Source organism: Bos javanicus, chromosome X (assembly GCF_032452875.1).
Source record: "Bos javanicus breed banteng chromosome X, ARS-OSU_banteng_1.0, whole genome shotgun sequence".
Taxonomy (NCBI): domain Eukaryota; kingdom Metazoa; phylum Chordata; class Mammalia; order Artiodactyla; family Bovidae; genus Bos; species Bos javanicus.
In genome coordinates this window covers 87636352-87777914 of record NC_083897.1, presented here as the reverse complement: position 1 = coordinate 87777914, position 141563 = coordinate 87636352, and the positions used below count along the sequence as shown (strand labels likewise).

Sequence of the window (141563 nt, the reverse complement as noted above, 5' to 3'; positions counted from 1 at the left end):
GTTTAAACTTGTTAAAGTATTGTTATTGTTTTTTTTTTTTGCTCTTTTTTATTGAAATATAGTTGATTTACAACGTTGTGTTAATTTCTGCTTATACTGCAAAGTGATACAGTTAAATATATGTATACATTCTTTTCCATTATGGTTTAATCACAGGATATTAAATATAGTTCCCTGGGTTATACAATAGGACCTTGCTGCTTATTCATTATGTATATAATAGTTTTTGGGCTTCCCTGGTGGCTTAGAGGTTAAAGCGTCTGCCTGGAATGCAGGAGACCTGGGTTCCATCCCAGGGTTGGGAAGATCCCCTGGAGAAGGAAATGGCACCCCACTCCAGTACTCTTGCCTGGAGAATCCCATGGAGGGAGGAGCCTGGTAGGCTACAGTCCATGGGGTTGCAAAGAGTCGGACACGACTGGGTGACTTCACTTTCACTTTCATATAATAGCTTGCATCTACATTATTGTTTATATAATTTTTATAACTCCATTGCATGCACAAGGTGTCATTTTCAAAAATGTTTTGGAATGCTATATTAATAGCATCTAAGAGCCAAAAGAAAATTGTCTATAGTGAATGCACATCTAGCATATTATCTCTTGAAAGGTCTCCAGTGTTTTATAAGATTTTTTAATAAGAAACTCTATTAGCAGGGAATGATAATTTCAATAAAGAAGTATAATTTTCCTTCATGAATCTTGTAATTTTTTTAAGGTGATTTCAATTACTGGCAGTTGCAAAGGTTAAGATTCTTAGAGATTAGTTATTCTAACAATTTTCAGAAATAGTAAAGCCTAAAAAATTGGCATATCCCCCCCTACTATATAAAAAAATGAAACATCTTTCCTCTTCCTTTTTTTCCTTTTACCTTTTTTCTTCTTTTATACTTCCAGTTACTCCCTTATCTTTTATCTTTCCTCTACTTTTCAATGTATCCTTATAAGAAAATTTTACTTTATGAAAATATTACCAGCAGCACAAAGGTATTTTTTTTTTAATTCAGTTTAATCTAAAGCCTGAGGGGACACAGAATTTACCCAACATAGAAGAATATGAGAAATAAACAGGTAACCATGTGTTAGAAAAAATGTAGATGTTTGATAGTAATATTGATTTAAATGTATCTCTGGAAGCAGAAAGCTGTTTTATTTACACTACTCAAGGGTTTACAAAAAGTGACTATGAATATGCAGCAACTGTACAAAAGACAAATGTCAGAGTACAAAGGACCTTTACATTTATTTATTTATTTATTTTTTGCAAAACAATGATCTTTACTTTATTGTCATCTCTTCAAGTTTTATCTGTCAGAAAGCCTCCAGATTATGAAATGCAGAAAGAAAAAAATAATCAGCCAAAAGCAGAACCATCAACTTCATAATCCAAACATGCAAACCAAACAGGAGTTACAAGATCATAGCATTCCTCTATGACCTGGTTCCTGTAATTCACGTGGAGACAGGAACACCATGCACTATGGAATCTGGGGTGTGCTTTGAAGGCCTAGTTTCTCATGTGCAAATCTCTGTGATATTGGGCTACTCAGTTTACCTTGAGAAGCCTTGGTAGTCTCACCTTTATTTTTTTTTCTTTCCTTATTTTTTTTTAATTGGAGGCTAATTACTTTACAATATTGTAGTGGTTTTTGCCATATATTGACATGAATCAGCCATGGGTGTACACGTGTTCCCCATCCTGAACCCCCCTCCCACCTGCCTCCCCATCCCATCCCTCAGGGTCATCCCAGTGTACCAGCCCTGAGCACCCTGTCTCATGCATCGAACCTGGACTGGCAATCTGTTTCACATATGATAATATACATGTTTCAATGCTATTCTCTCAAATCATCCCACCCTCGCCCTCTCCCACAGAGTCCAAAAGACTGTTCTATACATCTGTGTCTCTTTTGCTGTCTCACATATAGGGTCATCATTACCATCTTTCTAAATTCCAATGAGTTAGTATACTGTATTCGTGTTTTTCTTTCTGACTTAATTCACTCTGTATAATAGGCTCCAGTTTCATCCACCTCATTAGAACTGACTCAAATATATTCTTTTTAATGGCTGAGTGATATTCAATTGTGTATATGTACCACAGTTTTATTATCCATTTGTCTGCAGATGGACATCTAGGTTGCTTCCATGTCCTGGCTATTATAAACAGTGCTGCAATGAACACTGGGGTACACGTGTCTCTTTCAGTTCTGGTTTCCTCAGTGTGTATGCCCAGCAGTGGGATTGCTGGGTCATATGGCAGTTCTATTTCCAGTTTTTTAAGGAATCTCCACACTGTTCTCCATAGTGGCTGTACTAGTTTGCATTCCCACCAACAGTGTAAGAGGGTTCCCTTTTCTCCACACCCTCTCCAGCATTTATTGTTTGTTGACTTTTGGATAGCAGCCATTCTGACTGGCGTGAGATGGTACCTCATTGTGGTTTCGATTTGTATTTCTCTTAAAATGAGTGATGTTGAGCATCTTTTTCATGTGTTTGTTAGCCATCTGTATGTCTTCTTAGGAGAAATGTCTGTTTAGTTCTTTGGCCAATTTTTTGATTGGGGTGTTTATTTTTCTGGAATTGAACAGCAGGAGCTGGTTGTATATTTTTGAGATTAATTCTTTGTCTGTTGCTTCGTTTGCTATTATTTTCTCCCATTCAGAAAGCTGTCTTTTCACCTTGCTTACATTTAAATGTATAAAATAATTCTACCCAAAAGCATAAAGACTTTGCCTTACACTTATCCTTTTATCATAATAATAAAGTCCTTAGCTTTAATTCTTCTGTTTTCGGTTGCCCGGGGTCTTCCTTGCTGCACAAGGGCTTTCTCTAGTTGTGGTGAGCGGGGGTTACTCTTTGTTGTAGCATGCAAGCTTCTCATTGTGGTGGCTTCTCTTGTTGCAGAGCACAGGCTCTAGGTGCACGGGCTTCAGTAGTTGCGGCACACAGGCTCAGCATTTGCAGCTCAACGGATCTAGAGTGTAGGCTCAGTAGTTGCGGCTCAAAAGCTTAGATGCTCCACAGCATGTGGAATCTTCCCGGACCAGGGAAAACACCTGTGTTCCCTGCATTGGCAGGCTGATTCTTATCCACTGGACCACCAAGGAAGTCCTAGCTTTTAATTCTTATTTTACCTATTTGCCTCTATGTTTTTATTAGGGGAATTCCAAAGTCATAATAATGAATGGCACATGAATAATAAGAAAACATTCATTTTCTTTTCTTTTTTAAATATTTATTTATTTTCCTGGCTGCACTGGGTCTTAGTTGTGGCATGCAAATTGTTAGTTGTGGCATGTGGGATCTAGTTCCCTGACAAGGATCAGACCTGGGCCCCCTGCTCTGGGAGCATGAAGTGGATTTACAACACTCGTTCCCTCTGGAAGCCAAGTTTAGAAACCTACTATCTTTTACAAAACAGGGAATGCTTGTCAGACTTGTAACTTCTGGCAAAGTTCTGTGACTAAAGAGCCCCCATTACACTGGGCATTGGCCCACCTGCTCCTAATAGATTAACATCAGACCTGTGACACTCTTTCTGGTTACCAGTGGTGCCTCATCACAGTTGATGTTTGTTCAAATTGTGTTATGTTTTACTTGATGGACATACACCCAAATGGTTCTAATGGATGCTGCTAAAAGTACTGGAATAATAGATGTTTTAACTATGCATAATAGTTCTCTTGATTGTATGGAATGTTTTCAGTGGAGAAATGCCACAACTAAAACAGTAGCAGTAGAATAAGACACAATCAGGAGCCCATCTGGCTTCCACAGCCATATGGTATCACTGAAACAATACAAGATGGGGAAAGGGGAGCTGATCATGGTATTAAGACAAAAACCTAATAGAGATGGATGTGTTTTTTAAAAAAATTCAACAGATGTAAGAAAAAAAATTCTATAGTATGCTCATGTACCCAAAGCAAAGCAAGAGGAGAGAAGCAGAAGAATAAGAATCAGAGGGAACAAATAGAAAACAAATAATAAAATGGCAGAAATAAGCCCAGATATATCTCACTAATTACTTTAAGTTTAAATGGTCCAACTATACCAACTAAAAACAGAGACTGGCAGAATGGATAGAAAATACAAACCAAATATATACTGTCTACAAGAAACTCACTTCAGGGACTTCCCTGGTGGTTCAGTGGTTAAGACTCTGTGCTTACACTGCAGGAGGCATGTTGGGGAACTAACATTCCACATGCTTTGTGGAGTAGCCAAAAAAAAAAAAGGAAAAAGATAAGCAATGCAAACATACATTTTTAAAAAGTAGACTTGAGGGCTACCCCGGTGGTCTAGTGGTTTAAGTCCACCCGCCAGTGCAGGGGACACAGGTTTGATTCCTGGTCCAAGAGGATCTCACACGCTGCAGACCAACTGGGCCCATACACCACAACTACTGAAGCCCACGCTCCTAGAGCCTGTGCTCTGCAGCAGAAGAAGCCACCACAGTGGGAAATCTGGGCACCACAACTAGAGAAAGCCTGCGTGCAACAATGAAGACTCAGCAGAGTTAAAAATTAGTAAGTCAATCAATCTCTTTTTTAAAAAAAAAAGTAGACTTGAGAGCAAATAAATTTATAGGGACAAAGAGAAACATTGTATAATGATAAAAGAATCAATTCACCAAAAAGACATAACAATCCTAAATGTGTATGCATTAAACAAAATAGCTTCAGGATATATGAACAGCAAAAACTGATGGGGCTGAAAGGAGAAATAGATACATCCACAATTATAACTGAGGACATTAGCAATTAATAGAACTAGTGGAGAGAAATTCCAGCAGTGATAAAGAACTGAACACCACCACTGATTAACAGGATCTAACTTATATTTATAGAACATTCTACCCAACAGTAACAGAAAACACATTCTTTTCAAGTACCCATGGAACAGATTCACCAAGATGGACCATTACCTGAGCCATAAACCAAATCTCAACAAATTTTAAAAAGGGCCTGCGGTTCAATACTTGGTTAGGAAAGTAAGATCCCACAAGCTCCACAGCCAAAAAAACAAAAAAACGGTGGAATCAAACTAGAAGTCAATAACAGAGACAACAGGAAAACATCTAAAACGCTTATTTAAAACCATGCTTCTTGGGACTTCCTTGGTGGTCCAGTGGCTAAGACTCCATGCTCCCAACACAAGGAGCCCAGGTTTGATCCCTAGTCAGGGAACTAGATCCCACATGCCACGATAACAACAAAAAAAAGTTCCCGCATGCCACAACTAAAGAACTAATGTGCCACAGAGAAGATCGAAACTACTGTGTGCCACAACTAAGACCAAGTGCAGCCAAGTAAATAAACATTAAAAAAAAGATTCTTAATCATCTATCGGTCAAAATGGAAGTCAAAAGGAAACTTTTACAAATACATAGAACTGAAAGAAAAGAGAAAATAAAACATATCAATATTTGTGCAATGCACTAAAGCAGTGCTGAGAGGGATATCCACAGCACTAGATGCTTACATTAAAAAGGAGGAATGTTCTCAAATCAATAATCAAACTTCCTACCCCAAGAAACTAGAAAAAGAAGAGCAAAATAGATCCAAAGCAAGCAGCAGGAAGGAAAATAATGAAAATAAGAGCAAAAATCTGGCACTTCCCTGGTGGTTTGGTGGTTAAGAATCCACCTTATAATGCAGGGGATGTAGGTTTGAACCCTGGTCAGGGAACCAAGATCCCACATGCTGCAGGGTAACTGAACCCATGCCTGTGTGACACAACTAGAGAACCTGTGTGCCACAATTAAGACCCAATGCAGCCAAGAAAATAAATAAATAAATATTTTTTTAAATCAAGAAAATTGAAAACAGAAAAATTGTAAAAGTCAATGAAACAGAAATTTAGATATTTGAAAAGATCAATAAAATTGAAAAACCTCTAGAGAGATTGAGAAAGATAAAAAAAGAGAAGATACACATCACCAATATCAGGAATAAAAAATAGGATAGCTCTACAGATACTGCAACAGTTAAAAGGATTATAAGACTGATCTATACATCTGTGTCTCTTTTGCTGTCTCGTACACAGGGTTATTGTTACCATCTTTCTAAATTCCATATATATGTGTTAGTATACTGTATTGGTGTTTTTCTTTCTGGCTTACTTCACTCTGTATAATAGGTTCCAGTTTTATCCATCTCATTAGAACTGATTCAAATGTATTCTTTTTAATGGCTGAGTAATACTCCATTGTGTATATGTACCAGAGGGAGGGTAGGGGAGGGAGGAGGGAGGAGGGTTCAGGATGGGGAACGCGGGTATACCTGTGGCGGATTCATTTCGATATTTGGCAAAAGTAATACAATATTGTAAAGTTTAAAAATAAAATAAAATTTTTTAAAAAAAGGATTATAAGATATAATAAAACTATGAATGACTTTAGGCTCATAAATTCAACAACCCGGAAGAAATAGACTGAATACTGCAAAACCACAAACTACCAAACTCATCTAAATAGTCCTATAGCCATCAAAGAGATTGAATTTTTTATTGATATTTAGCCCCCCAAAAGGAACTCTCTAGGCCCAGATGTTTTCACTGAAGAATTCTACCAGACATTTAAAGAGAAATTAGCACCAACTTTATTGAATCTCTTCCAGGTAAGAGAACACTTCCCAACTCATTTTATAAGGCCAATTTTACTTTGCTATCAAAACCAGAGAAAAAAGGACAAAAAGGAGAAAACTACAGATTGTTATCTCTCTTGAACTTATCCACAGAAATTCAACAAAATGTTAGAAAATCAAAAACATTAAAATAAAATCAAAACAAATCAAAACATTACCAAGGTTTATAAAGAGTTATACACCACAACCAAGTGAAATGTATTCCAGGTATGAAAGGCTGGTTCAACATACAAATTATATACCACAAATAAGTGAAATATAGTCCAGGTATGAAAGGCTGGTTCAATATACAAAAATCAGCCAATGTCAACCACTATACCAAGAAAAATCAGATGATCAAATTGATGGAAAAAAAAAAATCACCAAAACCCCATTTGATAAACTCAAACAGCCAGATTTGTGGTTTCTGGAGATGATGGAGTAGACACACTTTTCCCTACTTCTACCTCTAAGTACACTTAAAAACCTGGATATCGTATATAAACAAGACTCTAGAAGACTCTGAAAGGTGGAGAAAAGACAGCAGACTGGCTAGAGACTCAAGGAGGGAATGACATGGCAGTTAGTTCCCTGGGTTTTATTTCTGCATGATAGATCCAAGACGAGGTACTGGAAAAACCAGCAACTTCAAAACACTAAGTAGTGCAGACAAGAAAAGATCCAAGAAAACCTTTTCTCCCTAGCCAAAGAAGCAGGCAACAGGCAGCCTGTACGAGAAACAAGGTAAATGTTGGGACATGAAGATTATGCATGGAAAAGGCTTGGAAACAAACTTGCTATGTGAAAATGCATTAAGAAAAATCTCAGTTCTCCTCCTACCTTTCTCCTTTACTTTCACATAGAACACCACTTCTGATTTTTTTTTTTTTTTTGACTGTGCCACACGGCTTGCAGGATCTTAATTCTCAGACCAAGGATTGAAACTGTGCCCTCAGCAATGAAAGCACAGAGTCCTAACCAGTGGACTGTCGGAATTCCCACTTCTGATAATTCTGGTCACTAAATGTGTGGTGGTTTTTCCCCTACCAAACAATTCCCTGTGACACCAGTTGCATGTCTTACTACTCAGTTCTGACACACTTATCTACCTGGAGATTGCATCGGATCTGTCAGGTTAAGGGCTCAGTCCCACAAGACTGCTCCCACAACTTTGGATGCCAATCGAAAGTAGTAGGTCCCCAGGTTACCCACCACTTCTGTCTGACTCAGCTACACACTGGAGATTCCCATGACCTCTTCTCCCTTGGATTCACTAAAAAAAGCTCACAGAACTCAGGGAAACATCCATGTTTATCAGTTTATTAAAGGATATGATAAAAGATACAGATGAACAGTCCAGCTGAAGAGACACACAAGGTGAGATCTGAGAGAGTCCTGAGCACAGGCATTTCATCCCCATGGAGTTGGGGTACATCACCTCCTGGCATGTGGACAGTTCAACCACCCGGAAGCTCCTAGAACTCCATGCTATTGGGATTTTATGGAGGCTTCCTCATGTAGGCACAATCAATTATTAACTCTACTTCCAGCCCTCTCCCCTTTCTGGAGGGTGGGGAAGTAGGACTGAAAATTCCAAGTTTCAATCACTGCTTAGTCTTATTGGTGACCAGCCCCCATCCAGAAGCCTATGTAGAGTCATCTCATTAGAATTCCAAAGGATTTAGGAGTTCAGTATCAGGAAGCAGGGTGAAAGACCAAATATTAGAAGAAAAGATTCTCCTGTGCTCTTATCATTTAAGAATTACAGGAGTTTTGGGAGCTCTGTGCCAGAAAGAGGGGGTAAAGACCAAATATATATTTTATTATAAATCACTATATCACAGGAACAAAGACAGAGAAGCTACTTACATTTCTGGGCATGCATGATCTGTCTAAATATTTCATCCAAGGAAAATAAATCAAAAATATTTTCTCACTTGATTAGGAGATATTAATATATAAAAGGGATTCAAAAGAAGAAATTCAAAATGTATGTGGCTTAGTCATGGAGATATGTGCCTGTGGCCTAAAAATAACCATAATATTACTAGTGAGAATTAAATGTTAGAAACCTTTTAAAGTGTAAATGACAGCTGATTGTGTTTTTTTGGTTTGTTTGTTTAGTAATAATGGAAATCTGCCTTTGAGAAGAAACTTGAATATATCTTAAGAGTGTTAGTCTGACTCTTTGTGACCAAGTGGATTGTAGCCCACCGGGCTCCTCTGTCCATGGAATTTTCCAAGCAAGAATACTGGAGTGGGTTACCATTTCCTTCTCCAGGGGATCTTCCCAACCCAGTGATCGAACCAAGGTCTCCTGCATTATAGGTGGATTCTTAACCACTGAGCCACCAGGGAAGCCTACGGCCCATGATCAAATACAGGCCACTGTCTCTTTTGGTAAATAAGTTTTATTGAAATACACACACATGCACACACAAATGGCATTTCTGTATACTATTTATATTAATATAGGTACAAACACAATGCCATTTATAATTGCTCCAAAGAAAATGAAATACTTAGGTATATAGTTAACAAACATGTACAGAGTCTGTATGCTATAAATTACAAAATACTGATGATGGAAACCAGAGGAATTCTAAATAACTGAAGAGATTTCTTGTGTTATGGATTGGAAGACTCAATGTGGTAAGAAATGTCAGTTCTTACCAAACAGATCTATAAGTTAATGCAATTACTATGAAGATGTCATAGATATATACAAAGATTTTCTAAGATTTATATGGAAAAGCAAAGACTAAAATACCTTAAACAATCTTGGAAAAAAAACAGGAGGAACCACTCCACCTGATATTAAGGTTTACTTCGGAGAAGGCAATGGCAACCCACTCCAGTACTCTTGCGCGGAAACTCCAATGGACGGAGGAGCCTGGTAGGCTGCAGTCCATGGAGTCGCAAAGAGTGAGACACGACTGAGCGACTTCACTTTAACTTTTCACTTTCATGCAGTGGAGAAGGAAATGGCAACCCACTCCAGCATTCTTGCCTGGAGAATCCCAAGGACGGAGGAGCCTGGTAGGCTGCCATCTACGGGGTCGCACAGTCAGACACGACTGAAGCAACTTAGCAGCAGCAGCAGCAGCATAAAGCTATAGGAATTAAGAGAGTGTGGTGTTTGCAGAGGCATATGGATCAAAGGAAAAGAATGGAGAATCTGACATAGACCCACACAAAGACACCCAACTAATTTTTGTCAAGGGAGTGAAAGCAAGCCAATGGGAGAAGGACAGGCTACTCAACAAATGATGCTAGAGCAAATGGACATCAAAGGGAAAAAACCTGGAATCTGGAACCTCACACCTTACACAAAATTAACTTGAAATGGATCACAGACTTAAATATAAAACGTACAACTTTAAAAACTTTGAAAAGAAAATATAGGAGAAAATCTTCAGACATCAGGCTAGACAAAGAATTATTATACATGATGCCAAAAACACAATCCGTAAAAGGGAACTATGACTAACTGGGTGTCAGCAAAATTAAAAGTTTTTGCTCTGGGAGGGACTCTGTTAAGAAAATGAAAAGACAAGCTACAGACTGGGAGAAAATAATTGCAAAATGTATACCCAACAAAAGACTTATATCTAAAATATGTAAAGAACTCTCAAAATTCAACAGTGAAAACCAAAAAATCCAATTAGAAAATGGGCAGAAGTCATGAAGAGACATTTTACCAGAGAGGATAAACAGATGGCAAACAATGATGTTAGGCATTATTAACCATCAAGGAAATAAATGAAAACCATAGTCAGATATCCTTATGCAACTATCAAAATGACTAACATGAAAAACTGTAACAACGCTAAATACTGGAGAGGATGCAGAGATCACCTACACATTGCTAGAGAGAGTTTTAAATGGTACGGCTACTTTGGAATATAATTTGAGTTTGGCAGTTTCTTAAACAAGCAACTAATATATGACCCACCATTGCATTCCTCAGTATTTATCCCAAAGAAATAAAAACTTATGTTCACCCAAAAACCTGTATACAAAACAGTCTTAACAGTTTTATTCATAATACCTGAAACTGGAATTAGCCAAGATATCAAGTTGTGATAAAGCTTAGTTGCCGCACAGTATGTGGGATCTTAGTTCCCTGACCAGAGATCAAACCTGTGCCCTCTGCATTGGAAGGTGGATTCTCAACCACTGAACCACCAGGGAAGTCCCGATTTCCTCATTTGATATTGTACTATAGTTATGAGAAAGCCCCTTTGTACATTTTTCTTTGCAGGAAACCTTTTGTACCTTTTTTTTTTTTTTGCAAGTTCATGTGAATTTATTATTTCAGAATTAAAGGTTAGAAGAAAAATTGTGCATGGAGAAGGGACTCGCACTCAATAGGCAGAGCTGCAGACTGTGGAGCTTGCCCTGGACATATGTAGCCTGGCATCGAGGTGACTGGATCATCAGCCTCCATGGGGACAAACAGTATGGCAGCAGATCATTTGAGACTCACAGTTCTGTTTGTGACCCATTCAGTGGATGCCTAAGGAATAGGACCCTTTCGGGATTTGCATCAATAAATCAACAAGATGGTAAGCACCATGCTACCCAGGTAAGGACTGTGGGCTTCTACTGCTACAGTTCAGGACTGGGCCCCAGAACAAGACCTGGTGATTACAGCACATGAAGGCTTCTTCATGAAAGAATCTCCCATTTGGAGAAAATGTTTTAATTATGAAATTGAGGGGTAAGGGAAGAGGCCCAAACTGACTGTAAGAGACCCAAATCACCCAAGTAGTCCTTTTCACTCTGCCTCTTCCCTTCCACTCTGACCTGCACAAAGTCAGGACTTGGCAACTAGGTGAGAAGAGAAGGGAGGCTGGCATCACTAACTTGGTGTTTCTCTTTCCTCCAGGTTGATGATAATCATAGGTATGAAATGATGACTTCTAAGTTGGTCCCGGAGGGGTGCACACATCTGGGGGTGGGAGACAGTCTAGAAGGGCACAAGGTATACAAAGAAGAAACTACTGAGCCATCTTAGGATGAGCGTAGACACAAGGTATGAGGAACACATGGGGAGCTTAAAAGATGGGAGTGCTTTGGAGACTGGGTGTACCCATCACATGACCACAAAATGAGAGTGAAAACCTGGGCTTGTAGGGAAAAAACACCTTAGACCCAGTGATTGGCACAGATGGGGGAATATTAGGCTCTCTTGGCTCTTGCCCGCAGGACCCCTGACCTGTCGTGTCATCTCAGAAAGCTGTGGTAACCTTGTCCCAAGGCAACAAAACATTGTTGCTGAGGTCACAATAAACCTATTAGCAGAATCTGGTTACCCCAGATGGGGCTTCCCAGGTGGCTCAGGGATAAAGAATCTGCCTGCAATGCAGGTGACTCAGGTTCGATCCTTGGGTCAGGAAGATCCCCTGAAGGAGGGCATGGCAACCCACTCTAGTACTCTTGCCTAGAGAATCCCATGGACAGAGGAGCCTGGCAAGCGGCAGTCCATAGGGTTGCAGAGTCGGAAATGACTAAAGCAACTAAGCAGCAGTTACATCAGATCAGGCTATGGCAGGGGGCTGAGTTGACTGGGGTTGCCTAATCATTCTCTTCAGAAACACTTCTGCTTGCTTTTACAGAAAGATTTAAGATTCCCTGGTGGCTCAGACGGTAAAGAGTCTGCCTGCAATGTGGGAGAACTGAGTTCAATCCTTGGGCTGGGAAGATCCCCTGGAGAAGGAAATGGCAACCCACTCAAGTATTCTTGCCTGCAAAATCCCATGGATGGAGGAGCCTTGCAGGCTACAGTCCACGGGATTGCAAAGAGTCAGACATGACTGAGCAACTTCACTTTCACTTTTCACAGGAGCTGTTTAATTCATCTGAGTTTGTTTATGGTAAGGCACAGAAAATTGGTTTATTCCTGTCATAAGAAATGATACACTTCTGCAACAGTTTATGCCCCAGCAGGGTTCTACTTCTGACACGGACATCAAGCCTATACTTGCCTGCCACACATGAACCAGTCTAAGCGGTGAAGCATGACAAACTACCAGCATACAGAAAGGCCACCCCAAAAACAGTAATCTAAACAAGATGAAAAGGCAGAGAAATATCCAGCAGGTAAAGGAACATGATAAATGCCCACCAAACCAAACAAAAGAGGAGGAGATAGGGAGTCTACCTGAAAAAAAAATTCAGAATAATGATAGTAAAAATGATCCAAAATCTTGAAAACAAAATGGAGTTATAGATAAATAGTCTGGAGACAAGGATTGAGAAGATGCAAGAAATGTTTAAGTACCTAGAAGAAATAAAAAAGAGTCAAGAAATAATGAATCATGCAATAAATGAGATAAAAATCACTCTGGAGGGAACCAACAGTAGAATAACTGAGGCAGAAGATAGGATAAGTGAGGCAGAAGATAGAATGGTGGAAATAAATGAAGCAGAGAGGAAAAAAGAAAAAAGAATTAAAAGAAATGAGGACAACCTAGAGACCTCCGGGACAATGTCAAATGCTCCAACATTCGAATCATAGGAGTCCCAGAAGAAGAAGAGAAAAAGAAAGGCCATGAGAAAATACTTGAGGAGATAATAGTTGAAAACTTTCCTAAAATGGGGAAGGAAATAGCCACCCAAGTCCAAGAAACCCAGAGAGTCCCAAACAGGATAAACCCAAGGCAAAATACCCCAAGACACATATTAATCAAATTAACAAAGATCAAACATAAAGAACAAATATTAAAAGCAGCAAGGGAAAAACAACAAATAACACAAGGGGATTCCCATAAGGATAACAGCTGATCTTTCAATAGCAACTCTTCAGGCCAGGAGGGAATGGCAGGAAATACTTAAAGTGATGAAAGAGAAAAACCTACAACCCAGATTACTGTACCCAGCAAGGATCTCACTCAAATAAAAAGGAGAAATCAAAAGCTTTATAGACAAGCAAAAGCTGAGAGAATTCAGCACCACCAAACCAGCTCTTCAACAAATGCTGAAGGATCTTCTCTAGACAGGAAACACAGAAAAGGTTTATAAACTCGAACCCAAAACAACAAAGTAAATGGCAATGGGATCATACTTATCAATAATTACCTTAAATGTAAATGGATTGAATGCCCAAACCAAAAGACAAAGACTGGCTGAATGGATACAAAAACAAGACCCCTATATATGCTGTCTACAAGAGACCCACCTCAAAACAAGGGACACATACAGACTGAAAGTGAAGGGCTGTAAAAAGATATTTCACACAAATGGAGACCAAAAGAAAGCAGAAGTAGCAATACTCATATCAGATAAAATAGACTTTGAAATAAAGGCCATGAAAAGAGACAAAGAAGGACACTACATAATGATCAAAGGATCAATCCAAGAAGAAGATATAACAATTATAAATATATATTCACCCAACATAGGAGCACCACAATATGTAAGGCAAATGCTAACAAGTATGAAAGGGGAAATTAACAGTAACACAATAAGAGTGGGAGACATTAATACCCCACTCACACCTATGGATATAGGTCAACTAAACAGAAAATTAGCAAGGAAACACAAACTCTAAATGATACAATAGACCAGTTAGACCTAATTGATATCTATAGGACATTTCATTCCTAAACAATGAATTTCACCTTTTTCTCAAGTGCACACAGAACCTTCTCCAGGATAGACCACATCCTGGGCCATAAATCTTGCCTTGGTAAATTCAAAAAATTGAAATAATTCCAAGCATCTTCTCTGATCACAATGCAGTAAGATTAGATGTCAACTACAGGAAAAAAAAAAAAAAACTATTAAAAATACAAACATATGGAGGCTAAACAACACACTGCTGAATAACCAACAAATCACAGAAGAAATCAAAAAAGAAATCAAAATATGCATAAAAATGAAAACACAACAACCCAAAACCTATGGGTTTCAGTAAAATCAGTGCTAAGGGGTAGGTTCATAGCAATACAAGCTCACCTCAAGAAACAGGAAAGAAATCATATAAATAGCCTAACTCTACACCTAAAGCAACTCCAAAAAGAAGAAATGAAGAACAGCAGGGTTAATAGAAGGAAAGAAATAATAAAAATTAGGGCAGAAATAAACTAAAAAGAAACAAAGGAGACCATAGCAAAAATCAACAAAGGTAAAAGATGGTTCTTTGAGAGGATAAATAAAATAGACAAACCATTAGCCAGACTCATCAAGAAAAAAGGGGAGAAGAATCAAAGCAACAAAATTAGAAATGAAAATGGAGAAATCACAACAGACAACACAGAAATACAAAGGATCATAAGAGACTACTATCAGCAACCATATGCCAATAAAATGGACAACCTGGAAGAAACAGACAAATTCTTAGAAAAGTTTAACTTTCCAAAACTGAACCAGATAGAAATAGAAAATCTTAACAGACCCATCACAAGCACAGAAATCGAAACTGTAATCAGATATCTTCCAGCAAACAAAAGCCCAGGACCAGACGGCTTCACAGCTGAATTCTACCAAAAATTTAGAGAAGAGCTAACACCTATCCTACTCAAACTCTTCAGAAAATTGCAGAGGAAGGTAAACTTCCAAACTCATTTTATGAGGCCACCATCACCCTAGTACCAAAACCTGACAAAGATGCCACAAAAAAAGAAAACTACAGGCCAATATCACTGATGAACACAGATGCAAAAATCCTTAACAGAATTCTAGCAAACAGAATCCAACAACATATTAAAAAGATTATATATCATGACCAAGTGCGCTTTATCCCAGGGGTGCAACGATTCTTCAACATTCGCAAGTCAATCAATGTGATACATCACATTAACAAATTGAAAGATAACAACCATATGATTATCTCAACAGATGCAGAGAAAGCCTTTGACAAAATTCAACATCTATTTATGATTAAAAAAAAAATCCTCCAGAAAGCAGGCATAGAAGGAACCCTCAATATAATAAAAGCCATATATGATAAACCCACAGCAAACATTATCTTCAATGGTAAAAAACTGAAAGCATTTCCCCTAAAGCCAGGAGCAAGACAAGGGTGCCCACTCTTACCACTACTATTCAACATAGTTTTGGAAGTTTTGGAAGCAATCAGAGAAGAAAAAGAAATAAAAGGAATCCAGATTGGAAAAGAAGAAGCAAAACTCTCACTGTTTGCAGATGACATGATCCTCTACATAGAAAACCCTAAAGATTCCACCAGAAAATTGCTAATCAATGAATATAGTAAAGTTGCAGGATATAAAATTAACACACAGAAATCTCTTGCATTCATATACACTAACAATGAGAGAACAGAAAGAGAAATTAAGGAAACAATTCCTTTCACCATTGCAACAAAAAGAATAAAATACTTAGGAATAAATCTACCTAAAGAAACAAAAGACCTATATGTAGAAAACTATAAAAGACTAATGAAAGAAATCAAAGAGGACACAAATAGATGGAGAAATATACCATGTTCATGGATTGGAAGAATCAATATAGTGAGACTGAGTATGCTACCCAAAGCAATCTATAGATTCAATGCAATCCCTATCAAGCTACCAACAGTATTTTTAAGAGAACTAGAACAAATAATTTCACAATTTGTACATAAATACCAAAAACCTCAAATAGCCAAAGCAATCTTGAGAAAGAAGAATGGAACTGGAGGAATCAACCTGCCTGACTTCAGACTATACTACAAAGCTACAGTCATCAAGACAGTATGGTATTGGCACAAAGACAGAAATATAGATCAATGGAACAAAATGGAAAGGCAAGAGATAAATCCACACACCTATGGACACCTTATCTTTGACAAAGGAGGCAAGAATATACAATGGAGAAAAGACAATCTCTTTAACAAGTGGTGCTGGGGAAACTGGTCAACCACTTGTAAAAGAATGAAACTAGAACACTTTCTAACACCATACACCAAAATAAACTCAAAATGGATTAAAGATCTAAATGTAAGACCAGAAACTATAAAACTCCTAGAGGAAAACATAGGCAAAACACTCTCTGACATAAATCACAGCAGGATCCTCTATGACCCACCTCCCAGAGTAATGGAAATAAAAGCAAAAATAAACAAATGGGACCTAATTAAACTTAAAAGCTTTTGCATAACAAAGGAAACTATAAGCAAGGTGAAAAGACAGCATTCAGAATGGGAGAAAATAATAGCAAATGAAGCAACTTTCAAAGTATTAATCTCAAAAATATACAAGCAGTTCCTACAGCTCAATTCCAGAAAAATAAACGACCCAATCAAAAAATGGGCCAAAGAACTAAACAGACATTTCTCCAAAGAAGACATACAGATGGCTAATAAACACATGAAAAGATGCTCAACATCACTCATTATCAGAGAAATGCAAATCAAAACCACAATGAGGTACCATTTCACACAGTCAGAATGGCTGCAATCCAAAAGTCTACAAGCAATAAATGCTGGAGAGGATGTGGAGAAAAGGGAACCCTCTTACAGTGTTGGTGGGAATGCAAACTAGTACAACCACTATGGAGAACAGTGTAGGGATTCCTTAAAAAACTGGAAATAGAACTGCCATACGACACAGCAATCCCACTGCTGGACATACACACTGAGGAAACAAGAATTCAAAGAGACACGTGTACCCCAGTGTCCATCATAGCACTGTTTACAATAGCCAGGACATGGAAGCAATCTAGATGTCCATTAACAGATGAATGGATAATAAAGCTGTGGTACATATACACAATGGAATATTACTCAGCTATTAAAAAGAATGCATTTGAGTCAGTTCTAATGAGGTGGATGAAACTGGAGCCTATTATACAGAGTGAAGTCAGAAGGAAAAACACCAATACAGTATATTAACACATATATATATGGAATTTAGAAAGATGGTAACGATGACCCTATATGCGAGACAGCAAAAGAGACACAGATGTATAGAACAGACTTTTGGACTCTGTGGAAGAATGCAAGGGTGGGATGATTTGAGAGAATAGCATTGAATCATGTATATTATCATATGTGAAATAGATCGCCAGTCTAGGTTTGATGCATGAGACAGGGTGCTCAGGGCTGGTGCACTGGGATGACCCTGAGGGATGGGATGGAGAGGGAGGTGGGAGGGGGTTCAGGATGGGGAACACATGTACACCCATGGCTGATTCATGTCAATGTATGGCAAAAACACTACAATATTGTAAAGTAATTAGCCTCCAATTAAAATAAATAATTTTTTTTAAAAAAAGAAAAATAATATTAGGTAACAGTGTTCATTTAGTATATGGATATGGCCCAAGTAGTGATTGTACTAAAATTACTAAATTCTTTACAGCACTGTTTTATTATATGAATATGTTTTCTATGTATGTATGTCACATATGTATATGTGTCATATGGAACAGATATAATATAAAATCCATATATGTGTCACACACACACACAAATATATAATACACTGTGCATGTTAAAACTCTGGAAATTATAAGGAAATATCACAGCGGAGTTCTTTTTTCATTTTTAGCTGTAGCTAGAATCTTTGTGATGCAGTGAATTGAGGAGAAGTCAACAGGAGAATTAAGCTCAAATGAATATATCATACACCAACTTCAAAGAATGGACTTCATCAGCCCTTTGCCCACGGCTGTGTTTTGAGCACCACCTTGTTAGTAAGCTGAAACTCAAAGCAGTTCTCTTGACTCCAGTGCTTGAGTGGTTTACATTATGCTATGTGAGTTAGTAACTGGGAAAACCACATGTGATAAGAAAAACCTATGGTGATGACAAGAGAAATTGATTTATTCCATAGTTTTCACACAACATAAAAACATAAAAGGAAGGGTTTATTCTGAACAGTTTTCCACTGTTACATAACTATACAATGTTCTGAGTAAAAAGAAGGACCACTCTGAGACTTTTCTTCTTTTTTTTTTTTTTTTAGTTTTTTTTTTTTCCATCAAGCATCAAGATCTTGAAAAACAAAAATTCCCACAGTCCCCAAGCAGAACCTGAACATCTCAGATGCCATGGTGAGGGTTTGAGATGAGTTCTTAGTTTAAGTGTGGGAAAGCAATAGACTAACAGACTCAGGTAGCAGTTTAGCTGAGCACAAGGTCTTTTCCTGATCTGGAAGTCAGCGAAGATGAGGGCAGAATTGAATAGTAGTTTTTCAGAATCAAGTTCCTAGAACTCACTGCTGAGTGATTTGAGGTCTCGGTGCCTGGAGTTCTGGCCCAGGTCTGGTCATTCTCATTCTCGCTTCCTCAGGTGCGTACAGGTGTCTTGCTCCCTGTTTGTCCCAGGTGCCTAGCCCGTGCCCAAGCTCTGGGCTCCTTGAGCATCGCTGGATGCCTCTCCCAGCTTCCATCCCCAGGTTGTTCTGATTCCACTTCTCCTCTGCAACTTTAGAACATGTATTAATATGCGAGTGAGGCTCACAATATGTCAGGGATAACCTTTAATATGCTCTAATTTATGAAAAAAGTAACATTTTCAAACTTGGTGCTTCCACTATTATTAGTGCTGTGGACATCTGCTGATTTGGGATTGCTGGCACCCTTTCCTTCTTCTTATGGAAACAGCTGCCTCTTTTCTCTTGGAGGGTTGACCATCCTTTCTTCTTTCTTTGGGGTTGGAGGACTTGCAATCACAGTGGTGGTCACAGTGGGGATGGACTGATTTGAGAAATATGTATTAATAATTGGAGTCAGCAGGACGAAGTAATTTGCCATGAGGGGTGAGGACAGGACAGGGAGTCTTGGCTTGGGTATGTCAGAAGATGTCACTGCTAATGGAGCTAGAGAATATAGCATGAGAATTGGATCATGGTTTTAGTTCCTTATATTACATATATCCTATGATAAATTCTAAGTAACTTACCCGACTTTCTCATTGATTTAGCTACAGTCATACAAAGCACCATTTTTAAAAAGGTGGAGGGAGGAAAATCCAAGTTGCTAGGTGGAAGAGAGTCCTTTCAAATAGTGCTTTGTATGACTGTCTGTAGCTCAATCAATGAGAAAGTCGGGTAAGTTACTTAGAATTTATCATAGAATATATGTAATATAAGGAACTAAAAAAACAGTCTTCATGAGTACCACCTATTTGATGCTTATCTAAATAAAATTTGCATCATTTGCAAAAAAAAGTCTCCCTATAGTGTCAAAAATGGGGTGGGAGAGGAGTAGATATTTATTCCATAGAGTATTACATTAAACTATTTTAATATATTCTATGAAATCCAAATGTTCGAAAGACCAACCTTAAAATGTAGAAAAAAATGTTGCAACTGTACTAACACTCATTACTAAGTAATATTCATGGAATATTTGCTCCAAGCCCAGCAGCCCCCAGGTGAGCCTCTGCCTCCTTTCTGATGCCATGTCTGAGAGAAGCCAAGTCAGTCAATGTCTCTGTGAGGCAAAATAGTCATTAAGAAACAAAAAGTACACTTGCCAAATCTTCCAACTCATTGTTTAATTTTTTACTTGAAGAAGACAAAAACACTGCAATTCACATATTTAGACAACTTTATCACTATTGCTCAGAGGAAAGGCCTGTCCTGGTCTAGTAGAATTCTACAGAAAGGTCTTGTGTTTGGTGTAGTAAGGGATACTGGGCTCTGGCAGCCCACTAACCTAATTAATAAAATGGTACCCTTTGTACCAGGAAATGTCAACCCACTCCAATCTTCTTGCCTGGGAAATCCCATGGACAGAGAAGACTGGTGGGCTACATACAGTCCATGGGGTCGCAAAGAGTCAGACATGACTTAACAACTAAACAACAATAATCACTTTTCAGATCACACTTGAATTATTAATTTTTCAGAGAATTTGAATGCAAAAAGTAACAATCAATATAATTTAAATGTCATCTCACAATTAAGAAAGTATCTCACAAGTCTGTTCAGTTGCAGGTTTTTATGTTCTATTACATTGCTAAGAAACCACTGGGGCTTCCCTGGTGGTCCAGTGGTTGAGATTCAGAGCTCCCAATGTGGGGGGCCTGGGTTCGATCCCTGGTCAGGGAACTAGATTCCACATGCAGCAACTAAAAACCCCATGGGCTGCAACTAAGACCAGGAGCAGCCAAATAAAGAAAGAAAAATAAGTTTCTTTCTTAAAAAAAAAAAAAAAGAAACAGATACCCTTTCTGAATCATCCTTGTGATTCAGGGAATCACAGACTATTCCCTGGCCATTTCACAATCTTTGCTGGATGCATTAGAATTTTCTAGGTGGTAAAAAGAAAGTTTTGAATTTTTTAAATTACTATGGACTTAAAAGAGTAGCAAGTTTCTGCACTGTATTTCTGAAAAATATCTGGGAATAACTATAACAATAACAAAAGCTGAAAATTATTTTCAAGGACTAAAGAAAACAAATGCATTGTCATGCATGCTACATGTTATCAGTTAAAATAGCCAACTGTGATGAAATATCTGAGGAAAAAAGTAGAGACTTTTACAAATGTAGAAGAAAATGTTACTTCTCTGGGTCTAAGTACAGAGTACCAAGGACAAGGAGAAATATGTCAGAACAAGCAGAAAAATCGGGTCATATACCTTGAGAATCGAAACCTCTTATTTATTCTCACTGAGAGAATTACTGTGAATAACTAGGTGAGTTTGATAGCAGCATAAGGAACAGAAAGGGAATGAGAAAGCAGGAAGCAAATTCGAATAGCCAGGAGAGTGGCTTTGACCATGAGCATGGTGTCAGAATTTCAAGAATGACAGAAAAAGCAAGTAGACAGATGGCAGAGACACGTGCTGAAACCATAGGGAAGAGAGTTTCAAATATGTTATCATTGCTTTTGAACACTCATTGCCCTTAACTCTCTGTGAGGAAAGCTCTGCTAGCCTTTAAGACTAATGAAGACTGGTTGTCTTGCATTGGGAAATATGGGAGGTTTAAACTGAAAAAGCCTAAAGTTTCTTGATGAAAACAAACCTATGATGGGGCATTCAAACCCAAAGCAGCATTTTTAAAAATCGAAGTACTGATGGTTTGCAATATTGAGTTAGTCTCACGTGCACAGCAAAGTGATTCAGTTATGTGTTTTTTCAGGTTATTTTCCATTACAGGTTATTACAAGATATTGACTGTAGTTCCCTGTGCGTGTGCGTACTAAGTCACTTCAGTTGTTTCCGACTCTTTGCAACCTTATGGACTGTAACCCACCACGCTCCTCTGTCCATGGGATTCTCCAGCAAGAATACTGGAGTAGGTTGCCATTTCCTCTTCCAGGGGATCTTCCCAACCCAGGGATTGAACCTTGGTCTCTAATGTCTCCTGCATTCACAGGCAGGTTCTTTACCACTAGCGCCACCTGGGAAGCCCTGTAGTTCCCTATTAGTGAAGTCACTCAGTCATGTCTGACTCTTTGCGACCCCATGGACTGTAGCCTACCAGGCTCCTCCATCGTAACCTATTCCTCCTCTCCCTCCCTTCCCCTTTGGTAACCATGTTTATTTTCTATGTCTGTGAGTCTGTTTCTGTTTTGTAAATAAATTTATATGTATCATTTTGGGGGTCTTCCCTGGTGGCTCAATAGTAAAGAATCCACCTGTCAATGCAGGAGACATGGGTTTGATCCCTGGTCTGGGAAGATCCCACATGCAGAGGAGCACCTTAGCCCCAGTGCCACAACTACTGAGCTTGTGCCCTAGAGCCCATGCTCTGCAGCAAGAGAAGCCACCACAGTGAGAAGCCCAAGCACCACAACTAGAGTAGCCCCTGCTTGCCACAACTAGAGAAAGGCCCTTGGGTAGCAATAAAGACCCAGCACAGCCAATAAATAAACCAACAAATAAAATTATTTAAAAAAAAAAAAACAAGATCAATGCAGAAAGGCATTTATACATCACTGAGAAAGGTGTTTGGGGTGAGGGAGAGGAGAAGTAAATACAAAAATCATCGATGTAATCACCTGTTTTTTTCCAGAAAAAGCTTAAAATGAGTCATCTCTCTCCCTATGTCTCCTCTACCCACCTCCTCCACCACTCTTATGATTCCAGAGAGGAAATAATAGCCAATAATCACTGTGGTCACAAGTAATTGATGGTCACAAATGCATGGTCATGTACATAAAATTATTTCTACTTTAAAATACAAATTACCAAAATGAGGAAATATATGCATACACTCAGTTAACGGAGGTTACCATAGAGACAGCCAGCCGTACTGTTTCCAGTTACTGCTCTTCATTGCTCAGAATGCATCCACTATAATTATATTCCTCCTAGAATACTCAGATACACATGTTCACGTGCACACACACACATGCAGGCTAAACACAGTCAAGCAACATAGTCCCACAAAATTTAGGTTATGCTGTTATTTCATCTGTGCTCTTGAAACCATGGAAATTCAGAGCAACAAGAGGCTCTGTGTCCAGAGTCTTATCCAACATACTACGGTTGCAGCTGTAGAAAATTAGGTCAAAGCCTGAGATGGGAGTTAGGAGCAGGCTTCTGACTAGATTCTGAGTGTGCTCCTTGTCCCAAGATTAAGATGGCATGAAAGAGACTCCCAAAAAATGCTAACTTCCCATCAAAGAGGCCCCCTTTGACATTGGAGAGTGACGACATCTATCATACAGAAAGCACTATTGTGAGGACATTACTGAGCGCTGGAGTGTGAATTATTCTTTTATCTTTAATTTTATCATCTAATAATGCTTTGAAAGTACAAATATCATTTTTTGATGCTATGCCTTCAGGGAAATTAAGAAGTGATCACTGCAGTTTTAAACACTGTACTTCCAAAATAGACATATAACTCGTGATTTGGGAGGAATGTTGTCACCTAAGGGGCTGGATTATAAAATTCCAATTTAAAAACAGTATAGGTGTGAAAGGTGTTAGCTGCTCAGTTGTGTCCGACTCTTTATGATCCCATGGACGATGGCCCACAAGGCTCCTCTGTTCATGGAATTCTCCAGGCAAGAATACTGGAGTGGGTTTCCCGACCCAGGGATCAAACCCAGGTCTCCCAAATTCTACTTTAGAAAAGTGTTGGAGGAAAAGTGGGGGAGGGGATGTTGGAAGGATACCATGGGGAAATTAAGAAATACCACAGCATTTCAAAAATAATTAAAGAGGAATCCTCATCCCCTCCCCCACTTTTCCCATAACACTTTCTTAAAGTAGAATTTGTGGAAAACCTATTTTGTTTTTAAGTTGGAATTTGATAAGCCAGCCCCTTAAGTGATTGCATTCCCCCAAAATCAGAAGTTATGTGTCTATTTTGGAAGTACAGTCCTTCCTGCAGGGGCTTCCTAGGTGGCTCACTGGTAAAGAAATCTGCCTGCCAATGCAGGAAATGCAGGTTTGATCCTTGGATGGGGAAGATCCCCTGGAGAAGGAAATGGCAACCCACCCCAGTATTCTTGCCTGGGAAATCCCACGGACAGAGGAGCCTGGCGGGCTACAGTCCATGGGGTGCAAAGAGTTGGACATGACTGAGCACAAACATCTTTCTTTCAAAAAGATCTCAGAACAAACTGGAGGCTGCCACAGAGAAAGGGTTGGGGGTGCTGATGAAATAAGTGAAGAGGATTAAGAGGCACAAACTTCCAGCTATAAGATAAATAACTCCCATGTATATAATGTACACATAGGGAATATAGTCAACAATATTGTAGCAGATTTGTCTGGTCATGGATGGTAACTAGACTTACCATGGTGATCATTTCACAATATATTCTACTGTTCTGTTCTACTGTTCAGGGCATGTGCATATACACATGCTAAGTCACTTCTATCATGTCTGACTCTTTGTGACCCCATGGACTGCAGCCTGCTAGGCTTCTCTGTCCATGGGATTTTCCAGGCAAGGACACTGGAGTGGGTTGCCATTTCCTTCTCCAGAGCATCTTCCCAACCCAGTGATCGAACCTGCATCTCTTACATCTCCTGCATTGGCAAGCAGGTTCTTTACCACAAGTGCCACCTGGGAAGCCCAATATATATCACAATATATACATATGTCAAATCATCATGTTGTACATCTAAAACTAATACAATGTTCTATGTCAATTATATCCTAATAAAACCAGGAAAACAAAAAAAAAATAAACTTTTTAAAAAAGACCTCAGAACACATACCACCACATGCCAACTTGTATTCAGCACTCACTTTCCCTGAATGCTCAGATCTCTTTGCTAAGAGATTTAGGGCTTAGATGTAGTCAGGTAATACATATATATTTAATACATTTCCTTGTCATTTATTTCAATATATTTAGTAAAAGTAGCCTGCTTCATATGTCTAACTCTCTTGGGTGATTCCCTGTTCTATCTCCTACAAAACAATTTCATTTGGAGTTTTAACATCAGAGAAGATGAAAGCTTTGGACTATTGTTGTTTAGTTCCTAAGTCATGTCCAACTATTTTGCGATCCCATGGACTGTAGCCCTCTAGGCACCTTTGTCCATGGGATTTCCCAGGCAAGAATACTGGAGTGGAAAAAAAAAAAAGAATACTAGAGTGGGTTGCCATTTGTTTCTCCAGGGGATTGTCCCAACTCAGGGATCGAACCCACATCTCCTGCATTGGCAGGTGGCTTCTTTACCACTGAGCCACCGGGGAAGCCCAAGCTTTGGACTATGGTTATTATAAACTCTCTTCATTCTCCAAAAGCACAAAATTAACTTGTTTTCTTATAAATAAAATTACTCCACTGACCACAACAGCACAATCTGAAGCTTCCAGTATTTCTGTATCCTGTGACAATGGAGAAGCAGCCCTGTGTGGTTCCATGATGGGAGTCCTCAAAACATGCCAAAGATAGAGATGGAGATATGGATGAATTACACTGTAGCAGTCAGAGCAGGCAATGTTCAGTCTCTGCTTGGGCAACAAAACCACCAATCTCTTCTTTTTTTGATGCTAGGTTAAAACAAAGAGCTACCACAAATAGCTGAAATTTGGTGGTGGGGGATTCCTAGAGAAAGTCAGCTTTGTTAAAGTACTATCTATCAAACCTCATGCCAGAACCACTAAGAAAGTAGGAAATCCCCTGAACTTGAGACATTTCCCCCTTGCCCACCCTGTGATGATGGAAACTCCTTTAGTAACCAGGAAGCATTAACCCCACCATGGCAGGATGCAAAGAGATAAAGCTAGGGAACAGGATGGTCTAAAATAATTAACAGCTCTCTAAAGAGTTGGCCCTACTAACATGGCTCATTCTTTCCAATTATAGGAACACATTTCCTTGTTTTGTTTTTTTTTTGTTTGTTTGTTTTTTTTTGGCCCTGCCATGCAGCATGTGGGATCTTAGCTCCCTAACCAGGGACTGAACCCATGCCCCCTGCAGTGGAAGCTCACAGTCCTAACCACTGGACCACCAGGGAATTTCCAATACATTTCCATTTTTTAAAAAGCTTACACATGATTAAATTGATTAGGAGGACTGAAAGTACTATTTTTTTTCTTCAAACAAACAAAATTGCTTTTCAGCACATGTTAGAAGGAATAGAGTAGTAGAAAGGGTGGGGCTGTAAAAACAAGACCTGGCTAAAATATACCACTTATTTGCTATATGACCTTGGGCAAGGGCAAAATGCATACCTGCCTCAGCGGCAGCTCCATCACAACTATGACACCATATTCCACAGTCTCACACAGAGAGCAAGTGAGAATGTATCTAGAAACTTTTTGGTAATTCCTGAAGTCTCATATACATTGTTTTCATGACATTAGAACAGTACACAGTTTATAATAATTATTAAAGTATTTTTGTCTGCAGGATAGATTAAAAAACAGATTTTATGTGAAAACACATATTTTACCTTCACTGAAACTCATACCCCTATTCATACATGACAAAAAGCAAGGGTTAGCTGAAAGCTAGAGACAGGGACAAGAGCTTGGGAAAAGGCAGCAGTGTTACCAAATAGATACAAAGTCTGCTGCTTTCAGTACAGGGTCCTTTTGGAAAGAGGAAAGGTCCTCCCCTACCTACCCCATTTCCAACTGGGCACAGGAAACCTACTAACTGAGGGAAGGAGAAAGAGAAAAGCACTTTAGTGACTGCAACTGCTAGCACACACCAAACCTAAGAATTTGTTAGGTTCTAATATGGAAAGAGAAAGATTTTAGAGCTGCTCAAAGAATAGGACAGGAATCTTACACAGAAATAGAAGAAAAGAAAGGAAGATCCCTTGGAACCCTGATTTCAGACATTGTTCATTCTTAAAAATACAGAAAGCTATATTCTCAATTAAGTTTTCTTTTATAGTGTATTTACATACTGGTGTTATTTTATTTTATTTTACCATTTTATAGAGTAGCTAACACAGGTAGTGGTCAGCTCAATGGGGTGGCTGGTGAATGCACGTGGACCATGACCAGTCATGCGTTGCATTCTATGGAAACTATAACTGAAGACCTAGAAACCATAAGGGTTATATGCCATTTCTGTAAACCTCATCCATGTGCTACTGTTTTCTAATTTTCTGTTCCCTCTTCTCCTTGCTTTCTTCTGCCATCCATATTTCTTTTGTAACTTCCAAATAGCTCTCTCTTCTATCTCCTTTCCACACAGAAAGAGTGTACAATTTTTTAAAGGTATGATAAGTTTTCAAAATAGAGATATCGGTATTTATATACGTTTTGTCCAGTTGTTAAGGAAACTTTTTTCAAGATTGAGTCTATGATGGCACCAAAAAACAGTAAGCATTTCACAAATGTGTTACTTTTATTTAAAGAATTCAATAGTGTCAAAAGTAATCTATTTACATGGGGTTTTCACAATCCATGTTTCTGTCTTTTATTATCTAGGATTATAAACATAACAGGGCTTCCCTGGTGGCTCAGACAGTAAAGAGTCTGTCCACAATGCGGGAGACCCAGGTTTGACCCTGGGTCGGGAAGATCCCTTAGAGAAGGAAATGGCAACCCACTCCAGTATTCTTGCCTGGAAAATCCCATGGACGGAGGAGTCTGGAAGGCTACAGTCCATGGGGTCACAAAGAGTTGGACACGACTGAGTGACTTCACTTTCTTTCTTTTCTATAAACATATCAAGGCAAAAAGTTATAATAATTAACGAACTAAGTCTTCATCTCAAGAAGTGAGAAAAAGAACACCGAAACAGTAAATTTTATAAAGTTGAAGGACAGCAGTTCTGCTTCCAGCCACATGGACAAGAAGCCACATGGACAAGACTCACCCTCCACACAATGCAACTAGAGTAGCCCTTGATCACCCACAAGGAGGGAAAGCCTGCATGCAGCAACAAAGATCTGGCACAGCCAAAAAAATAATGTACACTATAAACCATAAAGCAATCAGTGAATAAAACCATGAGTTAGAGCTAATAAACCAAAAAAAGAGATGAAGTGAAATCATTTTAAAAAACCTAATTCAAAATAAAGCAATAAAAGAGGGAAAATAACAAGAGGGAAGAGGACAAACAGAATCAGATAGCTGCCTCACCACGCCACCTGCTCTGGAGCAAGTCATGGTGGTGGCACTGGCGGCCTGGCTGCTCCTGGCGTCCATGACTGGCATGCAGCAGCAGCAGGACTTCAACAACCTCAAGGCCGTCAACATCCAGGGCAAGTTGGTGTTGCTGAAGAAGTACGACGGCTAGGTGTCCCTGGTGGTGAATGTAGCTAGCAAATGCGGCTTCATAGACCAGCACAGCAGGACCTGGGGCCCCAGCACTTCAATGTGCTTGCCTTCCCCTGTAACCAGTGTGGCCAGCAGGAGCCCGACAGCAGCAAGACTGAGAGCTTTGCCCCGCCGCACCTACAGTGTCACTTTCCCCATGTTTAGCAAGATCACAGTGGCCAGCACTGGTGTCCACCCTGCCTTCAAGTACCTGACGGAGACTTCTGGCAAGGAGCCCAGCTGGAACTTCTGAAAGTACCTAGTGGCCCCAGATGGAAAGGTGGTAGGAGCTTGGGACCCAAGCATGACAGTGGAGGAGATCAGGCCCCCATTTACAGTGCTGGTGATGAAGCTCGTCCTGAAGAAGCAAGAAGACTTATAAACACTTTCCTTCCTCTCCCTCATCCCCTCCCCGCACTGTGCATGAGTGACCAGAGCAAACTCAAATGGTGCTACAAAGAGACCACAGACTCTCCTCCACTCTTATCCTGATACCTAACCCATCACTCCTGTCAGGGGAAAATTCTAGTAGTTTGATTATTTGAATCTTAGAGCAACCTCTAGGAACCAGTGAGAGTTCTTGACCAATGACTTACCAGCTGGTAAGAACCTCTAGCCTATGAAAACATGTGGCAAATAGAAGCATTTCAAGCAATTATCTTCTATCTATAATGCGGGACCAATTCCTACCTCACAGGGCTATTGTGAGGATGAGGATGAAAAGCCTATGGAAGTGCCAAGGGCAGTGCCAGCTAACCAGGAGGCATTCAAGAAATGGTTCTTGCATATGAACCAAAAAATAAGTTGTGATCAACAAAAACTTGAACCCAACATGAATTTCTAGCCCTAAGAATCCAGGCCAAATATTTGCTGTTGTTACAGTTTTCCTATGTATTTTTTTTCAATTACAAAAGTAATACAACTCATTGTAAAACAATACATGATACAAAATAAAAAATGAAAGCATCTCCCTCAAAAAAATAATGATAGCTAGATGAAATACTAAAACTTAAACATATCGATAATTACATTAACTAAGTTATCTAAGCACCTCAACTAAAACTCAATGTAAGATTATGTAAAAAGATCCCAATTGCATTGCTTCCTAAATGTGTTAAGAAACACATTTATAATATACAAGTGGAGTGACATTAGCAACATGGCAGACTAGGAAGCTCCAAGCTTATGTTCCCCAACAAAAACCTAAAATTAAATTTGAAAAGAAAAAAGCAAGCAAGCCAAATTATCAGACCCAACTGTGTCAGCACTTCTGGAAAAGTCACAGGTTTACAGCAACAGAACAAGTGTCCAATCAAGAAAAAGTCATTTTCAAAATCATGGGAAAGTTTTGCAGCATTCTTACTCACCCTCATCCCAGCTTCTCCCTAGGAAGGTGGTAGTTGTGGTCTGAAAGCGGCTGCCTGGTTCCCAGTCCCCTCCCTTGAACTGGAGGAAACAGCAGATTATTTGCAAGTGGTTGCCTATGTGCTTTCTACCCATCCACCATGTTCCATGTTCCTTTCTTCTTGCCTTCTTTTGGATTATTCATCTATTTTCTCCCTCTTGTTTGAAATGTGTACCTTTTATAGTTTTTAGTTTTTATACCCTTATTAAAATACAGTATTAGTCTAACTTAAAATCTTCTAGAAGATGCATTTCTTAATATGCCCTAAACTGTATTCAATTCACAAAATCCTTCGGCTAGGTCTGATTTGTTGCTAAACTCATCCATTGACTTTTTCCTACTAAATGCTAGTTTTAGTGATACAGAATTCTATTATTTTCTGTTGACCAACCATAATACAATGGTATTAAGCAAATGTTAGTTACATAATCACAATAGTAAAAGATGTTTATCAGTTTCACAGTAAGTAGCCAGACAAAAAAATAAAAGATAATTCTTAAGTTTTGCTATGAAGGTGATGGCACCCCATTCCAGTACTCTTGCCTGGAAAATCCCATGGACAGAGGAGCCTGGTAGGTTGCAGTCCATGGGGTCGCAGAGAGTCAGACACGACTGAACGACTTCACTTTCACGCATTGGAGAAGGAAATGGCAACCCACTCCAATGTTCTTGCCTGGAGAATCCCAGGGACGGGGGAGCCTGGTGGGCTGCCGTCTACGGGGTTGCACAGAGTTGGACACGGCTGAATTGACTTAGCAGCAGCAGCTCAGATCTATCACTTCTGTTTGGTTCTTTCTCAACTTATTTTTACTTGTTTTCATTTTCACTTTTAAAGGTTTTAAAATTTTTTTTCACATGTATCTCTATTTCCATGACCAGAATAAGCATGTTTTACACTGATGGCTGAGGAGTCTATTGTGTCTCTGTATTACTATATTGTCTTTTATTTGTCCTGATTCTTAGGCATGTTGTCTTTTCAAGGTGTCTTTGGTTAAACCAGGGAAGTTATTTTGAGTTAATTCCTTTTAGGTGGATGTCATAGCTAATGAGGACTTATTTTGAACCAGCTCTTCATGCCTGCTTCATCTGCAAAATGGGGTAATAGTGCTTAAACCATATAGTCTTCGTGAGGACTTCAGTTCAGTCAGTTCAGTCACCCAGTCGTGTCTGACTCTTTGTGAACTCATGGACTGCAGCACACCAGGTCTCCCTGTCCATCACCAACTCCCAGAGTTTACTCAAACTCATGTCCATTGAGTCGGTGATGCCATCCAACCATCTCATCCTCTCTCATCCCCTTCTCCTCCCGCCTTCAGTCTTTCCCAGCATCAGGGTCTTTTCAAGTGAGTCAGTTCTTCACATCAGGTGAAGTAATGGAGTTTCAGTTGTGAGGACTAAATGACAGCTTATGAGTCCCTGGATCCAATATTTTTATTTTTTTGCTTAAGTCAGTTTGAGCTGAGTTCCTCACAGCAACTATCTCGATTTTGCCTGTATCTACAGCACGACTGAAGGCTGGTGGGTGATAAGGCTGGGCTGAGTGCCCCTCAGAGGGGGCTTCGCAGGCCCAGTGCAAAGGCAGGAGGCTTGTCGGGGGAATGATCTCTCAACCGCCCTGATAAGGATTCCCTTCCTCAGTGTGAAGGGCTGGGGTGCTTGTTTATGTCCAGATACTGCACACTGGTCCACTCCATTCTGCCCCACGGTTGTCCCCACTGGAGCTCTGTTTCTCTGAGGTGAGAGCTGGCACCCACAGGAGGGCTCAGGCGGCTGGGGGCGGGGGAGTGGGGGGGCTGTGCAGTGCTTAGGTGGCATTTTATGCTCACACAATGCTGCACCCATTCTATCTCGCTCTTCTGTGGGATGAGGCTGGAGGGACCCTGCCTGGTTGGGAAGCTGCAGTCACGGTGGGAGGCTAAGCATAGGGGCAACACAGACACAGCCCATCTGTCCTGTCACTGTGGGTGGCTTGGGCCAGATGTACTCCCTCCTCAGAGGACACTACTGCTGGCCTGTGAGGTGGTCTGGTTAGTATCTTTATATCCAGAACCCAGCCATTTGCCCCCACACATGCCTGTCTGTTCCAGACACACCTTTCCCACAGAAGCTGAGCACAAGTCATGTCCACTACCACTTCCATCCTGGGTCCACAGAGGTCAAATGTCCCCTTTGGGGACTACTACCTCCAGTGTAAGTGATGAGGTGCCTAGACCTCTGGACATAACTAGAGCAATTACTTGACCTCTGCATCTGTTTGCCCACCTGAAATTGGCAATGACAACTCCCGCGTGAGACTCTTGTGAGGATTATGAGTCAATATTTGCAAAATGTTTTAGAAAACACTGGGCATGCAGTTGGTGCTGAGAGTTGTGTCTGGCGCACAGATGGTGCTTCACAAGCACTTAGAATAGGACCTGGCACACAGATGGTGCTCAATGAGCACTCAAGAGCAGCAGCCATCACACACCTGGCATTCACTACGCACACAGGCACAATACTGGTGCTTGGTTAAGGATGTGGAAAAAAAAAAACCCACAATGTCAAGGAACACACTGGCACTTTTATATATACACAGCGCAAGGTACAGGGTCTCAATAAGAAAATACACTCTGTTCAGGTGCACCCCACCCCCACCCCCTGAGAACACCCCAGATTGAGAACAAGAAGGAAGGGGAGAATCATAAATAGAGAATAGAAGGAAGGTTAATGCTCTAAAGGGCAAACACGGGCAGGGAACACACTGCTGGAAGGAGACACGACCTCTTCTTCCCTGGGAGAGCGCAACATAGCAGCAAGGAGAACAGTAGCCACAACTAAGCCTGTGACGCCTGGCGTGGGGCACCTATAACTCGGGTTAAGAGAATGGGGGTGGCTTCAGGAAGGAAGAGAGCCGGGACAGCTTCCTTCCTGGTGGCAGGGCCAGGGCCCCTCAGTTTACATCCACGAACTCTGATTTGGGTGGGGCACCACAGGCAGACGATGCGGGGGGCTTTGACGAGCTGGCCTGGGTTTGCAGACGGCGTGCCACGTCCTGGCGTTGGTAGAAGAGGACATAGGCTGCCTTGGACTGTGAGGAGAAGACAGGAGTCAGCGTGGGTTGGGGAAGAAGGTATCGGGAGAAGGGGAGGAAGGAAGATAGGAATCACCTCAATCTGATTCTCTGTCACAGGTGAGACGCTGCTGTCATCGAAGTAGTGCCACTGACCACTGTCCTTGTTGCAGGCAAATGTCGTGTCTGTAAGAGAGGGCAGGCAGTCCTCACCTACCTTCCTGCCCCTAAGAAGGGTCCACGTTCGCTCTCTCACTCCTCTGACACCAATGACCTTGCCACTGGTTCACACATCTACTTACCCACTGGGACATCCCAACCCCATTGCCCCCACTCTGAGCATGCCCCTGGGTACATACAGTGTCCATCCCGCAGGCCCCCATAATGGTTGGAAACTGCGATCAGATCGTATTTGTACAGCTCCCGGGCTGAGTCGTTCTGTGGCTTGATGACAAACTCAGAGAAGTCCAGGTCCCTGTGGGTGTGGCAAGGGTTAATATCAGTGGCGCCCCCTTCCCCCAGTCCCTGCCTTCCTCCCCACCCCACTCCTGCCCCCAGCCAGCCTCCCCAGGCCCCAGACCGGATAGGAAACTCCACAAGGGTGTCCAGCTTTTCTCTGGAGAACTTGGTGTAGGAAAAGCGCTTCAGGTGGATGATGAGTGTCTCTGGTAGCATCCACAGGTCCAGCTTCTTGGTGGCCAGCTGGTGCTGCTTGCAAGTGGGGCAGTACCTAGAGATGGAGCCCAGGTCAGGAGACAGACACTTTCTGAGCTCTTGTTGCCATGTAGCTTTGATGGGCCTACTCCTATGTTACTTCAGCATGCTTGTTAAAACCTTGCCACGTACTTATCAATTGCCCAACATAGGCACTTTTGTACTGGCATGTGTTTTTGTTTGGATTCTGGTCTGGCAGACCCTAGTCATCTTTTTGAGCCTGCCTCTGTCCCTCTGGTTTTCTCTCTTCTGTTTTACTCACTCGCCAGGTATTTGCTGACGGCCTACTGTTGATATGAAGTAGACGGCACTACTTCACATTTGTTCCCTTTCTGCTTCGTGGAGATGCTCCTCTTATTTTTGAGATTGGCTTTATCTTTTCAGTTCTTTCTGTTTCACTTATTCTCCAACATCTTAATGAGCATCTACTGCACAGCCCACACCATTATAACCAATGAGAAGAGACACACAGTGAACTTAAAATGTTTTCACTCTCAAGGGGCTCACTCTAACAGGAAAGACAAAAAACGACGTAAGAGAAGAACCTAAGATGTGACATCAAGGGGTGTTAATGGAGCAAAAAAGAAATGCTAGGCTCAGACAAAAACAGCACATGAAAGGAATGGAGGGAGCTGATGGCTGGGGGAGAAGCAGTTTTTAACACAAGAATAAGAGAAGGCCTCTCTGATAAGGTGATATTTGAAGAGAGACTTGAGCAAAATGAAGGAGGTCAAGTCCTGTAGATAATTGGAGGAAGGATGATTTTGGGAGAAGGAACAGCTCGGGCAAAGGCTCTGAGGTGGAAATAGGCTTGGGCTGTTGGTGGCCAGAGTGGCAGGAGGCGATCGAATGAGCAGGTGGGGGAAGGTGTATTTAGTGGTAACAGGGGCTGGGCGGAGGTGGTCCTACCTAATAGCACCCCCAGAGGCCCTGTTCTGGTCCCTTACCAGGGGTTTTCCTTCTCTAGGGTCTCAACGGTGGTGAAGAGCTCAATGCATTCCTGCAGCTGCACTGGTGCCTTCTTCAGCACGTACCCAACGCAGTCATGCTTCACGTAGCCCTAGGTTTGGGGAGTGGATGGCAGGTATGAGGATGAAAAGTGAAAGTCACTCAGCTGTGTTGGACTCTTTGTGACCCTGTGGACTGTAGCCTGCCAGGCTCCTCTGTCCATGGAATTCTCCAGGCAAGAATACTGGAGTGAGTAGCCATTCCCTTGGGGGATAAAAAGGAGTAGGGGTGGAAGATGCACGCTAAGTGGTTAAGGGCATGGACTTTGAAGTTAAGAATCTGAGGCCCCGGGAGCTCTGTGATCACGGCTCAGCTGAGGTAGGAGAGGGTGTGTGTGGTGCCAACTGAAAGTGCATCCCCCTCCCTGCCATCCCCGAGATCTCCTTTACCTCAGCCTCCACCTCGTCATAGTAACGCTTCTTCATCTCTGGTTCCCAGTCGATGGCAATGTACGGCTGGGCTAGGGGCGAGGGGAGGTGGTCATGGGCCCTGCTGCCAAGGAATACCCCCTCCCGCCTCCCAATCCTGGCTCACAGCTGAAGGAGACACCATGGGTATCCTCGTTGAAGGTCGAGCGGTCACTGGTCCCATTGGAATTCACTGTGTGCAGGGTGAAGAGGTGCTTGCGCCGTGCCCTCTGGGGCCAGTGAGATGGCCCAGGAGAGTTGTCCACAGGGGCCCGACTTCTGCTCACGACTCTGGAGCTAGGTCCAGCCTGCTCCAGCCCAGGGTCTTGGGAGCTGCCCTCAGTCACACGTCCAGGCTTAGGGAGCCTATCCTTATCCTCCAGGTCTGCTAGGATTGGGGGAGGATGTCAGAGGTGGGAATGTGTGAACCCCAGAGGGCTGAGCAGCAATGCACATCCAGGTGGACCCTGTGTGTGTGTCAGACCCACCCCAGACCCACCACTGACCCACTGACCCTCCCTCAGGCCATGGGAGACCCTCATCCTTGTGGATCCATGTACAGACACTCATCCTTGCGGATTTGCTCTCCTTCCTCTTCCTCACCTTTCTCATCCCCGTCATCCTCATCATCCGAGCTGGGTCTGGTCACGTAGCGTCTGCCAACAGAACAGAGGAGACTCTCAAGGAGGGCGCCAGAGGGCAGGGAGGACAGAGCCCAGAAGTCTACTTTGCTTATGATGGGAAGCCATGGGTCAACCCCCACACACACAGTTGTGGAGGAGGAGCCAGAAGGTCTCAAGAGATGCTACAGGAACGTGGGAAGAGATGGCCTGACAATGGAGGATCTTGTGGGCCACAGTTAAGGAGTGTGGATCTTAAGTATGATAAGCCACTGTTATACAGATACATGATCAGCTGCACATTTCCATCAGGGAAGGCCTCCGAGGAGCATGCATAAGTGCCACGTGAGGGAGAGGTGAAGCCAGATAGTGCACTGCTGTTTGCCTGGTGGGGACTCTGGGTTTTAAGCACAATAAAAATCGATCGAAACACAAATAACCAAGACTCTCCTAGGAAGACAATTAAGTACAAGATGACGTTGTCTGCCATGTTCACTCCTATATCCCTGGCACCTAGGTGAGGTGGTGGCGAAGTCAGAAATTTAGAGGAAGAAAAAAGCCTACAAGTTACTCTCTGGCCATGTTAAGTTTGAACTGTCTTCAGGAGCTGGACGGAAGGTGGCAACCAAGTGGTTGGACACTCGGCTCTGAGTTCTGACCCCACCTCCCCACCTGACCTGGAAGCGCAGACTCACGAGAGGCGGTACAGCAGGATGTGATACAGGGCGTCCCACGAGAGCCGGTCCCGGGGCACTGACACCAGGAGCGGGTGCCCAAAGAGCATCAAGCCATAATAGGAACTGTTATAGTCCCGGGCTGGGGTGCGCTCCCGCAGGTAGATAGGAAGCACAACATCCTCTCTGGAGTTCTCACCAATAGCAGCCCTGCCCGACACCTCATATCTGTGGGAGATGAACATCAGGTCCCGTCTGATAAATATACCCAAGAGGGATTCAAGGACTCTGCCCCAGTTGCTCCAGCCACTCACTACTCACAGCCTGAAAGTATTCTTAAAAGGGTCCAAAGAGTCACCCAGGGTTTTGGATCATTTACACAGCACCTTGTTTATGTGATATTAGATAAAGTCTTTTGGTGTTATTAGAGCACTGAGGGAGCTGACAAAAATTTTTCGTGACACAAGGATCTAAAACAATTTTTTTTTTTTTTGGAAAACTGCTTGGTTACAAATAACTTTTCTACTCATAAAGCACCTTCTATTTCAGTTACCCAAACATTTCAAACATGTTTTTCTTTTTGGCCACACCACATGGCATGTGGGACCTTAGTTCCCAATCAGGGATAGAACCCATGCTCCCTGAAGTGGAAGCACAAAGTCCTAACTGCCAGGGAAGTCCCAAACTTGTTCTGAATGCTTTTATGTTCAGAAAGCAGCTTAACATTCCCTATCTTAAAAATCATTTGGGTTTTGTGGCCTGCAAAGTGAGTAAGGAGTGCAGATCAGCATCTGGCACATATGAGGTACTAGTTAAGTGCTGAATAAAATAAACAGGAGCCTCCCTCACATAATAAGGAAGAAAACACCCAAGGACACCCTGCATAAGGATTTCACCCCACTCACTGACAGCCCCTAGCAGCCTGCCTTGCTAAGGTACATGGCTGAAGCCCTGAGCAGGCTGAGGAAGGGAGAGGGAAGGTGGTTAACAAAGGAGGTTCCTAAGAAACCCTCATCTCCCCTGGTCTTCTTACTCACATGAAGATATCATCTCGGTCCAAGATGCTGCTCAGGGACTCCTCCAGCTGGTAGATCTTGTAGAAGCGGTGACTGAAGACATCAGCCACCATCATCTGGGAATGGGTTACAGAGAGGGGACCGATCAGTCTGCAAGATCTCCCACAGGCCTTTCTGCCTCCCTTGGTTTCCTTGCCCCTGTATCCCACCTTCCTTCCATCTGCAGAGCCTCACCCTTTCTGGCGAGATGCCAGTGTGTTTGGCCAGAGCCACACACAGATCCGAGATCTTGCCTTTCTTGGGGACCACGAGCCGGTGCTGAGGGAGAAATGGTAACCACAGAAGAGCAGAAGGATGTGTGGTGAGTTAGTGCAGGAAACCCTGAGGTATGGCTGAGTAATCAAACCAACTCTATGAGTGCAGGTCCCTCATTACACCCCCGTCCTCGTTCCCCTCATACCTGCTCCGGCTTGCGGCGGGGGTCCATGGAGACAAAGAAGACCTCCATGACCCTCTTATGGCTCACAGGCAGTGGGACACTGAGGTAGCAGAAGGGGTCGAAGGTCACAGACACATTGCCACAATCAGGGCACACCAGTGTGGATTTGAAGAGGCCATGGAAAGTGTCCACGATCACAGAATCATTCCGCCGTTTGTGGTTTTGCCAAGCTTCCTGAGCAACCTCCTGTTGACAGTGTAGTGCTGAGTGGTGAGGGATGCCAGGGGCTGGGGAAAACCATGGTTTGCAGGCAGGGTGCGCATGGGAGTAAAGGTTAAGGCCACTGGTAAAGTCCAGAGACAGAATTATAGTGAGGGCCACCTGGAGACTGTGTTGTTCACTGTCAGGGCTAGCGGTTACTTGGGGAAGGAGACTGGGTGGGAGTTAACTCTCACTGGGTGTAGGAGCAGATGTGGAGATATGGTGAAGATGAGGATGGGACTGAGGTCAGGGAAGATGAGCTTAACCAAAAATGGGGAGTGGTGAGGGCACCCCAGGGGGGCCAGAAAATCCCTGTGGCAGAGGTCCTAGTGGCTTTAACAAGGCTCTCATGATGGGGGTCTTCTGGAAGCACCCACCTGATCTGGCCTCCCAGCAGCATCACATAGCTCCACATATTCCTTCTTCTTGATGCGATTGAGGTCCTCGTGTAGCCCATCCAGGAGGAACGACAGCAGCTCCTGTGAGTCATGCTGCTGGTAGCCCAGAAACTGGGACGCAAAGTGGCCGACCTTGGTCTGAGGAGATGGGCGGGGCGTCAAGGCATGAGGGAGGAGATGAGTGGGGGGTGGGGGGTGGGGGTTGGGGGGCAGATAGGGGCTAGCCAGGGCTGAGCCACACCTTGAACACCTGGGGCACAATGGAGCGGTGGTGGCCAGACCATGCCTGTTTCACCAGGTCCGCATAGGCCTGTGCAATCTCCCCCTTCATGCCCAGTGGGTTGCAGAAGTTGAGCTCCTCCAGGTATCGGTTTTTAAGGAAGTACTCTGTGAGCTGCGGCACGTTACTGAGGCACTGTAGGAGGCAGGAGCCAGGTGAGTGAAGGGGAGAAAAAGGTAACCAAGGTGGGGATGGATGAAAGGAAGGGGGAGGAGGATGAAGGGGAAAGAAAGGAATGGGCAGAGGAGTAGGGGAGAGGAGAGAACAGCACTTCAGGAGAAAGAAGAATGTGGTGATGAAGGAGAGGAGACTAGGGAGAGCAGGGAGCAAGTGGAGAGGAAAGGCACAGGTATTTCAGAAAGAAACATGGGCACATCAAGCCAGACTGTGGGGACCTAGCTTCCAACCTGACACCTTGCCCTGCAGTGCCCCCAACTCTGTCCTCCATTTCCAATTCGTGAATCCACCCCCATGCTGCACCAGACCTAGACCTCATGGTCCAACCTGCAGGGCCGAGTTCATGAAGCATGTGTTGCCCAGATTGGTAAGACCACAGATGCCTGGCTGGCCCTGGAAGTCCTCTTCCTCCTCCAATGTGCTGCGCCTGAAACGGATGAGTTTTTATCAGCTGAAGAACTACCATGCACAGAGAAAATGTGCTCATGGGCTCAGTGTGCCGACTGTGGGACCCCACTCTGGACCAGAAACCCCGAAGGCTCACGTGTCATGTGGCTGGGCACTGGGCCAAGTGCCATCCTTGTTTCGGGTCTCCATGACAACCACCTGGGTTGGAGGAAGAGGAGTAAAAAACAGGGAAGGCATTCATGGAGGGCCCATGGGTACCGAGCTCTCACTTCTCTGAATCTGAGCATGGCCTGTGGGCAAACAAGTCCTCCCCACCCTCACCTGCCCAGTCTTGAGAGCGGCGTCAAGCACTGTGACGCGGGTGTTGCACAACCTCTCAAAAGAGCCCTCCGCGTTCTTGATCCACAGCCGAGTCTCTTCCTGGGGGCTCACCAGAAACTGCTCTCGAGCGGTGTGCAAAACTAGGTCTGTGGAGGGGGATGGTGCACGTTGTTCAAGGTCGTCCTGGTACCCTGAAGGATCCCCTCCTTCTTGACCTCAGACTCCTTAGATCACTGAACCATGACTGTTGCCGGGAATGCCAATCCATTCCATGACCCATGGGCTCACCAACAGAATCTGTCTGGCTGAATTGAGCCGTGTGAGGTGTGTCCATATCACTGTGCCGGACAAGCAACAGTTCTACTGAGTACACTTCAACCTTGTGGGTGCTGGGCAGTTCCACAACCTGCAAGGAGGGAAGGGTACACACACTGGCGTACCCACCGTGTGCACACACCAACACAGGGTGACCACCTCTGCAATCAGAGGAGCATCCACAGAGACGAACACACATGGCACAGACACACGTACGAGGCTGTGTGAAGTGAGCACACACAGGCAAGCAAACACAGGGGATGCAGCAAGATATCGTCTAATGACCTAAGAAGGGCAGAGCCAGGTGTATGGATACAGCGGACATGAACACACAGGTCTGGACCCGTCCTGGACCTTTAAGGCCTTCTTCCTACGCTTCCCCCCACCAGAAGTCAACCCCCACCCTGCAGCACCCGCACCACCCACTATACCTTGCGTTCAATGGGAGGCTGGCCATGCTCTAGACCATACCAGTTGACCAGGTAATGCCAAGCAGCCGCTGGGAGCAGCACATAGTCCTCACCTTCCACCAATCCCTTCTTGAGGCGCCAGTTTACCTGGTCTGCAGGAGGGCAGGGGGAGGTGGCAGAGGAACAATCAGGGAAGGAAAGTGATGAGTCAGTCTGGCCATCTCACCAATGACCTAGCACAGAGAAGGGGCTCATGATCGTTTGTTGGGACAGAGATGACAAGAAGTCCAGGGCTCAGCTGACATGGGGAGGCAGAAGCCTGGTACCTTCAAAGAGTTCAGCATTGTTGATGCAGCCAGGGAAGGTGCTGGAGTCCTGATTTCCTCCCTGCACGTACACCTCCCACTGCTTGTACCAGTGATGCCCCACGAGGAACCTGGACCAGACAGGTGACAAGGGTGTCGCACAGTTATCTGGTGGTGTGTGGTACCACGTCCCATGGTTATTGGACTAAACGTATCCACACGTTACCAAGAAGATAAGTTTCATGAACATCTGAAACTAATACAGAGCTAAAAAATAAAACAACAACCAAAACCAAACTCATACCATGATGCCAGAAAACATGAGATTTTATTATAGAATAAATGATAATTTACTTGTATTAGTCTGTGGGGTAACACAATCAAATTAGATTCAAAATAATTGTTATTTGCAGCTAATGTTATAAGACTTCAGCCATTTTTTGAATGTGCAATGTTTGTACAGGATACAAAACTCTTCAGCTGAGAAATGGATTGTTAAATATGGAAAATCCACTCAGAAATTTAAAAAAATTTCAACTGCTAAAAGAATCACAAAGTCCTCCTTCAAAAACTGCACACTGTGACCTTTAAAATAATTTTTTTGTCTTTAGGATTTATTTTGATGTTATAATAAATTTCTAATCGTATGGTGACTAGCTCACTCTGTGTAAAACTGTGAAAAACATGTAACATAAAATTTACCATCTGAACCATCTTTAAGTACAGTTTGACCTGCTCTCTTTTAAAGGAGACACTTTTATAGGCACTACTAGGATAAACATTTAGGACTGCTGAAATGTGCCTGTGTAGAATGCCATGAGAAATTCTCAAGTCTGCAGAATATCTGATATATAGAAAGTGCTAAATAAACATTAGCTGTTATCATTCCAATCCTAGGGCTCAGACAACAAAGTTCACGTACACATAATCCTCATGCCGGCACCCCTCGACCCCCACCTCATCGCTCTGCAACAGAAACCTGCTCTGAAACGGACTTTTTTTTTGAGGAGCGGCATGCCCCACAGCATGATCTTAGTTCCCCATCCAGGGATCAAATCATGACCCCCTGCAGTGGAAGCTGACGGTCTTAACCATCAGATTGCCAGGGAAGTTCCTGCTATGCAATTTTTGATACATAGAAGGCTATCCAAAGTATTTAACAGCCTCAAATAAAAACTTTTCAAAAAGCTACAAAATGGATGAAAAATATGTAACCGTTTTCTAGCTATTTAACTGTATACATTAGATTCTTTAAAATGGCACTTTTCTTTGTTAACCTGGAATGTCGCCCAAAATAGGCAAACTTTTCTGCGGGCTGTTTTATTTATTTGGAGGGGGGCGGTTTGCAGTGACCCCCCCCAGATCCCACACTTCACTCAGGCTGGGGACACACACACACACCCTCCCCACCCTGGTCGTTCATGCCACAGACACCCATCTAGAAGATTCTATCACGGACTTTACCCTCTACCACTTGTACCTTCAAGGTTTTAACTGCTTCTGTGGATGGTCTATGAGGTGAATTTACTCAGTAAAGCTAGTTTCTTGTTAATGGGAACTTTGACACAAAAGGAGGCACAGCTTAACAGGTTTTTTTAAAGCAGATTTTAAAGGAAAATTAACATTAAAATAACTTTTTATTTACAGTGGTAAACAAAACCTCCACACCTGGCTACAACATGAATTTCTGAAGCCTTCATAGAAGACTGAAGCTTTACATAAATTTTCACAAAATATTACTACAATGTTTTTTTCAATTCAAAGACACTTTGAATTTTTTTTAACATTTCTGAATTGGGATGGCTCATAATTTGTCAGCTCAGGTGACAGGACATATAGAGTTGTCAGTGTCTAATGGAAAAGCACGCACATGATTACATTTACTCCTACATGCTCATGTTTTTTTTTTTTTTTGGTTGCTAATGTAAATGTATCTCTAAAATTCTAACTTTCTGATTTCTTATTGCTAATATACAGAAATAAGATGGATCTTGTTAAAGTCACTTATGTTTCTGTTTCCTCCAATTTGTTCAAGTGATATGAAACTTGTACTTATGGAAAGAAATTACTAAACAAGATTGTCTGTCCTCTAGATTTCTCGTGTCTGGAGAAAATATCGGTTATTTTGGTTAATCATGACATTGCTAGGTATAATAATTATGGAGAAACAGAAATATGGATATAAACTAAGATATGATTTCCTACTCATTTTATTAAAAGGTTGTTAGCTTATTCAGATATAAATTACACTGTTCTAAATTACTTATATATCTATATAAGCCTAAATACATAAATAAAAATGGATATAAATAAGTCCTTTCTGTAAATTGTTACATGAATAATGCACCAAAGGAGGAAAATTAGAATTGGGTTTTTTTTTTTCCCCCCTAGAAAATGACTACGTTAACTTATGCCCAGACTGGAAGCTCCTTTTTTGTCACCAAATTACTGTCAACTCTTGGTGCCTTTTGACCTCTCTTAACTCACTTTTTAAAAAGAATTCTTGCTTTTAAGAAAAGTTAAGCTCCCAATAATCGTTGCTATTTATCACTGTATGTTTTACAAGGTTGACTATAAATATTTCTTGTCTTCACTTCGATTTATATTTTGTTTTTAAAAAAGCAACAACAACTATTCTTGGGATTCCCTTGCTGGTCGGTGGTTGAGACCTGCCTTACCATGCAGGGGATGGGGGTTCGATCCCTGTAAGATCTCACATGCTGCAGGGCTACTGAGTACACACGCTGCAACTAAGACCTGACGCAGCCAAAAATACAGAAATAAATATAAAACAACGAACTATTCTTGCTTTGTCTTTCCAAAATGCAGGCCAAAGTAAGAACAGTAACATTGTTCAAATGTTCTTTTCTGCCTAAACTATCTCTGGGAGATATCACAAAGATCTACTCCCTACAAAAGGAATGCATTAGGTTTACCTAAAATTTTTCATTTTTCAAACTTTTTAAAATTTTTAAAAATGACAAACCAAAAAGAAAGTTTATCTTCCTAGGTTAGTTATGGTTAATTATATATAATTAGATATACTAATATAAAAACCTTTCAATAACTGCATACTTTTGAAGCTAAAGAGCATACTCTTTTTCAAGCAACAAAGACTAGTACAGTAACTTTCTACCAAAAGATCCCCCCCTCTAGAACTTTAGACTCACAACCCCCTTTCCCTTTTTGGTTCATAAAAAATCTGAGCAGATACTAGGGGTGCTGACTCAATTACAGGGGAATTGTTGGAGGCCTATTATTTATTTCACTCTTTCATTAGATCCAGTGGCCAAGGCATAATTATCCTGTGTAACAGCTTTAGGAGAAGTCTGCACAGCACTAACCTTTAATGAAGACCCTAGAACTAAACCGACTGAAATTTTCACATGTTTGGTTGACAATTGCTGCTACAGCTGTTACACAGGATAAATACGCCTTGGCCACTGGCTAGTCTCTTAAGTTCCGGAGAGAAATTGTTTTCCCTTCACACATCACAATCGATTCTGCAACACTGCACCCAGGCAGCCACCTTCTTTGATCTGAACAAAGACAGGCTCATGCTTATCTACCTCTTGTTAGGAAACTATCTACACCCTGCAAACAACCAGAGGCTCCTTCACTACCCCAGATTTAACTTCAGATGGTTCACTTTCGAAAATTTGCCAAGGAGGCTATACTATCATTGATTTGAATTTTCTCTTAAAATTTAAGCTTATCCCAGAAATTAATCAGTTTAGATAGCCAAATAAATTAAATGCCCTCACCCAGATCTGCCAGTTGACAAAAGCTAGAAAGTGCAAATATTAACATGTATATTTAGGTATATGATTTGCGATAGGTCCAAGACTTTGAAATGCTTTATGAACACAAAATTCCTGATCACTCCAGTGACCCCTTATAAAAAAGACAGCAAATTAAACTGGCTTCAATGCTTAACCAACATTGATGGGATAATTCTTTTTATTGACACATCGTAATTTTATTATTCAAATAACATAAAATTAACCATTTAAAAGTGAACAATTTAATGGCATTTAGTACATTCAGTGTTGTGCAACCACAAACTCTATCTACTTCCAAAACACTTTCAACACACCAAAAGGAAACCTGGTATGGGTGGGATACTTTTAAAGGCTATTGTCACAAGACTGTAAAAGTAAGAAAGATGGGGCAGGAACTAAAGCCTGCAAGCCCTTCTGAACACCTCCAAATGGACTATAGCAATATTTCTGTTATTGTCGTTTACTCTCAAGATGGACTGAGGCTGTACCTTGCTGGAGAGCTATAGTGTAATAGTAAAACTGCTTGGTTTCATATTTCCGATTTGGGGAATCTTAACTTGTTTCTCCAGTAACAGGAATATGTATTTCGCTAGTACTGTGATTAAAGAACTCTAAAAGGAGCAAACCTCACTTCTATCCTAAAGGCTTTAAGGTGAGAGCTTGCTTGCGGCAATGCAGGAATGCCAAGAGTCCAATACAGCCAATACAGCCAATACAGCCGGATGGAGAAAATAAGGGGGGAGGGTAATCTGAAGAGAAATGGGAGAAACGATCACAGCCAGATACCAGCCTGGAAACTGTAAAGCCCTGCAAGTCACTGTAAGAATTTCAGCATTTACACTGCATGAAACAGTAAGACTCTTGAAACGTTCTGAGGTAAGGATGGACATAAAGACTCACTCCGTATAGAAACAAGAAAATAATACTAGTACAGTGGAGAAACCCAGCAAATACCTTCACCAAGTGATCAAGGCTACCGTCACCAATGACATCATGTAGATACTGAGTACCCACCTGATACGATGCAAAGGGTACTTGATACGCAGCCAGTCTGATTTCACACATATCCTCCCATAAAATGAAAGCTTAGACCACAAATACTATTCAGGGACGCATACAATGGTAGGAAACTGATAACTAAATCAAAAATTCAGGCAGGGAGGGGAATTTTCATCCCAGAGCAGCACAGAATTTCTTAAGGTAACGGTTTGAATCTTAACCTAGGTGGTTAATTCACAAATTTTGTATTATTCTTTAAATTTTTAACTTAGAAATAGACTCAGAAAAGTCGTAAAAATAATACAAAGAATTTCTCCGTGCCCTTCATTCAAGATTATCCAAATTTAAATTTTTACTCACTCGGTCATTATTTCTTTAAACACGTCTTTATATATTCTATTCTTTCAACCATTTCACAGTAAGCTTGCTTACACAATGGTTCTTTAACCTTAAATATTTCGGTTCTTTAACCCTAAATGAATTTCCTAAAAACAAAGATATTATCTTTCACAATCACAATACAATGATCAAAACCAAGAAATTAGCAGTACTATCATCTAGTCTACAGACTTTGGTAAACATTTTATCAATTTCCTCATTCATATCTTTTACAGTAAAAGAGAGAAAGTTCACTTTATGAGGTGAAAAAAAGATTTTTAAATAATTTATTTTTTCTGCTCCGGGATCCAATCTAGGATAACACATTGCATTTAGTTATGCATTCGTTAAATCCCGTTAATTTCTTCAACTTGGAACAGTTCTTTCCGACCTTGAAATTTTTGAAAAGTACAGATCGTTTATTTTTATAAAATGTCCATCAACCTGGCCTACGTAAACGTTTCATATAATCTTTGCAGGTCTTACGTATTTCACAACTTAAAAAACGAGATGCAACTCGGCGAGAAATAAAATGAACCCAGGAACAGTACATTTCGAGCAGAGGTTAGCAAAGAAATCAATTAAACAAGTCAATTTATCAAGATACGCATTGATATTTTAAAAATAGCTGTTTTTTCTTGATTACAAAACAAAGCACTACTAAAACAGAAAACAAACGTAACATCGAAGGCCCCTCCCGTGCCAATCACCTGCACTTTCTCCCGTCCTGGGACGAAGAGCTTGGCCAGAGGCAAAAACCTCGCCGCTTCACAAGCTTTGCTCATTCGCAGGCGCCATTTTCTGCTTCACGGGCACCACCTCCCCTCTGCAGTCTCTTCACGGCCTCAGGACACGCCCCTCGGCCTAGTCACGAGCCTCGTTCCCAGGCTCCAGCTCTCTCCACCACTCAGGGTCCGACTCCCTCCCTCTTCCCCGACCCGCTCCGCCTCCCTATCCGCTCCTCAGCCAGACGTCACCGGCCTTGAATTCGTTCTCAGGCGCCGCGCAGTAGTCACGGCCCGCCCCCAGATGCTTCGTAACGCCCCGCAGACTACGCTCCCCAGCTCTGTTGTTGAGATCCCCTCCTTCCCAAGTTACAAGGTCCACCTCGCTGGCCTCGCCCCGCCGCCGCGGCCGTGCCTTCTCATGACCCGCCCCCTGCCTCTGCGCGCCAAATCGCGCCGCGCTGTCAGGCTGCATCGCACAGGCCCCACCTCTTTCTCAGACTAGGCACTTCCCCGCCCCTCTCGTTCCCAGTCCCATAGGCCATTCCTCCTCCCCAGGGCGGCTCTCACGTGGACCTCCGCCGCCACGTTCCCCACAGTCCCCTCAAGCCGAGGCTCCGCTTTCAGCTCTGCCTTACCAGCTTTCGCCGACCCGCAGCGGACGCCGTCGCCCATTCTCGATCTGGCGCCGTTGGCTCTCCAGGCCCGGCACCTTTTCCCGCCGTGGCTTTCGGTGGTCGACCGCAGTCGCAGCCGTATCCGCGGGATTCGCTGCGACCGCCGCCATAGCCATTTGCCCTCCTCTAACGGCCACCGCAGCTGGGAGTAGGAAGGGCCCCTCAACGGCCACTTCCGGATTTTGGTCCCGGAAACGGAAGCAGAGCCCCCCATACAGCCAGGGGGCTACTGCCATCTTGAAAAGGGACCCCCGCGCTCGAACTCGTCGAGGGGCTGGGCAGGCATAGGCCCGTGGGCGGTGATTTCCGCCACCAATAGGCGGGGTAAATCCTCCAGGTGGGAACTGAGGACCAAGGTGTCTTGTGGGATTCTAACGCCATGTTGAGTCAGGACAAACGATTGTGTGGAAAGTAGAGGTAGTGGTCCCCGAGGTGGACATATTGGGACGTGCTCAGGGGAAGCTTCCAGGACCTTTCTATCCCATGCTCTGCTGAGGACCGCGCGCCTGTATCCTGGGAGCGGCCTTTTTGCAGGCCTGACCAGGATGCCCTTCCTTCATTGCACTACCCTTCTCCATCAGAAACTAATGCAAAAGAGGGCATGACTTCCAGGGCGCTACCCAGGCCTGTGGGCCTCTTCCTTGTGTGAACTAGATTTATCCTCTTGACAAAAGTGTTGAAGGCAAGTCAGCCCCAGGCCAGGTATATTTTTATTGGAGTTACAGCACTGATAATAATAGTTGGCCCTGTTTAGGTGTTTTATTGCACATAAATAGTAGTCTTAGGCAGCAGGTTGCCTATGGGAAACAATGGGGATGTTGAGGACCAGAAACGTTAATTCACTTTGCCCCACTAGTAAGTAGTGGAGTTGTGGTTGGAACTCAGGAATTCCAATTCCAGAGGTGCCACCTTTAAATTCCAGGACAGAGATTTTCAAACTAGGGTCCTTTTTGGCTTTCTACCCGTTCAGGAGACCCTTTCACGGTTCACGAAGTCAAAACTATTCACGACAAGGCTTTTTCATGGTCATTTTCTATTGTGTGTGCCATGGAATTTTCCAGAGACTGCATGACATAAGCAAAAGCTCTTTGGATATCCTTAAGAATATGAAGGAATTCTGAGACCACAAGTTTGAGAATCAGTCCACTGCACCAGGGCTTTTTTCAGCTTAGGCACTATTGACATTTCTGTTGTAGGATAAAGTTTAGCTGCATCGCTGCCACTACCTGCTGATTCCAGTAGCATCCCCCAGTTGCAAAACTTTCTCTGCGGGTGAGGGAGATTATCTCCTGCTGAGAACTGCTGCTCTAGGCTATGTCTACATTTTCTCTGCTGGGGCTCCCAGCCCTCTATGTTGGTGATAACTAAAATTTCCCCCTTTGGCTCCCTATTGGCCTGCCTATTGGCTGTCCCCACCTAACCATCACACGAACTCCCTAAGACAGGATCATGATTCTGGGTCTGTTTCAGTATATTTCCCTCACTATCACTACCCATTCCCACAGGCAAACACACCTTGCCTTTTCACACCTTTAGACCCATGCACACAGGTGTCCAAAATACCCTTTGCACAATTTCAAACCCCACTGCCACCAATGCACATGATCTCACAATTTACCTCTATTTTCAGTTAACTTTGGTAGGGCAAGAATTGTGAATTACTGATGCCAGCCTCCAGCTCAGACCTGGCACAGATGAGGGGGTCACAACTCAGTTGTGTAATCTTTGAGGGAGGAAAGGTTGCAGCCATTTCACCTCAGGATCTGTAAAGTGGCATTCGAGTTGGGTCTGGCACATGGTAGACAGATGCCCTTCAGGCCTACCTGGCTTGCCAGGTTCTCTGAACTGACTCTCACACCCATCTGCAGATACCTCCTCCCCATTTAATTTGAAGCCTGTCCTTCCTACAATCCAACAAGAGGCCTCCCTCCCTAGGCTTGATTTCTCCACTTTCCAGAGACCAATCTCTGCCCACACCGATGACCCTACCAGTTCTGAGAGCAGTTGGGTGAATTCTAGCCCTAAGTCCAGCCTGGCAATCTTGTCCTGTTTTGCAAGGTCTTCATTTTCCCCACCTCCCTTGCTATCAGAAGTGGCCATGTCAACTGATTCTAGCCAAAGGATGGCACAAGAAGTCTGCTGAGGAGCTTAACAGTTTTAGCCGTTATAAGGAAACAGGGAGGATGGTTTTCCTCGCTTGCTTTCCCATCTTTGGGGACTTTACAGTCATCGTGGAACCATAAAACTGTAGACTATCACCAGAGTGCTTACAGGGACACAGCAGAGGTCCACTGCCACCGCTGGACTTCAGCAACCAGCCACTTAGGCTTGCATTTCCTATAGCATTTGGCAGGCCCTGCCCACCCCACATCTTCTGCCTGGAAATCTATCCTAGGCTTTGCTCAAGATGGTGGACAGGGGCTAGAACTCCCAGGACACAGGAAATCAAAGCTTCAACTTGAGTCCCAGCCTATCTATAGACTTCTGGCCTCACAAACCATTGCATTCTTTCCACAGTCATCTCATACATGTCCATGGTTTCCATTACTTCCTAGATACCAATAACCTAAACTTCCATCAATGGCCCTAGTCCTAAATTTGACCCATGTATTAAAAAGATTCCCCTATCTTCTCCGTGGTTTAAAATCTACCCTATCATATTCCCAACTGGCCTGCCTCATGGTCCCAGCTAGACACGTGTTAGTCATATTGGGTTTCTCTGTCTTATCTCCCCCAAATCCTGGTTTTATTGGGCCTTCCAAGTGTCTTTCAAAGAAACAGCCTCTCCATACCTAACAGTCTATCCACCATCTGGTTTCATATTCTGGGGTAAATCTAACTCCTCTCTGCTCAATCCTTAGCCCATCCTCTATACAGCCTGCCCTATCTGCTTTTATGTCCCACCATGGTATGTGCAACCCCTCAGATGCTTTTTCATAGTCCTGACACATCCCTGGCCCACTCGCAGTGCTCTTCTAGATAGTAGGCACCCAGTGTGAATTCTCCAAGGTCCCAGTACTCACCCTGGGTTAAGCCCACCCCCACAGGGATTTGCAATCAGGTTTTTCACTTTAGACTTTTTAATATTTCATACAGCGATTACGGTGCATTCAGGAACCCACCCCTCCCAACTCCCCTAGGAGGGCCCCTGCCCCTGCCCTCCCACCCCATTTGAGGGCCCCAGGGTTTAGAGTGGAGGAAGGGAAGGTAACCACCCATCTGGGGATTGACCCCAGAGACTGTCCCTGCCCTGTCTCACTTTCCCCCAAGGTTAGGGGGTAATGCCTGGGCACAACCTCCCATGCACCCCTCTGTCCCTGCGTGTGCGCATATACACACTATGGCTCCATCGCTGAGTTGGTCAGTTCCTGGCAGGGCCCCTACTCAACAGCACCGTGCGGGATGGGGGCAGGAGGGCTGGGCTAGGGAGACCCTGAGAAGGAAGCCCCAGCTATGGGACTGCAGGAGGGAAAGAGTGGGGGCCCCCCACCTCATCCATCTCCCAGAGAGTCTCCAGTAGTCCCCAAGTCCCCCTGTGGCTGGGGATGGCAGGTGGGGGTTGGAAGGCGAGTTGTCAAGGCATGCTTTCCCTTAGCTGACCCCAGGGTCTGGTGATGATTAGGGTTTTGAATAGGGGCTATGTCCCTGCCATGAAAAGGCTGGGAGCAGGGCTTCATTGCACAAAATACTGTGGGAGGGCCACACACACCGAGTGGGGCCCAGCAGTCTGTATACAGAGATATTGCATTTAAAAAATGAAAACCTCATTTAAAATAATTAAAAAAACAACAATGAATGAAACAAACAAACAAGGCCCACACAACATGAGGCAGGAAAGCAGGAAGGGGAGCCTCAGACCCAAGCCATCACCATGTCTTGTCTGAGTCGAGATCCCCAGCCTGGGCTAGCTCCAGACCCCTGGTTGGCCATGGGGTAGTGGTCCTGGGGGAGGGTATGATGGGGAGGGGTCTAGGCCTGGCCTCAGTGTGGGAGGCTGGCACGGCCACGCTGTCCACCAGCAACTACCAAGACAGAGAGAGAAAGAGACACAGACATATAGACAGACAGACCAGGCGAAGGAGCGATGAGAGCTTTGTTAGCACCCAGCAGACAGGCCAATGGGTGGGCCAACAGGCCAATGGTCGGGTGTTCAGACAGGCAGCAGGGGACATGTGGGCATGGGAGCATGAGTCAGGCAGGTAGGCAGGCAGCAAGCAGGGAGGATGCAGTTGGGGGCTGCCCTGTGAGGGGTGTGGCATCCCTCCAGCTGCTGCCTGCTGGGGCCTCGGTCTGTGGCTTAAAATTCGGTGTCCACCACTCGGTAAGCTGGCCTGCCTGCAGGGGAAAGCAGAGCGGATGGCTGTTGGTGAGCAAGCAGGTAAGTGGATGGGGGCCAGGGGGCAGGGAAGAGGGCAAGGGTAACACCTACACTTACCTGAGTCAGGCATTGACGAAGATCGAATGCTGGCCTCCTTTTGTAGCTGGATCTCCTTTAGTGCAAATATGGAAGTAGCTGTGGGTGGAGGAGAGACAGAAGTGGGGCATGACCCATGAGGCCATCCAGGACCACCTCCCGTGTGGCCTCATCAGGGCAATTAGAAAAATTTCTAATTTTCTTTGAGTCTTGACTTTCATCGGCCAAATAATCCCACACACAAACCAGCTACCACTAGGGAAAATGGAATGTAGACTATTACATGACACTGAGAAATTAGTAATTTTGTCAACTGTGATAGTGGTATTGCAATTACCACCTGTTAAGTCTAGATGATGGATGATGTTTGGGTTGTAACTGAGATTAATCCAATGTGGTTTTTTTTTCAGTGTGATCGTTGTATTATTGTTGTGCTTAAGAAAATATTTTAGAGGTACATGCTAAAATTGTATAGATGAATGATAGATCTGAGATTTGATTTAAAATAATCAGAGTGAATATAGATAAAACCACTTTGGCCATGAGTTGATCACTTGTTGGAGTACTTGGGGACTTATTATTTGGTTCAATATATAACAGACCATATTACTTGGTTTAATATATAAATATACGGGATTTTAAGGTAAAGTGATGGATGTTCTGCCAGGTTTTATGTTTGAAAATTTCCATGAAAGGTAAAAGAAACTGAAAGCTAAAAGACTTTTTTGTAAAAAAACAACATATCACATATGTGAACAAGGGCATATGCCTCACCCCATCAGAAGTGGCACAGCTAGAACTCAACACAACTGCCCAGCTATCTGCAGCAATCCTGTTCCACAAAGTCCCCCACCAGCTGGTCCATTCCCAAGCCCCACTCACTGTCAGGAAGTTTGTGGATCCGATCCCCCAGACTGAGGAAGAATGGATGTTTCATGGCATCCTCTGCGGAGATCCGATTGCGACCTTCAAACTGAGTGTGTGTTGGGGTGGGGGAGTATTGACACTTTCAACAAGTAGGCTTCTCTTCCTCCCCACCTCAGACCCTGCCCCTATAGCTGTTTCCCCACACCTGGAATCCGCTAGCCCCCTAGGGTGGCCCAGGAAGGTGGTCTCACCTGCAGCAGCTTGGTGAGGAGGTCAGCCCCGTCGCTGTCAACTCTACCTCAAGGACAAGGGGACCTGTTTTAAACTGAGTTTGGGTACTCTGGCCCCTAACAGCCACCCACCCACCAGCCTCACCGGGGTGCATGGCTCAAAAGGGCCTCGGCTCGGTACTTGGGGTAGTTGTATGTCCTGAACTCTTCATTGGACAGGATGCCTGGCCATGTATCTTCATTTGGGGTTCCTGGCGGGGAAACGGAGTATCCTAAGCATCTCACAGGGCCTTCCTGCATGTCCCCACAGTTCCTAGGGCTCATGCCTCCCTACCCAAGATGCGGAAGATGAAGTGCAGCTGCTCCTCCACTGTGGAGCCTGGGAAGAGGGGCCGGCCTGTGGCCATCTCATAGAAGATGCAGCCCACACCCCTGGGCAGGGAGAGCACAGTGAATAGGCAGGTAGTTGGCTGGTTGGCTGTTGTGACCAAGCCACTCCCCTTTACTGCGTGGCCCCTGCCACATTTCAGCCTGTCCTTACCACATGTCAATCTGAGTGGAGTAGTCCGTGGACCCGAGCAGGATGTCAGGGGGCCGGTACCACAGTGTTACCACCTCGTTGGAGTAGGTCTTCGTTGGAATTGACTTGGCCCGGGCCAGGCCTGGTAGGTGGAGATAATGAGCAGCTGGAATTGAGGAGGTCATGGGCCGTCTGAGGGAGAATGTAGTTGGGACTGAGGGCTTCCCAAGTGAAGCCTAGAGAGGCTGAAGGGGAGGGACTGAGATGAGGTGGTCAGGGGGAAGGAGGGGCTGGGAGAGTAAGGTTGGGGGATCACTGGGATGAAGGGGGAGGCCAGGGGTACCGAAGTCAGCCAGCTTGAGCTCTCCTCGCTCATTGATGAGTAGGTTCTGTGGCTTGAGGTCTCGGTGTAGCACCTTCTGCCGGTGGCAGTAGGCCAGGCCACGGAGCAGCTGGAACAGGAACAGCTGGGGACCCAGGAACAGCAGGCACAAGTCAAAGAGTAGCCAGCAGCTTGACCCCAAGCAGGCACTGCTCCCCCTCCCAAACACAAGCACTGAGCCCAGAGCCTCGTCTCATAAATAGAGGATAGGGCCCCAATGCCCTTCAAGGGCTCCCAGCAAAAAAGCCAAATGGGAAACGTCTGTTTCTGGGAGATTTATGGGGTGGAGTGGGTGAGTGGGGGGCCCCCTTGTGCCCCTGCTTCCTGCCCCACACCCACTTTCACGTTGTGCATGTTGATGATGTTCCCACAGTCATCCAGGTACTGCTTCAGGTCCTTGTCCTGAGGAGAGAAGAGCAGGTAAAGGAAAGAGGGTCACATCCTGTGGCTCCTGGCCATCTCCCCACCTCCCCCAGGACCCATGGCCACCCAACCTTACCAGGTACTCAAAGACAAGGGTGAGGGACTTCTCCGTGTGAATAATGTCATGTAGCGTGACGATGTTGGCGTGTTTGAGGTCCTTGAGCAGGGACACTGCAGGAAGCAGGGAGTTGGGACAGGGGAAGAGTCAAGGCCCACACTTAGGACAGAGGCGAGGAGGAGGACTAGACAGGGTCAAGCCCAGGGTTTCCTCCTTTCCCTGTGTGGTTTGGGATGGTGGCTCACAGTCCACTCCAACCCAGTTCCAACCCACCTGCTATCAGGAAGAAGGTGTGTCCCCCAGTTCCAAACATGCAGAACCAGAACCTGGGATCACAGCCTTAGGCTTACATGACACTAGATCTTTACAACCAGTTTTTGGTTTTGGAAAGGGCCCTTGTTCCAACCCTCAGTATACAGACCCACAGCTTCATGTAAAAATGAGTTTGCACACTCAATTTCTATACAATTCAGACTCATTCCATGTGATTTTTCTGACTAGAAACTATTGTGTCAAGTAAACTGGTGAGTACTTCAGGGATATTCCTAGAACCAAAGCAAACAATTTATCTGCCTCTTCTCAACACAGGAAGACTCCTGGTTACCCTGATTTATTATCTGGATGTGTGGGTGATGAGCACTTTTTCACAAATCCCAGATCACCACGAGAGAAGTCTTCTGGGACCCCCAGTCCTGTCCTCACTATGGGTGTATATGTGCACATACGCACCATGGGGAGAGCCTGGGAAACCTGGAACAGATTGGGTGGGACCTGTACCTTCCCGGATGGCGGTGCAGGGTGCCCCCTCTTCGTGTTCCAGTCTGATCTCCTTGAGTGCCACAAGGTTGTCTGTGAGCTTGCTTTTGCCTTTGTAGACAGTGGCATAGGTACCCTGGGATGTGAGGAACAGTGACAGGACAGAAGCTATGAGGCTACAGGGAGTTTCCACTGACCCCAGCCCTACCATGGGTCTCCTGGCTGTCTCTCACCTCTCCCAGCTTGTCCAGCTTGATGTAGGTCTCCAGTTTCCCAAAGCCGATCTCAGACTGTCGGGTAAAGGAGGCAGACTGAAGTAGGCTCAGCGGAAGGGACTGGGAGGAGGAAAAGGAGGACAGGAACAGAAGATGCTCACCAAGCTGACACGGCGGAGACGGCGGCTGAGGGGCTTGTCAAAGATGGGGCTGTTGAGGGTCAGCTTCTCAAGGTAGCCCTCAGGCAGCCGGATGTCGGCTGGTAGTGATAGGCGCTTGTTGATGTCCTAGCAGGCAAGATGGGGGAGAAACAGGACCATCAACTACAAATCTCCAGATCTAACCCTTTTTTTCCAGCCCCACCACTGCCCGGACAGGGAGATAAGCACCTCAGTGGAGATCTTGCGTGGGGGATGGTTGCGCATGCGCACCCTCACTGGTGACTGCACCTCATCGGAGGACGTGGCTGAAGCCTGGTCACTTTCCCCATCAGACCCCATCTTCAAGTCCTCATGCACAATCTCTGGTAGTGGGGACAGGGGGAGAGCACACCAGGTGGGCTCAGGAGCCCCAGGACAAATCCCCCCACCCCCATAACACATTCCCTCATCACACATTTATGCACATGGACTCCAGAGCAGCCTGGAGTTCCTCAGGGAAGAGGGTGGGAAGGCCCCGGGAGGTTCACACAGGTCAAGACAGGTTGAATTGGGCAGGGGGGGCAATAGTCACCTAGTAGAGCACCCCGTGTCAGCGCCGAGCTGAGACTGTGGCTTGCCCAGGGCCAATGGGCAGGCAGCGGCAGAAGTAGCCGAATGCCCTGGGAAGGCAGGCCTGGGGCAGGCAGGTGCCAGGAGGCCTGAAGGGGCTGTCACAGAGCGCAGAAGGGCAGAGGGAGGCTTGGGGCAGCTGTGGCAGGCGGGGTACCCTTCCTCCCCCTGAGACCTGGGCACAAAGCCAAGGAAAGGGGCACAGATGGACAACAGAGAGAGGGTGTTGAGCAAGGATGGCAGAGGTAGGGGAGAAAATGGAGAAAGGAAAGTGAAAATAATACAAGTCTAAGAAGAAATCGGTTGGCAGGCAGCACCCCTGGGGACCAGGCTAGGAGCGGGAATGGTCAGTGGACCCACCTGGTGCAGAGCTGAGTGGGCCCCGTACAGAGCGAGGTTCCCCAGGGGCAGCACGTGTGGGGGCCTCTCCAAGGTCACTGCCGCCGCCCCCACCACTCTCATCCAGGCCTATCTGTTCAGGGGCACCATTGGTCTTATCTATACCTCGGCCCCCTCGGAGTGTCATTGACAGCTGCCGTTTGATCTTCTTCATCCGATCCATGGCGACCTGAGCAGGGGGTAGGGATGGGAATGGGTCCCACCCTAGCAGTCGCCTGATCCTCATGGGCCCCCTAAAACCCAGTGAGGCGCACTGACAGGAACCTGCGGCAGTGCCCACCCAACCACTGTGGAACCCTGGAATCACACAGGATTCCTGGAAACCTGGCATGGATGGAGACCTCAGTCAGTGCCTGCCACCTACACCAACCAGCCCCAGCAGACCCTGCTCCTAAGAGCCCACCTGGGTATTAAGGCTTGGGTGGCTGGCTGAGGGAAAGGGCACAACTGGTGAAGTGTTGGCCCCTTTGGGGGCAGCCTCACTGTGGGAGCAGAGGGCTCTACAGCAGGCATTCTCAGGTGCAGCGGCACTGATGGACCCAGCCATTGGTGAGGTGGGGGACTCTCTCAGGACCCTGAGACCACTGACACGGCCCCAGGGATGTCCATGCAATGGCATGTTCCGCTGGCACCAGCCCCACATCACCCCCAACTACCAAGGCAAAACGCTCCCCGTGGCCACAGGGTCCCTCTCGCCTCCCCCAGCAACCATCCTCCCCCAGCAACCATCGTCAAGGTGACTAGTGGACTACCCCACTGGGCTACCCAGATGAGGGGTGCAGGGAGAGGGAGAGGTTTCCTGCCCAGACCCAACCACTGGGTGGGGTTGTAGGGGGATCTCAAAGTATACCAGCTGTCCTGAAAGTTGCTGGAAAGGTTCAATCAGGTTTGGACCACAGGGTCCCACCGAGATTTTTACAAGCCAGGTCACAATTCTTGTCTAGCTGAGAATGTACCATGTGTCCCTTATCACCCCAAATAAACGTCTCAGTCCTTCATGTGGCCCACAAGGTCTTACCCCACTCACATTACCACCCTTCTGGCCTCACCTCACTGCTCACTGCTGTTCTGCAACTAAAGGCCCTCCTCAGGGCCTTTGCAGCGGCTGTTCCCGGTACTTAGAATACTCTTCCACTAGATTTCAAAGTAGCTCACTCCCTCACCTTTAGGCCACTGCTCAAATATCACTTTTTTTCATAGATAACCATAAACAACCCTATTTAAAATCTGAACCATCCTGAGCTCCCTCACCTTGTCAATTGTCCCCTCAGCACTTATCATGTCCTCAGAAATGACACCATCTATTTATTGGTTTCTTTATTCTTTACTGTGTCCTCACCACCATAACTAGAAGATCAGCTCTGCCAGGATAGATGGATGTCTGTTTAGGTCACAGCTATATCCTGAGGACCTGGAACAGTGACTGATACAGAAAAAAGTATCTGTATCAGTGCTCAAAAAGTGCTCATGGCAGAAATTAATGAATCAGGAGCTAAGGACCTAGGACCAACATTTGTCAGGGTGAGTCCCTGCTACTCATTAACAACCCCAGACAAGGTGGCCCAGGGACACTGGCATTGGCAAGATGACCTAGATGGGGCTGCTGGCAGGAATGGGGCCACCAAAAGGCTTAGGCCGGCCTTCTTCTGCTTCCTCCTGGCTCTGGGCCAGCAAGGAGGGGGAAAGACCTGGCCCAGGGACCATCTGGACTCACAGCAGGGCCTAAGATGGCCCTGGGCCCAAGGGAAGCAGAGCTAGGTAGGAGGCTGGGGCTGGGGCTGGATTTGAGTAGAGAAGTGAATCATCTGTTACCGTGAAATCAGGTGCTTACCCCAGTGGTCTCCACACCCCACTTCTGCCTGCCTGAATTCATCACTCCCAAAAGGGTAGAGGGGCCAGCCTAGCAGAAAAGATCTCAATAAAGAAGATGAAGTCCAACCTGGGATAACAAGAGCAAAAAAAAAAAAAAATCCTGACCCAGGAGAGTGAACACTGGACCTGAGGCTGAGGAAGATGAAGCATGGCCAGTTCCCAAAGACTCTTAGGTCTGTCCATACGGCATGGATACCCAGTTGTTTTGCCTGTTGTGGAAGGGAATAGGGGATCTGGTGGGGGGAGGTAGTGTATTGTAAGTAGGGCTGGATGGAGGATGAGGAAGGAGCCAGAAGGAGCCATGGGTCCATGACCTCTAACTGGAAACTCCAAGGGCTGGACATGTTCCAGGGCTTAGTTTTGGGGAGATTTTAGGAAGATGGGGGTACAAAACCTGTGTTTCATGCAATGCCTCCAGCAGGGGGACCCTGCACCAGGTCCTGTGAGCAGAGACACTTGAACATTAATATGTAGTAAAACTTTTAAATATCATCTCAGTTTTTTCAGATTTTTAGATTTTAGAATAGTGAATGAGGGAGCAAGAAACTGGATACACAACCACACTCAAAAAAGGGCACATGTTCTTTTTGACTCCCCAAGGGGATGTTTCCATCCTCAAAATATTTTCATACCCAAGGATACTCACCACCTCACATTACACCAGCCACTGAGGACACAATGATCACATTCTAGTAACTCCCATAGGAACATACCATCCTCATTCTGTTCAGGCACATCATCCCATAAGCACACACTGGACTCTCACAGTGTCCTGCTTCCTTCAGTACACACTGGACCCTCAGGAAGGCTTCTCTGCATTTTAACTGCCAACAGCACCGCAATGTCCCTATTTATCTTTGACCCTATTAGCATACAAAGCCTCAACAGAACACTGAACTCTGTTAGCACCCAGCCGGCTCCTCTAAGTTAACTCTTAGCACCACATGCTGCCTGTTAGCTTCTCCACAGCATTCACTGTTCCCCAGCAAGATTCTGATCCCTATTTACATGCACTTAGGACCCTCTACAGTTGTAGAAAGTAACCTACATTAGCACTCACTGGACCTTCACACTGCCCTGAATCCCTTAACATAAAGTGAATCTTGCAGATCCCTGAACCTGTTTTTGCCCACACTCAGACCCCTCCACAGCTGTGATCATTATTAACATGTCTTCTGGTCCTCCCACTACCCTGTCCCCCCACTTCCCATCAGCACAGGCTGGACCTTCACTTCACCCTGACCCCTATTACCACGCACCGGGCCTCACAGTGCCTCCCCATTAGCACACCCTGAACCCGTACTCAGCCCCATTCTCCAGGGACACACAAACACGCTGTTCTATAATGGCCTGACCCTCATTAGCACACACAGATCTTCATCCAGCCCAGAACCCCAGTAGCACACTTCAGCCCTCCATGGCTCTAATCCACTTTAGCACACCTAGACCATCACATATTCTTTTCTTTTATTTCTCTTTGCTTCAACTCCTCCACAGCTATAACCCCTGTTGGTTGACAACTGGATCCCTTCACAGCCCTCATCTTCTTTATTGCACACAAGATCTTCTCCATAGCTCTATCCTCCATTAGCACTCCCTGGTGCTGCTGCTGCTAAGTCACTTCAGTCGTGTCCGACTCTGTGCGACCCCATAGATGGCAGCCCACCAGGCTCGCCCGTCCCTGGGATTCTCCAGGCAAGAACACTGGAGTGGGTTGCCATTTCCTTCTCCAATGCAGGAAAGTGAAAAGTGAAAGTGAAGTCGCTCAGTCGTGTTCGACTCTTAGTGACCCCACGGACTGCAGCCCACCAGGCTCCTCCATCCATGGGATTTTCCAGGCAAGAGTACTGGAGTGGGGTGCCATTGCCTGGAACCTCAACAAATCTCAGGCACTCAGGAACACACTATCTTTACAATATTCTGACACTCACTAGCATATTCCAGAACTCATACTGCTCTGATTCTCCCCGCACTGACTCACATTTACATACCTGTCACTAAACCCACATGAGCAGTCACTAGAACTTCATACATTACCCTGCCTCTTCTTTATAGGGCGTCCTGGTGGCTCAGACGGTAAAGAATCTGCCTTCTATGTGGGAGACCCAGGTTCGATCCCTGGGTTGGGAAGATCCCCTGGAAAAGGGCATGGCAACCCACCCCGGTATTCTTGCCTTGAGAATCCCCATGGACAGAGGAGCCTGGCAGGCTACAATCCAAAGGGTCGCAAACAGTCGGCCACGACTGAGTGTCTAACACACATATACACACAATCTCACATCCCCTGACTTCATAGATACACACTCATCTCACACCATTTTGATCCTTAATACAATGAACCTCTTACAATGCTAAGATTCTTCCCTCACCACCGATCCCCACTCTCCACACACATATATCCACAATTCTGATACCCATTAGCACAGGGCTCAGGTCTTCCACCGGTTTGCCCTCATTAATATACTGGGCCTTATACTCCCGACCTTTATTACCATATACACATACCCTTGAGAGCTACGACCCCCACTGGCACCCTCTCAACACTGGACCCTGTCCTCTATGAGCACACTGTATCCTCAAACCCTGCAGTCTCTCATGGACAAATACACAGTGTTAACACCATCGTTACTCCCTTACCACATATAGGACCTCAGAGCTCCGATCCCACCAGCGAACCTTCCCTTCCGGCACCTCTACCACCTATCCACCAGCAACACCCACAGGGCCTTTCTACAGCTCTAACCCTATTTGCATATCTCAGCACTCCTCTGACGTCCTCTTCCTTGTTATTCATCCTCGGGCCCAGCACCGCCCCTCTGCTAGCACACACTGAGCCTCAAAACCTTACACAGCGGTTAAGACTTATTACCACATGCTCTGACCCCTTCACAGCTGAGGCCCCCGTTAGCAAACCTCTAGTCTTTCACCACTCTGCCACCCATTTACACACCCCCTGGTCCTTCGACCAGCCTACTCCCCACTAGCACCCATAGTACTTCCCATCCCTAGCTCCCAGACCAGGCCCAGGGCGGGGCCAAGGTCAGTGAGGCCCTGAATGACCCCCCGCCCCGGTGCATTCTGGGAAACTCGCTGGGGGAGGGGGCACAGGCCAGCGGTGCAGCCCAGACCCCTGGGCACCGCCCGGGGTCTGGGTTGGTTCTGCAGGAAGAGCAGCCCCCACCCCATGCCTCGTGAACGCGCTCACCGGCGGGGGCGCGCGAGCAACCTCAGTGCCGCGGGGCCGGCGCGGCGGCGCCTGGGGCGGCGGCCCGGGCTGAGGCCGCGCGACCTCCTTCTCCTCCAGTTCGCCGCAGGCGCCCGTCCCAGTAGTCTTCGGCCATGGCTGCTGGGCCCGGGCCGCCGCCGGCTGAGGAGGAGGAGGCGGCGGCGGCGGCGGCGGCGGCTGAGGCGGAGGCGGCGTCCCGCTCAGCCGGCCATGAGCTTGGCCGCTGCGGGCGATGCCCCCGGGCTCGCTGGCGCCCGCTGGAATCCGAGAGCTCACGGCGGCTCGCGGTTCAGAACCTACTGCTCACGGAGACGCGGCGAATCCCAGGGCCGAACAGCCAACGGCCAAACCGCTGCGCGCGCCGCGCTCCGCGCATGCGCACGCACGCGCTGGAAAGGGTGAAGTGGGAAGGAGGGGACTCACCTCGGACTGCAGGTACCAAAAGACCCGTCCGCAGCGGGAGGGGGCGCGGCCATTGCGCGCCCACTGGGGAATGTGGCGCTGGCCCTGGAACGGCGCCAGCGGGAAAGTGTAGAGGTTATTTAGTACTGAGTTCCGATCTTGCTAGAAGTTTGCTAACGCCGAAGTGGGCAGCAGCCAGTGACCAGCGTGCCGGTCACCACTCGCTCACCCTACTCGGTTTCACTTGGTACATCCCCATAATAGAAAACGGGACTTTTGCAAGGAGGAAAAAGACAGATGAGGCAGTCAGTCCTAGTCCCCTGAGGTGCATAGGGAGGCAGGGATTTTAAAGGTTCGCGAGATGACTTTTCTCGGAGAGGCGGCCTGGAGAATCATTGGCCTTTACCACCTTAGATAGGACAGTGTCTAGCCCCGCCCAGCAGCTCCCCCACCTTCCTCCCAGACCGCGAGCTCATTCCGACTGAGAACGTTTGCAGCCCCGCCCTTTGAGGTGTCGCCCAGGCAATCGGATTTGCTCCCTGGGGTGAGGCTGAGCAAGAATGAAGGGCGTGGCCTGCCTGGAGAGGCGTGATTTCGCTGTCCTGACCACGCCCCCACCAGGTTTTCATTGGTTTCGTCGTGGGCGGGTCTCCTTTTTGTTCCGAGCTCCTCTTACCATAGGTCAAACATCTCGCAAGGTGATTGGTCAAAAGATCGCTCAGTCGAATTTCATCCCGCCTCTAGCCACTCCCATCTCCATCAACGAAGCTCACAGGGTGGAGCCTAGGCTCATGGGAAAGACGGACCTTTAAAGGGGCGAGTGCATTACTTGGCATGGTTGGGGCTTTGACTTGGAAGGGGACGTCTTTTTCCCTTCGCCCGAGGACATGCACCCTAAATTGGGTTTTACTGCCACCTTTCACCGACTCGATGGACAGGAGTTTGAGCAAGCTCCAGGAGTTGGTGATGGACAGGGAAGCCTGACGCGCTGCAGTCCATGGGGTCGCAAATAGACATGACCCAGTGACTGAACTGAACTGCCACCTCTACCTCTTCTGAGCCTCCAGAGCCCCGCCCATGACTCCCTCCTGCGCTCTCCAGTTTCCCATTTTATTTATTGGGTGCCTGTTGTATGTCAAGCATTGCCAAGCCAACCTAATCCCTTACCCATCTCTGCCTGGAAAACTCCTACACCATCACCAAGCCCAGTTCAAATGGAGGTAGACTCCATTGCACATCTTTACTGTCTAAAGCCATATCCCCCACCTCTTCTGGGCTTCCCTTTATGATACCCTTGGCCATACCAGTTCATACAAACAAGGATTTACCAGAGCATGTCGTGAGTGAAAATACTTGACAAAAGTCCACCTCAGGATAGATTTTCAGGTCCATTACTTCCCAGGCCTCATCTCTTACCCTTCTCACTCCACTCCAGCCATACTATTATCCTAGCTGTTCCTGAATAAAGCAGGCACAATCCAGTCTCAGGGACTTTGCACTTGCTGTTCCCTTTGCCTAGAATGCTCTTCCCTCAGATATTCACATGCCTCATCCTCTTCAAGTCCTTGTTTTAATGTCACCTTCTTCATAAAGCCTTCTCTGACTCCCCTATTTTAAAATGCCTACCTGCACCCCATCGTTCCACACCTCCACACCTGGCTCTACAGACCTTTTGAATCGCACTGATCAACTTCTAACATGCAATTTACTTACTGTGTTTACTGTCTATTCTGGGTCTCACCTGTATGTGCATGCACACACACCTCCCACCCCAGGACAGCGATTTTTTTTATCTGTTGCTGTCTCCAACGCCTACAATACTGCCTGGCTCACAGTAAGCAGTTGACAAATGTTTGGTGAGTGATTGATGATGAATAGTATTAGGCAGCGACAAGACACAACCTTGTCCCTATCCTGTCCTTTGTGCCTGCTGGGTGCAGAGGGCTCAGTGCAGTGACTAGAAACCCTGCCCACTGAGCCCTGGTCTCCCATCTTGCTAGTGTTATAATGGTAGACAAAAATGACAGAGAAGTAAAATGGCATGTGTGGGCAACAAAGATGCAACCAGAAATCATGGGTTCTTGATGAAGAAGCTGTTCTCATACCTTGTGTGAATTCGGTAACAAGGGGATCCAGGAGCTGTGCTGAGGGGGATACAGTGAACAAGGCCTAAAGTACCCACAAAGGTACCAGGATAGTAGAAGCAGAGAAATCAAATTCGTGTGCAAGCCTCAGATGCTGCAACAGTAAAAACAGTGGACAGAGGTGCAGAGTGTTTGGGGTACTCTAGAGCAGCAATAATGGACAAAGTGCCTGTAGTGGGAAAACCTCTCCACTTGACCTACACAGCCAGCATGACCAGTAAATGGATCCCAGAGGTAAAGCACTTCAATCCCTAATGTCCTGGTGGAGAATGAAGGGCAGTATGGAAGGATGAGGTCACCCAAGCAGCAAAGACCAAGAAAAGTAACCAGAGAAATGTAGGCAAGGGCATACGCTGTGCTTGGGGTCTGGAGCTGGCCCAGGAGGCAAAAGTTGTGCAGACAGGCTGTGATGGGTGTCAGGTGAAGTTCAGGCCAGGCTGTGCAATTCCCAATACTCAGGTTTGAGTGAAGGAATTTCTAAATAGAAAAGGAAAAAGTTGGAAGTCTGGCTGGGTGAAGGACAGTGGTTATAAATAGCATCCTCTGGCACCACGTGGCCAGTCAGACTGGTGCTTTCAACTGTCTGGTGTGCTCAGCCAAGACCTAAGACAGAGTATGGGAAGTTCTGCAGTCCTGGTGGGGTTTGTGGTGGGCCTCCTACTGCCAGCTCTAACCAATCAACAACCCACATCCGGCTCTCACAGGTGGGAAGCCTCATGACAAGAAGCCCAGACCTGAGGGACAGGAAAGAAGTTTTTCCTCCACAGATGTTCTCAGCCAAATATTTTCATCAAAACTTCAAAGCATGCACAAACACTGGCATTCCTCAGTCCAGCAGAGCTGTTGAGCCCTCCCTTCAGCAGGGAAGTTGAACAAAGGACACCACAGGCATTCCTGGCACTGGGAACCATGATGCTAAAGGCTTGTCCAGGGTCTGAGTGCTTCGATCCAGGTGGGAAGGGAGCTCCCCAAGGACACAAGCCACAGTGACCAAGCCCTGGCTGACTGGTTGCCATACATTTTCCTTCACAGAAGAGGAACAAGGTTAGAGAAGTTAAAAGACTTGTTCAAACACTACTCTTTACTACCTCTCAAAATCAGTAAGGCAGGGAGGGAGTTAGGAGCTAGAGACAGAGAAGGCTAATTTGAACCCAGCTCTAGTGAAGTCACAGAGACCTAGATAACTGCTCTCTATGGCTTCATCCATGCTGCCACTTCTTCCTAAGCAGGAAGGACAGAGGGGAAGACATGGCAATTCCCACATTTTCTCTGCCTGGGATGCTGGCAGCTGGGGATGAGGCTGAGCCCTTTGGGTTACCACATCAACTACACAGCTCCAGGAAGTCCCTTCTTTCCCTGGAACCAGCAGGGTATGCCACATCTGGGTTAACAATTCTTTATTAGGAGTCAGGTTCCGAACAAGGTAGAAAGCAGCGGCAAGAGGAGTTCAGGTAGGGGGATGAGGAGAACACCAAGCCTGGCTAGCTGGGCCACTGCCAGAGGTCAAATGGGAGCCCTGGGATGGAAGGGATCTGGAGAGGGGATCTGGGGTCAGTCTACAGGAGAGGACACGGATCAGCGGATGGTGTATCGTACATAGGGGACCTCAACATCCTCGCCGCTCTCATCGTTACAGCACAGCTCAAGCACCAGTGCTCGCACATGGCGGCCAAGCTTTCGTTTCGACACACGGCTTACAATCTCGGTCATCCTGGGGACAAGGGAGCAGAGGGTCAGGAAGGCAAAAGGTAAGTGAGAAGAGGCAGGTAGCTGGGGGCAGTGAGCAGCAGTGGGACAGCTGCAAGTTGAGGCTCCCCACCACCCAACTCACGGCTGATCCAATCGTTCCTTGAGCTTGGCGGCTGGCATGAAGAAAGAGTAGAGCATAGACACGCCCTGGGACAGCATAGTGATCTCCAACTTATGTTCTGTCTGGAAGAGGGGGAGGACAGCAGTGTTACAGGGGTGGACAGGCCAGTCAGTCACCTGCACATGCCACCCCCAGGTGGGGTGAGAGTCAGAAAGGGCTCTCACCTTGAAGTAGTCGAGGAACTGTTTGAGGGTCATCTCCTCACCGTTAGGCTGCAAACCCTGTACCTCAAAGCGATCCCACAACGTCCACTCTTGGTTATAGTACTGTGGGAAAAGTAGCAGTCTTTGGCATGGGGGCCATCAGGGCACCAAACCTCATCAGTCTCCCCCTCACTCATGCAGACATGCTAAGTCAGACCACAAGCCTCTTTTGTCCAAAATGTTCCTGTGGCTTTTGTCTGGCCTTGAGTAAGCAGTGAAACCCTTATGATAATTGAGACAAGGCCTTACATCATGGAATCCTATTCTCTTCTCATTTCCTATCCCCTCATCCTCTCCCACATTCTGCTCTAATGACTTCTTCTTCAAACAGGCCAGGCACACTCCTACCTCAGTACCCTTGCAGACACTGGTCCCTCTCTATGGAATGCCTTTCTGGCAAGGCCTGGCCTGTCTTTTCACCTCCTCCAAGTATGGACTCACATGTCATCTTCTCCTTAAGGCCGTTCCTGACTATCCCACATTTAAAATTCTAAAGCCATCCCCTTGCTCCCTGGTATTCCCAAGTTCTCCTTATCTTATTCTTTTTTTGGAGGTTCTAATATTGTTTACTGTATTACTCTATTTCATGAATATAACCTTAGCACCTGTAAGAGTACCTAGCACACAGTAGGTGCTCAATAAATATTTGAGTGCATAAATGAATGAAGCAAGTAAAAGCACTGAGCATAGCAAGCACTCAGTAAATGTTGGGTGCTACTTTTGTGCAGTTTTAATCATAATCTAATATTCAAATATCTTTTCTGAGGGCTTCCACAGTCAGAATCAGACACCTACTTAACACATAGAAGGTACTTAAAAAAAACATGGTAAGTGAATAAATGAACAAAGGTGTACACGAAGGAAAGAGGTACACATTGACAGAAACCCTCTCCTGGTGACAGGCTATGAAGCAAACTAGAGCCAGCTCTATAGACAAACATCCCACCCACAAACCCACTTCCTAATGTAGACCCTCACCTGGTGACGAGGTGCTGCGAGGGGCTCGGAGAAGCCAAAAAAGGGCAGGGCCAAGTTAAGGAAACCATTCTTGTAGGAGTTGAGCTGTCGGTGCCCCTGCACCACCTTGTACAGCTCTAAACACACAAGGCCAACCACGGCTGCTGTGGTTGTGGCAATGGCTGGGATGATCTTTCCTGCAATCAGCTTGCTCTGTGAGGCAGCAAAGGATCAAGGAAGATGGAAGTTAAGAGTAGAAGAGGCTGAGTCTAAAGAAGGGATGGAATGTGGGCAAATCCAGCCCGGGACGGGGTGGAACGTTGGGTCTGGGTTTGCCTCACCTTGTGCCGGTCTGCAGGGGGAATGTCATAGTTCTCTGCCCGGAGGTTGGATGCGGCCACGATGAAATCCATATGGAAGTTGGTGTCATCATCCTTTTAGGAGTGAGAGGTTAAGGGAGGAGGGTAGGCAGACAATAGGAGAGAATCAGAGGAAGAAGATTCCTGGCCTCTAGGGGCACAAGTATCCACTGCAATTACCTGCTGGGCTCTCAGATCACAAAGGCATGGCTGGGAACATCTATTCATTCAGGGCCGCCTAGCAGGCCCATGATCCAATCCCACAAAGGCCTGGGGCTGCCTCCCGATCCCCAGAAGCCTGTTCTGTCCATCCCACCTATGCTTATCCCATCCCCACTGCCTGCTGGGGCCCCCACCCAGCACCTTCTCAAAGTCGATAGGGTACATCTTGAACCCAGGGAGCTTTTCGGGACTGGGCAGTGTAGCCTTGAGCTCTTCCAGACGGCTGTCATCTGCAGGGAGAGAGGGACACCATCAACGCTTTAGACCCAAGGCCAGGGTCTGAGGTAGAAACAAGTGGGGCAAAAGGTGTTTAGGGAAACAAAGGATTTGAAAAGGAAAGACATCCTGGGAGAGACGAGGGACAATGGCAAGAAACAGTGCAGGACAACAGAGTACAAACCTGAAGAAGATTGGGGTGGGAGGGGTGCAGCATGGAATATCAAGAGAGGTAAGAGAGGTATCTCTAGAGACTAAAGAACCGAAACAAAGACATAAGGAGAAAGTGGGGATGGACAGATAAGAATGGGAGAGCAGTAGATCTCAGGGAGAATGATGCAGAGAGGTGGGGAGACATGGAGGATACAGGGGAAAAGGGCAGGGGAAGATATACAGAGAGGAAGTTTAGAGAAATATGCAGATGTGGTTAAGATGAGAGGACAGAAGATACAAAAAAGTAGAGAATAGGGACATATAGAGAGAGTGAGATAGGTGAGAAGACTGCATACACCCTATATATACTCTACATACACTGTGTCTACGTGTATATATACACACACACACGTTTATACACATTTTACATGTACCTTATCTATGTTTTATACATATACAAATACATGTGCATGTATATGAGGGAAAAAATGAAGGAAATATGGGTGAAATGCAGAAGTAGAAAAAATATACAGAGAGGAACATGAGGGGTAGATATTTGGGAAGAAGATGGGAGACATGGGAGAAAATAAAAACAGCCACATTCAATTCATCGTGTATGGCTGCTTTTGGGCTTCAACTGCAGAGATCATTAGCTGCAGACACTAATATGGCCTAAGAGAGTCAACTGTTTGGCCCTTCACCCAATAGACAGCATGAGCTGGGGGAGAGAGATGGGGAACTGGGGTAAAAATATGAAGAGGGGGATGAGGAAAACTATGTGGAGGGTAATATCACGGTGAAGACACACATGGAGGAACATGGGGGTGAGAAGATAGGGGCAGATACCAAAGGAGCAAGACCACTGGTGGAAATCACACCCTCCGGATAAACAGATCAAGAAGGAAGTCTCAGGACAGGGTCGCACAGCAGTGCTGGGGCAGAGAACTGGTGAGGAGGCTGCACTGGGCAGAGGACCAGTGGGGCAGTAACTCCTGGCAGAGGGGCCAAACATCCTCACCCACAGAGGCATTGGCGCTCTGCAGCTCCTGGTCAGAGACATGGATCTTGACTCCAGACTTGGGGGTGAACTCGGGGACCTGCACAGACTGTAGGAGTGTGGCCACAGCAGCTCGGTCCTGAGAGCCTGTCAGCCCGTAGGTCTGGGCGAACAGGTTGGCAGCAGCTATCACGTAGTCCAGATGGAGGGGCTGGGAGAAGGCAGGGCCCAGAAGGGTGAGCACGTCTGCCCTCACCTGGGGTGTCTCGGCCTCCTTCCCTCCCACCCACTCTCCACTTGACCCTAGGAGACCCCAAGGACGAGACTTACATTGCTGACATCAAAGGTGAGTGGGTGTGGACAGCGTTTGGGCCCAGACCAGAATGGAGCTCCTGAGCTTGTGAGCTAAAGAAGTGGAGAGATTTTTGAGGAGCAGGATCTAAAACTGGAGCCTCTCCAGCAATCCTAACTTCTCACCTGGGCCTTGGGTATGCCCTATTCACTAGCCCTGGCTGGGCATGCATGGCAGGGGATAGAGTCAATCATGAATAACCCAGACTGTAAGGGTCCTGTGAATGGAAGTTCTGATGCCAGGGTGAACTAGGGGTGTTACTGAAAGAACTCCTGGCACTCACTCTGTGCAAGACACAGCTTAACAAACTCTTATGACCTGCCAGGTACTGTACTGAGTTAATATTAATAAATACCAAGAAATCCTCACAAGAACCCTCATGAGGTAATTATTACCACCTCTACTTTACTGACAAGGAAACTGAAGTAGAGAGAAGCTATGTGACTTGCCCAAGTGCAAATGGTGCTTGGAGTTGAACCCCCACTGATTTCCTGAGCTCTTAACTCAAAGATTTCTCCTCTATGATCGCTACAGTCCTAGGAGGTGGATGAGTCAGCCCACCTCACAGGTAAGGGAAATAAAAATGAAAGTCTCTTGCTAGAAGGAAAGGGGATGGCAAAAAAAGGTCAAGTTTAATCATTTTTCTGAGACTCCCCACACCTTGGGGCATGTGCCACAGCTGGAATAATCCCCAGGAGGAGCCAGAGAACTCACAGCAGGCTCCCATTACGGAAAAAACGCATTCTGCCAAGTGGACCTGGCAAGTGGGCGTTACCTGATCAGGAGGGAAGTTGTGTAGCAGCTGCCGGATATTGTTAGAGTACTGCGTGTGCCAGTGGTGGCAGGCCCAGGTCACACAGTCAGCCCAGGTCTGTGGCCGCTGCAGCACGAGACTACGCTGCACGGCCTCCAGCACCTCCAGGGGTTGAGTGCCCGCCAGTCGCAAGGTCCGCTCCACAAACTTGGGGTCTCTATCAGGAATTGGGGGAGTCAAAGGGGCAGGATTACACAGCGGCCTCAGGAGTGGGCTCCAGGGCAACCTCACTTTCTCCAGAGAAAGCTAATCCTGACCGCCAATGGAATGAGGCTCAAGCTTCATTCACAGATTCATTTGAGAAGTGTGCCTGTGCTGGGTGTCACAGCAATGAGGAAAGCAGCCAGGATGCCTTGACTGGCAGGCAGGGGGTGGGCTGAGGGGACATTTGGTTACTTACGTGAGGTATTGGTTGACGTTTTCTGCCGGCTGCTTGAAGAGGCCTTCGAACTCATCTCTAGCCCACTACAGACAAACAGATTACAGGGGGCAATGGTGGACAAAACGGACTTCTGGAAGCATTAGAAACACCATCAGTGAACAAATCCAATGGGAAGAACATAGCTGCTCTGGGAGAAGGTAAGACCCCCGCAAACTTCCCCACTCCTCAACCCCCTAACACTTCAACTGAAAAACCAATGAACTTGACCTGGACAGTACACTAGTGAATGTGTGAAAAAAAAATTAAGATCTGTATACCTTACTTGAAATATGGCATGCCTCAATTAAAAAAAAAAAAAAAGGTTCAGTTATGTATATTTTAAAATTTAAAAAGAAAAGAAAAAAGAAAATTCAGACCAAACCCCAAAATAATTTCTATACAGGCCCTGAAGATTCAGCAGCAAACTGGACAGAGGTTCTGCCCTTTGAGGGGGTTTGGAGGACACAGATGTGAGATCTAGGTTCAAATCCAGCTGTTACATAGTATCTAACTTTGTGACTTCAGGAATACACTTAACCCTGTGGTGCTGCTGCTGCTAAGTCGCTTCAGTCGTGTCCGACTCTGTGCGACCCCATAGACGGCAGCCCACCAGGCTCCCCCATCCCTGGGATTCTCCAGGCAAGAACACTGGAGTGGGTTGCCATTTCCTTCTCCAATGCATCAAAGTGAAAAGTGAAAGTGAAGTCGCTCAGTCGTGTCTGACTCTTAGCGACCCCATGGACTGCGGCCTACCAGGCTCCTCCATCCATGGGATTTTCCAGGCAAGAGTACTGGAGTGGGGTGCCATTGCCTTCTTTCCCAAATAGATACTGTAACAGTTCTAAGTACCTCAGGGGTTGCATGTATGTATACATTTACAGTTTATTTAAAATAGCACCAGATACATAGTGAATGCTAAGTGCTTTACAGCAACCCTATGAGGTATACACCACTGTCAACTCCATCTCATGAGACAGAGAAGCTAAGTCCAAGGTCACTCAAGGCCTAGTGACACTGTGGCAGGTGCACAAACATAAACACACCCAGCCTGGAACTGGAGAGGGGGAAGGGAAAGTGATGGAGGAAACTTTTTTTTTCTCTATTTTGTTCCCATACCCCATACTTCAACTAAACATTCTGAATGGTCTGCTTTCAAAGACTGCAGTAAGAATCATCTGATAGCACAATGGTTATCCTCAGGTTCTGATTTGAGACATAGGTGCTGGATACCCTAGATATGTTCATTTTGTAAAAACCTCCAGGCAGATAATATGTGCACTGCTGTGTATTATATGTTTATGCATCATACCAACAAAATCATCCTGGAAAACCAGCTGTTAAACCCATTTGGAGCAATAGCAGTGGACACATGAATATGGACTGTTAGAGACAAATAAGTAACCAGGAGAGACAGTAAGAATTACCACTAATGGTGTTCAACATGAAGGTATTTTGGCTAGATGTGGCAGTTCTCACCTGGGAGTGATTCTGCCCCCAGGGGACACCTGGCCATGTCTGAAGACATTTTTAGTTGTCACAAACAGAAGGGGGTGCCATTGGCATCTTGTGGATAGAAGCAAGAATTGTGCTAAACATCCTATGGTGCTTAGGATGCCCCCATGACAAAGAAATATCGGGCCCCAACTGTCACCAGTGCTAAGGTTGAGACCCTGTTGCGTGGGAATATAGCCTCCCTTTGAAGAAGTATAGGGAGTGAAACATTGTGATGTCTGCCGTACACATGGATCTAAGAAAATGTGGCAAAACATTAACAAATGTTAAATCTAAGAGTATTTGAGTGTTCCTCATACTATTCTTTGTATTCTGTCTAAATGTTGAAAGTTTTCCCAAAAGAGAGAAATAAATGGATCATTCTAGAAATATACGCTGCAATCTATACAGTCCATGGAATTCTCCAGGCCAGAATACTGGAGTGGGTACCCTTTCCCTTCTCCAGTGGATCTTCTTGACCCAGGAATCGAACCAGGGTCTCCTGCATTGCAGGTGAATTCTTTACCAACTGATCTATTAGGGAAGCCCTAAATGTTGAAAATTTTCCCAAAAAAGAGAGAAAAAGAAATGGATCATTCTAGTAATCTAGGCTACAAGATGGGAAGTAAGAGAGATAGGTTTAGAGAAAAAGCAGAGGGGTCGGTAGCCATGAGGCCAGGGTGCCTGTTCCCTGCTCTCTCCCACCAATGCTGATCACCTGCAGGGTGTGCTCGATGGCATTGGGGAAGTTCTTCAGTGTGCAGATGGGGATGGACTTTTCAGGCGGGTCCTGGCTGGAGCTGTAAGATTCTGTTAGGAAGGGGATCACCACCTGCACGTTGCCCTTGGTGCCCAGTGTGCCCGACTCCAGCAGTGGCTTACGGTAGTACACGCAGCGGCGGTCCATGTACATGCCTGGGGGGTGGGGTCACAACATAACATGAGTGGCAAGACAGAACATTAGGAGGCAGGAAGACAGACACCTCCAAAACATACACACACACGTGCGCACGCATACACGTAACTTGGCAACTTGGCCCCTGACCTCCTCACCCGCCTCCAAACTCACGGGCATCCACATTATCCAGGGCATTGGTTACACCATCCAGGTTTTGGAAGAAATCATCATCATAGATGCGCTCAGTGTCAGGACCTACACGGTTCTGGTGGCTTGTCACTCGGATATGAGGATTCATCTGGCGCACAGCTGCAGCAGCTGTGTCAGACTTTAATTTCTAGGGGAGGTGAGAGTGGGAATGGGGGAACAAAACTCAGTTATTCATGTGTGCAGCCAGAGAACCCCTACAGAGCTGTCCTCCTGAAGGTTGACATATTTAATGCTGCGAAGAACTAGGCCCTGAGTTCAGGAAGCTCTCTGGTTTGGCAGGAGACAGTTCATGACAGAACCACAGGGCTAGGGCAGGGACAGATATGCCAGGGGTTCGGTGGAAGGAAGCAGTGGACAGGCAAAGATTGGAGACAACAGGCCAGCCTTCTGTTCTTCTGCCTACCCAACATCCACTGTTCTTTCAGGTAATGGCACCTAGGCTGGGGAACATTTCCCCCAAACAAAACAATCTTAGCATACAGACAAGAAGTTTGAGTCAGGCCATATCCTTCCTCTGCTGAAAACCCTCCCTTGCTCCTGCCTCCACTGAAGGTAAGATGACTTGGTCCCCATTTCCTCCAGCTTATCTCCGACTCCCCTCCCACCTCAGGATCTTGGCCTGAGTGGTTGAGGAACTCTACTTCCTCACGCCCTCCAAGTCGGCAGAGATGAGCCCTTCCACATATCAAAATTGCAAACTGATCTCCCTGGCCTGCCCACTTCCCTCATCTTGCTGTTGCTCTTTCCTCTATACAGCACTTACCAAGAACGCTGAGTATAAACTTTATTATTGTACTGTGTTTATTCTTTACTCTGTCCCCACCCCACCAAATCTTTGTTTCCTTGGTGTACTGCAAGTACCTACAAGAGCACCTACCTGGATAATTACTTGGTGAATAAATGAATGAACAAAAGGGGAGTCGATCCTGGCCAGGCAATGATGCTGTTCCCCACACAAGGCTTACTAGCTAGATCCCCGTATAACCTAGCTTCTATCTGTGCAGAGAACAGTGAACCTAGCACAAGTGCTCTCCTAGGAGAGGCCTCCTGGCCAGGTTGGGCCTTGGCTGCAGTCTGGAAACCTGGATTTCAAGAGAGTTCTTGCCATTCTCCACCTAGTAAAGGCTGCTCACTGTGCCTAGGCTGCTTATGCAAATCCTATGGCTTAGGCCAAACTCCTGCTCTCCTTCTAGGAGTGTGGAATTTGGGGATGTTCCCAGAAGAGGGCGCCTACATGACCAGCCCACAGTAAAATCCTTGGGTACTAGGTCTCTTACAAGCTTCCCTGACTGGCAACATTTCACATGTGTTGTTACAATTCGCTACTAGGGGAATTACAGGTGTCCTGTGCAACTCCACTGGGAGACAGTCTTGGAAACTTGTGCTTGGTCTCCCCCAGACTTCACCCCATGAGCCAACTTCTCTTTGCTGATTTTGCTATGCATTCTTTCACTGGAAGAAATCATAGCCCTGAGTATGACTATATGCTGAGTCCTGTGAGTCCCCCTAGTGAATCACTGAACTTGGGACCCCCAACACACTGTCCCAACCAGCATTCATAAGAGGTCAAGGGAAAAGAAAACAGGAGATGAAAAACGGTGGATTCAATGGAAGGGTACTCAGCGTTCAGTGAACGAGTGACAGAAACTGAGGGAGAGCTGAAGCAAAGAAAAAGGCAGTAAAGCCCCCTTTCTAGGAAGAATGGGAACAAAAGACAAGAGAAAAACAAGATGACAAAGTACCACCTCCATCCCTCATCACACTCACAGTGACATCCCAGGGCCGGAACAGAAACTGTCTGTTCAAATTTGACTTCTCAATGGTGTCCATGTCTGTGACAACAATTTCTCCATCTTCTGCACAGCCCAGCCCAATCATGGCAAAGTTCTTGAGCAGTTCACAGCCAATGGCCCCTGCGCCCACCTAGAAGACAACCAAGAAAAGACACAGAGTGTCTGGGTCAGGGTGATGCAGGTCAGCATGAAGTCACTCATCACTCTGTACTCTCACTCCCCAGAAAACAGCAAGAGGGGTGTCTAGTGCCACATCTTTAAGTGCCACGACTGTGAAAATAACCTAGTCATCTGAGGGCAGAGGCACAGATGGGGGAAACAGAAGGACATACTAGGCTTTCCCAAGATAAAAAAAAAAAAAAAGGGCACAAGTCATGTGATACAGATACAAGAACCAAAAGACACTCCCTCAGGTAGCAAGAGACCCCATAAACAGGTAGCCAGAGGCCAGGGGATATGAAGGAAGCAGGTGTCCCAGCAGATCACTCACCAGGAAGTACTTCTGCTTGCCCAACCTCTCCTGCAGGTCTGAGCCAAATACAGCTACCTGCCCATCATAACGGTTCTGGCGCTGAGGAATGCAAAGGGAGAAAGGTCAGAGAGCAGCCTCACCAGAAATGCCACCTATGTCACCTCCCCCAGGGCCCTACTCACATACCGGGAGGCACTTGTCCTCTGTGAGGGCCTCTTTGTCCTCAGGGAGACACTCAAGGGCATCAAAGTACAGCCACTGCATTATGGGCATAAACTTCCCAGAGCAAGCCTGGAGAATGGACAGGAGAGGGGAAGTAGTCAGTGCTTACCTGGGGCCTCATGCAGATGGGACAAGTGATAGAGGCAGGTAGGCGCCTGGCCTACCCCAACCCTGCCCTTTTCCATCTACGCTGACCTTCATGACCTCCTGGGCAGCAAGGCCCCCAATGAAGGCATTTATGGGAGCCAGGTCCCCAGCAGCCACATATGCTAGCTTCCGGATGAGGTCCTCATCCAGGCTGCCCTGCTGCACTGCGGGCAGGGATCGAGCGTTCACAGCCTGGGCTATGGTCACCAGCTCTGCTGCATCCTCCTAGTGGGGCCAAAGGAACCAAGAGCACGCTTGTTAGGTCACTGTGTCGGGGGTGAGAGGTGTAGGCAGAGGGGCAGAACGGGCCTGCAGTGCTAAGGTCATCTGCCCTGGCTTGGCTCACCCACACGCACCTCATTGTGGGGCCGAGGGGACCGGCCATGCTGAGCACAGAAATGGTGCAGGGCCTGGAAGCCAATGTGTAGCTGGGCAGGGCGGGAATACTTGGCGAAGTCTGTCATCACAAAGTCAGGCTCTGCTAGGGAGGCTGGCAAGGATTTCTGTGGGAAGCAGGGCATCAGGAAAAAAAAAAAAAAGAATCAGAAGAGAAGAATTGAGAACCGTGAGATACCCAGCCCCAGCCCCCACATCCCCCACATCCCCCCGCCCCTCACACTCACAAAGCTGATCTTCTTGGGTACTTTGACCTGGCTGACGATGCCTCCGCGGATGTAGTCAGAGAAGTTGGAGGTGTCACAGATGCTAAAGGTGTAAGGACCTAGGGTAGACAGGGAAAATGTCAGGACACCCACTCTCCCTAAAACCTACAACCACCTACGAGATGAGGGAAAATCCATTCCTGACCCAGCTCGGATATCAGGAGTAATCTCCTCTCCATCCTGAGTTCTACTCGAACTTCAGAAACCATCTCCCCTCTACCCCAGACCCAGCACCCATGGGACCCCGCATCTCTAACCCCAAGTCTACAATGGAAGATGTTCTCTGCTCCCTGTCTGAATCAGCTCAGACACAAGTGGATCCTCTGATCTTTGTTCAAACACCAGAGACCTCGCCTCCCCTCAGTGCAGACATCAGGGGCCTATTCTACGAACAGCTCAAACACAAGACAGCACTTCTCTCCCACACCCTGCTGGGTAGACCTTAGGAAACTCTACCTCTGGTTCATCCCAGATACCCAGGATGTGTCTCCCCTCACACAGAGCCCAGGGAAACGCCTCCTATCTCCCCTGGTTCCCCCCTGGCCCTAGCTCACCCAGAACTTTGATTTCCATGGGCTGACTTCCATTGAGTTCAATCATGCCCTGTACTTCCGAAAAGGAGACGAAGTCACCACTCTCAAAGCCATGTCGGGCCTCATCCAGACAAGTAACAACACCGGGGTTGTCCTGGTTGAAGGAGGAGTACCTCAGAGGCAGGCTCAGGGTACTGGGAGTAGACAGGAAGGCCTGTGACCGCCCATCCGCCTGCCAGGACCCAAGGCTGGCCTCCTCACCTTGGTGACCATAGAAACCATAGCACTGAGCGGCTGCTCCCCATTGGAATCAGTGAGGATCATTTCCTCTCCAAAATCACAGAAGAGCTGCCTGTAGAGGGAGGCAACAGGGCTGATGCCCAAGTCCCACGCACATTGAGACTGCACGTGTCCCTCAAGATGCAGTGAGTATTTGCTGAGCAAATCAGCCCATCACTGCTGGGAATCAGACTGTGCTCATGCTACGTGAGGCAAGGTAAACACGCAGCATCCAAAACCCAAAGGCCTAAGGGGGGCTGAGGGCAGTCAGAGCTTGGGGGTTTTTTCTTGGACAAGGCAGGGGTCAGGGTGGAAAAGAGCAGGGGCACTCACCCGAACAGGCCCCGGGTGTCTGCCACCACCAGCTTGATGCCATGGCTGTGACAGAACTCACCTACCCGCAGCTGGTCCTCCAGGGGGCTGTTAGTGAGGACCACCACCTGTGGAGAGGTGGAAGCTCAGGCAAGGGCCCAGCACCAGGGTGAAGGGTAAAGGGAGCAATCATAGAGGAGGGCTGATAGGAGGGCTCACGGGGTCCTTAAGGCTTTGCTGGTTCAGCTCTCTATCACAAACAGAAAGTATCTACCACGTATCAGATTCAGCCCAAGCAAAACTCAATGAAAGGAAATGTGAATCCCTAGACTATGGCAGGCAAGGTAAAGAGGCAACTGGGAGGACAGAGTCTGGATAACAGCTGACTCCTTCATTTGCCAACACCCACTGCTGCCTGTTTACAGCCCTGCCATGCCCTGGGAGACACAGAAGTAAAACTTTGTCCTTAGCCAAAGTCTGAGCTCACTCCTACCACACCCACTTGCTCCCAACTCTTAAAACACCTGCTCAGCCATGAGTCTCTGCTGAATGCCTACCCACTCCCATCAGGGTGAGCTCCCATGGCTACAGCAGGGTTCAGCAGCAGTGTCCTGGCTCGCAGGGACACCCTGGGGCAGAATTTCAGCTCCCACAACTCCTCTTTCTGGCCCAGAGTTTTATTTAACCAACAACCAGCTGCTAGTCCATAGCCCTCACAAAACCTTTATCAAGTCAGCATTACTACCATTCCCATGTCTGCAGACAGACAAAGGCAGGAACAGGAGACTCCATTACTGGCCCGACATTATGCAAGTACAATGAGAGACTCGTGCCAAGGCAGTTTGGCTTCAGTCTCTGCACATAACCACTATGCCTTCCCGCCTGTTGGCTTACAATATTCCTCCTAAAGAGGCAGGCCCAGGGCCTAAAGCCTGCTCGCATTCCCTTGCTGCAGCCTTAGCGGGAAACCTGACTCACAGGCTAGCCCATTAAATGTTTATCAAAAGAATAAACCAGAGCTGGGCTCTGAGAGAACTGGGCATGAGGCCTATGGTACCTGGAAGTCACTGAGAAAGTCCTCCACAAGGGGCCCAGTGTAGGCACTGACAGGCACATAGCTGTTGAGCTCAGCGAGGCGGGGCTGGGAGACCTCAGCTCGGTTTTTTCCTATGTCTTCTTCCCGCAGGTAGAACTGCAAAGGAGAGTGTAGGAAGAAGTGAACTGGCTGTGTAGCCCAGAGGGCTGGGGCCTTGGCAAAGAAGGGGGATGGAAAGAGGAACCTGGGAGGAGAGGTCGGCCCACTGGGCAGTGCCCTGGTCATGCAGTGTGACAGCCTTGACCCCACCGAGGATGATGTTCTTGGCAATCTCCACGCCCAGGCCCCGAAGGCCTGATACCAGTACGCTGGAGGTCTGGAGCCGCTTCATTGCCTCATGGCCCAACACATACCTGCCGGGTTAGAGGGTGTCACAGGTCAGAGTCACGCCCTCCTGACCCTATCCATTCAGAGCCCCCTCCCACCTCACAGTCCAACTTCGGCCCCACTCACAGCTGCCGGGAGTAAAGGCCTTCATCTATGTCTGCGTCACTGACATTTTTCGCCATTCCCTAGAAATGGAGGGGAACACTAGGTTCAGGGAGATGTGCAGGAGGAGGGACGGGACAGACAGGACAGGGATACAGAAGATGTTTCCCACCCACCACCCCACCTGCCAGTCTCTAGGAAGAACACACTCACGTTAGCTGGCACCGAGGGCACTTCGGACAATACGGAGTGGGCAGGGGAACAGTTAGAACCCGGCTTTGGATCAGGCCCGGACACGCGACGTTTCTTGGACAGCGGCGAGCTGGACATCTGGAGAGCATAAAAGAAATCAGAAGTGAGCCTGGGGCATGGGGGTGTTCCTGCTGGTTAGTGATGACTGGGGGGCGGAAAGGGAAAATGTAAGAGCTAATATCCCCATTTTACAGAAGAGGAGACAGGTACAGAGAGGTGAGGTGACTTTCCCAGGGTCACACAGCTGTCAGAGCTAAGATCTGAACTCAGGTGGTCTGGCTTGCAATCCATGCTGCTGACCACCAGGCCATTCGCTTTTCTCCCCAGCCCAGCATAATGAGGGAGAGACTCCAATCCTGTGGGGGGAAAGGAGTGACAAGAATGTACTTGTGGGGGAGTCAGAGGAAGGATGTAGCTTCAGGTCAGACCTTGCCACTCCTCAATAGATATCATTTAACCCTTAAGGGCTTGGTTCCCTTGCCTGGAAAACACAGGTGAGAAGACCACTTACCTACCCCATGGAGTTGAAGTGATGAGATATAACACAGACCAGAGAGCCTGACATGGAGCAGGGAGGGAGGCAACAGCAAGGAGCCATTCTCCTCCCCTTTAATCCCAACGACCAGGGTTAGAGAGGGAAACGTGGCTTGGACATCCACCAGGGTGGCATGATGGCAGGAGATATTATGCCGAGAACTCAGCTCCCAGAGGGGTTCACAGAAAAGAGTTTCACAAAGTCCAACCCCCTCCCCACCACCTCCAGCTCCAGGAGGGGAAATCACCCAGAGCCAATAAAAGAAGTTGCAGACAGAAAGAGCAAATACACACTTCCCAAGCCTTGTCCCTATGTGGAGTCCTTTAAACAGGTCAACAATGATAAATGAATATTTATTAGGAGTCCTCCTTGTGCCAAATATCAAACTAAGCACTTAATGAGCTATGCCTCACTTTGTCCTCAGGGCACCTCTGTGGGGTTTGGACTACTACCATAAGACGGCCCCCCAACTCACACTGGAAGAAAATAATCCACTCAGGGACTTTGGAGACTTGACTGAGGTCCCCACAAAGAGAGTGGCCAAGCTGGAATCATACTAGGACCTGCTGACCCTGGAAGCCCAGGCTGCTTCCTAACCTTATGGCGTTTCATCTACTCAATGGTCCTGACCCTGCGAGGCAGGGCTGAGTGTCCTTGCCAGACAAATGGAAAAACCTGAGCTCATGAGGACTAGGTCCCAGAGACAGAATAATGCAGCCTGCTGTGAAAGTGAGATCTTGGAGCGAGGGGGTGACTGGACCCAGAGGCTGGAGATGACAGGACTCTGAATCATTTCCCCTCACCACCAATGCACCTCTAAGCCTCTGTTCTCCTACACTGAGCCTTTTCTGACACCCAATCACACCAAGTACCCCCACTGTACCTGAGGCCACTTTGGCACTTGTCACATGCTAGCAGTAAGCAAGACGACAAGAGCACCCTAACATCTACTAGGAGCTTACTGCCCATCAATCTCTGGGTAAGGGGCTTTGTCTAGTTCTAACAATGCTCACAAACCAAATAACCTTATACCTATGCAACAAATAAGAAAACAAGGGCTCAGAAAACTCCAGTCACTTGCCCAGCGTCATGCAGCTGGTGCTAGACTGTTTGCCAAATGCCTCCTGGGGGAACAGAGTCAGGACCCAGCTTGGGGCACAGTCCACATGGCTGACAGATGAGAGGTGAGGGAGGGGTACCCAGGAGGCAGGAGGCTGGCTACAGTCCAAGGCACCCAGCTGAACTGCTGGGAATACCAAGAACCAACCCAGGTAGAAGCTTGGTGAATTAGCTGGGAGACCACGGCAAATTCCATTTTCTATGACTGACTTCCTGAGACAGAGTAGGGAGCTCATTTCCTTTGAGCCCCATTTTTTTTTCCCCCGCAAAGCAAAGACAAATGGAAATACCCTCAAGGGGCTGCTAGGGAGGTTAAAAAAGTCAGTCTGTGGTCAGAACTCAGCGACTTAAGCTCCTCCCCAGATACCTCCAGAGAGACCTCTATTACTTAGTTATCTCCTTGCCTTGCCACTGATTTGGTTGTTGAACACACACCATCTCCCTGCACCTGAAATTAAAAATGGTCCAGGGCCAGAGAGATCTCTGCTATCTAGACTTTGACAGCGGGATCCCTAGTGCTGGCAGTGAGGGTCTAAGCAGGTTTCAGCAGATGGTCTGAGAGAGGACTTCAATTGCAGAGATTGGGAACAGGCCAGTCTCAGGGCAAGCAGAAAGGGGTCTGGGGCAGAAACCCCAGAGCAGATCTAAAGATCCTCCACCCCAAGTATAAAATCAATACCTTTTCTCTCTCAACACATGCTATGGCCCCAATTAGGACACACGTACTACCAAATGTTCAGCAAACCTGAACCAGGACTCAGAGAGCTTCAGAGCTTGCCTGAGATCTCCAAACTGCTGATTTTGAAGCCTGAGCATTCTCTACCACCCAAACCAGAGGCGGTGTGAGGTAGGAGCCCTGGAGCAGGCTTGAGAGCAAGCAGCCACAGGGTCAAGACATCAGCACGGGGAGAAGGTAGGGCACAGGATGCTGGGGCCTGTCAAGCCTCCTAAGAGGGATTAAATGAGAAATCCCTAGGAATATAAAACAGAAGCATCAGGAAGCGGTTGCCTGAGCCTCTGGAGGGTCAGAGGGAGACAGGAAAGGGGATGTTACAAGTCCGGGGCGGGGGGGTGGGGGTGGTGTGTGATGGACAGCCAGGGTATGACTGGGCAAGGTTGTTAAGACTTAAATCAGGGTCTTTGGATAAGGAGCTTTCAGGAAAGGGCAGGGAAATTGCACTGGAGGCCCCAGAGGCTACACAGGGAATGGATGGGGGATTCTGGGGCCCATCCTCCCATCCAGGAGGTTTCAGGAAGATGATGGGGTCTGGGGGCAAGGGTGCTCTCCATGAGGACGATGCTGGGGCCCTGGGGGTCTACACTGGTGGCAGAGGGAAATCTTTGACCAAAATTAACAGGGACTTGCAGGGGAAAAGGTGTCTGTGACCTTGATGTCAGAGATCCAGGAGGCTACAAGGGTGGATGCTGAGCGTGGGGTTGTGGAGGGATTTCTAATAGAGCAACAAGGCCTCGTGTTGATCTCTGATTGGTACATGCTAGGTACTGCAACTGCTCTGAGGAATGAAAAGGGGAGGTTGAGCCCAGACAGTTCTGGCCCCAAAGATTTCAATACGCAGGGTTTCTCTGACCAATTATGTGGAAGCCCATGGAGGCTCTAAGAGTCAGTGCTGAGGAGGGGTTTTCTACTCTGATGGAGAACAACTGGACCTGTTGTGGGAAGGGACAACTGACCATGACGTTGGGGTCCAACGAAGCTGAAACCCTGAATGAAGATGCTGGGATCCTGGAAGGCTCTGAGGGCAGATTCTGAGGCCTGATTCAACGTTAAGCGATCTGTGAGAGAAGCCAGAACCCTGGTTGGCTTTTGAAGGCAGAGGTTGAGTGAAGGGTGGGATTTGAGAGGCAAGTCTGATGCAAGGGGCTAGGAGCCAATAGGGTCTGCAAGGGCAGAGGCTGGCAGAGACATCTCTGATGGAGGATTATGTGTCCAAGCAATGCCTCCCTGGTGTCTGGTCCCCTGGGAAACTCTGAGGTAAGATACTGGGGTTTAGAAGTGTCTGATGGGGGAGATGTTGAGGCCCGCAAAGGATAGTCTCTAAAGAGAATACTTGGACCACAAGACAAAAGGAGACACTCTTAAAATAAAGAAGTCTTTAAGGACAGATTCTAGGAATGAAAGCAGTCTCTAAAGGTGAATGCTGAAGTGGACCTCTGAATAGAAATGCTGGCCCAGAAGGGTTTCAGAGGGAAGATGCTAGAGCCAAGGTGGGTTGGGAGACCTCTGGTTTGTGGAGGAGTTGTCTCTGACATGGAGGCCAAGCACAAATAGCCTTTTACAGGGTCTAGACTCCTTGAAAGCTCTAAGGGCAGACTGTGTGTGTGTGCGTATGCGTGTGGAGGATGGTTCTGAAGGAAGATGCTAGAGAAGGTTAAATGAAACCAAATGGACCCTTCCTGAGGTTTGGCCCCTCTTGGAAGCTGCGAGGACAAATTCTGAGGAACGAAGGGTGAATGAAGAAAGCTTCTGGGGGTAGGTCTTTAATGACATACACTGGTAGGAGGCTTTGACCAGGAATGTCGATCCCGTTTAAGTCTCCATTGCTGACTGGGGGAAGTTCCGATCTGCTATGCAAGATGCAGGACAGGGCCAGGTCCCTGATTAGGAATGCTGGCTGAGTCTCTAATAGCAGATTCTGGAGGTCTGAGCCTAAGGTCAGATTTTGGAGCCCGAGGGACTGGACTGGTCCCAGATGGGGAATATCGGCCCCGCCCAAAATGGACCCCCGACTTCTCTTCAACGATCCCTCCGTCCAAGTCATCACCACTCGCCCCGACATTAGCTTGGCCCAGCACCGGCCCAACACCATCCAATCCCGAAACCCCTGCCCCGGCCAAGGCGCTGAGAAAGGCCGTTTGTTACCAATGCCGGTTCCCCGGGTCGCGCCGCCGCCAACTCCTCTAGGAGCCGAAGACAAGCCCGGCCGCCACCCTCCTCCTCCTTCTCCTCCTCCTCCTCCTCCCCGCCGCCTGGGCCGCCTAGAATCACCGCCGCCGACTTCTCCTCCCGCGTCGTAGTAGTTCTGCTCGTTCCTGCCACCTCCTTCACCTCCGCCGCCGCCGACACAAGATGGCGGCCGCGGAGCCCGAGGCCGGAACAAAACCTTGGGCCCCACCCCCCAGAAACCCGGATGTACGCAGGCCGCGCCCATTCATGAATCATGTATGATGGTCCCCGTTTGTAACTCATTCGAAGGGGAATACCACCATCTGCTGGCTTCTCTGGCAGTAACTAGGCAAACAGGTAAAACGACACAGAGGGCACGCCCGTCAAACGTGAATAATGAATACATTGTTACAGCCAGGATACCATGGAAACCCAGAAAGGCCACCAAAGACACACTTCCTGATTGTGAATTATGCATGAGGCCGGGTGGCTGGTTGACTAACACCCCGCAACCAGAAAGCCAATGTTAAAACATGGAAGCCACACCCCAATGCTCATGAATAATGAATAATCTTGCTGCAGCCTGGAAGCCAAGGAGACTGAGGCCACAGTCATGAATAATGCATAAGGTGGGCAAGGACAAAAGAGACAGGTCCACCCACTGCTGCATCTAATACCCTGTAAACAGGGAAATAGGGCTAACACAAGAAAATACTCTCACCTGGCTCATGAATAATGAATAGTGATACTGCAGCAGCCCAACCTGGAAACTCAGAGAGGTCAAGAAAGGTACCACCCAGTTACTCATGAATTATGCATGAGGCTGGAGGGACAGAAATACTCCAGCCAGCCCCGCCCAGCAAGTAAGGATTATGGTATTCCAGCCAAGACAACACGGTCACCGCTTCCTGTTCATGAATAATGAAAGATGCTGCAGAGCCGCAGGGGAAACCCAGGGGGAAGTGGAGCTGCCTCCTCCCCACCGTTAACTAAAAGCACGTGAACCAGAGCTGCTTTGGTCCACCCAAATCCAGGTTTACTACCGGCGTTTGGCAGTTGCCTCAGTTTCTACAACCGTAAAATGGGGGTAGTAGTAGAACCCACCTACATCATAAAAGCAAAATGTGTCACTATGAAAACCAGAGAGTATAAACTATGAAATGAACTCAGAGCAGTGCTGGCACAGAGCACTGTTACATTTTTAAAGTATTATATATTAATGTAAAGGTAACATGTAAATATAATATTTTGTATTGATATAAAATTAGTTATGGGTGAGAGTATACCCAGACACCAGAGAAACCCCCAATTTGGGGCATTATCTAAAAAATATTGCCTTGAAACACCCTTCCAGATTTACACTGTAAAACAGAGCACTAAGGTCACCAAGAGACACAACTGTATACCAAAGCCCCAGGGACATGATAAACACCCACTACATTTCTATTTAATAATAATAGATCACATTAACCGATCGCCTGCTATGTGGTGGTTCCTTTGGTGAGTCCTTTCCATGCGTTGTGCCACTTGTCTCAGGAATGCAGAGCAGGGAATCAGTTCCTTCAGGTCTCAGGTCAAAGAGACCTCCTGAGTTCTCAAATCCTCACAAAAATCACTTCCACCCATCGATGACTAGCTTTGTGACCTGGGACCAGACACTTCTCTGGGCCACTGTATCCCCACCCATAAAATGAGAACAATAGTAACCTACCTTGTGATGAAGTTTAAATGAATAAACATGTAGAAAGGGCTCAGAACAGTGCCTGGCCACCTGGTGCTATATGACTAACAGTAGTAGTAGTAGAAGTACCAGTGAATTGGGTGGGTGGGAGAGAGACATTATGGTATTTAAGACTACAGACTCTCGAACTAGACTAACTGGATTTCAATCCTGGCTCAGCCACTCGCTAACTGTGAGTAACCTTAGGCAAATTACTTAGCCTCCTGGTGTCCCAGTTTCCTCATCTATAAAGTGGGACGATAATAACCTACCTCCCAGGGTTGTTGTGGGGATTAAATGGTCTAATAAAGCTGCTAAATGAGTGCAAACTAACCTGATCACCATTATGCTCAGACTCATTTTTTCAAGTTCACAGATCTGCCAAAGATCACACAGCTGGCAAGGATCGATGTAACTTGAATCTCGAGTCTTTGTTGATAATCTGGGATTATCGGGCAGCAAAGAATGAACAATGCGCCAGGCCTCATCCCTTCGTGAGACGCAAAACTTTTAAATCCTGAAACCTCTTAAGGAAAAGCTAAGAGCGGATCGTGCCGACGAAGCCCTAAAAGCTACGCCCCTCATGAATTATGCACAATGCCCCTAGACAAGCCACAGAAAACTCCGGCCGCTACTCACCTTTTCACGCTTTATCAGTGTGATCTAAATTTTCCCGGCAGACTGCAAGGCGCCCCTTTCAGCACGCCCCTTACGCACAATGAACCGCTCCCTTGTGAATAATTCACAAGCTGATACTTCCAACGAACCAGGTGTGAAAAGGGCCAAAATGGTCTTCTTCAACAGCTCATCTCCTCATGCATAGCGAATAAAGCCATGGCAAAGGAAAGCCGGTGACACTCTGTCCCCTCGGAAGAGCCTAGCACGCTAGGCTCCAGCGTCCCTTCTACAGCCTGGGCTGGGGGCTCCTCTTCCTAAAACAACATGTGGGCCCCAATGTGTCCGGTCTCTCAGCCTTTAATACCCAAGCGCGGTGAGACATCATAATAGAAGCAGAGGTCACAAAGGCCATTAGATACCTCCACATGCCACGTCGGTCCCGCCTGTTCCCACCGTCACCAGGACCCTTCCTGAATCAAGCCCTCCCCAAATTCCGCCTTGAGTTCAGGAACCTCAAAGTTTGCCTCTCCCCTTGGGAAGCACACCAAATCCTACCTCATGGACAAGAGTATTCATACACGGATCCTAAGGGTCGCCCCAAACATCCCCCTAAACCCAGTATCTAAGGGGTATAAACCCTGCCTCCGAGGGACGCTCCGAAAACAGACTTCAAAGTCCCACCCCGGAGTCCCTAACGCCACTTGCGTCCCCTCAAAAACAGCCACCTCTAAATGCCACACCGGGCTCAGAGCTCCCAAATATGCCCCTTCGAGGATCCCCGAAATTGAGCTCCCTCCTTCGAATGCTGTTCAGGGGACTGGGGGGACCTTGATCCAGCTCACCCCCTGTGCCGGGCGGAAGCCTCTCCTTCCTGCTGGAGATGAGCCGAAGCCACGGGGCAACGGAAGAGCAAATCACCTCAGGCGTAGAAGAAGAGCCAGAGTTTGCGCGGAGCTCGGAAGCGCGGGGCCTTGGAGGGCCCCCGGTTTGGGACGTACCACAGATGCTAAGCTAGAGGGGAGCCCTCCCCTGCTCCTGCTCTCTTGGAGCCTGTGTCAGACCCAGACACCCCTATGAGTTGTGGTACTTCCCGAACGCGCGAGGCATGCTGGGGGTCGTAGTCCAGTTGGGCCGGTGCCTGGTGCACGTGGTGGGCAGGAGCTCCCAGGGTACTGGAAAATGTGAACTTGGGCTGTGGAATTCCGGGAGCTGTACTTTGGGGGGTGGGGTGGGTAGGAAAAGGAATCAGAACATGGAAGTAACTCCAGATGGAAAGGCACATTCATCCTACAGATGGAAAAGCTGAGGCTCAGTTGACCAAAGTTCATTCATTTGACACTTACAGAGCTCAAGCTGTGGGCCAGGTGCTAGGCATCTTCCTTGCCCTCAGGGAGCTGACAGACTAGAGAGACAGCCCATAAATGTAAAAATTTTATCTAATAAAATGTATCAATATTTGTAAATGTTACATGATAACTAGTATCAATATGTAAATAATTTACATCTGTAGGGAATTCCCTGGCAGTTAGGAGTCTGTGCTCTCACTGCCCAAGGCTCAGGGCAATCACTGATGGGTCAACTAAGATCCCACAAGGGAGCAGTGCTGCCCCTCCCAAAAAAAAAAAAAAACTATATATATAATAAATATATCACATACACACTGTGTATAGTCTATATTCATATGTGAATATGCAATTAAATAGATATGTAAATATGTGTTGTGTATATGTGATAACTACTACGGAGAAAAATAGAACAAAGTAAGGGGAAATTAGGCTTCTCAGGTGTCGCTAGGGGTTAGGAACCCGCCTGCCAATGCAGGTAGACATAAGAGACACAGGTTTGATCCCTGGGTCTAGAAGATCCCCTGGAGTAGGAAATGGCAACCCACTCCAGTATTCTTGCCTGGAGAATTCCATGGGCAGAGGAGCCTGGCGGGCTACAGTCCATGGGGCCTCAAAGAGTCTGACATGGCTTAAGTGACTTAGCATGCACAAGGGGAAATCTGTGGGGGAAGGTTGCATTTTTAGATAGTCTGGTTATGGAAGGCCCTCCTGAGAAGGTGTTGCTCCAGCCAAGGTAATTAACACAAAATGCCTTTATTGCCTTATCCCAAATTCTGTATCACATATCCTGTCCTCAAATCCTCCAAATTTGCTCATCTGAAAAAGATTCATTGAGTGCCTACTAAGTGCAGGGCTCCAGGAACACAGCAAAGAACACAGCAAGGAGACTCAGTTCAGTTCAGTCACTCAGTCATGTCTGATTCTCTGTGACCCCATGGACTACAGCATGCCAACCTTCCCTGTTCTTCTCCATCTCCCGGGGCTTGCTCAAATACATATTCATTGAGTTGGTGGTGCCATCCAACCGTCTTATCCTGTCATCCCCTTCTCCTTCTGCCTTCAATCTTTCTCAGCATCAGGGTCTTTCCCAATGAGTCAGTTTTTTGCATCAGGTGGCCAAAGTATTGAGCTTCAGCTTCAGCATCAGTCCTTCCAATGAATATTCAGGACTGATTTCCTTTAGGATTGACTGGTTTGATCTCCTACTCCCCTTGCAATGGTCAAGAGCACTCTTCCATCACATCTTTTCCTTCTGGTTTATCATTTGCCTCTCTCTGAGAGATCTTCCCTGATGCTCCATGTAGAGTAGTCAGGGAATAACTCTCTGAGGAGGTGGCCTGTGAAAAGTGAGGAAGCAAACCATGTATATTTAACATGGGGGGAAGCATCAGATAGAGGGAACGTCAGGTGCAAAGCCTTGAGGTTGGAAGTTCTTGAAGTGTGTGTAGCTGGAGAGGAGTGAGGAAGGGAGAGCACTGGGAGATGAGATCCAAGGCCATGTCAAGCAAAGCCTTGTACGCCAGGCTGTGTTTGATTAGGTTTTTATTCTAAGACCCATGGGGAGCCATAAAAGGATTCCATGTAGGGAAGTCACATTATATAAATTATATTTTAGAATAAACAATCTGGCTGCTCTGTGTGGAAGGAGAAAAAACTGTTGGGGGAGGGGGATGGGCAGAGAGAGGAAGCAGAAAAGCCAGCGAGAAAGCTACTAGAGTCCAGGAAGAGATGAGAGAGTGTCAGGCCAAGGGGGATGTGGGGGTGGGGATTCGATTTTTCAATTTATTTTGAAGGTAAAGACACCAGGGTTTGCTGAGAAATCAGATACAGGGCATGAAAACTAGAGAGGAGCCCTGGCTGACCCCTGGGTTTTTAGCCTTAGCTGCTGGAGGGATGGTGTTGTCCTTAACTGTCAGGGGAAATACTCCATTAGGAGCAGTCATGGGGCAAAATCAGGAGTTGGTTTCATATGTGTTACATTTTCAGTGCCTGTTAGATATCCAAGGTCTGGTATATGTCAGTTGAGTGAAAATTTTGGGGACTAGATCTGAGATGCAGGTGTTGGATTTGGGGGCCATCATAGGTGGCAACTGAAGCCATGGGTGTGGCCAACTTCTCTGAGGAATTGACTGCCTTCAAATGGATCAGTAGGAGTAATTGAGACAGGATTTGGACTTTCCCAAGTGAGAGGGAAGGGCACTGTAGTCAGAGGGAACAGCTTCAACAAAAGCCTGTGGAAGTAAGAAAGCAGGGAGAGAGAGAAGTGGGGGCAAGAGGTGTACCATTCACATTGCCCACAGCCACATATGAGAGTGCAGCTGGTTTATTGCCTCACTGAGCAGATTGTCAAACCTTTGGATGTTTGCCAATCCAGTATAATTATAATATGCGTTTCTCTTACTAGGCATGAACTTGGGCATCTTTTCATAGATTTAAAGGTATTTGTCGTTTTTCTGGGAGTTTTCTGTTTGAATCCTTTATCCATTTTCTATGGGGTTGTTGTACTTCTTATGGACTTTTAGGGACTCTCTATATATTAGCCTCTTGAAAAATGGAGTCTTGAGGATGAGAGAGATTTGAACAGTTGTGGTGTGTATATTTATTCGTGCTTCCAAGGTCCAGTATGTGCCAAACCCTGTTCAAGGCATTACAGGCACAGTGGTGAGCAAGACAGACCAAAGTCCCTTCCCTCATGAAAGCTTTCATTCTAGTGAAGGAAACAAATAATGTAGGAAAAAACATATAGTATATTAGAAATTGAGAAATATTATGGAGAAAAAGAACACAAGGAATAGGGCATAGGAAATATTGACAGGGTAGAGTTTGGAACCTTAAATGGGGTAGCCAGGAGGTGACATTTGAAAATTCAAATGGGATATCTCCTTCAGTCTGGAACAGTTCTTCAATCTTCCCTTGACATTCATGACACTGACACTTTTGAAGATTATAAGCCAGGAGTTTTGTAGACTGTCCCTTAGTTGGACTTCCTCTGACATTTCCTGTGGTTAGATTCAGGTTCTGCATACTGTCTAGGAGTATCACAGAAGCAAAGCTGTCTCCTCACTTCATCCTATCGGATGGCTCAGGATTTTAATACTGCTTTATTGACTACGCCAAAGTCTTTGACTGTGTGGATCATAACAAACTGTGGAAAATCCTTAAAGAATGGGAATACCAGACCACTTTACCTGCCTCCTGAGAAATCTGTATGCAGGTCAAGAAGCAAAATACAAGAACTGGACATGGGACAATGGACTGGTTTAAAATTGGGAAAGGAGTACAACAGGGATGTATATTGTCACCCTGTTTATTTAACTTATATGCAGGGTACATTATGCGAAGTGCCAGCCTGGATGAAGCACAAGCTGGAATCAAGACTGCCAGAAATATCAATAACCTCAGATATGCAGATGACACCACCCTTATGGCAGAAAACGAAGAACTAAAGAGCCTCTTGATGAAAGTGAAAGAGGAGAGTGAAAAAGCTGGCTTAAAACTCAACATTCAAAAATCAAAGATCATGGCATCTGGTCCCATCACTTCATGGCAAACAAATGGAGAAACAGTGGAAACAGTGACAAATTCTATTTTCTTGGGCGCCAAAATCATTGTAGACGGTGACTGCAGTCATGAAATTAAAAGACACTTGCTCCTTGGAAGAAAAGCTGTGAGAAACCTAGACAGCATATTAAAAAGCAGAGACATTACTTTTCAGACAAAGGTCCGTATAGTCACAGCTATGGTTTTTCCAGTAATCATGTATGGATGTGAGAGTTGGATCATAAAGTAAGCTGAGTGCTGAGGAACTGATGCTTTTGAACTGTGGTGTTGGAGAAGACTCTTGAGCATCCCTTGGACTGCAAGGAGATTAAGCCAGTCAATACTAAAGGAAATCAGTCCTGAATATTCATTGGAAGGACTGATGCTGAAGCTGAAACTCTAATACTTTGGCCACCTGATGTGAAGAAATGACTCATTGGAAAAGACCCTGATGCTGGGAAAGATTGAAGACAGGAGAAGGGGATGACAGAGGATGAGATGGTTGGATGGCATCACCAACTGGATGGACATGAATTTGAGCAAGCTCCGGGAGCTGGTGATGGACAGGGAAGCCTGGTATGCTGCAGTCCATGGAGTCGCAGAGTTGGACACGACTGAGTGACTGAACTGAATGTTCACTTTTTTCCCTTCATTAAGATGGTATCTGTCAAGTTTCTCTACTGTAGAGATACTATTTTCCTCCTTGAAACTTTGGAACTATGTAAATATCCTGTTTACGTCAAAGTGTAACCACTGTCTTTAGCACCCAGAGATTTAATCACATTAGCTGAACATCATTACTGTACCGATTATTAGTTGACATTCTACTGTAAAGGAGATATTTCTCTTCTCCATTTATCTTTAATTTCTGTGAGTATGGATTTATGGATTCTGGAACTGTATCAAATGCTATTTCTGTGGTTGCTGTTTTAGTCTGTTTATGTAGTGATATATATATATATATATATATATTCCTCTATTGTTGACCCAATTTTGCATTCCTGAGATGAAGTATTTGATTAAAACATATTTGCTAAATATACTATTGGATTCTTTTAGCTAGGGTTTTATTAAGGATTTTTACATCTACAGGTGTTAAATGGCTTGAAATGTTTTCTTGTATTATCTCATCTGTTTTGGGGAGCTTGCTCAAATTCATGTCCATCCAGTCGGTGATGCCATCCAACCATCTCATCCTCTGTCATCCCCTTCTCCTGTCTTCAATCTTTACCAGCATCAGGGTCTTTTCCAATGAGTCATTTCTTCACATCAGGTGGCCAAAGTATTGGAGTTTCAGCTTCAGCATCAGTCCTTCCAATGAATATTCAGGACTGATTTCCTTTAGTATTGACTGGCTTAATCTCCTTGCAGTCCAAGGGATGCTCAAGAGTCTTCAACACCACAGTTCAAAAGCTGTGATGACACCAGTCTCATAAAATAGACAGCTTTCATTCTTTTTTCTTATATCTAGAACAACTTTGTATGAGATAGCGATTAACTGTTCCTTGGGAGTTTGGTAGAGTGCACCTATAACAACCATCTGGGTTCTTTTTTTGGCAAGGAGAGGGAAGATTTCAACTTTACTACTTTGCTTTATTCAAGTAATCTGTTTCTTCATGGAACAGTTTTGGCATTTTATATCCCTCTACTAATATATTCATTTCATCTATATTTTCAGATACACTTTCTCTATTACACCTGTAGTGAATTCCCCCCTCTGGTTCGTATTTTGTATTTGGTTTGTTTGCTTCTTTTTAAATTGATCAGTCTTGCCAGAGGTCTGCTTTTCCTCTTAATTTTTGTTTCAAAGATTCCACTCTTGATTTTATTAACCTGTTGTTTCCCTCCCTACTTCATCTATTTCTGCTCTTCTATTATTTCCTTTCCTGTTACTGAGGTTTGCTTTGGTGGTCTTTTTCCAACTTCTTGTATAATTTATATGACAAAATGCCCAGATTGTAATTATATAGCTTATTGAATGTATACATAGTTATACACCCATGTGACCAGCACCCCAGTCAAAATACAGAACATTTCATTTTTCTAGAAAGCTGCTTTGCAACTCTTTCCAGTAAGTCCAGAAAAATCTCTATCACCACAAATGTGCTGATTGAGAACTTGATATAAACAGAATGGTAAACAATGTTTCTTCTTTTATGTCTTTTTTCACTCAACATGTTTGTGGTTCATTTGTGTTGATTTTTGTATCAGTGATTTTGTCACTTTTTATTGCCAGGTTGTATTCTGTTATATGAATATACAATTTATCCATTTTCCTCTTGCTGGATGTTTGGGTTGTTCCCATTTTGTGGTTATTCTGAACACAGCTGCTGTGAATACATGTAACAAGTCCTTTTGTTGACATGTTTGCATCTAAGAATGGAATTTCTTGTTCACAGGGTAACCTTATGTGTACTTTTCTATGAAACAGCCATATTTCCAGAGTGGCTGTACCACTGACTACTGCCAGCCATGTATGAGGCTTCCTCGACATGGGATTCCTGGGAGCTACACTCTGGGGAACTGCAACAGGGAAGGGAACATGGGGGTGTCTCCAGACTGAAAGCCACTCTTTCAGGTGGCCTCTTTCTGTCCCTATTTCCTCTCCCTTTCCCACTGGGCCAACACCCCCACCCCAGATCAGCACCATCCCACTTCTAGGGGGCCCCATCTTTCTCATCTGTCCCTGCCACTGGTGCAGGGTGATGTTTCAATGCAGACTATTGGTGGGGGAGGGGCTTTGAGCCAATTGCTATTCCTACACCACCTCCCTTCCTATCTCAGAGCTTGTATGTTTGGGGGAGGGGCAGTTCCTGGCCCTGTTGCACAGCCCAGCCCCCTAAGGCCCAGAGAGGGCAGGCCCAGCTGTGTTCTGCTGCACTCAGACCTGTGCTGAGAGCACACACATGTATTTGTGAATCACAGGGTGTAGATTGGTTAGCATGACCAGAGTGGTAGGGCACTGTGGTAAAAGCCATGGAGAAGACTGGGACGTGGGTGTGCCCAAATGGTGGGGCATCCCTGGGACCTGAGTTTGGCAGGTTGACTTCTCTATCTCCATGGCTCTGGGGTCATCAGCCCGTTGAGAGCACAGGGCTCACTGGTGCCAGAGCACCCATCATCATTCACTTAGAAATGCCCTCAAGCACTGTCCCCACACCTAGGGAGGGCCAAGTACAGTTTAGCCTCCTGACTGTACAGCAAGTGTAGCTGTGGGGTGGCAAGGCCAGGGGGTGGGGGTTCCTCGTCCTATCTCTGATCCGGAGGGACAAGCCCAACAGTACCCTGGTGGTGCTTGACTTCCTGGTACAGTCTAACCTGCTGGACCCAAAATGGTGAGGCGCTGTGACCAGATCTTGCATGTTGGGGCACAGGCCAGAACACCATGTCCTGCTACCAACCCTCACCAAGCTGGGAGCCACCATGAAAATCACTGTGAATGCCACCACTGCCACCCACCTCAGCCCGACAAAGCCTTGTCTATCTGTGTTTATGTCCCCATGTCTGCATGGGCCACAGACCACTCTGGGACATGAGAAAGAGACACAAGCTGCAGACTTTTCAGCTTTTATTACAAAAACAAGGGTGATTCCAGCCCAGTTTTCCAATAAAAGTCTGCAACTCAAAGTTTGACTTGGTCACAGCTTCTCTGGCTGGGGAGTAGGGCTGGTAGACAGGTGCAAGGCTTCGCTTTGACCACCCAACATTTCATTTTCCCCCGCCCCACGCTAGACACCTGATGCAAGTATAAGTAGGTCTTGCAGCTGCTCACTGGGCCTCATTGAAGCGGGTCACCATTGTCTTGTGCAGCGTCTCCTTGTAGGACTCAGTTGACGTGACCCCATAGGAGCTGCCTCGGGCACCCAAGCCAGAGCCCCGCACCCGTGTCTGGGCCTGTGTGAAGGAGGAAAACTCTGTTAGTCAGCCAAGGCTACAGTGGAGAGTGCTGGAGGATGGGGACGGGATCCCAGCAGGCTCACCTCAATGGGAGTCACAATGCCCTGCTTCTTGCGGCCCAGACCACTGCCCTCTTTCCAGCCCATGGCTTGGAGCATGCGACTCCCAATGTTGTCACTGCCCAGCCCATCCCGTGTGGGCTGCTCAAAGTCCCTGCAGGGGACAGGGGCACAGTGTGAGCGGCAGACCTGCTGGCCCCACACCCCCCACCTGGCCCTGGATACTCACACGGAGGCCGCAGACATGCCGCTGTACTTTCTCCTCTTGGGCTCCGGTGGCTCAGGGATGCCGTACTTCTCTCTGCGTTCAGCTGCGCGGTCCCGGTACTTCATTTGCTGAAACAGCGTTATGTGTGTGAGAATGAAAGGGCTGACAGCTCTTTGCAGGAAACATGGGCACAGCTGGGGTGGGGGGCCCACAGGGAATGAGATCTGGCCAACAGGTCTGAGGTCCTGCACGGGGTAGTTGGGAAGAAGCTTGTGCATGGGGACAGATGTGAGGTGGCTGATGGCAGCCAGGCTGTGTCTAGCTGAGGAACTTGCCCGCATCAGTTGCCTGCATGACAGATGGGGTGCTTGGCAAGGGACTGATGGATGGAGCCGGGGAGTGGGTCACACCTCACCTCCATGTCATTCTTCTCAAGTGCCTCCAGCTCGTTTTCTGACAGGTGGGCTCGCCGGTGAATCTCAAGGTTTTGCTGTAAAGGAGGACAGGAGAAGAGTGAAGCGGCCAGGTCAGGCCAGGCTGAGGTTCCCTGCCAGGCCTCCCTCAGTCACCTTGTGGAGCCCGGAGAGCTGCTGGTGCCGGATGAGCGCTTCCTTGCTGGGGAACTGGCGCCGGCAGAGCAGACAGGCCAGCTTCTGCCAGTCGGTGAGCTTCTCCTCCCGCTCTGGGCCCCCGCGTTCCTGCTCCTCCTCACTGTCACTCTCCCCGCTGTAGGCTGCCACCAGCCCCCTAGGTGGGCTCTGGAAAAGGGGAAGGCAAGAGGTCAGGCTTGGCTAGTTCACAGCCCCCCACCCTTCTTTCTGCCCCAGGCACTCACTGGGCGGTCATCGCTGGCCAGTTTTGGGAGGTCCATGCTGGTGTGCTGTCTCTCAGCTAGTGCTCCCTGAGGTGGAAAAGTGGAAGTGTTAGTTGCTCTGTCATGTCTGACTCTTTGCAACACCATGGACTATAGCCCGCCAGGCTCCTCTGTCCATGGGATTCTCCAGGGAAGAATACTGGAGTGGATTGCCATGCCCTCCTCTAGGGGATCTTCCCGTTCCAGGGATAGAACCCATGTCTCCTGCACTGGAGGCAGATTTTTACCATCTGAAGCACCAGGGGTGGAAGGACAAGGAAATTCAGGGACTCCACAGAAGGACCAAAGGGATGACAAGCCTTGGGACAGAGCACAGATGGACGGCCACAACATACCTTCTTCTCGAGGATGGCGTAGCCTGCATCCGCGGTGGCTGACTCCCGCCTTTCGTCATCTCGCAAGTTGCTGATGGGCTGGAAGCTGTTTTTGAAGTTTTCTTTTTGTTTGTTGAGGCTGCGGGCCCAGCGTTCCATGTCCTTCGCAATCTAGGGATGAGGGTGGTGAGGCGGTGAGGCTCCTAGGAATCTACCAACTGCTGGGGTCACCAACTCCAACCACTGCCCTTGTAGCAGCCCGCCCCTTCCTGCCCTGCAGCCTCAAGTGGAAGGAGAGAGAGGAAGAGGTTAAAGTCCCCATTTCTCTGTCATCCTGTCATTAGTGCTCCTCAGCAAGCCCCTCCCTTGCTGTGTCCCTATTCTCCTCATAGGTGTCCACACCACTAGGGTCGCTATGAGTTCTCATCATTCTGAAATGCATAGAATGGCTTGCTCTGCATACAATTTTAATTAACAGGTGTGATTCTACGCCACATTTTGTATTGATGCCCAATCCCCACCCAGGCACACCATCAGTTTTAGAATTTACCAGGCTATCAAGGGAACACGAAGTTCTTGCTTCTAAGTGTTGCACCCAGACTGTCACACTCTTCCTCCTCAGACAAGACATGGAGGTTCCCTCCAACTGCCCACCACCACAGAACACTGCAATGGCTGTTTTCCTGCCCACCCCCTGATGGGCCTGGAAGAAGTTCTCTGGCATGTGTATACACAGACAGATGAATACACACCATCAGGTGGGGTTCAGGCCCATAGGAGCAGACTTGTGCATCTATTTCCCTAGGCAGGGTTAGCCTGGCTTCAGGTGTGCACAGACCAGCCCACACTGTCACCAACAGCACAAAGGTTCCCACCAGGGGACAGGAAAGTGGATAGGCTGCATTTGGATGGCAGTGGCCACCTCAGGAAGATGGACAGCCCCACCGTGTACCGAGGAGATGGCCCTGGCTCAAGGTCACAGTGCAGAGCAGAGCCGGACCAGGAGCCGGGTCTCTCTCAAGCACAGATACTACCCAGAAGACACCTAAAGGACAGACAGTGACTGCTGGGCTCCCAGTGTTCACCTGTTGGGCTGTCTTGGTCTTGTGCTTTTCCTTCTTCTCTTTGCCCTCCTTGGAGGGCGCTCCTGTCTCCTTATGCCCATCAGCTGACTGCTCCAGGGCAGGGACATAGGTCCGCCTCTCCCCATCCCAGTACAGGTACTGCTGGCTCTGGGCGTTGTAGTAGTACTGGGGTGATGGGAGAAGGTGTGTGAGGGAGGAATGAGATGCTGAGGAGCAGACACCACCCCCTCCCAGGCTGCCCCATCACCTGAGAGTTGGGATCATAGTAGAGGCCGGTCTGGGGGTCATAGTAGTAGCCAGATGTCTCATCATACTGGTAGGTGGAGACGTCAGGAACAGCTGGGGAGTGACAAGTATGGGGGGGTGTCACACACCTTGCTGCTTTGTGAAGGAGCCCCCCGCCCCTTGCTGCAGGCTGTGGCTACTCACGGTACTGGCTGTAGGACTCCTGGGCAGAGGGACTCGTGGCCGGTGGCAGGGTAGAGCTGGGATGGGTGGGACTCTGGAGCTCTGACTTGAGCACAGCGGGTGATATGATGGTGTATGACTGGTCATGGGGGCAAGAACAGGGAACAAGGCTCAGTGTCTGCCAGTGACCCCATGTCACCCAGGAGCCCCCCAAGGACCCCTCCCCCTTATTTCCCTCACCTGGCTGTTGGCAGCGCCCTGGCTCCCGCTTGCTTCAGCTGCTGACTGCTGGTAGACGCCAGGAGTGGCACCAGGCTGGGCACGGGAGAAAGCCTGTAGGGACACAGAGTCCACCCCAGGCTCCAGGGAGGTCTCAGGACCTGGGAAGGGCAACGGAGAAGAGAGAATGTGAATGGCAGGACCCAGGACCCTAGGCATGCCAGTGCCCACTGTGGGTTTGGGGGAGACGCTGACGCTCACCTGCTCCAGCCGGGTCCCCTTTGGTTCCGGTGATGCCAGGGCCCTTTGCGCCCTTGAGGTAGCCATGGGCATAGAGAGAGGACTCTGTGCCCTGGCTGCCGCCATAGCCCTCATCCTGTTGGTAGTAGCTGTAGTCGACCGTTGGCTCCTCGGGGGTGGCCCAGGCACCCTCCCCACCCTGGGAGGCCTGAGGGGCAGTGGGAGGGGCTCATTAGCAGAGGAGGTGGTGTAGAGGGGAGGGGAACCGGCTAAGAGGCATCTGCCCACAAGGGAAGCTAGTATCTGTCTGTTGACAGAAAGCATGCAGCCTTCAGACAAGGAACACCGGGCCACAGTGGAGTGGGGTGGTGACAAAAGCAAGACTGGAACAATGACATGTGGCAAAACACTCCCAGAGCTGACACTGCTAGATGCGCTGCGTGTTATATGGGTTGGGGGTCAGACCCTCCCCTCCTATATTTTCCTCTCCCAATTTTCTTACAGCCACTTCTAAGTTCCCTTTTATCAAAAAAAGTTGAAACAATTCACAATGACACATGACCACCAAACAGAAGAGAAAAGCAACTGCATGGCCCTGGAAAGGGAAGCCTGGGAGGAGGGGCTGGGGAATGGAGCTGCCATGAGGCCCCTGCAGCCCACACCGGCAACCACTGGGAGAGGGTTTCTGGTCCACGGGAAGCCGCTACAGCAAGGCAGCCCTCCTGTTTGCAGAGAGGGAGCGGGAGGGTGGAGGTGGCCCAGGTACGGGGGAGCTGGGGTGGAGGGGAGTCTCTGAGTACCTGTGAGATGGCCCACTGGGCTGCGGCAATGGCAGTGCTGGCCACAGAGGCAGCATTGATGCGACTGCCTTCGTTGGAGGCCATATCCCTGGGGAGGATGTCAGAGACTGGAAGTGAGACAGGAGGCCCCAAGCTGGGGGGCAGGCTGAGAAGGGACACAGGTGGGGCCCTGACCTCTTAGAACCCTTGGCAAACTCAACGTTGATGGTCTTGCCGTCGATGGTGAGTGGTGGGTGTAAGGCCTGCAGGATCTGTAGCAGCTGGGCTGCCTCCTGAGGGTGGGGGGGGGCAGGGCAGAAGGGTCAGGCCCGGGGAGGCCCCCGGCTCCATTGCCCCATTTCCAGGTTTGGGGCCGCGGTTGGGGAGCTAGGGTCAGGGTCCCTCCTCCCTGCCCTGGGGGCCGGGACTCTGGCTGCCCGGCCCCCCCCTGTGCCGCCCTCACCACGATGGTGGAGAGCTGGATAAAGGCGAAGCCACGGTTCAGTTGGGTCTGCTTGTCCTTGATGACGCGTACATTGGAGGAGGACAGCACTGCGTAGGGTGCCAGGGCCCCCAGGATGGAGTCCATGGTGCTATGTGGGTTCAGGTTGCGCAAAATGATGGCTGTGGGAAGGGACCCAGCATTAGGGAGCACGGATAACCTGCTCCGGCCCTGCCCTCTGCCGGCTCCCCACTGCTTCCTATCCCTGGCCTCCATGTTCTTGTACCTGCTGCTTCCTCCCACCTCTTCCTCTCTGCTTGTCAGCCCAAGTCCCAGCTCAGCCACTTGCCTGGTGAGAATCGTCTCAACACACCCTTCAAGTAGAGTTTGGTAATGCTCTTCTTCTGCTCTCCCTACATTATGTGTCTGACTCCAAACCCGTTGGACCCCCGGGAAGACTAAGTCCTGGTCACCATCGTCTCTCTGGCCTCGGGGAGCCCAGCCTAGACACCCTAAGGCAGAGAGGAAGGAGCGATGGACTCACTGTCGTTGGCGTTCTCCGAGCTTGGCTCCGAGCCCTGTGACAGGGCCTGGGAGGCCAGTACTCCCTGGGCCTGGTAGGGCTGTGGCAGGGGCAGCAGACCCTGGCTTAGCTCCCGACCCCCCAGTGGCAGCGTCTGCTGATCCAACCTCGCTCCCAGGGGCAGCTTCTGCTCCGCCTCTGCTAGGGGCATCAGGAGAGAGGCCGGTGACAAACGGGAAGGAGCTCCCAGGCAGGTCACCCTCCTTCCAGAGCTGTGGTCCGTCACCCTTTGCCCCTCTCCCCACAATGTCCCAAGGAAGAGGGAGGTAGGAAGGCCGTACCTGACTTGGGCACCCCACATTTGAAGCACTTCTCGCGGCGTTTGAAGTTCTGGACGCCACACTGTGAGGCACAGGCCAGGCTGTCAGAGGCAGCAGGGGGTAGGGGGTGGGAGCTTTCCGTTGCACCCTCCAAACATGGATCCAGAAATCTTCCAGGGATCCCGCCATGCCCCAGGAAGGTCCCAGGGTCGGGGGAGTGGGGAGCAAAGGGCTTTGGGGAATGGCTATCATTCTCAGACACACGACTCTTTACATGGTTTCAAATTTCTCCTCAGCGCCCACCCCTCAACTCAGGAGTCCGTAACCCACCCCACACCTCTGTTACCAACTGCTGTCTCCTCCAAGGGACCAGCTCAGAGACGTTTCCGCCTCCAAAGTCCTTTTAGTAGGTTCCTCTTCCCAGAACGTACTTTCCTTCTCAGAAACCTTCATCACTTTTCTATCCTTAAAAAGTCAGTAGCCCCTCTCCTGCCAGGCCTCATCCCTTCATCTCGAGGTTGGATCTTGCCACTCTTGAGAAATAAATCTGCCTTGGGTATTGCAGCCTCTGGAGACCCCCAGTTTTCACCACATTTCAGTCTCTGATCCGCGGTCAAGTCCTGAGCACTGTTCCCATGCCAGGCTCTCCGCAGCATGCGGCCTAACAGTAGGGAGCAGATGTAGCACAGAGGGGCAGCAGGTCAGTCTGGAAATGGTTACCACCAGGGACTCCAGGAGAGGAGTGGGCCTTGAGGCCCAGCTTACTCAGCTGGGTATAGTCCACATGGCTGTTTCACCTGGGAGGCCCAGAGGTTTGGTTTTGCTGGGAAGCACTTGCTAGCAGAGGACACAAGACATTTTGTGTAGCTGGTGTAGGAGGGTGGGGAGAAAGGCAAAAGCCAAGGCTGGAGAATAAGGTGACACTAGATCCCAGAGGAGCATCACACTCACATTCAGATATGTGCAGGTTTTTGGCAGAGAAGAAGGGACATGGTCAGAAGTGGGTGTGAGGAATGCCAAAGGTGAGGGAGTGGAAGACAGGCAAGAGGCCAGAAAACCAGAGAGGGGCCCATGGCAACTGTCTGGAGGGGTGAGGACCGGCCTGCACAGTGGGAATGGCAATGGAAGGCATTTGTGTGATGGACGTGACAAGACCAGAGAGCAATGTGGTAGATAAAGGAGAGGAAAGAACAGACTGCCCTAGTTTCAAGGAGTATCTGAAAACACAGGAGAGATGAAGTGAGTCCTCCTGTCACTCTCTCCGGAGAGTTTGGACATCTGCCTTCTGGTGTTACTCTTTTCATTTTCAAACAAAGAGGCGCCCCCCCCGGCTCCACTTTACTGGGCAGAATTCTTCTTGGGGAGAGGCTCGGGGCCCCCTGCAAGCTCTCAGGACTCCCTTTAGGTCTCAGGGCTGCCAGCCGGCTGTGGGAGGTGAGGTTGGCCTGAGGGGAGACCTGAACCCACGGTGGCACCCACAGCCCATGATCAGGAATAAGACACACAGCTCAAGGTTCCATCTCTCTGAGCCTCAGCCTCCTCCCAGGGAACATGACCGCAAAGACCTACAGCTTGTACAGTCAGTTTCCGTGGACCTGGCTTTGTCAGGGGTTGGGTCACCTGACACAAGCTCTCAGAACACCCTACACGTTATTCAGGACAACAGCTGACAGGTGCTGTTCCAAGTGCTACCCTCTCATCACTGCATTTCAATCCTTCTGACCACCTCTGGGTATTTAGCATTTGTATTTTCGAGATGGGGAGAGTGAGGCAAAGTGAGGTTCAATACTCTGACCTCAAGGGAGATTTTGAGGGAGTCTAATTTCAGCCAGTCTGGCTCTGATGCCCACGTTTCATACACCATGTTATGCTTCACCGTCACTAGTCACTCACATAAACGTCTGTGTGACATCTACTGGGGCCTCAGGCAATATCGTGCTGCATGAGGGCAGAGCCTGGCACTGAGTGAAAGCTCAGTATGAATTGGCAGCTGACTGGGTAGACGAGGAGGGGGCTCGGGGGGAGGCAATGAGCGGTGCTGCTGGAACTGAGCCAGTTCCTCCATGCCCACACCACTCAGAGGCCCCAGGGAGATAGACACATCACCACCCCTGCCACGGCTGTCTCAATCCACGGCACCTGCTGCCCACTGCCCCTGTACCTTATTACACAGCCAGTCCTCATTGATCTTGGGCTTGGGGTCGCTGTAGTGCATGGACACCTTCTGGCCCAGGATGTTGAGGGAGTGCTGCGGGGAAAAGCAGAGCACAGTGAGGCCTGGGCAGCAGTGCCCCACGCACCGTTTCAGCACAGGAGAAGAGAGTGAGCGAGCCCTTCAGCTGGATGGATGAGGGACAGGGAACGGAGGGAGGTCGGAGAACTGACAAGGGAAGAAGGAAGGGAAGGAGGGAGGGAAAGAGCCACAGCCCTCGGGCGCAGCTGTTTGCTGCCTTTCCAGGCACGCACACGTGAACACACTCCACCAGGCACACAGTGCTCGGCTGCCCGAAGCTTGCCGGACAGTGCGGCAAACCCCCACTCAGCCCTAACACTGCCAGGCCACACCCAGGGCCAGCACTACACAGGCTACACTTGGGATGAGGGGGGACAGGGAGGGGAGGGAGAGGAGGGGAGAGAAAGAGAGAGAGAGCGCACGCGCACTAGTGCTGGAGAAGGGGAGAAAGAAAGAGCTATATTTCAAAGATGGACGGTCCTGCAGTGAAGCTGTCTTCCCATGGCCAGCTGGGTCCTTGGGCCCACTAGCCTGTGGACCAGCAGAGATGGCCCCAGGGCCGCCACACTGCCCCATCGCCCCATTCCCCTTCCCCCAGCCCGAGGCACAGTGCCCCATAGCAGTGAGCTGGGCTCTGGGTGGGTGAGCAGAAGCTTTGGGTCTCTGAAGGCCCCAAAGCTGTTGGGTTAGGAGCCCATGCCAGGCTGGGGGAGTGAGCTCCCCTCCCTTCCAGACAGTAAGACTCCTTGCTGGGAGGGCAGGACCACTGGAGACTCCTGGGTGGGCCAGGTACAGTGGGAGGGGTGGGGCTCCAAAGTGAGTCCTGGTGAATGAAACTATGACCCCTGACTGGTACTTTAGATCAATAGAACCCTGCTGGCCTGTCCTATGGAAATCACAGGGCCGAGCTCACAGGGAGAGAGCTGGCAAAACGGGACTTGCTAGTTAGTATGCCAACAACTAAGTTTCCCCAGCAGCTGGACTTGCAGTGGTGCCTGAGTGAAACAAAGTCCTGGCTCTGCCTCACCCCAGGGCAGGGTGGTCCCCCGGGGAGTGGGCACCTGGGTGGAAAAACCCCCCTACCACCCCCAAGGCAGCCCTTCCTCTGAAAACTCAGCTGGGAGAGGAGGAGAGGCAGAGCTAGCGCCTGACCAGCGGGAAGGGCCAGTGGCAAGTGTGGGCTCTTAATGGGAAGCCCAGTGGGTAGCGAGAGACAGGAAGAGGAGATAGTGAGGGTCAGGAAGGGGTAGAGAGAGGGGTTGGGGGGGATGGGACACAGGACCACAGGGCAGGGAACTGTGTCCGTAAGAATCAGGCGATGGGGAGCGCTCGATTACAAAGTAGTATTTGTTTGGGGGGGGGTTCAAGTGCGGCAAAGCAACCTGATTGGCTTCCATCCATCGTGTAGCGTCCTGCAAGTGACTAAACTCGACGAAGGCGAAGCCCCGGCTCTGACCTGGAGACAGCATTCAGATACAGACGCAGTGGGTTAGTCAACAGCTTTGGACACACGGCGTTCCCGGGGGCGGGACCCGAGGGGAGAGGACTGGGGGTGGGGGGCAGAGAGGGAAGTGGAGAGAGGAAAAAGGAAGAAAGGGAGAGAGAAAAGCAAAGAGAGAAAGACCAGGGTGTGGGAGGCCAGGGAGATGGTCGGGAGGGGCAGGAAGGAGGGAGGAAGGGAGGCAGGAAAACACAGCCGGAGAGGAGTTGGGGGCGGGGGATATACACACGGTAGCTGGGAAGAAAGACAGAGATGGGGGCTCAGGCACACCTGCCCAGACAGCCTGGGGTGACAGAGACGGAGAGAAGGAGCTGGGAGGGAAAAGGTACAAGGAGAGGTCTGTCTCCAGAGAAGGAAGGAGGGCAGAGGGGCAGGCTGATGGTTTCACCTAGGCCAGAATCAACACTGGAATGGTGGGGCCCAGTACGAGGCCAGGGTAGCCCAGGAGGGGTCCCGCAACAGGTGTGTAATGGAAGGAGCAAAAGAGAAGCGGGGCTAGGCTGCTTGGTGAGGCTGGGGAGGCTCCAGGACCATTAGGAACCAGGGGGAGTCAGGGACACAATGTCCCCCTCAGCCTCACCACCATGCAGGGAAGGTGGGACTCCCCAGGGAGCCACCTCAGGGCCAAGCTGGGAAGACTATAGCCACCCCACTCCACGTCCTCCAAGATGGCAGGAGAATGGGGGCCAGGTGGTCCAAGGAGACCTTTAAGAATCTAGGGCCATGGTAAGAGCACCCAGGGCCACAGAGGAGGCTGCACCTGGGACACCACCCCAGGGAGACCAGAATCCTGCCAGCCTGGCTAGAGTGCAGCAGAGCACGACCAACATGCTACCAAGAGAGACTCCAGGCCTGGCCAGGGCTGGGAGAAGGATCCAGGGCTTGAGGCCACCGGAAAGCAGCTCCTCCTTTGGAGGTGCACACACTGGGAGGGCTTAGACACGGCAGGGCATGCTTGATCTCCAAAAGAATAACCGTTAGGATGCACAGGAGGATGAAATGGTATAATTACAGAGAGAGTGAGAGGTAGGGACAGAGATACACACACACACACACACACACACACACACAGACACACACACAGATGGAGGAGTGGGGAGGAGACTGAAGATGGAGAGAGAAGCCCAGGCAGAGCGAGGCCTCACTGGGCCTGACTTGGGTAGCCTGGGGCCGGAGATCCTGCAGAGATACCCCACCCCGCCCACTAACCTCAGGCCAGCTCCAAGCAGCCTGCAAGAGGGAGGGAGGGAACGAGCAAGGCCAGCGACCTGGGCTGTTCCTTGGGATGCACTCTTGGACAAGAGCCATCCCCTGCCTCCCCTCCTGGGACACATGGGTGGGACCTACTTTCTGGTCAGAGGCTGTTACCAGAACAGTGTCAGGGAGAGCAAGGAGCAGGGGAAGGAGAAGAAGAGGGAAGGAAGGGAGTCTATGAGGGGGATGGGGTTACCGTCTCAGATTCTCAGAGTCCCACAGAGGACGATCCCCGGAGCCTGGCCCTGGCCCTGCCCCTGGGGAGCACTCAGCACAGCTCACAGCTGCACCCCCTCCCCGACAGCCCTGCATCAGAGGCTCCTGGCCAGAGCTGTGAGGAGGGTGGGAGGAGGGGTGAGAGAAGAGAGGGTACCCCCAAGTGGCCCATTCCCAGCTGTGGCAGGAAGGCAGGGTGGGGAGGATGGGGGAGAAGGCAGAGGCAGGAGGGAGACTCGGAGGCTGAGGCTGGCCAGCAGAAGGGGAGGGTACTGGAACGAAAGCTCACCTGAGGATTTGTTCCGCATCAGCCGGACCTCCCGCGCTTGGATGCCATGGGATTGCAGCTGGCCACGGATCTGTATGGGGTGATATGGATTGGGGCAGGCTCAGCACAAGGAGGCTGTGGGTACCAGGGGCTGGCTGGAGGTCTCCGGGACCCCAAGGGGGTCACAGGGGTTGTGCGCACACTGTATCCACTCCCTCTCTCAGAGATTCTCCCCCAGTGATCACAGCCCCGGCCCCCTACCAGTACCCAGTCTCAGCTTTCAGACCCAGACTTGCAGAGGGAATTAAAGGAAGGAAGGGGTGGGCTACAAGGTGAAGCATGGCAGTGTAAGGACCTTCAGGGGCGGAGAATGTCAAAAGAGCAAGTGAGCCAGCAGCTCAAGAACGGTGGGCATGGGTGGTCTGCCAACAGGCTTAGTGCAGCCACAAAGCGAGGAAAGCTGGGGCGCAAACCTGGCTGTTCATGAACAGACTGCCCTCCAGCTTGCATTGAGAGAGACCCATGACACAAGCCCCAAACTGGGAAGAACTGGGGTCTGAGCAAAGCCCAGCCATGGGCACTAGATCACGAACAGAATGGGAACTTGGGGTTGAGACCAAAAGGCACAGCTGTGGGGTATGGAAAGCTTCCTGGATGACCTATGCCAGGCGAAGCTGCAGATGCAACCTGGGATTTGGACCAGGTGAGGCAGGGTCCTGAGGCCAGTGGCGCCTCTTGCCAACAACTGGATGCCTGTGCTGGGCACTCTGGGCCAGTGGCCATAATGCCTCTGGGCCTCAGTGCCCTCACCAGGGTCAGCAACAGATTGGAGGTTCAACAGGCACACATGAGAATGGAGAAGAGAGATACACAGAAGATCAGGATCGCAATACTCAGGGAGGGCTCAGGAAATGGCTGGAACATGGGCTCTGGAGCTCAGCTGCCCAGTTCAGACCCCAACTCTGCTCTGTCACTTGCTGGCTGTGGGAACTGGGGCCAGCTGCCAGGGGCCTGGCCTCCTCATCCGTAGGATGAAAAACACAGAGGACCTTCTCTGCAAGGTGGCGGTGCATGTGGCCCACCATGTGACAGATCCTCCACAAATGAGAGCGTGCAGCTACCGCCTGACCCTGAAAAGGGCAGGTGGGCCAGATTTGAGAGCTCTCAGACACACAGGTGGAGTTTTCTCTGCAACAACACAGGCAGCCAGCAGGTTTCAGGGGAGAGCTGAGTGGAGCCTTCACAGGCCGTGAGGAGGAGGAGGAGAACTGGGTAGGGTAGTGAGGAGGCTATTCTAGTGGCCCCCATGGGGTTTTCCTGCTCACGAAGGGAAGTCGGTACGGACAGGGAGGGAATGTCACACAGGCAGACGGGGTGGGAAGGCTGCAACAGCAGTGAAGGAAGGAGGACCCAAGGCTCTGTGGTTGTGCCAGTGAGGAGATCTGGGGCTGCTGGCAAAAGAGAGCAGGTGGTAGGGAATGATAATAAAACCTCAGAAAATCCCATGGAGAGCCTCCCCAGCCTGCAGGGTCTCCACATCACCTCTGCCACCAGCGATATCTGGCAGCGGGCCTGGTGAGCATCTGGCCTTTGATCGACATATGCAGAAGGGATGGATCACCAACAGAATGTATGGAAGGAATGCTCTGTTCCCTCCCACAGCCACCGCCGCAGCCCCCTGGCCAAACCAGCCTGTGCCATGCTCCTCCCTTCCAGCCTAGGAGACGACAGGGCCTACCCCAGGGGCAGAGCAGTGCTGGGGGGACAGGGCTGGGGGGAGAAGGGCTGAAAGGTGCTGAGGAGGTGGGGGGTAAGGGAGGGGCTGAGGGCCCTGGAGGGGACCCAGCCTGGCCTCCTGCTCTGCCGCCTGCCCGGGGACATGGGGAGCACGTACGTCATCCTCAGTGGCTGCCTGTGGCAGCATCCTCAGCATGACGATGTTACTGGCCTTCTCCTCCTCCTCCTCCTCCTCCTCCTCCTCCTCCTCCTCCCCTTGCTCGGTCCGATAGTCCTGGTCCCGATAGTCGCCGTCTCGGGGGAAGCCTGGCGGGCCGGTAGGGCTGTGCCTGTGCCGCCGCCGCCGCCTACGCTGAGTCTCGGAGCCCGGGGAGGCCTCGTAGGAATCCTGGCCAACAAAATGAGATGAGAGACACCAGGCGGGCAGTCAGTCTGAGGGTGGGCCTAGGGGCTGGCCGCTGGCTCTCCGAGGCAGGCAGGCTCTGAAAGCCAGGGGTGGGCGGGCTCCGGCTAAAGGCTCAGGGCAGGCAAGGTGGGCAGGCCTTGAACTGCAATCCTCCTGGGATTGGAAATTCTCCCTCAGATGCTTTGGGGGGCTGCTTTGACGGGGAGTGGGGGAGAAGCAGGTGGCAGTGTTGGTGTGGGGGAGGAACTCCCACAGACAGGTGAGCAGACACCACTGAGACCTCCCTGGGAAGAGACTGTTGGAGGTTGGCACACTAAACCCTGCACTCTTTCTGCCCCCTCCTCCCTCGTCAGCTCAGCTAGTACAAGCACAATTGTTCCCTGTGCCACAGAAGGCCACAGGTCACTTAAGACTCCCAGCCTGGGCCCTGTCACCAAGTTGTGGGTTTAGGAATTGCTTAAGACCTCGGCCAGAGACAGCCAGCAAGAGCTGGCAAAGACTGCGAGGACTACAGCGCTGCCCCTCGGTCCCTGATCCTCTGCCAGGCCAGTCCTCCGTCACCACCACGCTCCTTCCTAACAGGGTGTGGTCACTGGATTCCTGGGCATTGCCCAAACCCTTTGCTCAGCACTAAGCAAGGCAGGCCTGGGTCCATGCCCATCCTGCCCTCACAGGGGCCAGAAAACTCAACTCTCCACTCTTCCTGGTCCACCCAGGGCCCACCCAGTGCTCTGGACACATCCAGGCACAGCTCACAGTTGCCACCAAGGAAGCCTGACTGCCCACCATGGGGGTCTTTGTGCTGGACCCCCAGAGGGTGGCTGGCCACCCATATTCTGCTTCCCAGGGCTGGGGTTGCAAGGGTACCCTTCCCACTCCTCTGTGCCTGTGTGGACCAGGGCCCTGAGTAGCCCCTCAACCTGGGGTTCGTATAAGGCAAGGCTGCTTCATCCCCTCAGATGGGGGCTCCCTGATGGTGGGCATCATGCCTCCCCCTCAGGCCAGGGCTAACTATCCAATATGGAAGTGGTTAGCTGGAGCTCAGAGGACAGTCCTGACGGGGCTTTCCTTTCTGTTTAGGGGCTCTGCCACCACTGGGAATGCCCACACTCAGCCTCCCAGAGCCACTCTGCTTGCTGATACCCACGTGACATCCAGGTGCCCTCCTGACCCTAGACGCTGGGTCCCCAAACTGGCTGGGAGCAGGCAGTAGAGGGCTTGCAGTGAACCCTGAAGAACAGGGAAGAAGGGAGAGAGGTGGTGGCCAGGGGACCTCAGAAGTACAGAGCCAAGCACATGGAGGTCAGGGAGACCCAACCTGGGAGAGGAGCCGTCAGAGAGGGGAGTGGGGACAGACCCTTCAGGTGAGGCAAAGCCCTTGAGCACAGTCTGAAGGCATGGGAATGGAGAGCTACTGCACGCGGGGCTGCAGCCAGATCGAGGCCCTGCAGGAGCCGGCCCCCCAGCCCTCACCTCTGCACTCTGCTCCTCAGATGAGTCATCATAGTCATGCTTGCCCTCCTGGCTGCCGTACTCGCGGGGATATGAGCGGTAGTCCATGTCCCTGTAGTCATGATCCCGGCTACGGTTTTCCCCACTGTCATCCTGTGAACGATCGGTGGCTCCGTAACGGCCAGTCCTGTCTCCACGTCCCCCTCTGGGGAAAGAAGGATGGGAAGCAGAATATGAGGGCAGTCCTTTCCAAAAGAGGCCCTCAGCTCCACCCCTACAGGGATCCCTAAGGCCAACCCCTAATCCCCAGGCTGCCACCACCTCTCCTTCAAAGCCAGCCCACTTCTCTCCTTCCCTTCCTCACCTCTCCATTCCCTCATTGGGCCTTCAGGTGTGGCCCCCTGCCTGGTCTCCTCACCCCCCACCCAGGCCCCCTCCAGTTCATTCTCTCCACCCTCAAAGCAAGTGAGTGTTTCATAAGGCAAAGCCAATCAAGCCCAACCACAGTTCTCCTCCGACGGCTCCCTCTTATTCTAAAGACACCAAAACGCTCACCAAGATCCTACAAGGCCTGCAGGGTCCTGTGGGCTGAGGTCCCTGCCGACCTCTTTCCCTCCAGCTCCTTGGGCACTGCACCACTCTGCCCCTCTGTTTCATGGTCACCTTGCTAGCACTGGCAGCTGTTTTGTTAAAATTTCTCCTACTGAAATAACTGTAAAATAATTAGCTCAACATTGATTTAATGTGCATTTCTTTGGTGATTTAAAAAATTACTAGAATGAGTCTGGGGAAGGGACCGTGCCTGTTTGGTTCACTGCTGTATTTCCCAAAGTTTAGCTTAGTGCCTAATACTCAGCAGGTGCCCAATAATTCTCTTTTGATAAAATAATGACTCTAAAGAGCACTAAGTCCTAACCACTGGACCAGCAGGGAACTCCCAGTATTCTGAATGCAACCAATACGTATCTACTTAAAAGAAGAAAAATTGGACATCAACGTAGACTACTACTAGCAGGATCGTAATCCTGGTTAGAAATGACACTAGAATGCCCATTATCAACACCATAATTACTATTCTAAGAAACTAGCTAGTAAACAATTAAACAAAGGAAAAAAGAGATTAAAAGCTGGAAAGGAGATGGTAAAATTACTATTACTTGTAGATGATATGAGGATGTATCTGCCTCTGCCTAAGAGAGTCAATGGAAAAATCATTACAAATAAATCAGTAAAGATGCTGTGTTCAGAAATTAATATTCAGGAATAAATACCTTGCTGATATTCAGAGAGCCACTGTTCAGAATCAGAAGATTCCAAATATAATTGCATCAAAAGGTTAAATACCTAGACATATGCAATATCTTATGACTATATGTCACACCAATGGGCCAGGATTCATCTGAAATCGGTCAAAGATTTAAATGGAAGAAATGAAACCAAAGACGAAAAGAAGAAAACATGAGATAGTTAGTTTTTTTTAATAATCTTGAAATGGGGAAAACTGTGACCCAAATCAAGAAGCCATACAAGAAAAAGCTATCAGATCTGACCATATAAAAATAAAACATATCTGTTTGGGAAAAAAACAAAAACAGAAAAACAAAAACCATCACAAGCCAAGTCAAGACAGACAATAAACAAGGAAAAGGTATGGGGAAAAAAGAAAAAGAGAACTGGATTTACAGAAAATAATACAGTTGACCCTTGAACAAGCACTGACCCTCTGCTCTGTTGAAAATCCGAGTATAACTCATTGCCGACCCTCTGCATTTGTGGTTCCTCTACACGCTCGGATTCAACCAACCATGGATTGTGGCGCACTGTAGTATTTACTACTGAAAAGAATCTGTATATCAACAGACCCGTGCAGTTCAAACCTGTGTTGTTCAAGGGTCAACTGTACAGATGGTTTATATTTGAAAAGATGCTCTATCTCACTCAACAAAAGATGAAAATTAAAACTATACTGGACAGTTCATTTTTGTAACACTTAAAATTTATTTTTGTGTATTTTCCCAAATATTTTTTTGTGATAAATTATATACATAATTAACAAAAATGTTACCATTTTAAAGGGTACAACTCAGTAAGTGGCACAATGTACATTCACAATGTTGTATAATCATCACTACTACTTCTCATCACCCCAAACAGAAACTCCATACTTTAATTAAATAATCATTCCCCACCCCACCTAGCAACCTCTATTCTCCCCTGTAAGTTTGCCTTTTCTATGCACTTCATATAAGTAAGTGAAGTCGCTCAGTTGTGTCCAACTTTTTGCGACCCCATGAACTGTAGCCTACCAGGCTCCTCTGTCCATGGGACTTTCCAGGCAATAGTACTGGAGTGGATTGCCTTTTCCTTCTCCAGCGGATCTTCCTGACCCAGGGATTGAACCCGGGTCTCGCACATTGTAGACAGACACTTTACCGTCTGAGCCACCAGGGAAGTCTGTGTCTGGCATACTATCTCAGCAGAATGCTGTCAAGGTTCATGTTGCAGAATGTATCAGAATTTCATTTCTTTTTTATGGCTACCACATCTGTTGACTTCATGTTGCAGAATGTATCAGAATTTCATTTCTTTTTATGGCTACCACATCTGTTGACAACATTTTCACCTACTGGTTATTTTGGATACTGTGTATAATGTTGCTATGAACAATGGTATACAAGTATCTGTTTGAGTCTATTTTCAGTTCTTCAGGGTACATACCCAGGAGTGGAACTGCTGAATCCTATGGGTTTCCCAGGTGGCTCAGTGATAAGGAATTCACCTGCCCAATGCAGCAGACACAAGTGATACCAGTTCGATCCCAGGGTTGGAAAGATCCCCTGAAGTAGGAAATGGCAACCCATTCCTGTATTCTTGCCTAGAAAACTCCATGGACAGAGCAGCCTGGTGGGCTACAGTCCATGAGGCTGCAAAGAGTAGGACATGGTAACTTTAATTTTTTGACGAATTGCCAGTGTTCCATAGCATCTGTACAGTTTTACATTCCTACCAGTGATACAGTTGCCAATTTATCCACATTGTCATCAACACTTGTTACTTTGCCTTTTTTTCATGTGCTTATTGGTCATTTATACTTCTTTGAAGAAATGTCTATTTGAGTCTTTTGCCCATTTTTGAATTAGGTTTTTCTGTTACTGTTGTAGGAGTTCTTGATATATTCTGGGCATTAATCCCTTATAAGATATATGATTTGCAAACACATCCTCCCACTCTTTAGAATGTCTTTTCATCCTTTTGAATAGTGTTCTATGATGTACAAAAGTTTCTAATCTTCTAAAAAATTTTATTTAATTTTTTGGCTGTGCTTGCTCTTAGTTGTTGCAGTATGCAGGCTTATCCCTAGTTGTGGCATTTGAGCTCTCTAGTTAAGGTGTGAGTTAGTTGCCCTGAGGTATGTGGGATCTTAAGTTTCCTGACCAGGGATCGAGCTCATGTCCCTGCACTGGAAGTGTGGAGTCTCAACCACTGGATTACCAGAGAAGTCCCAAAGTTTCTAATCATGATAAAGTTTATTTTAAAAAATGATAATTTTAGACTTACAGAAAAGTTCAAAGATAATAGAATTCTCATATACACTTCACACAGTTTCTCCTCATGTTAAGAGAACCATGGTACATTTGTCAGAACAAAAAAGTTAACTGATCTACAGATTTTATTAGCATTTCACTATTTTTCCACTACTATCCTCTTTCTGTTCCAGGACTGAATCTAAGACACTACACTGCATTCAGTTATCATGCCTCTAGTTTCCTCTGGCCTGTGAAAGTTTCTCAGTCTTGCCTCTTTTTTTTTTTTTTTTTAAATGACCTTGACAGAGGTTTGAAGCACGCTGGTCAGGTAATTTGTGGAATGTACCTCAACTTGGGTATAGCTGATATGTTCTTGTTATTTAGACGAGGTTAACAAAGCTGAGCCACCCATTTGATCACACTACATCTCAGGTGCGTGCTATCAACGTGACTTACTACTGGTGATGCTGAACTCGATCATCTGGTTATGGTGGGGTCTGCTGTAAAGTTTCTTTTTCCCTTACACTCTATTCTGTAGAAGCAAGTCACTAAGATCAGCCCACACTCAAGAGGAGGAAAAATTAATCTCTACCTCCTAGAGTGGGGAGTATCTACATATATTATTTGAAATTCTTCCCTAAGGAAGATCTTGTGATCAAATGTTTTTAACTCAACAAATCTTCAGAAGTCCAAATGTTTAACAACAAACTGTTGGCAGGGCTGTATGGAAAACAGGTACTCTCATATTGGTGGTACGAGTGAAAATGGAATGATCCCCATGGAGGGGAACCTGGCAATAGCTGGCAAAACTAAAAATCTATATGCTTTCTGACCCCCAATTTTCCTTCTGGGAATTTAATGTGCTGAAGCACTAGTATGTATACAGAAATAGTATTCAATGTGACACTGTTTATAATAGCAAAGGACAAGAAACAACTTAGAAGTGTCATGAAAATTCTGTTTAAAAAAAGACTAATGATGGGGAGAGGAACCCCATCAACTATTAAAACGTATTATAAATGTCCTAAAAGGACGTTTTTGGAACAACTGATGACATCTGAAAACAGACTTAAAAGAGAAAAGTACTGAATCAATGTTAAATTTCTTGATATTGATAAGTATCCTGTGATTATGAAAGAGAAAGTAGAAGGAACTGTAGTATTTTCTATAGTATCTACTGCTCATGTCTTCCACTAACTCAAAAGATTCCGAAAAAAAGGTGTTATGTATAGAAAGGGAGAGGGAGAGGGGAAGGGAGAGGGGAAGAGAAAAAAAGAGAGGGGGAAGGAGGAGAGAAGAAGGAATAGGTCTGTAAGTAGGCAAAGCAAATGCGGCAAAATATTTACAGTTAGTGCTTCTGGGTAGAGGATTAAGGGAGTTCATTGTACTTGCAATTTTTTTTGGTAAATCTGAAGTTTTTTCAAAATAAGGAGTTATAAACATACATATACATACCACGATCAAGGAGGGTATACCTTAAGAATATCAAGGATACAATTTAATGCAATTATGAAGTTGATAGACAAAAGGAGAAAAAAGCATGTAATTATGAACTTCAATACTCATTTCTGATCGGTTTTAGCAAACCAAAATTCGAGAATTTTCCTGACTTATTAAAGACTACATTTTAAGAGCCTACAGTACACATCACACTTGATGCCAAAGCAAAGGAGGTTGCCTATCAGGCCTGGACTGATTTAGAAAGACAATCAAAATCAACAATGATTGAGTAGAAATAACAAGAGAACACAGCAGAGATAAGGTAATTTACAAAAATCAACAGCATTCATTTACCCCAGCAAATACCAGCTTGAGAAGAAAAAAATAGCCAATAAAAACTACTGAAGCACCTCTGAATTACTTTAACAAACAATACACAACCAGATTAAATTTAAAACCTTTTGCACAGCAAAGGAAACCATCAACAAAACAGAGACAACTGACTGAATGGGAGAAAATATTTGCAACTGGTACGACCAATAAGGGATCAATATCCAAAATATATAAACAGCTCATACACTCAATATCAAAACAAACAAAAACAAACTTGACTTAAAAACAGAGAAGACCCGAATAGACATTTTTTCCAAAGATGACATACAGATGGCCAAGAGGCACATGAAAAGATGCTCAACATCGTTAATCATCAGAGAAATGCAAATTAAAACCACAGTGAGATACCACCTCACACCTGTCAGAATGACTATCATCAGAAAGAACACAGACAACAAATGCTGGTTGAGAATGTGGAGAAAAAGAGGACCTTCATACACTGTTGGTGGGAATGTAAACTGGTGCAGCCACTGTGCAAAGCAGTATGAAGGCTTCTCAAAAAACTAAAAACAGTCTACTCCTGGGTATATATCTGAAAAAAAAAAAGATCAAACACTAATTCAAAAAGATACATGCACCCCAATGTTCACAGCAGCATTATTTACAATTGCCAAGATAAGGAAGCAACCTATTAGTGTCCACCAATAAACTGAGTGGATAAAGAAGATGTGTTACACACACACACACACACACACACACACACAGGAATATTAATCAGCCATAAAAAAAAAAGAATGGGATTTTTCCATTTGCAATAACATGCATGGACTTAGAGGGTATTAATGCTAAGTGAAATAAGCCAGACGGAGAAAGATAAATTCTGTATGATATCACTTATATCTGAATCTAAAAATTAAAACCAGTGAACACAACAAAACAGAAATAAATTCACAGATATAGAGAACTAGTGGTTACTAGTGGAGAAAAGGAAAGGGAGAGGGACAAGATAGGGGAGAGCATTAAGAGGTACAAACAACTATGAATAAAATAAATAAGCTACAAAGATATATTGGACAGCAGGGGGAATACAGCCAGTATTTTGTAATAATTATAAATCAAATGTAACCTCTCAAAATATATCACTATGCTGTGCACATGAAATAATGTACATCAACCATACATCAATGGGGAAAAAAAGGAGTACCCAAGACCTGTATTTTGGTTTATTCAGATTTTTATGTCCTTTAAATGAACCTTGTAGGTATTTATGACCTGTTTAAGAGGATGAGATGACTACTTACAAAGATAACAATTCTCCTGAAGTATATAAATTTAATGCAATCTCAAAGTTCTTGAACTTTTAGAAAGACTTGATAACTTTTTACATAAAGCTACAAAATGACTAAGTCAACTTCAAAAAATAAGAGCAGAATAGGCACTATTAAGACATTCTATAAGGCCACAGAACACTAAGGTTCTGCACAAGAATAGCAAAAAGACCAATGCAACAAATCAGACCACTCAAGACAGGTCCATGTACATGAGGGGACTTGAGATGAGATGAGGTACCACAAATCAATAAAGAAAGAATGACCTATTTTGGGGCTGATATTAGGAACACTGACCACTATATGGAGGAAAATAAAACCAGAACCTACATTATAACATATTTAAAAGTGGACTCTAGATGGATTTAAGGACCTGAATGCAAAAGGTAAATAAAGTTAGGGATCCAGAGATAAGAATAGAGAAGATTTTGCAAAGGACAGATTTTAAGACAAAAAAGTGATGAATTTTAGCACACCAAAATTAAGAACAGGTATCCACCCTTGAGAGAATTATTAAATAAGAGGCAGCAGACACACCCCATGGTGTCCTTGGGACCAATTAGAAGCAAAGCACTAACATACAGGTAGCAATATAGACAGATCTTTAAAATGCAGTGCTGAATAATATAAAGCTCAGGAAACAGAATTAAAACTAACATTCTGTCATTTGTGTAAACTGAAAACACTCCAAACAAAACCACATATTTTAGAAGGATACATTTCAAAGACAACACAGCAGCTGCCTACAGCTATGGGAATTGCAAATAAAACAGGAAAAAATAAATATGGCAAGAGGTGGTCTTGTACCAATCTGTGATAGAAATGTACCTTGAACTGGAAAAGTATGATTAACTCAAACCCTTGCACTTGAGGTTCTTTAAAAGCCAAAAGAAAGCCAGTGGCTTTACCTCGTAATGAAGTCTAAGGCAAGTAAGCTACCTACTCAAAGTCAGAAATTGCCACACAGCACTTCTATTGAATACCATCCAAAATCGAATGCCTTTCACAAGACATTTTGAAAGGTCAAGGCTGAATAACACCTGATGATAACCACATCTCAAATTCGGGCTCATCACTTTTCAGAAACCAAAACATTATAATTCTACATTTTTCAAAAGGGGGTGGTAGCAGAAACCCTCTGTAAGGCAATAAAAAAATTATTTCCTCCTTGACTTTTTCATAAACCTACTGACTTTTGATAGAGGCTCTCTGGGACAGTTAGGTCTACTTTTCTATACAATCTTTAAATATCAGGAATGAATCATCTACATTAGAATCAAGTAAGGTGATCCACCAGTATGGTAAAGGTATGATCTGGCATCTCTGTATTTTACCAAGTGTCCCAACTGTTTCTGGTTAGTCCCTGAGTTTAAAAATAACTGGATAAGAGTGTCCACACCAACTTCAGCCCATCCTGTCCCTGAATCCCAGATCTTAAAAAGGCCGTGGCTGAGTAATACTATCTGACCTGGTTTGCCCCATACATTTTCTGGGCAAATTTCTGACTCTGAAGGCAACCCCTCCCCCATCCATCCCTCAAACCCAAAGCTACAGCCCACACCTCTCCCCTGAGAATCCACAGGCACTTACAACCCAACAACTGCCCACCTGTCACCCACTTTTGTCTGTCCTGCGGTGGCTGTCCATACCTTCCATACCTACCTGCGTCATCCAAAGTGGAAACCTGGGCATCGGTCTCCATGCCTCCCTTTCTCTTGATCCCTTCCCGCCCTGCAACCACACGTGGCACCTATCAACCAGAAACTGTGTGGCTTCCCTTGTGAGACCCTAAGTGAGGAGAAGGCTGCAATCTTATTTGTCTCGTTTATCAATGCACTCTCAGAGCCCAGTACATGTCCTGGCTCTTGAGTGCCAAGTACATGTTTGCTGAAAAGAAACCAATCATCTGCAGCACTGTTTGGTTTTTTCTTGCCCAGATGCCCCCTCCAAGCACTTTCCTGGATCAATTCTCACACAGGGACAAACCTAAGCTGCTTGGGGGAGGGTGGGGGTTAGAGGGGAACTCACCGTCTTTCATACTCCATGTCCTGACAGGGCCTGCGAGGGCTGCTAGGGCCCCTCCTCAGCCGCTGGCTCCGTTTCACTTCCCAGCCACCCCCAGTGCTGCCACCATGATCTGCCAGCCTGGGTGATGCCTCCTGCAGGGACTCTGGGGAGAGCAGAAGGAAGAAAGAGGTCAGGGCAGTTATGGCAGAGAGGGTCTCCTTGAGAAACACTTGGTGCCAAGGCTCTCTGCTGTCCCCAAACCCAGCAACACTGTATCCCAACTCCTAGGGCTCCTGAGGATTGGAGCAGGAAGGCAGCCCTTATTTGGCCTGCTGCTTCCCTTCCCTATAAACGTGAGGCTAGAGCCGGCCACCCTGGAAATAGCACGGCCCTCGGCAGGCATGGAGCATCCTGCAGAGAGACCTGGTGGTGCCACCCATCCTGGGATCACGGCTTTGCCATCTGAGACTGGTAGACAAGCTCAAGCCTGGAGCTACTTGCCCGGGAAGGGGGGGGGCTCTCGGTGCTGGACGACTTGTCTGAGATTGGGCACACTAGGCATGGAGACAAGTTTTCATGACAGGAGTCCCAGGCACCCACCAGGCTCCTTCCATGAGCTTCCAGGTGCCATTTCATCCTCCCAAGAAGATGCTGGCTGCCCACTATGAGACGGCAGGAGACCATGAAAGGCTCTGGGGGTAAAGGGGCGAACTTGGCAATGAGACAGCTGCCGCCTCCCTAGGTTCCGGGCCAACACAGTTTTGGCCCTCACTTGGCAACTGGCTCGGCCCTGAGCCTGCCTCTTATGCACAGCCAGGTTCCCCAAGACGGCTCCCTACCCAGGGCTCTGGGCCCAAGTTATCCAGAGGTTAAAAGCAGCCCTTTTGGAGCCCGTTTTGAAGCACTGTGTTATTCTGCTGGAATGGGAGAGCAGTCACTTCACGGCAACCCTCAGTGCTGCGGTGAGAACTAAGGAGGGCCGAGAGCCATGTGACCGGGCCAGGGGTCACCACAAAGTATCCCTGAATCTTCAGGCCCCACCCTCTGAACAACAAGCAAGCAAAAGTCTGGCGTTAACAGCACCTGCCCAACACTAGGTTGCCACCACACCTTTCCTTCATGTATACACTCCTATCAATTTTCTCTTCCTCCTAAAGTCTCAGGGAATGAGAGTTACCTGCTCCCAGATGGGTAAGACTTAGAATCACAACCAGGGAACCCAGTGGATGAGAGCCAGAGACAAAATCCTCAGTACATCTGGCAAAAGCATCCATAACAGATAGTGACCCAAGTCACAGACTCGAGCCCCGAAGAACTACGGGCCAAAACCACGGACAGGGACACACAAAAATACGGGCCATAATCACACAGGCCCCCCTCCCCTTTCACAGAATAAGCATCAGAGTAACCAATACGAACCTCCCCTCCCCCCCAGAAAAGGAGCAGTCAAGTCTTACACACCTTCCTTGCACTTTCCGCCCCCACCCAGTAAGTGGATTATGGCCAGTCCTAATAAGACTTTGTATGGGTAAGGACCCCCTCCCCATAGATAACCAGAGTTACAGACAGAGGTTCCGAGGATAGAGATCCAAGTCAGACCGACGATCTCCCTTCTCCTCCACCCAGAGCCACAGAACACTTCCCCATGGGTTGGTTAGTACCAAAGTCACACACAAAAGCAGGGAGCACACTTTTTCAGCTAAAAAGAAAAGTCGCAGTCAGCGGCCTTCCACGGAAAAAGTTCGGCGTCGCAGACACAGTGAGCCATAGGAGCCCACTCCCATCCGTCCCTCCCTTCCCCCAAGCCGCGTGCACCCATCCAGTGCCCCAATCGCGCACGCGCCTCTGCTCTCAAAAGGAGAAAAACAAAAAACAATAAAAAAAGACACCCTCTCCCAGGCTCAGACTGTGCCAAGCATCGGTCGGTTCTGCGCGAAGCCCAGACCCATCGACCACAGTCCGCCCTCGCGGTTCCTCTATGCAACCCCCTCCACCCCCGGCCCCTTACCTCCGCCCCCACGACCAGCGTTGACTCTCACCTTCTGCGCCCGGGCTGTCAAGGGAGGGCTCCCGGACATCACCTCGGCCCGCCGCCACCTCCTCCAACTCTTCCAGCTCTGCCCGAGCCGGTCCGCACAACTACCAAGTCCGAGGCTGGAGGCAAAAGGGCGGAGGGGGGGGAGGGGAGGGGAAAAGCGCCAGGCGCGCTGCCCTCCCCGGGAAACCCACTGTCGCCTACTCCCAGCCGGCCGCGATCACCAGCACAAAATGGCGACGACGAGAAAGGAGCCGGCGCTTCGACCACCATCCACCTACTAAGGGAGCGCGCTCTAGCCAACCCCGTCTATTGGTCGCTGTCAGCCCTCGGTCATCCCTGGCCTACTCTGATTGGCAAGCATATTGCCACCTCCCCGCTCCCCTTGCGAACGCCCGCAAGTCGAGAAAAGCGGTAGCTATTGGCCAATCCCGCGAGGCTGTCGTTTTAGAAGCTTGGCTTCCTTCGAAGATGAAAGAGCAACGGAAGCTCCGCCCTTCTCGCCGAAGGGCGAGGCAGCTCTCTGCGCGATTGGTTAGGAACATCCACGCAAGTGTCATTGCTTTCTTTTCGTCAAGTAAATTCCACAGCCTAGCGGTCAGAAGTTCCATAGTCTGATTGAGAGGATTAGAAGGTGGTTGCTTCCCTGAGGTCATGACAGAGTGAGGCAAAGAGAACCTCTCACCATTCGAAAGCAAAGTTCCGATTCGGGACCTATTTAGTGCGGCGGGGGCGGAGCGACAACTCTCGCGCTTAGGACAACTGCAGCTGCGCGGAGTCACACTTCCGTCCCCGACCCCGAGAGCTTGCAGAACGATCTGTTATGGCGGCTAGGATGTTAGGTTTGTGCGGCCGCCGCCTTTTGGCAGTAGCGGCGACGCGAGGGCTCCCTGCTGCCCGTGTTCGCTGGGAATCCAGCTCCTCCAGGGCTGTGATCGCCCCGTCCACTCTGGCGGGTAAGCGGCCGTCAGAACCGACATTACGCTGGCAGGAGGACCCAGAACCCGAGGACGAAAACCTCTATGAGAAGGTGAGAGGGAGGGGAAACGGGACGCCAGAAGGGTCAATCGGGGACCAGCGGCTAGGGCGCCGTAGAGGACGGTCTTAGTCGGCTGGGAATTGCGCAGCTGGCGAAATTTTCGAAGATTTGGAAATTCTGCCTAGCTTGTTTCCTCCTTTGTATGGGTTCAGGGTCAGAAATTGGCCTTATTTTGCAGACAGACATCAAACCTGAAGTGGGCAATGTTCAAAGCACGTTTGAAGCAATATAGAATAACAACGTTACTAAACACTGGTGTGGTGCTTACTCAGGTGTTTGAAGCACTTTACATACATTAACTCGTTTAGTTCTCATAATAACCGTATTTCGAGGTAGGTGGTTTTGGTGTACCCATTCTACGGATGAGGAAACTGAAGCATAAAGATGTTAAGTGACTTGCCTAAACTCACATAACTGAATGTGTGGCAGAACCAGGTTTGCTGTGCTATCTGATAGTGGACTGAAATCAGAATGCCGTAGTTGGAATACAGGCATTGACCTTGTGCAAGTAGCTTAAGCCCTTGATGCTTCAGTTTCTTTGTAAGATGAGGAAAGTATTAGGACATTTTCTAAAAGAATAAAATACTACATGTGCCTCCGGTATTTAAATGAGTCAAAATGCTCAAAACAGCAGCTGGCACTTAGTACAAATACTCACCATTAGAAGGTGTTGTGGTTTTTTTGTTTTTTGTTTTGCCACTTTCCACCTCACTGGGATATTGTGCAATTTGTGCTTGTGAAAAGGCCTGGCATATAATAGATGCTTCATCCATACTGACCTCTTGTTGAGGGGCTTGGTTATATAGGATACTCATTCATGCATTCTGTAGCTATGTATTAAGGGCCTGCTGTATGCCAGGCTAAGTTCAGGGTGCTATGAATTCACCAATATAGAAATCAGATAAAGCCCTTGCTTTCACAGAGCTTACGTGGTAGTGGAGAATACAGAAAATAAACATGTAAAATATTAGAAAACATTAAGATAGGGTATGCAACCAATAATATAATGTGATCAGAGTATTTGAAGGATATGCTACTTTGGTAAACTAATAAATGCTTGAAAGAAAGTTAAATAAGATAAGTGGATGGAGAGTGACTTGGGGATAGGGAGTTACGAGGTTGAGGAAATAGGAAATAGCCAATACCAATCATTTTTGACCTGTAAAAATGTCAATTTCATATAGGTCAACTTAATAGATAAGGTGACTAGGGAGTGCCTCCTAAGGGGAATGAAGATGAACCCAAAAGCTTGAATAAGGAGACAGATCCAGCCCTGACTAAATCTGGGGGAAAGGCTTTCCAGACAGAAGGAACAGCAAGTACAAAGGCTCTGTGGTGGCAAGGAGCTTGACAAGTCCTAAGAACAGACAGGAATTTAGGGAGGGAGGAGAGATTGGTCCGAGGTGAAGTTGGAGACCAAGTTATACAGGACCAGCATCAGGCTTTGTGGAGCAGCAGGAAGCCCTCGTTGACTTCTCTCTGCCGTAGAACCCAGACTCCCACGGTTATGACAAGGACCCTGCTGTGGACATCTGGAACATGCGGGTTGTCTTCTTCTTCGGATTCTCCATCGTCTTGGTCCTTGGCAGCACCTTTGTGGCTTATCTGCCTGACTACAGGTGTGTGGGGTGTCCAAGAGAGTGGGATGGGTGGGGACAGAGGCAGGGGTGGATACTGAAGGAGACCGCCAGGAGTCCATTCCCTGGGGAACTAAGATGGGGATTGATGTCCACTGAGACTCCCTCATGTCTTCCCCCATGCTACTGCCTCCAGGATGCAGGAGTGGGCCCGCCGGGAAGCTGAGAGGCTTGTGAAATACCGAGAGGCCCATGGCCTCCCCATCATGGAATCCAACTGCTTCGACCCCAGCAAGATCCAGCTGCCAGAGGATGAGGACTAACTGGTTGCCAAAAGGGGCATAAGAAGCACCACCTTCTCTACCCTGCCTGCCATTCTGCCCTCTCCTCAGAGCCCCTAATTAAAGGGACTGAAAGTGTGACTGGCTGGTGTTGCTTCTGTTGTGAGAGGGATGTGGGAGTGGGGGCGTCAGAGTAGGGGTGCCTTTTCTGGGTATTCTGGTTATTTGTTGCCATGTGACAAACACCCTAAAACTTGGTGGCTTAAAACAATTTAGTATTATGTTTCATGCTTCTATGGTTGACTGGGCTCAACGAGGTAGTCCTTCTTGAAGATTTGGGTGGTTGCAGTCAGATGGTGGCTGGGGCTGGAATCATTGGAAGGCTCAACTGGGTTGAACGTCCAAGATGGCTTCTTTATTTCCATGTTTGGTACTTGAGTCTTCTATGTGGCTTCTCTCACCAGCAGAATAGCCTGGGTTTTTTGTACGGTGGCTCAGGCCTCCTCTGCATAGAGGTGTAGCACATGGGAAGAAATGGACAGCAGCCATCTTTAGAAAAAAAGCTACCATACTGGGACTGCATGTGTTGGAAGAAGGGCCAGGGTGACCAGGGACTGAGGGTGGTGGCTCAGAGCTGGGCATTTCTATTGCTGAGGATGAGTGTTTGTCTCCCTCCCTGCCTTCTTCTCTGTTTTTCTCAGTGCTGGGGTTTTCGCCTCTGCCTTGTGTCTTGGTGAATCTGGATGCCTCTCTCTTCCCCTCTGTCCCAATCTGAGTGGTCTCTGACTCAGGATGCACATCTCTCTTGTCTGTGCATGTGTGTCTATTTCTCTCCCTGCCCCCTTATCTGTCTCTGTCTTTCTCTGTCTCTCTTTTGAGCAGGAAGTCTCTCCCCACAGCCTTTCCCCCAAACATTCTTTTTTCTGGGAGTAGACCATCTGCTTGCATTAGGGACTCATTCTTAGACTCTCTCTGTCTCTGGATCTGGAAGATGGAGTTGGATACTTGCTCTGCCTCTTTGTTTCTTTCTGGGGAATATCTCCTAAGATCACTGTTAACTCGCCATCTGGGCTGCCCTTCATGCCCCTGGCATCTCTGCCCTCTTCTCTGTGGCCCCCTTCCACAGCTCCAGCTTGCACATTCCCACATCATGCACTCATTGCTCCCATCTCTGTGAGTGTCCCTGCCTGGAATATCGGAAAGTGCAAGAGCCCCCAGTCACTGGCTACCGGAAGAACATCTGGCCTAATGAACCCTCCACTACAGGTGATGCGTATCCCTAACTTCTCAGTCGGGAGGAGTCGTAGTTCACTTGTATGTGGCTAAGGTGAGAGCAATGTCCATGTGAACCTTTGAAAGTGAGCAGTGTCATTCCCTGAGTACTCCCCTGTGGGGCCAGTCTCCCAACTTGAGGGCAGCTCCAGAGCAGACAGTACTAGTGTGTAGAGGGAGAACTCCCACTACTGGGCATATACCCTGAGAAAACCACAGTTCAAAAAGACATATGTATCCCAATGTTCATAGCAGCACTATTGACAAGAGCCAGGACATGGAAGCAACCTAGATGTCCACTGACAGATGAATTGATAAAGATAATATCACACACACACACACAGGAATATTATTCAGTCATAAAAAGAACAAATTTAAGTCAGTTGTAGTGAGGTGGATGAACCTAGAGCCTGTTATACAGAATGAAGTAAGTCAGAAAGAGAAAAACAAATACCATATATTAACACATATATATGGAATCTAGAAAAATGGTACTGATGAACCTATTTGCAGGGAAGGAATGGAGCTGCAGAAGTAGAGGACGGTCTTGTGGGCATGGCATGGAAAGGAGAGGGTAGGACAAATTGAGAAAGTGACATTGACATATATACACGATCATGTCTAAAATAGATAACTAGTGGGAAGCTGCTATATAACAGGGAGTCAGTCTGGTGCCCTGTGATGACCTAAAGGGGTGAGATGGGAGCAGATATATATATATATATATATATATATATATATATATATATATAAATATATAATTATGACTGATCCTCACTGGTGTACAGCAGAAACCAACACACCATTGTAAAGCAAAAATCCTCCAGTTAAAAATAAAAAAAGGAGAATGTGAAACAAATGCCAAAAGCTCCCTTCAGGTCCAATCTTCCACCCCAAGGGTAATCACTTTCTGGACTTCTAACAACTTTTGATCTTATGATGGCACGATGGATCCACGTTGTTATGGAACTTGTGGTTTGCCCATATTCACTGCTGTATTCTCTTTCATTGCTGTGAGTAGATCACACTTCATCTATTCCATTGTTGATGGGCATTTGGGTAATTTTCTATTTGGGGCTATTAAGAATAATTCTTCTGTGAACATTCTTGTATATATCTTTTGATGGATATATGCAGTCATTTCTCTTGGGCATATACCCAAGAGTGCAATTGTTCAATCATGGGAGTAGACATATGATCAGCTGTGTAAATCATGCCAGTTCTCCAATCTATGCTTCCCCAGTGGTGAATGCCACGTCCTCAACATCACATGGCACTCCCCATCTGTTTCATCGTAGCCATTCTGATTACTGACTGACCTTTTACGGACCACATTGGGATGAAGGGCTGGCAGTTGAATGCCTACTGGTGCCAAGCCCTGACAGGGTGCCAGGAATGACAGATACCAGGATCCCTGTCCTCGGGAATTTCACAGGATTGGGGTGGAGGCCAGTGTGAGTGGTCAGAGACTTAAAGTCAATGTTTTCATCCTGCTGTTTGGCTCCAAGGATATTTGAACCTTGGTATCCAAGCCAGGCTTCAGCAATATGTGAACCGTGAACTTCCTGATGTTTAAGCTGGTTTTAAAAAAGGCAGAGGAACCAGAGATCAAATTGCCAACATTTGATGGATCATGGAAAAAGCAAGAGAGTTCCAGAAAAACATCTATTTCTGCTCTATTGACTATGCCAAAGCCTTTGACTGTGTGGATCACAATAAACTGTGGAAAATTCTGAAAGACGTGGGCATACCAGACCACCTGATCTGCCTCTTGAGAAATTTGTATGCAGGTCAGGAAGCAACAGTTAGAACTGGACATGGAACAACAGACTGGTTCCAAATAGGAAAAGGAGTACGTCAAGGCTGTATATTGTCACCCTGCTTATTTAACTTCTATGCAGAGTACATCATGAGAAACACTGGACTGGAAGAAGCACAGGCTGGAATCAAGATTGCCAGGAGAAATATCAATAACCTCAGATATGCAGATGACACCACCCTTATGGCAGAAAGTGAAGAGGAACTAAAAAGCCTCTTGATGAAGGTGAAAGTGGAGAGTGAAAAAGTTGGCTTAAAGCTCAACATTCAGAAAACGAAGATCATGGCATCTGGTCCCATCACTTCATGGGAAATAGATGGGGAAACAGTGGAAACAGTGTCAGACTTTATTTTTCTGGGCTCCAAAATCACTGCAGATGGTGACTGCAGCCATGAAATTAAAAGACACTTACTCCTTGGAAGGAAAGTTATGACCAACCTAGATAGCATATTCAAAAGCAGAGACATTACTTTGCCAACAAAGGTTCGTCTAGTCAAGGCTATGTTTTTTCCTGTGGTCATGTATGGATATGAGAGTTGGACTGTGAAGAAGGCTGAGTGCCCAAGAATTGATGCTTTTGAACTGTGGTGTTGGAGAAGACTCTTGAGAGTCCCTTGGACTGCAAGGAGATCCAACCAGTCCATTCTAAAGGAGATCAGCCCTGGGATTTCTTTGGAAGGAATGATGCTGAAGCTGAAACTCCAGTCCTTTGGCCACCTCATGCGAAGAGTTGACTCATTGGAAAAGACTCTGATGCTGGGAGGGATTGGGGGCAGGAGGAGAAGGGGACGACAGAGGATGAGAAGGCTGGATGGCATCACTGACTCGATGGACGTGAGTCTGAGTGAACTCCGGGAGTTGGTGATGGACAGGGAGGCCTGGCATGCTGTGATTCATGGGGTCGCAAAGAGTCGGACACGACTGAGCGACTGATCTGATCTGATCTGATTTGGGGTCAAGCTTTGCTCCAGCAACATAACAGGTAACAAGCACCTTCATCCTTCAATCTAGGGGAACATTTATTATCGGCAAGGCCCAGTGAACAGGATGGTTACAGTCCCTGTGGCAGACACTGTCAGTTCCCTGCCCATAACCCTGTGACCTCACTGCTTTACCATGTGCTGGTCAACTGGCAGCTGCCTGGGTTTGCATCTCTTGGCTAGAGGGCTTCCTCTCAAGCTGCAGAAGGCTGTTCTGCCTCGGGGTCTCACCGGCTGGAAGGGGCCAGGAAATGAACACCTCCTGGTGGCAACCCTCAGCCAATGACTGACAAGAGCTGGTAGATAAATACCCCTTCCCCCTTGCCCCTCAGATGGGACATGCCTGACGTCTATGTTCTCCATCAGTCCTTAGAACTCCACAATGGGAACAAGCCCCAGTGCTAAGTCGCTTAGTAACACTCTTCATCGACTGCCCTCCCTTTGTCTCACTTCCTTACTTCCCACTGCCCAACAGGTGCTTCCTGGAATCACATTCTAGATAAGCTGCTTGACTTCAATCTTTGTCTCAGGGTCAGCTTCCAGAGGGACACAAACGAAGACAGTCTCTCTCCTCATGGACTTTACCTCAAGGTCGTGGGTAAGACTGAAGTAAACAAGCATGGAAACCAACAGAGGAGATAAATTCCACCAGAAGGCCAGTGTGGCTGGAATATTGTGCTTACTAGAGTCACTGGAATCTTCCTGCAAAAGAATAGTTACAGATGAGATTATAGAGGTGGTCATGAGCCATATCTGTAGGTCCCCATGGGCCATGGTTAAATGAAGTTTAGATTTTTTAAAATTGAAGTACAGTTGATTTACAATGTTGTATTAGTTTCAGCTGTACAGCAAAGTGATTCATACACACACACACACACACACACACACACACACACAGGGGCTTCCTTGACAGTGGTAAAGAATCCACCTGCAGGAGACCCCAGTTCGATTCCTGGGTCAGGAAGATCTGCTGGGGAAGGGATAGGCTACCTACTCCAGTATTCTTGGGCTTCTCTTGTGGCTCAGCTGGTAAACAGTCCATCTGCAATGTTGAAGACCTGGGTTCCATCCCTGGGTTGGGAAGATCTCCTAGAGAAGGGAAAGGCTACACACGCCAATATTCTGGCCTGGAGAATTCCATGGATTGTATAGTCCATGGGGTTGCAAAGAGTCAGACACGACTGAGCGACTTTCATATATAGATATAGATATAGATACAGATATATATGTCCATATATATATGTTTCAGATATATATTGCAGTTATATATCAGATACTTTTTTGTTATAGGTTATGACAAGATATTGAATATGGTTTTCTGTGTGCTACAGTAGGTCCTTGTTAGGAGTTTAAGATTTTATACACTATACAAAGTTGACCAGAACCTTACTGAAAAGCCAGCTTAGCAAAGCCCATTCCATACAATTCCTGAGTGTCTAAGGGGACTGCTTACAATTTTTCTCCTGGATTACCCAGGAAATAAAAACAAACTGTCTTACCAGTTTCACAATGACTATTACTGATAGACATAATCACTGCAGAATAAACTGACCACAGCTAAAATTGATAGATCCACTGCTCTCAAACCAAAGATGAACTTGAAAATTTCAATCCTGAAATATTAGACTGGGTGAAAACTTGTCACAAATAAAGCTCAGAAGAACTAGAGCTGTTAATTCAACAAATATTTATTGAGTTGCCAGGCACTATTATAGGCAGGAGGGGACACAGCCAGGAACAAAAGATTCAAAACTTCCTGCCCTCATGGAGCTTTTATTCTAGTAGAGGGAGATAGACAATAAAAAATGCAATAAATTACATTATATTTGTATATTGGGGTGTGATAAGTATGAATTAAATGAATAAAGGCAGAAGAGGGATAAATTAAGACTTTGGGATTAGCAGATATGTAACATTATATATAAAATAGATAAACAACAAGGATCTACTGTATAGCACAGGGAACTATATTTAATATCTTGTAATAACCTATAGTGGAAAATGGAGAAGGCAATGGCACCCCACTCCAGTACTCTTGCTTGGAAAATCCCATGGATGGAGGAGCCTGTTAGGCTGCAGTCCATGGGGTCGCTGAGTCGGACACGACTGAGCAACTTCACTTTCACTTTTCACTTTCATGCATTGGAGAAGGAAATGGCAACCCACTCCAGTGTTCTTGCCTGGAGAATCCCAGGGATGGCGGAGCCTTGTGGGCTGCCATCTATGGGGTCGCACAGAGTCGGACACGACTGAAGTGACTTAGCATAGCATAGTGGAAAAGAATCCGAGAAAGAATACATATATACATGTGTGTGTGTGTGTGTGTGTGTGTGTGTATGTATCAGTTCAGTCACTCAGTGGTGTCCAACTCTTTGCAACCCCATGGACTGCAGCACGCCAGGCTTCTCTGTCCATCACCAACTCCTGGAGCTTGCTCAAACTCATGTCTATCGAGTCAGTGATGCCATCCAACCATCTATCTCATCCTCTGTCATCCCTCCAATATTTTGGCCACCTGATGTGAAGAACTGACTCATCAGAAAAAAACCCTGATGCTAGGAAAGATTGAAGGCAGGAGGAGAATGGGACGACAGAGGATAAGACATATATGTATGTGTATATGGCTGGGAAAGATTGAAGACAAGAGAAGTGGGCAGCAGAGGATGAGGTGGTTAGGTGGCATCACCGACTCAATGGATATGAGTTTTAGGTAACTCCAGGAGATAGTGAAGGACAGGGAAGCCTGGCATGCTGCAGTCCATGGGGCCCCAAAGAGTCAGACACAACTTAGTGACTGAACAACAGTGTGTATATAGTTGAATCACTTTATACTTGAAACATTGCAAGTCAACTATATCACAATTAAAAAGATAAATAATTTAAAAATAAAGGCAGTAAGGGGGATTCAGAGTACAGGATGGGAGAAGGTTGTATTTGAATAGGGTAGTCTGCTTAGGCCTTGTTGAAAGGCGATTTTTTTTTTTTTTTTGAGGAAAAAAAATATGATGCAAGAACATTTCTGGCAGATGGAACAACCAGTACAGTTTCTGAAGCAAGAACGTGCCTGAGATGTTCAAGGAGCAGCCTGAGATTAAGGAGATATCTGGGACAAAGCTATTATTGCTGAAATATGACACAGATAAGAATGTGTGGATCTAATCATCACTATAAAGATTAATCCAAAAGTGAGTCATCCCAGTGAAAATAATTTCAGAAAGTGAAAATGGCCAAAATTGGCTTTGGCTTAACTTCATCACTGTATGGCATTGAATGAGGAATTACATTGGCTCAAAATTCACTCCAGGGCAAACTTTCTCAATAGAAATTCATCCGAATTGGTATAATTCTGATTTTAAACATTAATATTTGTAAACAGAGCCAATATATCTGCAGTAAATAGCATGGGAGTTTGAAGGGTGAATCCAGGGCCAGCCAGGGTCCAGGCAAGGCAGCCTGGAATCAGCTGTCATTGGAAGGGTTCATTCACTCACTTTTTCATTCATTCCACAAAGGAAGGGTTCATTCATTCATTACACAAATATTTGCCAAATGCCTACTGTGTGACAGGGGACACAACAACAAATAAAACAGGTGAAAATTCTTGCCCTCTTGCAGCTGACTGCTAGTGCAGGAGACATATTAAATGTGAAGAACAAATAGTAATTTGTGATAATAATTGCTAGATAAATAAATGAAGTATATAATATAGTGATAAACGTTGAGAAAAATTACTCAAGAAAGGACATAGTGAGGGAGTGTGTGTGTGTGTGTGTGTGTGTGTGTGTATAAATTTTAGCTAGAATGGCCATGGAAAAGGCCTCACTGAGAGGACATTTAAGAAATCACAGCAGGATCCTCTATGACCCACCTCCCAGAATATTGGAAATAAAAGCAAAAATAAACAAATGGGACCTAATTAAACTTAAAAGCTTCTGCATAACAAAGGAAACTATAAGCAAAGTGAAAAGACAGCCTTCAGAATGGGAGAAAATAATAGCAAATGAAGCAACTGACAAACAACTAATCTCAAAAATATACAAGCAACTCCTGCAGCTCAATTCCAGAAAAATAAATGACCCAATCAAAAAATGGGCCAAAGAACTAAATAGACATTTCTCCAAAGTAAACATACAGATGGCTAACAAACACATGAAAAGATGCTCAACATCACTCATTATCAGAGAAATGCAAATCAAAACTACAATGAGGTACCATATCACGCCAGTCAGAATGGCTGCAATCCAAAAGTCTACAAGCAATAAATGCTGGAGAGGGTGTGGAGAAAAGGGAACGCTCTTACACTGTTGGTGGGAATGCAAACTAGTACAGCCACTATGGAAAACAGTGTGGAGAATCCTTAAAAAACTGGAAATAGAACTGCCATACGACCCAGCAATCCCACTGCTGGGCATATACACTGAGGAAACCAGAATTGAAAGAGACATGTGTACCCCAATGTTCATTGCAGCACTGTTTATAATAGCCAGGACATGGAAGCAACTTAGGTGTCCATCTGCAGACAAATGGATAAGAAAGCTGTGGTACATATATGCAATGGAGTATTACTCAGCCATTAAAAAGAATACATTTGAGTCAGTTCTAATGAGGTGGATGAAACTGGAGCCTATTATACAGAGTGAAGTAAGCCAGAAAGAAAAACACCAATACAGTATGCTGCTGCTGCTAAGTCACTTCAGTCGTGTCCAACTCTGTGGGACTCCATAGACGGCAGCCCAGCAGGCTCCCTCGTCCCTGGGATTCTCCAGGCAAGAACACTGGAGTGGGTTGCCATTTCCTTCTCCAATGCATCAAAGTGAAAAGTGAAAGTGAAGTCGCTCAGTCGTGTCTGACTCTTAGTGACCCCATGGACTGCAGCCTACCAGGCTCCTCTGTCCATGGGATTTTCCAGGCAAGAGTACTGGAGTGGAGTGCCATTGCTTTCTCCCACAGTATACTAATGCATATATATGGAATTTAGAAAGATGGTAACTATAACCCTGTATGCGAGACAGCAAAAGAGACACAGATGTATAGAACAGTCTTTTGGACTCTGTGGGAGAGGGAGAGGGTGGGATGATTTGGGAGAATTGCATTGAAACATGTATAATATCATATATGATACAAATCGCCAGTCGAAGTTCGGTCCATGATACTGGTTGCTTGGGGCTGGTGCACTGGGACGACCCAGAGGGATGGTACGGGGAGGGAGGGTGGAGGGAGGGGGCTTCAGGATGGGGAACACGTGTATACCTGTGGTGAATTCATGTTGATGTATGGCAAAACCAATACAATATTGTAAAGTAATTAACCTCCAATTAAAATAAATAAATTTATATTTAAAAATAAATAAAAACCTAAAAGTCCCAAAAGGCAAAAAAAAACAAAGAAAGACCTAAGGAAAGTATCTATTTGAAGAAAGAACTTTGAAACAAGAGCCATGATTGCAAGACAGTCATAGGGGTTAAGGGTATGGATTCTAGAGTCAGACAGAGTTCAAATCACCAGCCCTCTCCATATCCAGTGTGTAACCTTATATTCCCATCTTCCTCCTGAAAGGTTGTTGTTGAATCACGCGAATACACCAGGATTCTTGGCCCCCGGAGGAGAAGAATTCAATCCGGAGCCAGAGACGAGGCTTGATCGCTCAGAGCTTTTGTGTAATAAAGTTTTATTAAAGTATAAAGGAGATAGAGAAAGCTTCTGACATAGGCATCAGAAGGGGGCAGAAAGAGTACCCCACTGCTAGTCTTTAGCTGGATGTTATATAATCACTAGCAGTCTGTTAATGAAAGAAAGGAGTGTCTTAAAATTCAGAATGGCACCAGGCCCCTCACCCATAAGATGCATTTTGGGATAATCTTGGCACCAAATGGTTTATCCTGGGCCATAAAATGATTAACTTGAATCTTGAAGAAGGGCAGACCACCATACAAATAGTTTCATTTACATAGATTAGGGGAACAATATCCATACTGGTTTGTCAAGTAGGTTCTGGGCCAAGAGGCAGAACCGACTTGGAGACAGAGTTTGGGGTAAAGGCATAGTACATTAGCATAGCTTAAGACAAACATTTCCATAAGAAAAAGGCATTGGTTATCTCTAGACTCGAGAATAGCTAACTTCAGGCGAAGCCGGGTGTCATTATGGCAACACAATATTTTAAGAGAAACCTCCCTTTAAATTTGTATAGAGAAGGAAAAAATATTGCTAGTTTGTTTCCTCCTGCCGCTTAAGAGAGATAAAAATGTCTGACACTTGCAGGCTATTTCCTCTATTTGGAGACCCCTGGCCTTCCTGCCTGTTACCCTCTCACTCCTCTATCAACTGGGGCTAACAACATTAATTACCTATGTGTGTGTAAAGTGGTAAAGAATCTGCCTACCAATGCAGGGGACACAGGTTCCATCCCTGGATCAGGAAGACCCACTGGAGGAGGAAATGGCAACCCACTCCAGTATTCTTGTTTGAAAAATTCCATGGACAGAGGAGCCTGGCAGGCTACAGTCCATGGAGTTGCAAAGTCAGACACAACTGAGCAACTGAGCACACAAGGATCTTGAGAGGATTAATCTGAGAATACTTACAACACTGCCTGCCGCAGATTGGGTGTTTGTAAATGTTGGTTGAGTGAATGAATCCTCATTAATATTACTGTAGTGGCCATGGACATGCCCTATAAAATGAACTTGTGGTAGTCATGGTTTTGGGGATGTTCAGGTTGTGGAGTTGGTATGGACAGTGGTTTGGAACCCTGGCAGTCAATACTGAGAGGTTTAGGGTCTGGTATAGAAAGTTGTGGTTCCAGGAGACAAGGTTTGAAAAATTACTTAAGCCAGCCTGTTTAGTTACTTTAAGTAGTAGCTATTGGAAAAGCTGCATGATTCTTGGAGTCAATTGTCTCAAAGGTATAGAGGGTCTGCCAGGGTTGGAATGAGGATCTGGGGTCTCAGCTGAAGTTTAGGAAGAGAGCAGCTATCAGTGAATGCCACAAGGTGTCAGTTAGAGGTACACCTCTGGGGGCCCTGCAATGCTCTGGCCTTATCTTTTTATTCTTTTTCCAACCCCTTCATCTCCTTCAATTCTTTGCTAAATATCAGCTTCTCAAAGAGGACTCCCCTTATTTAAAAGAATAATCCCCCTTATTATTCATTCTGGTTTTTTTTTTTAGTTCTTTTTTTCCCTTCATAGCACACACAAACTGTGTTATGTGTGTTGTCCTTGTAATTGAGGTCATGTTACCAGTAATTAAACAAAAATAAACTAGATTGTTATTTTAATGAGGGGGAGAGTTAATTTTCAAAAACCCTAAACCCATCAAGGTGGGGTAGGAATGGTACTTTGGGACCAGATCATACTGGACTCCGAATGTCACACCAATGTTTGGCGTGTGTGTGTGTGTTTCAACAAATTCCATCTAAATGAAAAACATCCTGTACACAGTTTCCAAACTCTGCTTCTGCCAAGATTCTAAGACATAACAACCTCTGGGCCACTGTCTTTTCTCACCTGGAATCCACTTTCTCCAGAGAATTTTTCAGAAAATTCCACTCACCCTACAAACCTGGCCTTTTTGGGGGGAAGAGCTCACTTTGAAAAAAAAGCTCAGAGGGGTCATTTGGGCTCTGACCTTGAAAAAAGCTTTTGATTAATGAAATTTACCATTTTTAATTTAAAGTCTATTTTGTCTGATAATGTAGCTACACTTGTCTTTTTTTTTAAGCAATCATTTGCTTGAAATACATTTTTCCATCCCTTTGCTTCCAGTCTATATGTATCTTTAAGACTAAAATGAGTCTCTTGCAGGCAGCATATGGTTGGGACTTGTATTTTTATCTGTTTTACCTACATCCTTTGATTAAAGCATTTACTCTATTTACATTTAAGGTAATTATTGATAGGTAAGGATTTACTATGAGTTTGAGCAAGCTCTGGGAGATAGTGATGGACAGGGAAGCCTGGCATGCTGTGGTCCATGAGGTCCCTGAGATGGACATGACTTAGCAACTGAACAACAAGGATTTACTATTGCCATTTTGCCCATTATTCTCTGGCTGTCTTGTAAGTCCTTGCTCCTTATTTCTTACCCTGCTGTCTTTGTGTTTGTGTGTTTTTCTGTGTGTGTATTTGTGTGTGTGTGTGAGATGTCTTTCTGTATCAGTATGTTTGGACTTTTTATCATGTTCTTTTGTGCAATTACTGCAGGTTTTCCCCTTATGGTTACCATGAGGCTCAAGTAAAGTATCTTAAAATTATAACACCCTATTTTAAGGTGATAACTTCAATAAAATTTTACACTTTTCCTTGCAATTTAGGTTTTTGATGTTACAGTTTATATATTTTTTATATTATGTAATCAATAAGAGTATTGTTCAGTTCAGCTCAGTCGCTCAGTCGTGTCCAACTCTTTGCAACCCCATGAATTGCAGCATGCCAGGCCTCCCTGTCCATCACCAACTCCCAGAGTTCACTCAGACTCATGTCCATTGAGTCGGTGATGCCATCCAGCCATCTCATCCTCTGTCCTCTCCTTCTCCTCCTGCCCCCAACCCCTCCCAGCATCAGAGTCTTTTCCAATGAGTCAACTCTTCGCATGAGGTGGCCAAAGTACTGGAATTTCAGCTTTAGCATCATTCCTTCCAAAGAAATCCCGGGGCTGATCTCCTTCAGAATGGACTGGTTGGATCTCCTTGCAGTCCAAGGGACTCTCAAGAGTCTTCTTCAACATCACAATTCAAAAGCATCAATTCTTCAGCGCTCAGCCTTCTTCACAGTCCAACTCTCACATCCATACATGAACACTGGAAAAGCCATAGCCCTGACTAGACGGACCTTTGTTGGCAAAGAAATGTCTCTGCTTTTGAATATGCTATCTAGGTTGGTCATAACTTTCCTTCCAAGGAGTAAACGTCTTTTAATTTCATGGCTGCAGTCACCATCTGCAGTGATTTTGGAGCCCCCCAAAATAAAGTCTGACACTGTTTCCACTGTTTCCCCATCTAAAGAGTATTGTAGTTATGGTTATTTTTTACTACGTTAGTTTTCCAGCTCGAGTTGTAAGTGAATTCACGCAGGTAAAATTTCTCAAGCAGTCTGAAGGAAAGCCAATACCTAAGCGCCAGGTTGAGAACACCAAAGCAGCTCAGCAGCTCGCTGAGTTAATCTTTAAAAGTGTCGTGGACCCATCCCCAGGTTTTTGTTTTTCCAGAATGCAGCTGAGTGGAGACTCGGTCCCTCTGCGCTCTTTCAGTCGGGAAGCCAACACTGCCCCAAAGTACCCCTTCCCTGGTCGAGACGGGCCTCCAAACTGGACATCTTAAAAGGACCAGCAGAAGAAAGCTGGGATGGACGCAGAGCCTGTTTGTGGGCCCGTGGCTTCGTGTCAATGGATGTCTGGAAAGAGGCACAGCCAATCGTGACAGATCTGTGCACTAGTGACAGCCCTTGGGATAATCAGCTGTTTATCACAGCAGCTTTGCCTCCTTTGGCGGGGTGGATTCTTCATTTGAAAGGGCAGCAGGCGGCCAATCAAAAACTCTGGCTCCTGGGGGCTCTGGGTGTGCTGAGCCAGAGGGTGGAAGACTGATTCAGCAGCCACCCTGTCTGTGAGTACAGGGTCTGGACCCACTCCTCTTCTGCGAGTAGGGGGCGGGAGAGGGACTTGATTGATAGCCTTCCAACCAGTGAGAACGTCTGAGTCACAGGGCACGTGTCTATTGGCAGTCGAGGGTAGGGTCTTGCTTTGACTGACACATTATCATCCAGTAAGCATGTCTGCCTGAGTTGGGGAGGGGGGAGGGGGGAGGGGGGAGGGGGGGGAGGGGGAGGGCGGGACGGCTGGTGGCAGAAAAGGCAGGGTCTTGTCCTTGACTGACCCTTGTTTTGTTTAATGAGGAAACTGAGATTTCACAAGAAGCCCCCGCCCTTTTCTGTTTTTAAAAAGGCTATGATACTTTACAAAGTTGGAAAATTACAGCTTTAGAGCAATTTGGCTTTCTCATGCTGGACAGAAATGGCAGCCTCACTGAATCTGTGAAAAAGAGCAGCCCCTAGGAAAGGTAATCTTAGGGGTGGAGACTGGAACTGGAAGTGGTTCTCAGAAGCAGCTGAACAGCAGTTGGCATAGAGTTAGGACTTGATTTGAATTTTAGGGCTTCAGAGACTGTGATGGAGGAGGCGGTCTAATACAGGGTCTCTGGTGAGAGTGATGGGGGTTTCTGAGGACAGTGGTGGGAAGTCTGTAATGCATGGTGAGCGGTTGAAGTCAGTCTGGGTGACCCGTGTTGACGATGATAGTTCAGGTTTGTTCTTTGATGAGACCAACTGGAATCAAGCAATGGATGGAGCCTGCACTGTCCAGATCACTGCTGCTGCACCTTGGACATGGCATCATATCCACCACCAGAGACTGGGTACAAAGCAAAAATCTCTGTGTTGCTAATGCAGACTGTTTGCAGTCTGACAGTGGTGCACCCAATGATGCTTCCTACTATCAGCAGATATCTGATATTGTTGAACATTGTGTGTTGTGTTTACTCAATCATGTCTGACTCTTTGTGACCCCATGGACTGTAGTCCACCAGGCTCTTCCGTCCTTGGCGATTCTCCAACCAAGAACACTGGAGTGGGTAGCCATGCCCTCCTCGAGGGGATCTTCCCAACCCAGGGACTGAACACAGGTCTCCTGCATTGCAGGCAGATTCTTTACCATCTGAGCCACCAGGGAAGCCCTGAACATTGAACAGCCTCCTAAGAAATGAACTGAAGGATTTCAGATGCTACCTCTCCCACCTCTTCCTGGTCCACACACTTAAATAAGTCAATTTGCTCACTGAATGTGACTGTCACCTGAAAGGGATCATTGCCTTCTGGGTAATGGTTAGGACAAAAGTGGTGACAACTCAGCCCAAAATGGGTCTAGGGGATTTGAACTTCATCCTGGTTCAGTCACCTGGATTTTCTTATTGAATGGACATGGTTGTAGATCATAAGCATGATGACCACTTAATTGGAGACACTGTTCACTGAATTCCCCTCCAGTGGCCCACAAGGGCCAAGATAGATGACATTTAAATAATCTCATAAATTTTATAAAAATGCCTTTTATCCTCTTGCATCTGACCCAGTGTCTGGATGAAAGGTCTGTGTGCAAACAGGAGATGATTGAATAAAAGTGAAGTTATAGGCACTAGGATGGGAAACACCAATTTCATGGCTATGGAAGGAATGTACTTGGGGAAGGAAAATCTTAGACCCTGAGAGGTGTGAGATGGGAACCAGTTAGTATTCTTTGTCTCCTACATTGAGCACTAAAACCTGGCAAAGCAATCAAATGGTTTCCCAGAGTCAGGCAGACAGCTAGCAATCTGACCTGCTACCAGGTGTGTCATCCCTTCCTTGGGATGACAAAAACAGAAAATCTCACTTGAACATGGCTGGTCTTAAACTATTCTGCTGTGCCAGAGGCCGTCAATGTCACCTCCTGAACACAGACTCCCTCATCACTGTACAAACACAGGGGCCAACATGACTTTGTTTAGATCTGACTGATACAAATTCATATTCTCCTGATACCTGAGAGGTCTTGGATTATGCCACATTTAGCGATTGATGTTACCAAGCATGGGACTTAACCAAATCCATGTTGTGGTGTTCCCAAACAGATCTAACAACAAATTCTGAACTGAGTTGAACCATGTCCCTTTGGGTTATGTGTTTGTATATGGAGGAAAGACGGGGGTGCATATCATCGCTCCACTGGGATTGGGGTTTGATTTTGGACTCTGTCATTGTTGCTGGTGACACCCAATGTGCAAAAGTCAGTCTAAACTCCTTTGTGTGGGTTGCAGTGTAATAGCCTGGCCTTAGACTACTTTGTGGTTGTCGAAGAGTGGGCTCTGACCACTTAGCCATTTCTCAGGGCTATGTTGACAGTGAGGAATCTTGAGGGATGAGGTCATGTCTCCCTCTGGGACAAAGAGCTGCCTGAATTCCCAAGTTCAGCTTTTCATGGCTGTGATGTAAACCCACTGTGTATGCTACATCCACCAGGGTCCCTCTGCGTCACCTCTGTGGGACTTAGAGGACATGGGGCGCTGATATGGTGTGAGTGCTGCACCCATGGTGAGTAGTAAACTTCCTTTGTCTCTACCTCAGGAATCTTGTGTTTTCTGTCATCATCTCTAAAATTTGCTATCCTATAAGAAAGTAAAGTCTCAGACGCTTTACAGAAGAATCTTGACCCTGACTGGGTCAGTCTCTCCAGGACTGAGGGATGGTTCTGTGTATTCTGATAGTCCCTGTGATTTGGCTATTGGCAGTTTTGGACGGTCAGTGATCTGCTGCCGGTGGTGTCAGAAATGTGATTCCAAAATTTTGAGTCCTGAGGTAATTAGTGATTGGAGACCTGCAGGGCTGCTGGCATGTGACTGTCAAACCACTGGGAGGGAGGCTGTGCTGATAGAGTTTATGGGGCAGGGGGCAGTGACGAGTAACACTCTGATGGGGTTTTGTTGTCTCCTTCATTGGATTCTTTGAGGGTCAGTGTTTGGGGCTGGGTCATGGGTGTTTGGGGATTTTGGAGGACCCTGAGGGAAATAGAGCTGTCTTCAGAAAGATATGGAATCTTCAGGGAGATATTGGATAGAATTTTTCTTAGATAATAGTTACCCTTTAGATTAAGACCCACCTGCATTTGGTACTTAGCTCTTAAAAGTGAAAGAAAGTGAAAGTGAAAGCCGCTCAGTTGTGTCAGACTCTTTGCAACCCCATGGACTATACAGTCCATGGAATTCTCCAGGCCAGAATACTGGAGTGTGTAGCCTTTCCCTTCTCCAGGGGATCTTCCCAACCCAGGGATCAAACCCAGGTCTCCTGCATTGCAGGCAGATTCTTTACCAGCTGAGCCACAAGGGAAGCTCACTTAGCTCTTAACCACTTACCACCTGTGTAGAAAAATCATCCAGCTCTCTCGCTTCTGTATAGGAAAAATAAAATCCTACTGTCTCCCTTCCCTCTCCGTCCCTTACTAACACTTTACTTCTGGCACGCTGGTCACCAAATGTGTGCAGGTTTTTCCCACATCAAGCAAAATTCTCTGCAACATCAGCTGGTATCCTACAATTTAACTCAATTCTAACACTACCTGGAGAGTGCATCAGATCCAAGAGGTTAAGGGATCAATCCCACAAAATTTTCCCATATCCCATTACAGATGCTAATTACAAGTAGTAGGTCCCCAGGTTACCCACAAATTCTGTCTGATTTGGTTGCAAATTGGAGGTTCCCATGACCCGCCTCTTCAAGTTAGATTAATTTGCTAGAGCAACTCACAGAACTCAAGGAAATACTTACATTTACCAGTTTATTAAAGGACATGATAAAGGATACAGATGAACAGTCAGATGAAGACATACATAGCGTGAGATCTGGGAGGGTACCAAGTGCAGGAGCTTCTGTCCCTGTGGTGTTGGGGTACATCACCCTCCTGTTATGTGGATGGTCCGCCCATCCTGAAGCTCTTGGGACTCCACACTATTGGGATTTTATGGAGGCTTCCTCACATAGGCATGATCAATTATTAACTTCATTTCCAGCCCTCTCCCCTCTCTGGAGGATGGGGAGATGGGTCTGAAAATTTCAAGCTTTTAACTATGGTGTGGTCTTTCTGGTGACCAGCCTGCATCCAGGAGCCATCCAGACCCACCTAGAGTCACTTCAGTGGAATAAAAGATGCTGCCGGTGCTCTTATCACATAGGAAATTACGAGAGTTTTAAGAGCTCTGCCAGGAACCGGGGGCAGAGACCAATGTATTTATTTTCTATTATCTCACACCAACATAGTTTTACCTTGGTCAAATTCCTTATTTCTTCTGAGCCTCAGTTTCCTGATCTGTGAAATGGAGATAATATATAGTACAAATAGTATGTAAAATGTATAATAGACTATTGTGGAAAATGCTCAGCATGTCCATAGTATAAGACTATACACAATTTGAGGGAATAGGGACAGTAATACACCGGGGTAACTCCTATGGATTCAGGACTTGCAGGATGGGGGGACATTGTGGATAGGGAGTGACTTACTTTACACTGTAAGATACATTTATTAGGATTTTGTTTTAAATTTTAGCAGTTACTTTTTAGACATCTATTAATTATTACATGTTATTTTCTTGTTTAACTTGATAGTATATTTAAAAATTTCTGATGTTGATCCTTGGATTTATTTTAAATATATTTTATTATAGCATAATTGATTTACAATGTTCTGCTCATTTCTGCTGTACCTCAAACTGATTCAGTTTTATATATATATATATACATTTTTTCATATTCTTTTCCATTGTTGTTTATCATGCATATAGTTCCCTGTGCTCTACAATAGGACCCTGTTTATTCATTCTATATGTATTAATTTGCATCTGCTAACTGTAAACTCTCAATCCTTGCCTCCCTTACTTCCCCTTGGCAGCCACAAGTCTGTTCTCTGTCTCTTGAGTTTGTTTCTGCTTTGTATATAAGTTCATTTGTGTCATATTTGAGATTTCACGTATAAGCGGTATCATATGGCATTTGTCTTTGTCTGATTTACTTCACTTAGTATGATAATCTCTTAAGTCCATCCATGTTGCTGCAAAAGGCATCATTTCATTCTTTTATATGGCTGAGTAGTATCCAT

At 46.9% G+C, this 141563-nt stretch overlaps 5 protein-coding genes and 1 pseudogene across 27 annotated transcripts; 2 read left to right on the top strand and 4 right to left on the bottom strand.

The window, feature by feature from the left end:
- The first annotated feature begins 28016 nt into the window (after positions 1–28016).
- LOC133243252 (glutathione peroxidase 7-like) lies at positions 28017–28870 on the top strand (annotated as a pseudogene).
- A 3297-nt stretch (positions 28871–32167) lies between these two features.
- Positions 32168–47243, bottom strand: USP11 (ubiquitin specific peptidase 11). 6 transcript variants are annotated; one of them, XM_061409901.1, is made up of 21 exons: positions 46954–47243; positions 40453–40562; positions 40148–40278; positions 39690–39807; positions 39402–39547; positions 39217–39278; positions 39000–39099; positions 38457–38630; positions 38195–38353; positions 37578–37802; positions 37352–37435; positions 37139–37233; positions 36123–36329; positions 35411–35463; positions 34935–35195; positions 34790–34860; positions 34340–34452; positions 33259–33408; positions 33038–33153; positions 32776–32864; positions 32168–32696 (listed from the first exon to the last, which is right to left on the bottom strand). In XM_061409901.1, the coding sequence occupies exons 1-21, from the start codon at positions 47226–47228 to the stop codon at positions 32559–32561; spliced, it is 2877 nt and encodes a 958-aa protein (XP_061265885.1). In that variant the 5' UTR covers positions 47229–47243; the 3' UTR covers positions 32168–32558. The 6 variants fall into 6 exon arrangements, with proteins under 6 accessions (XP_061265885.1, XP_061265887.1, XP_061265886.1 ...); XM_061409903.1 differs by having other exon boundaries at positions 34950–35195; XM_061409902.1 differs by having other exon boundaries at positions 34935–35192.
- Positions 47244–48007: 764 nt separating this feature from the next.
- On the bottom strand, positions 48008–61629 carry CDK16 (cyclin dependent kinase 16). Of its 7 annotated transcripts, none has more exons than XM_061409914.1 (16): positions 61548–61629; positions 55988–56195; positions 55247–55380; positions 55019–55144; positions 54876–54932; positions 54664–54778; positions 53905–53999; positions 53745–53807; positions 53367–53490; positions 53045–53165; positions 52838–52935; positions 52649–52754; positions 52525–52567; positions 52289–52379; positions 51428–51505; positions 48008–51014 (listed from the first exon to the last, which is right to left on the bottom strand). In XM_061409914.1, the coding sequence occupies exons 2-16, from the start codon at positions 56187–56189 to the stop codon at positions 50974–50976; spliced, it is 1494 nt and encodes a 497-aa protein (XP_061265898.1). In that variant the 5' UTR covers positions 56190–56195; positions 61548–61629; the 3' UTR covers positions 48008–50973. The 7 variants fall into 7 exon arrangements, with proteins under 7 accessions (XP_061265898.1, XP_061265897.1, XP_061265892.1 ...); XM_061409913.1 differs by lacking the exon at positions 61548–61629 and adding an exon at positions 61104–61187; XM_061409908.1 differs by lacking the exon at positions 61548–61629 and adding an exon at positions 56430–59964.
- Positions 61630–65052: 3423 nt separating this feature from the next.
- UBA1 (ubiquitin like modifier activating enzyme 1) lies at positions 65053–86871 on the bottom strand. 4 transcript variants are annotated; one of them, XM_061409899.1, is made up of 26 exons: positions 86770–86871; positions 78992–79108; positions 78803–78861; positions 78534–78702; positions 78311–78445; positions 77275–77381; positions 76924–77014; positions 76684–76816; positions 76091–76188; positions 75824–75970; positions 75516–75692; positions 75285–75389; positions 75117–75197; positions 74601–74756; positions 72795–72960; positions 72444–72640; positions 70214–70278; positions 69775–69970; positions 68978–69052; positions 68669–68858; positions 67423–67511; positions 67042–67134; positions 66722–66913; positions 65705–65806; positions 65502–65602; positions 65053–65381 (listed from the first exon to the last, which is right to left on the bottom strand). In XM_061409899.1, exons 2-26 carry the CDS (start codon positions 79106–79108, stop codon positions 65246–65248), a joined length of 3177 nt encoding a protein of 1058 aa, XP_061265883.1. In that variant the 5' UTR covers positions 86770–86871; the 3' UTR covers positions 65053–65245. The 4 variants fall into 4 exon arrangements, with proteins under 4 accessions (XP_061265883.1, XP_061265884.1, XP_061265881.1 ...); XM_061409900.1 differs by lacking the exon at positions 86770–86871 and adding an exon at positions 85949–86236; XM_061409897.1 differs by lacking the exon at positions 86770–86871 and adding an exon at positions 83566–83795.
- A 7493-nt stretch (positions 86872–94364) lies between these two features.
- On the bottom strand, positions 94365–120375 carry RBM10 (RNA binding motif protein 10). 9 transcript variants are annotated; one of them, XM_061409887.1, is made up of 24 exons: positions 119892–120375; positions 117905–118046; positions 109270–109453; positions 107548–107778; positions 105675–105744; positions 103797–103870; positions 102343–102429; positions 100203–100263; positions 99883–100062; positions 99360–99520; positions 99092–99189; positions 98918–99005; positions 98139–98325; positions 97899–98038; positions 97680–97797; positions 97498–97589; positions 97251–97415; positions 96187–96336; positions 95813–95878; positions 95547–95735; positions 95393–95467; positions 94999–95105; positions 94794–94923; positions 94365–94707 (listed from the first exon to the last, which is right to left on the bottom strand). In XM_061409887.1, the coding sequence occupies exons 1-24, from the start codon at positions 119959–119961 to the stop codon at positions 94582–94584; spliced, it is 2991 nt and encodes a 996-aa protein (XP_061265871.1). In that variant the 5' UTR covers positions 119962–120375; the 3' UTR covers positions 94365–94581. The 9 variants fall into 9 exon arrangements, with proteins under 9 accessions (XP_061265871.1, XP_061265875.1, XP_061265873.1 ...); XM_061409891.1 differs by having other exon boundaries at positions 98139–98253; XM_061409889.1 differs by having other exon boundaries at positions 99363–99520.
- Positions 120376–120466: 91 nt separating this feature from the next.
- NDUFB11 (NADH:ubiquinone oxidoreductase subunit B11) lies at positions 120467–122956 on the top strand. The gene is made up of 3 exons (XM_061409896.1): positions 120467–120948; positions 122446–122576; positions 122731–122956. Exons 1-3 carry the CDS (start codon positions 120742–120744, stop codon positions 122855–122857), a joined length of 465 nt encoding a protein of 154 aa, XP_061265880.1. The 5' UTR covers positions 120467–120741; the 3' UTR covers positions 122858–122956.
- The last annotated feature ends 18607 nt before the right edge of the window (positions 122957–141563 follow it).

Bases quoted from the DNA above. Each gene is read 5' to 3' on its own strand.
- USP11 (XM_061409901.1), bottom strand. From the start codon at position 47,228: ATGGCAGTAGCCCCCTGGCTGTATGGGGGGCTCTGCTTCCGTTTCCGG. The intron at 37,234-37,351 runs GTGAGGCTCTGC...ACCCATTCCCAG, and splicing joins CTGGCATCTCGCCAGAAAGG to ATGATGGTGGCTGATGTCTT. The intron at 32,697-32,775 runs GTGATTCCTATC...TTCTCCTCACAG, and splicing joins TGACAGAGAATCAGATTGAG to TCCAAGGCAGCCTATGTCCT.
- CDK16 (XM_061409908.1), bottom strand. From the start codon at position 56,669: ATGTGGGGCTGGTGCCAGCGGAACATGCCATTGCATGGACATCCCTGG. The intron at 52,568-52,648 runs GTGAGGCTGGTG...TCCTTGAGGTAG, and splicing joins CTTTTGAGCCATGCACCCCG to AGTTGACAGCGACGGGGCTG. The intron at 51,015-51,427 runs GTAAGTGTAGGT...CTGTCTTGGTAG, and splicing joins TTCGTCAATGCCTGACTCAG to TTGCTGGTGGACAGCGTGGC.
- UBA1 (XM_061409899.1), bottom strand. From the start codon at position 79,108: ATGTCCAGCTCGCCGCTGTCCAAGAAACGTCGCGTGTCCGGGCCTGAT. The intron at 77,015-77,274 runs GTGAGTGCCCCT...CTCCCTCTACAG, and splicing joins GACACCCGGGGCCTGTTCGG to GCAGCTCTTCTGTGATTTTG. The intron at 69,971-70,213 runs GTAAGTAACCAA...AATTCCTGATAG, and splicing joins AACGTCAACCAATACCTCAC to AGACCCCAAGTTTGTGGAGC.
- RBM10 (XM_061409887.1), bottom strand. From the start codon at position 119,961: ATGTCCGGGAGCCCTCCCTTGACAGCCCGGGCGCAGAAGGTGAGAGTC. The intron at 99,190-99,359 runs GTGAGGGCGGCA...CCCCACCCTCAG, and splicing joins TCCAGCTCTCCACCATCGTG to GAGGCAGCCCAGCTGCTACA. The intron at 95,468-95,546 runs GTGACTGAGGGA...CCTCCTTTACAG, and splicing joins AGCTCTCCGGGCTCCACAAG to CAAAACCTTGAGATTCACCG.
- NDUFB11 (XM_061409896.1), top strand. From the start codon at position 120,742: ATGGCGGCTAGGATGTTAGGTTTGTGCGGCCGCCGCCTTTTGGCAGTA. The intron at 120,949-122,445 runs GTGAGAGGGAGG...TCTCTGCCGTAG, and splicing joins ACGAAAACCTCTATGAGAAG to AACCCAGACTCCCACGGTTA. The intron at 122,577-122,730 runs GTGTGTGGGGTG...TACTGCCTCCAG, and splicing joins GCTTATCTGCCTGACTACAG to GATGCAGGAGTGGGCCCGCC.